Source organism: Echeneis naucrates, chromosome 7 (genome assembly GCF_900963305.1).
Source record: "Echeneis naucrates chromosome 7, fEcheNa1.1, whole genome shotgun sequence".
Lineage (NCBI taxonomy): Eukaryota > Metazoa > Chordata > Actinopteri > Carangiformes > Echeneidae > Echeneis > Echeneis naucrates.
In genome coordinates this window covers 11,136,787-11,265,943 of record NC_042517.1, presented here as the reverse complement: position 1 = coordinate 11,265,943, position 129,157 = coordinate 11,136,787, and the positions used below count along the sequence as shown (strand labels likewise).

The 129,157-nt window shown below is 39.9% G+C and overlaps 5 protein-coding genes across 13 annotated transcripts; 4 read left to right on the top strand and 1 right to left on the bottom strand.

Annotated features, from left to right (window-relative positions):
* Nucleotides 1-12,004: 12,004 nt before the first annotated feature.
* clstn1 (calsyntenin 1) lies at nucleotides 12,005-45,211 on the top strand. Of its 4 annotated transcripts, XM_029506992.1 has the most exons (19): nucleotides 12,005-12,284; nucleotides 24,569-24,691; nucleotides 27,013-27,042; nucleotides 28,651-28,846; nucleotides 30,153-30,361; nucleotides 31,137-31,286; nucleotides 31,543-31,728; nucleotides 31,849-32,097; nucleotides 33,900-34,021; nucleotides 34,149-34,311; nucleotides 34,720-34,770; nucleotides 35,758-35,915; nucleotides 36,168-36,316; nucleotides 37,066-37,310; nucleotides 38,060-38,230; nucleotides 38,518-38,663; nucleotides 38,833-38,968; nucleotides 40,322-40,506; nucleotides 41,750-45,211. In XM_029506992.1, the coding sequence occupies exons 1-19, from the start codon at nucleotides 12,185-12,187 to the stop codon at nucleotides 41,942-41,944; spliced, it is 2,964 nt and encodes a 987-aa protein (XP_029362852.1). In that variant the 5' UTR covers nucleotides 12,005-12,184; the 3' UTR covers nucleotides 41,945-45,211. The 4 variants fall into 4 exon arrangements, with proteins under 4 accessions (XP_029362852.1, XP_029362854.1, XP_029362855.1 ...); XM_029506994.1 differs by lacking the exon at nucleotides 27,013-27,042; XM_029506995.1 differs by lacking the exon at nucleotides 34,720-34,770.
* Nucleotides 45,212-46,305: 1,094 nt separating this feature from the next.
* lzic (leucine zipper and CTNNBIP1 domain containing) lies at nucleotides 46,306-49,120 on the bottom strand. The gene is made up of 7 exons (XM_029506492.1): nucleotides 48,946-49,120; nucleotides 48,558-48,685; nucleotides 48,294-48,429; nucleotides 48,110-48,208; nucleotides 47,269-47,364; nucleotides 46,928-47,009; nucleotides 46,306-46,838 (listed from the first exon to the last, which is right to left on the bottom strand). The coding sequence occupies exons 2-7, from the start codon at nucleotides 48,656-48,658 to the stop codon at nucleotides 46,783-46,785; spliced, it is 570 nt and encodes a 189-aa protein (XP_029362352.1). The 5' UTR covers nucleotides 48,659-48,685; nucleotides 48,946-49,120; the 3' UTR covers nucleotides 46,306-46,782.
* Nucleotides 49,085-56,499, top strand: nmnat1 (nicotinamide nucleotide adenylyltransferase 1). Its single transcript, XM_029505419.1, has 8 exons — nucleotides 49,085-49,674; nucleotides 50,602-50,785; nucleotides 51,630-51,754; nucleotides 52,676-53,071; nucleotides 54,917-55,075; nucleotides 55,372-55,550; nucleotides 55,664-55,765; nucleotides 55,876-56,499. Exons 1-8 carry the CDS (start codon nucleotides 49,560-49,562, stop codon nucleotides 55,933-55,935), a joined length of 1,320 nt encoding a protein of 439 aa, XP_029361279.1. The 5' UTR covers nucleotides 49,085-49,559; the 3' UTR covers nucleotides 55,936-56,499.
* A 391-nt stretch (nucleotides 56,500-56,890) lies between these two features.
* Nucleotides 56,891-73,769, top strand: ube4b (ubiquitination factor E4B, UFD2 homolog (S. cerevisiae)). Of its 4 annotated transcripts, XM_029506740.1 has the most exons (30): nucleotides 56,891-57,186; nucleotides 58,279-58,498; nucleotides 59,814-59,949; nucleotides 60,085-60,172; nucleotides 60,439-60,583; nucleotides 60,731-60,956; nucleotides 61,177-61,555; nucleotides 61,622-61,653; nucleotides 62,363-62,464; nucleotides 63,639-63,780; nucleotides 63,999-64,099; nucleotides 64,281-64,395; nucleotides 64,754-64,837; nucleotides 64,930-64,986; nucleotides 65,312-65,428; nucleotides 65,596-65,694; nucleotides 65,784-65,897; nucleotides 66,217-66,415; nucleotides 67,293-67,431; nucleotides 67,514-67,613; nucleotides 67,840-67,967; nucleotides 68,151-68,249; nucleotides 68,425-68,660; nucleotides 68,776-68,902; nucleotides 69,008-69,152; nucleotides 69,780-69,914; nucleotides 70,085-70,276; nucleotides 70,833-71,007; nucleotides 72,316-72,462; nucleotides 72,623-73,769. In XM_029506740.1, the coding sequence occupies exons 1-30, from the start codon at nucleotides 57,163-57,165 to the stop codon at nucleotides 72,685-72,687; spliced, it is 4,068 nt and encodes a 1,355-aa protein (XP_029362600.1). In that variant the 5' UTR covers nucleotides 56,891-57,162; the 3' UTR covers nucleotides 72,688-73,769. The 4 variants fall into 4 exon arrangements, with proteins under 4 accessions (XP_029362600.1, XP_029362599.1, XP_029362601.1 ...); XM_029506739.1 differs by having other exon boundaries at nucleotides 61,177-61,653; XM_029506741.1 differs by lacking the exons at nucleotides 61,622-61,653; nucleotides 62,363-62,464 and having other exon boundaries at nucleotides 61,177-61,569; nucleotides 63,636-63,780.
* An 825-nt stretch (nucleotides 73,770-74,594) lies between these two features.
* kif1b (kinesin family member 1B) lies at nucleotides 74,595-127,595 on the top strand. 3 transcript variants are annotated; one of them, XM_029506911.1, is made up of 49 exons: nucleotides 74,595-74,853; nucleotides 76,033-76,186; nucleotides 89,918-89,994; nucleotides 90,108-90,287; nucleotides 91,351-91,419; nucleotides 91,723-91,901; nucleotides 92,588-92,699; nucleotides 93,129-93,206; nucleotides 93,312-93,377; nucleotides 93,565-93,582; nucleotides 93,870-93,945; nucleotides 94,467-94,545; nucleotides 94,664-94,806; nucleotides 95,487-95,528; nucleotides 97,407-97,618; nucleotides 98,872-98,951; nucleotides 99,524-99,599; nucleotides 100,803-100,882; nucleotides 101,295-101,401; nucleotides 101,700-101,783; nucleotides 101,972-102,152; nucleotides 102,268-102,340; nucleotides 109,758-109,863; nucleotides 110,982-111,130; nucleotides 111,870-112,048; nucleotides 112,299-112,436; nucleotides 113,324-113,575; nucleotides 115,212-115,330; nucleotides 115,859-115,944; nucleotides 116,245-116,374; nucleotides 116,720-116,873; nucleotides 117,137-117,227; nucleotides 117,328-117,446; nucleotides 117,540-117,595; nucleotides 118,850-118,958; nucleotides 119,443-119,509; nucleotides 119,744-119,828; nucleotides 120,654-120,759; nucleotides 122,094-122,208; nucleotides 122,296-122,429; nucleotides 122,538-122,599; nucleotides 122,691-122,836; nucleotides 123,023-123,283; nucleotides 123,382-123,453; nucleotides 123,688-123,809; nucleotides 123,971-124,123; nucleotides 124,232-124,424; nucleotides 124,526-124,644; nucleotides 124,748-127,595. In XM_029506911.1, exons 2-49 carry the CDS (start codon nucleotides 76,081-76,083, stop codon nucleotides 124,788-124,790), a joined length of 5,484 nt encoding a protein of 1,827 aa, XP_029362771.1. In that variant the 5' UTR covers nucleotides 74,595-74,853; nucleotides 76,033-76,080; the 3' UTR covers nucleotides 124,791-127,595. The 3 variants fall into 3 exon arrangements, with proteins under 3 accessions (XP_029362771.1, XP_029362773.1, XP_029362772.1); XM_029506912.1 differs by lacking the exons at nucleotides 74,595-74,853; nucleotides 93,565-93,582; nucleotides 95,487-95,528; nucleotides 113,324-113,575 and having other exon boundaries at nucleotides 76,081-76,186; nucleotides 97,485-97,618; XM_029506913.1 differs by lacking the exons at nucleotides 93,565-93,582; nucleotides 95,487-95,528; nucleotides 109,758-109,863; ... (24 more) ...; nucleotides 124,526-124,644; nucleotides 124,748-127,595 and adding an exon at nucleotides 104,531-108,444 and having other exon boundaries at nucleotides 97,485-97,618.
* Nucleotides 127,596-129,157: the final 1,562 nt, after the last annotated feature.

Below are 129,157 nucleotides of genomic sequence, written 5' to 3'. Positions count from 1 at the left end.
CCAAACTTCCTCTTTTTAATTCACCAAATGCTGGAGGACATCAAAAAAGCTGAACCTGTAAGTGATCAAAAATTCCCTGAGGAGGTTGGGGAGGGAAACGACAGATGCAGAAGCCAGCAGCAGCTCTGGCAGTGACTAATGAAATTCCTATTAGTCTGTAAACCAAAAACATAACACAACTGGTTGTTAAAAGGATCGATGGTTGCTTTGCGTGCTTCACCAAACCAGGCCATTTAAAGGGAGGATAACACAAAATGTCACCAGCTGAGAGGTTGAGCTATTTGCGGTCTTTGACCTCAGATGAATAATTGGAGAAGTGAAGCTTATGCAGCATCCTGCTGAATGCAGGGAATGCGTAGAATGACTCAGCGTTCTCAGAGACATCCATCTCACCACTACAACAGTCTGCCGGAAGCCTACAAGAGCATGATCCCCGCTTTCACATTGTGAACTGTTGGCTGGCCGTGCAGTCAAAGCAGGCACCTTTTTCTCTCCAAGGGTTCAAACTATCTGAGGTCTCGTAACAAGAAGAATAATCACCTGCAGCCAGGAGCAGAAATCAGGTGCAGAGTATTTTAAACAATATCTGAACGGGAAACACTGAAATGACTGCTATTGTATGATACAGCTAACCAGCTAAGTTTCAGCATTAAATAATGGCCAAACATCATGATGTGAAGTAGACCATTTGGATATTAAATTTAATCATTTCTTCTGAATAGGAATTCGAGTTCAATTATGACATGATTAGCATATGGATTCATAAGTAATGAACAAAACCTTGTCGGATCATTGTGACCAAGACATTTGACCTCTGACCACCAAAATCTAATCAGTTCATCCTTCAGTCCGAATGAGTGTTACAGATGAATCTCCCCAAAGACTGAAACATGTTGACGAGAATGCGATGGACTCTGCTGAGTCCAGGTTGGCTGTGTAAACTGTTTTTGCTTCTCTTTCGACAAAGATATATTGGGAATATAAGATAGAAAAATAATGCTAAATTAGATAATGCAGACATTAAAGGATGGGTTCATTTGTGTCTTATATGTGTTTGCATACACACGGAAAAGGTGACTGGTCTCAGCATCTGTTCTTCCAATCGGGTCCGGCTGCAAAGAGATGCCTTTTTAAATTAGTTTTTAGCTTTTTTCGGACCTTGAATTGTGTAAAAGTTAATATTCAGTTCCGGTCTTTATCGCCGAATATGTTTTTCATATTGCTATCCCTCTGCTGTGGCTTACGAAGAAACACTGACTGAGGAAAGACTGAATTCCCCCCGAAACTCACATTTGATCATGGCTAAAAGTGCTGAAAGCCTGAAAAAAGCATAAGACCAGCAGATAAGGTTCCACTCACTTACACTGACGTGACTTTAGGATGCAACTTTCATTAAAGTGACTGATAATATTTTATACATACAGCATGGTAAAAAAAAGTATACACACTGTATATGACACTTCCCTTTAAGACTCCCTTCACTTTTGCTGTAGTGATTATTATCAAATACACAAATAATGAATTTTTACAAACTAAAACACACAAAAAACCCCAAACAAAACAGAAGAAACCCACCGAAACAACAAACAGAGAACATATTCTATTAAGATGTTTGTTTTGCAGCAGATATTAATGGTTTTTCTTTGTCGCCATCATAAAAGCATTATGTATTTGCCATAACCATCATTACTGCTGACTGTTTTGACATTACGTGGACACTTAACTGTCTCTCACGCATGTTGTATCAACGTTGTATCAACTTCCAGTTACTGTGCGACTTGCAGCTTTCCTCCCCTCTCCACAGATACGCATCCTTTATTTTTGAGCCCTGGTCAATATTATGTTTGTTTTTGTCTTCCTCTACCAGCTCTCCACAATTTGGAGGTTTGGAGTTCCTGAAGCAAGTCTGATCTTTGCAAACACACAAGCCTGCTCAGGAGCCTGCTGCTTAAAAACAGCCTCTCCAACAGCCCGTAATGACGCCCTGTATGACCTCCATGTGAGTATTTGCAAATGCATATGTCAATAGTAATTCCCACCAGCTCTGATGATGGAAGGTAACCGACCCAGCAAAGCATTTGATTGCATCACTGGGCTGATGCTTTTTCACAATAATAATAGCGTTAATGAGGATTGACACAGCAGCAGCGCCGGTTGTCTTATTACTGACTGATGAAAATCTTACCCCCCCCCCCACACACACACACACACACACACAAACACACACAAACACACACAGACACACATAAAATGACATTTCCTTATTGACCTATTATATTGACTGCCTGTTTGCACATGCGATCATACACACATTCCTCAATCAGGACGCGGAGGAGGTGGGCCTGAGGTGTCATTGCGTTCGCTTTCATCTGTCTGCCGTGCCGTTGTTGCCATGGAAACAAGAGATGACGTTGCGACTGAAATCAGTGAATCATGAGTTGACTGTCGTTTCACTTGCTGCCACGAGATCAGGTCCTGACCTCCTGAGAATAATGTGTCGGGGAGGCCAGTGAAATGAGATTCTGCCCTGCAAATGCACCGTGAAGCTTTTTTACATCCACAGACTCTCAGTTCTCTCCATGATAACCATATCCTCCGGCCCTCCATTTAAAATTAGAGAGCAGCTGTCCCTGGATTATCTTATCCTGTGATGGATTCCTAGAATACCCAGGACAGAATTATCGTGAGGGTGATACAGGCAGGAGGAATGGAGCTGGGAGCCATTTTTGGGGGTGGGTGTTTGTAAATGCCTATTTTGAACCGTTCTAGTATCCTGGCAGTGGACCGGCAGGCGTGAGCACTTGTTAGTTTGTGCGTTTGAATCTGTCACAGTGAGCTGTTGAAGTTGGGGTTACATTTAGGTAAAAAGGTGAAGGGTTAGGGAATGGGTGTTGTCAGTGAAGGTATGACTGGTTGGCGTTTTTGGAACCCAGATATAGTTTTGGAGTTTATGTCACCATTTTTCAAAAGCCATGAATCTTCTTCCCTTAAGAGACTTTTTGAGCATGGTATGCACCGGACGTTTAGGTCTTCGTGTACATCACTGGGAGTGGAGCACTATTATTCTGCGTGTGTGTCTCCTAGGTTTCTCAACAAAGCCCCACTGAGAGCTGTGACGGGGAACTTGCAGGAGCATCCCACAGGGCTGGGCTGCCACCTCATGGAAAATATACCCAAACTTGTCGTGGGTGAAAACATTCAAAGGGCTTCCCACAAACTGACATCCCCACGCAATAATTTCATCTCATCGAGAGGGCTGTTGTGCTGCTGTCACAGTGAAGTATCATTCATTCACACTCATAGCTGCAGACGTGCGCTCTTAAGTGGAAGAGAGATATCTCATCCATCTCAATCTGAGCTCGAACTGTGCAAATACAGCAGCAGCAGGACCATACAGTGTTTAATGTGACTGCGTGAGGTTGTTGTTAGTGCAGGGAGGGGTGCTGGATTATTGATGCCTCCAAGTCCCTCTACTGGACTTATTTCAGGCTGTCTCCTTGGGGAAGAGGTGCGCTCACTCACCTCCAGTCGGGGTGACAGCAGGGTATGAATTACCTTCCCCATTCCCCCCTGCTGACAATGCAGCCAGCGGCCAGCAGCCGTGCATTTTAATGTGGAAACAAGTCTGGGAGAAGCAAATGAGAGAGAAAAGATGAGCGCTGTGTGTGTGTGTGGGTGTGTGCAGGTCATAAATGTTTCTGTGCGTGCACGTGGCTATTGCGGAGGATTTTGTGTTGGAGGAAAAAGTGTGATAAAGGGGAAGGAGGGAGATAAGCAGGGGTGAGGCCAAGCAGATTCAGAAAATCAATAATTAAAAGATCGTGGAGAGAGGGAGAAAGAAAGAGAGGAGAGAGGAAGAAAAAGAGAGAGTGAGGGGAAAGGTTCGGCTAAGTAATACCTTAATCCTCCATTATCATGCAGCAGCCAAAATCTCCTGCTTCCTCATCACATGAAGTCACAGTAGATGGCGGCACTAATGCACCATGGGATTTATTCATGCAAGACTTCCCTCCTGCTCTTTCAACATACCTTTATATACGTGCTGAATTAGTTCTGGGCGGATACGTGTCAATAATACAGAGTGTGTGTGCCTCCGCTAACACACACTGTCAGTGGCTGCACACCAACGGACACAGACTTTATTTATAGGTATCTGTTGGCAGGTTTGTTTTAGTCAGCATGTTTGCATCGAACTTGGTCACGTCTTCCCGTGTATCTATGGGTCTGTTTCCTGATGAGAGGATATGCAGGGTGGGAATACCACGAAAACAGTGAAAGAAGCAGTGAGTTTGACCTCAGTACAGTACATTCAACGTGTCGTATTCACAGTCAAGAATATGTCGGGAAATTGTGTACTCATGCGGGAGTCAATTCTGTTTGCTGTGCTTAAAAAATGAAGGTGCAAAAAAAAAAAAAAAAAAAAAGAAATGTCTGTGTTTGTCATTCGGGATCAAATGCTGTTTGCTTCAGTCTTTAAAGGGGATTTGATGCCACAAAAAGAAATATAAAACATTATTAAACGTATTCTTTAAGACCGCTCACAACTGACCAAAAAGAATATGAGAAGAGATTTTGAATGGGGAAGTTTTCCTGACTGTGAAAATAGCAGTTTGGCTCAGTCTTGTTCAGAGATATTGATGCTTGCTTTGATGTAACCCAGATCATAATGGGTTGGAGTAGTCTTTGTCATATTTTAACTTAAACATTTTTTTATTCAGCTGCAGCCAAATGCAACAATTCGCCTTCTGATCACGTTACGGCTCAAAAATGACTGTGAAAGGTGGTTCACCCAGTCAGTCAGATATGCCATGAGACTACGAATCTCCCGGGGAAATCAGTAAGAGCATCACCATCTGTCTCACTTGGGCATGAGTCAGACTTTTGTAAGGAAAACACAGCTCAACACAATCTGCAGTGATTTAATACAATTACTCAAATGGGCGCATTAGGAGCTGCTTTCCACCTTCCTGAGCGCCGCACGGCTGAACTGATGGGTTGATTCTGATAAGATGTGCGAGAGACCTTTTCTATAAAGGGCCTAAAGCACATCTAAAAATAATCCCATATGACAAGCCAGAAGATCATGTGTCATGTTTTATCAAAGATCTTTTTCTTTTTGCTGTTTTAATCTTTCGATGGGCGAAGGAGATCGTAAAGAGAGACACGGAGCGTGATAATGTGTATTTTCAATTGTTCCCCTGTCTGCAGCACCATCCTGGCCTGACAATAATCACTGATCTTGGTTAGGGGCAAGCTAACAACGTAATTATGAGCTGCTAGGGGACATGATACAAATGCTATAATGGGACCTGAGCCACAATAAGCAATGCAGAGACCCTCATTGGTCAGTGTGATTTACTCCTTTAATGTCTCAACACCAGATTCAAATGTGTTTATGAGCCTGAACTTTCCAGCAGGTCAGAGATCAGTTTGCAACCTCCAGCTTAATATCACAGGAGGGGATCAGCCGCTGTGCCAAGGAGGAAAACAATTAATCCACAATCCACCATAAGACCCCTCTCCTAACTCTGATGAAAACATATGATAGACAAGGAGAGGAGCTTGTTGAACTGGCCTGAATTGTCCTAGATGGCGTTCAGAAAGGATTTCTTGTCATATGCTTAACCAGATTTCTGCCGTCAGGCCAGTTCAGCATCTGTGTCATTATGCTCCCAGATGCATCTCACACACATGGCCGGAGACGCCAGAGCTACACACACTGGCTCCAAGCCATTTTTAGCCTCCTCCACTTTAATATCATCCACTTGCCATATGAGCCTCCTTCAAGGGTAATGAGGGAGCAGACTGCTCACTTCCGCTGTCTGGACAGCAGCTTTTCTCCTACACACACAACTTTAATCACAGACATCAACTTGGGGGTTGTTACAATGGGTGGGCAATGTGTCTCAGATCTGCGTCTGTGTTATTAACTTTATCCCGTGTGTGGGTGTTCTCAATTTGTGTGTTGGTATGTGTGTTGTGTGTGTGTGTGTGTGTGTGTGTGTGTGTGATGTATGGTCAGAGAGAGTTCAGCCGGGGCTCCCTCCTAACAGCTCTGCATGAAGTGAAGTCAATGCCACGCCATTTTATTTATCTGCTCACTTGAATTTCTTTTAAACCGGATTGTAATGAATTAAGCAAAAGGTGATGATGATACTTTTGAGCTGTCAGTGTCCGATCGGTCCATGATTTCTCTGAAGCAAAACCTGACCTGAGGAATCTAAACACTCACACTGGGTCACCATGGATCAGTCAGCCAGTCCATCACAGGGCCAACACACAGAGACACACAGAGACCAACAAACACTCACACTCACAGTTTGGAGTCAGCAGTTAACCCAAACATGTTTGTGTTTGGATGGTGGGAGGAAACCCACGTAGGCACGGGGAGAACATACAAACTCAGCACACAGCGCTAACCACTGTGCCCCCATACTGACCAACATAATTTCAATCATTCATTTGGACCACATACATTACTAACTAGCACCGCTTACTTTTTGCCAGCTAATATTTTTTCGAACTTTTTCCCAACTCAACTGTCCATCATTTTTCCAACGGTTTATCCGCTGCTTTTACTTGACTTTAGCAATTTATGTCAATGATGCATACTTCCATAAAACTGCATTGTCCTTGATATTTGATGAATTAATCTGAGCTACTCTTTACATTTTTACAAACTCTACCTGTAACTAAGAATCACTGATCTACAGCACCTGTAGGAGTAATTGTCTTGTTGCTTCTTCGTTTAGATTTGAACACAACAACCTTACAAAGTTTAAAGTTTGTATTTGCCTCAGCTACCATCCCAGGGGACTTCATTTTTGTTCAAATTGGGAGTGTCCCAGAGGCCAGGAGACCCTGCCTATCACGTATGACTGATTGGACTTGTTGTGACAGCCATGCCTATGTCCCCTCCCTAAACTCTGAGAGGCAATAAAGCTGAGGAGATGACAGTTTGACACCAGCTTGACCCACAGTATCAACCCTTCACAGCATGTCAAAGGTGACCCTCTGTGGAGGTCAGGGGTCAATGTCTTAAAACTAGAACATCAAAATCATAGCACCCACGCTCCTCTGAGTAACCTGATGTCCATCTAGAGGAATCTAGATTTCTGACTTTACATTTTGTTTTGGACGCTCTGAATGAAATGATATCAAATGTGTGTGACAGTCGATAGCAGGGATAAGACTAAATATGACTGTCATTGATATGGATTTGGATGAAGGTGTTGTCTGAAAGCTAAATGTTAGCGCTATGGAGAAGACTAAAGGATTCTTGGAGGTTATCTGTGTCCGTCTGTTATATTCGCACTCTTGCCCTGTTTTTAGTGTCTCGGCTTTACATCAGTAACGATGGGGCTTGACTGACAGTTGAAATTGGTGGCTTGCTGGCGATTGACGACCAAAAGAGCCACAGAATATCCCGAGGCCACCTCACAAGCTGTGGAGTGGAGAACACAGCAGTAACGCTATAGGTTAACATGTATATTTCTGTTTTTAGAAGGGGTTTGATGAGGGGTTTAGGATTTAAAGAAGATGTGACACATGGATCACAGTCGTCTGCATCAGAAAACATTTGTTCTCCCTTTTCTTTCTTCATAATCCAAAATAGAAAAGTAAGATTCTGCGTAGGATCAATATGGAAATGAAACAGAGAGGAAAAATAAATACATTTCTTCTCTCTTGAGATGAGCTTCAAAAATGTGCCTTACACTGACAGGAATGACAATATGAGCATTGGTTTAAGAAAACACAAGTGCCTTTGTGTTCATAACAACAGTGTGTGGAACTGGAAGATGAGGCTGCAGATAAATAAATAATAATAATAAATAATAAATAATAAATAGAAGACCATGGGAAAGTAAGGACATATGATAAAGGAGAGCAACCAAGACTCCATCAGCAGGACAAGTTTAAACACTCCCTGTGGAAAATGTATGAATTAGGCAGTTATGTGTGTGATTTGCCGGTCCATGCTGCTGACCCCTGCTTCACACACGGACCCACAGGCTTTAACATTTCCTTTGAAAGAACTTGATAACATTGAAAACTTTGAATGTGAGATTTTATGTCCCCCAGCCACGGCTTCAAAAAAATGAATTCATGAGTAAAGTCGAGGAGACATCTGTGAGCTGAAGCAGAAAAAAAGATTGAGGTCTAACCATATATAAAATTAATCTTTCAACAAAAAATGTTCCGCGAACATTGAGGCTTATAAATTCATGCAGCGACACACATATTCAGGTTCCATAGGATATATTTTTGATGATTAGATAAAGAAGGTAAGTGAGTGAAAAAAAAAACAAGGCAAATTGGTATGCAGAGCTATAATCCTCTGAAATAAGTTTTCTGAGCGCTTCCCTTGGGCTAATTGAATACTGGGACACTTTTTCCAAAGTCTGTAGCTCATTTGTGAAAAACACACTGATAAACAAATAATCTGCTCTGTACACATCATTAATGTAAAATGACATGTAAGAAAGTCAGCCAGCTTCGGGGTCTCCAAATAATCACTTCCTGCTCAATTATTTCCATTAAAATCTGTGCTTATCACTGAAAGAGAGAAAGAATAGATAATGGACTTCCTACTTTTCTCTCTTTTGGAAAAGGAAAACAAAACAGCTCACTAGTTAATAACCACAAGCTGCAGTCTAGACACAAGACAGGAAAAGCTGTGGCGTTTAATGGTCATGACCATTTTGATTCCCCATGAGAGCAGAGTCCTTTTCTTGCTCCGTCCACTGCCTACCACCCACCATCACTGCAGCCTGTAGTAATGTCTCCAACAACAGGACTGAATATGATTAAGCCCCAGGGTATCCGCCCCTCTTGTAACTGAGGCAGAAGCATGGAAACTGACGTGGAAGGATTTTGAATTATGTGAGAAGCCATGAGGCATTCGTGACCTTGGACCACCGTAATGATGTGGTGTATCTAATCCCCAAATCCATGTCTGGGGGCTGGAGCTAACTCTCCGAGGCAGGTGGCAGGTTCTTTTTAATACTGAGCAGCCATGAAAAAATGGGACAATAGCGCTCTTATTGCAGCTAATTCATAACCTGTTAACCTGGCTATCTGGCTATCTGGATATCTTCCATGAGTCAGGCACATGCATAACAAATTCATCCAGTGGTTAGTTTCTCAGTTAGTCATATCAGAAAGCTGAAAATTGAGTCTTTTAGGTGTTCGTAAAATCTATATCGTACACTACTGAGCTGAGTATAATTTCCTGTTTGTGATACTTTTTTATTTTATCTTAAAGTGAATGGATTTAGTTTTAGTACTGCTTCGGTTTTACTATGCAGGCTTTCGTTCACACTATTTGGTCTGACTGGGTTATTTGTTTTACATAAAACAAATCTGTGTTGTTGTTTCTTAAATGATGGCGTAATCTTCAAATCTGACCTATTGTGTAGAGGTGAAGGCAAAAATCTTAGAGACAGATCATTTAGAAAGTGTGACGCAGATATGTAGTTATTCCTTTGACAAATAAGGGGAGAAGAAGAACAGTATTTGTTATTTAATTTTAGGAATTAGAGTGACACAATATTATTGTTGAGGACAAATTCAAAGAATTGTGAAAAAGGTCTCATCATTGCAGTTTGTAAACTCTGCTTCCACGCCAGACAACAAATCACAAAAATCCACGAAGAGCAGAGTCCCTCAGAACAATGGGTGAGGCGGTTTGGAGGAAGTAACACCTTTCTGTTCATTCACTAAAGTTCACACCTATACACTGAGCCCGCCTATCGCCTGCCATTGTCCCCTGAGGAATGATAATGGTCAATCTGTCTCTTCCCCACAGAGCTGGACATCCTCGAGGGAGGGAGGGGGAGCGTCCACTTTCTCTCGGGCCACTTCATGTGTTGCCAAAGGGGAAACAATCAGGCACTGTGTTTCAGATCTGCTGCCGCCCTGATGCCCATAGACTGTCCCTGTTTATAGACCCATTGCTTAATTGTGGCCTCACACAGCTAAGCCCTTTCTCTGCTCTTCCTTTGGGATAATTGCAGCTATTGAGACAACAATAGTTGAATAGTTGGCTTTTGTTCTTGTAGCATTTATAAACTTTCTTTTTTTGAAAGTGTTTTTTTTTTTCCTTCTATTCACACTTTTTATAAATTAACTAATTTTCATTTTGGGAAATATGCAACACTACTGTTCTACTACACAAAATAAAACCTGCATAAGGTCAGTTTCTATCAACAGACTCACAACTAGATTTCCCATTATGGACATTTGACCTTTTTACAGAAGCTGCTGTGATTTGTAAGAAAACAGATTAACGTCACGTCTGAAGTAACGCTCTCTGATTGCATCCTCCTCCCCTCAGGGGTGCTATCTATATCTGAGGGTGTTGATTAGGTAGCAACCCCCACCCTCATCTGCAATTCAAGACTTTGGTATTGTCACATTGCCATGCACTTGTTGTTGGGTTGTTCTGCAAGGTGAGGGAGCAGAGAAGTCCTCTGTGATCAATATATTGTTCATTTTTATTTAGTGTTTGACAAGTCTGGGAGAGTGGAGATGGTTCTGAAAACAGCTCTGTGGAATAAAGTCAGAGCAAAATTAAAGGATGGATGTACTTCATTTTTATAATTCCCACATTGTGTGTCTGGTCTAAAGGATTAAATTGGTTTTAGCCTCAGAGACAAGTAGAAGTTTCACACATTTTAGTTTGTCACATTCTGGTGGAGTCATGTTTATAAAATATCCACATCGACCATGTTGGATTGTGTGCTCGGGGCCTCTGGGCAGCATGTTGGGCCCCTAACAGCCACTAATCCGTCCACAGTGAGCACCTGTACAGCCCTTTGATACCTGAAGGGACTGACATCTTAAACATCTCACTGACAGTGAAATCAGGAGTAACACACATTAACATTAACTTTCAGGCAGGCACACATCTTGAAGTTGACTTCTGAACTTCAGTGTTGTGTTAAAATGCACTCAACATGATGGTGCTCAGCATCCACCTTGTAGGACCAGAGGCTTTTGTCCCCTGCCCTGAGTCTTAGTTTTTGCCCTCCGTAGAATAACTCCCACAGTAAAAGCACTGACGTCACTGACCATTATTGGACACACGGTGCCTTCAGGTTTTCCTCCTAAAATCAGATTTATGAAAACTTTACATCATAAAGTTGACTTAAACTGCACAGAACTGGAGAGCGCAGTGACCGCAGAGGGGAAAAAAATACCATGATTAAATTTTATCCCCAGGTATCACAAAGAATATGCTCTTGTAAACATAAAACTAACCCTGGACAGGTCAGCAGTCCATCACAGGGCCAACACACAGAGACAGACAGAGACCAACAACCACTCCCACTCACACTCAGACCCACGGACAATTTAGAGTCACCAATCAACCTAAACACGATGACGGTGGGAGGAGGCCGGAGTACACCAATGCAAACTTTACACAGAAAGGGCCCAGGCCCGGGAACCAAACCCGCGACCTTCTTGTTGTGGGTCAACAGTGCTAACAGCTGCCGAGTACATTTAAAATTGTACCAAGCAATAGATTCATGTATAAGAGGCCCACCCAGATGCAAATGGACTTCTGAGAGATATTTAACCAACCATTTCTCTTCATCTTGGTGGAATAAGTAGCCAGATTGTGTGTGTGAATTAGACCAAACACATGGAATAGGACATTTTCAAACTGGACTTCCTCACCAGGCGACACAGAGACTTTTGCTGTATTAGCTGATACTCTGTTGTGTGAATAAAATTACACATCAGAACTGCACTAAAAACCTTTTAGGTCATCCTCGGGAATTCTTTTCCAGTTTTGCACCCACCGAAGAATTTTCCAGCATCTACTACATCCTCAATATCGGTCACTTCAGTTATTTGATTTTTGTGGTTAGACATTACACAAACACCGAGCATATGGGACACGAGACCGCAGGGCACGAGCGAGCCTGCGCTTCAGTGCGTTGGGAGCGTGTCTGAACATTTTCCCACAGTGCCTGAACGCAGCAAGCTGCAAAACTGCGAGAGCAGCGGAGGTTGAAGGAGAGCAGAGCGGCGGCGGCGACGGCCATTTTAGAGCTACCGTGGAAACCGATCCTCATCTGCTGGATTTAATTTTCCTGCTCACAGAAACACCCCGCCCGGCTGACCGGGGAGGAAGACGGTCGTGTTTCACTTCGCCGCGGTTGAGCTCGAAGTCGGGATGCGGTTCCGAGGGAATAAACCTTTTGCATCCGCTGTCGGACCGGTCCCGGTCCTGGTCCTGGTCCTCGGACTATTATGTGCGGTGGAGGCGGCTAAAGGTAACTAAACTGGGATTTACGCTCCGTTGTGTTGCTGTCTGCCTGTGTGTGGGTCGGGCCGCTGTGTGTGTGGCTCTGCGGGGCCGTTTTCTTTGCGGTGAAGGGTGAGACAGATGAAAAACGGGGAGAGATGCGTTCAGTAACCTGCTCCGGGAAGGTCCGCAGCGGAGGGATGTCGTCAAGTATCCCGCCGGCAGCAAGTGCATCCTCCCATTAGCGTGTCCAGTGTAACCTCACACAACCCAGACACACAATTTATGATGAACACAACGGTGCCTGTGTGAGTGTGAGAGGCGTTATCTCATACCTGATGTGGCGTCGGATACTTTAGAAATAATATCAAGGCCACAAAACGACCCCATCTGAATTCAGGCTATTTTCGTGTCTCATTACCTTCCTATCAGACTACACACACACACACACACACACACGTATAAATATATATATTTATATTTTACTTTTTTTTTTTTTTTTTTACATGTTTATTTTTTCCTTGCTCGGACTCAGATGATGTAATAAACGTGGTCCCACATTAGCAGGCCTAATGCTGTGGACGGAGCTGCTTGGCTGGCTACGCATTGCAGATCCTCTTCTTCACACGCTCTTGTTTTGTCGGTGGATTTAAAAATTCATGTGCTGTGATCGCAGTAAAAGAAAGCCTCTCAGTAGCTCTGCAGGGATCTACTCAAGACCAGAAACTACAATATAAAAACATAATATCTCTCACTCTCTCGATCTATCTACATATATATCTATAGATCTATAGATATATAGAGCTATATCTATAGATATACATACATAGCCTGCACCTTCAATTTGTGTCAATTTGTGTCCACCTCTCTCCTTGCAGCATGAACTCCTCATTTACAGACTGCGTTTTAATGTTTGACTCAGTCCGCACTGGGCTTCCTGTTTCAGGGTGTGTAAGGGCAGGTGCCCATTAGTCAGGAGCCATATCAGTATGCCTGGGCAGTTAGAGAGAGAGAGAGTGTGTGTGTGTGTGTGTGTGTGTGTTTGTGTGTGTATAGGGTTTTCTTTTGATGTTACACCCATTTTATGAACAAAACACTGAAAATAACATGGGTGCTATTTTTAAAGAGAGGCTTCTCATTCAGCCATATTTTTCCCTGTTGCCATGTCAGAGAGCCAAGAATGCACAGCGCCAGAGAAATTTCATTTCTTTTTCTTTCTTTTTTTTTTTTTCATCAATTAAAAGGAAACGGCCTGTAGCAGATAGTCCTGGGTAACGTGAATGTTTTCATGCTGTAGCCTCGTGTTTGTTGGAAGTGTGCACCTGCTGACTTTCCTGCTCTTATCAGCAAAGAAAAGCTGTGAAATCACCATGGGGGCTTATCGTTTATTGACCAAAGGTCATTGGCTTGTTTCATGAGCCATCTCTTGTCACTTAAAATTCGGCTTTCCTGTTGATAGTTGGTCAGTAAGAGCCACTGTGACATGCAAAGTTCTCCTGAGGTTTTTCCTCTAAGTAGTTCTTGTTCCTGAATCACCTGGTTTAGATGTCTGCAAGTGAAAAAATATTATTCCAAAAAGAGAACAGGTGATTACATGGGAACAGTGATCCAGAAACCAGCTGTGGAAGAAATATAAGTTTGATGTGTATCAAACATACCTACACTACCTGATTCAGCACAGTGTCAGCAATGAAATGCCAGTGTGTGTGAAACTAGGGCAGATTGTCTGCAGCAGGGCTGTTGAAGATCCAACACATTTTAGGCTTTTAACTCTTAGGTGTTGCTGTCCCACTGGTGAAAATATGTTTTAAATAGACACTTCTGGAGTTTCACATTGTAATATTTTGATTGGATCCTTTTTCTGTTACCACAAGCAGCTGCTGTGGGTCTCCATGTTCTAGGCTCAGATCTCAGGTCTGCTGAGATGCATGAGCCTCTTCTGTGCAAACACAGCCACACAAAGGAGAAGCTGGCTCATGAGAAGTTTCTTGGCTCATTCATCATTGAATTAACTAATTCTAGTTGAACAAATTGGATGCCCTGTTGTGTTTGTTGCTGAGTTAACACATGCCTGCACCTCGTATGGCTGGGAAAAAGTACATATTACAGGCTAGAAGAAAGTGCCTATCATCCTGCTTTCAGTAGAAATCCCTGCTGTTGATTATTGGAAATCGCAGCCCTGTTAATGTATCAGGTGGAAAAAAAGAGAGAAGGTTGACTGGCCTATCATGTATTGTACCCCTGAGGTGCCTCCCCGGTCCAAACAACATTAAAACAAATGAATAATCCTTATTTTATTCCTCTATAGTGTAACGATGTAACACCTGGCAAAATATCTTACCCCTTTCATACAAATATTTCATAAAATTTTTTATGCTCACAGTTTGTATTTTCTGTTGACGTAAGCCCTCTGACTTGTAACAATCTGTGTGACATATGTCATCCTGCTATGTCATAACAAACAGAAACTATGTGGATGCACACAATGAGCACATTGTTCGACTCACCCTTGCAGCTCTAGTAACACTGTTGTGTTATCATTCAGCTTCAGTTTACAGACTAATATTTCTCTGAAATTACACCATTATCTACCAATGAGATGTGGCAACAAACGGATTATGTCTTTAGATTTTGAAGGAATGATCAGGCTTTCAAGTTGTGGCAGTCAGTGTGAACTGAGCAATGCCAGTGATATTGGCAGCGAATCATATGAAAAACTGGATAGAGATAACAAAATACTAACAAATGACTCTATCGGGCTCTGAAAAAAGGTCTAAATTATTTAGATGACTAGATGAATGATTGAAAAACCTGTTCTTTGGGTCAAGGCCTACATTATGGCCAAATCCAACTGAAAACTGTAAAAATGATCACTGCTTCTGTGGAGGAGTGAAACATTTAACAATGTAACTCCCTCAACAGTTTACTTTCCACTGACAGACACACTGTTCCTCCAAGTTAACTCTTGTATTTTCTTTGGCGTTTATTCAGAGATTCTGCAGAGGAACAAAGGGTTTTTAGACCCAGACCTCAAAGTCGGGATCTTGACTTAGAACATCACAATGCGGTCTCTGTTGAAGGATCGCGTCTCAGACCCTCAAGAATGTGTATATGAGATAATCCTCTGAAAGTGCAAAGTTGTTGAAGTATTTCAAGTTGGTCATTTGCCACTTAGTGCTGCAAAGACAACCCACAAGAACTCTGCACTAATTTGGGTTTGGTGGTGGCTTCCCTCTCATTGGTGACTTCACAGACTGAATGGAGTCAGTGAACTGTCAAGAATGGGTCATTCAGTTGTGAATATTAAATTGTGCCAGAGGACTGAAAAGTTGTGTTGGTTCCAGAGAAGGCGTTTACATTCACACAAGCCTCTGGTCTTGAGGTTTTACATCAGAACTGCAAGTGGTAGAAGAAATATTCAGACATGAAAACACCAATGTGAGAAAGGGAATGTCCATGCTTGTAATGGATTAATCCTAACTAGTAGAATGATATGATTTAGACAAAAATAGTTTTTAAAATGTTTTGTCAATTACATAGCTTCACAAAGTATTCAAGATTATATTGTAATAAAGCAAAGTATATAGTGAAAAATCTAATTTTCCTCATTATAATGTCAGTAACTCAATATTAGTAACCCATTGCGCAGTGACACGGTGTGTTATTTTTATTGGGGGATAAGGTAATAACAACCACAGCACACAGGTTTTAATTCAGCTCATATCTGAAACTTTTCTGGCCATGTTAATGCCTCCCTTGAGTCCCATTGCCTTCAGGAAAAAAAGAACTGGCACTGCGGAGCTGTTTGTATTTGGGTGTGTTCACATTAAGATTCAGACTCCCTGGGAAACAGGTAACCAGAGAACACATTACCTGCTATACACACACACACACACACACGGGCGCCTTCGAAGCTCCAGCTGTTTTCACTCACCTCTTCACTCTCACTGGCTCTTTTGTGTTGTTCACACAGAGAGGTGACTGAGTTGCATTCATGTCTCTGTGACTCCAGCACCTTGGTCATTCAGTGTTATGCTGCTCTGTCGGGCCACTGCTATCGCAGAGAAGACAAACATGTTGTTGCCTGGCAGAGAAACTGAGAGGCTCTCCTGTGTGACTGGGGTATTTCGGGAGCGAGGGGGCCCTTGAGGTATGGGCTTCCTTTTAGTCTCCTCAAGGCCTCCAAGAACAGTCCCCAGTCTGTGATGGAGGTGGCTTGTGTCAACAAGTCCAGGCTCTTGTAAGGCAAAACAAACAGAGAAGTGTGCCCACTGTTGCACATTGATGGAATAACGACTCACCACCTTGACTCTAGTCTGCAGTCATTAAATACCCTCACCTATTTGGCTGCACTTTCTGTTTGTGTTTGCTGAAAATTTCTGTCTACCCCTCTCAAATCCCCGAAAAACAAACAGCCATGACTTTGCTTTGCAGTTTTTGTTGAAAATACACCACTGTTTGTGTCTGGTAGAGGCTTATTGAATGTCAAAAAACAGTTCAGTGCTGCATTTGGCACTACTTGCATACTTGAACAACATATATTTATGTAATATTCTGTATTTTTATTTAATTATTCGTTTATGGGTTTTTGTTTTATTGCGTTTACACTGTTCACATCTTCCAAACCTGTTATTTATTTATTTTTGTTGTCTCCTTGGAAACACATAAGTCTGACTATTGCCTCAACACACTCACTTCTTTCTGTTTTCTTCAGTGAGCTGCTGCAGCCAATAGGATAAATATGAAAAACAACCACGCAACAGAGGTTTTATGTTGAACAAAAAAAAGACAGCCACTGCATGCTGCTTGCAGACAATGCTGACACTTGTGAGGCCTAAGATTGGTAGATTTGGCTGGTAAATTATTGTCTAGAATTTTTGTGTAAGCAAACATTTTCAGCACAGTGAAGCCAAGTTATTTTGTAGTTTCAGTCAAAATTAAGTGACTAGTTGCTTGATAGATCTTTTTTAAAATGTATAATTATGTTTGCGTCTTATATCTTACTCTGGTTGTGATCACCATCTTAATTTAATAGTTTCAGGACTTTATTCTTTTTGCTAGGTACCATAGTAAAATTGTAAAGTAGATAAGCGTAAGAGTCATGTGTAAAATAAATAAATAAATAAATAAATAAATAAAGGACACATAAATGTTTGTATGTAAGTGTTGAACCTGCTTTATTATGGAGAGTAGTGGAACCTCAGATTTGCATATAACCAAAGAGGATAAAAGCTTGCAGGTCATCAAATATAAAATATGAGCTAAATCGATGGAGTAGAACTTCATAACGCATTACAAGCTTGACATTGGCTGCAACACCATCATTACACAAGGAGTCCTCAGATGGTCCCAGGCATTATCAGGCTTCATTCAATAATTAAAGACCGATCCTCTTCTGCAGTCAAACTGCCACAATCTGGACTGTGGTGAGCAGTGCATTTGGGTATCATCACGTTGGATTTTGCATGTAGCAGTCACATGGGTGAGCTGGACATGTTGAGGGACTTAAGTGTCGACGACGCAGAGCAAATTTAGTCTTCCTCCAAAAAGATCTCAGCATTTGGACAGACAGAGAGTGTGTGTACAGGTGCCCTTTTCAGTCTCTGATCACACCGGCCTTTTTGTAGTCCTGACGTTCTTGTAGGAAGTATTTCATCACAGTTAATAGGTCAAACTGTTTGAGTTAGGCCATGTTAAATGAGCCAGGCAACCACAAAGGGACTTTGCCTTTGTGTACATGTGAATGGTCAATGTGTGGCCCTCCTCACTGGAAGCTGTGAAAGAATTTGGTGGTTTGATAAGTGTCTCCACAGAAAAATACAGATTGCCTGTAAGTTTTCTGTTGTTGATTGTTGATTTTGTTGACGGATCGAGTTGAAGCCTACTGAGTCATTCCTTGTCAACAATATTTACTGCCTGCAGGTTAATCATTTGCAAAGGAAGTGCAGGCGTTGTCACAACAACAAACAACAAATGGCTGTAGGAATCCTGTCACTAACATGACGCAAATTGTCTAATAAATTGAAATGGGAATTACCATTGTTATCTTCTCTTACTCGTAACATTACAATGTTGTTAATGCAATTATAACCTTGGTTGTTGCATTGAACACTGATTTTTTTTTTTTTGTGATTATTAATTTTGAGTCAAAGAGGTCATGCAACCAACCAAAGGTTTCATTATCAGAGGACATTATGTGATGATTCGTTTGGTTTGTAAAATGGTTATGAAATCCAGTGGTCAATAATATTTAGTTTACTTTCATGTCTGAAAAAGAAAATCTGCACATTGTCATATTTTGAAGATTACACCGCAAAATATTGGGCACAGCATCATGTTAAATGACAACTATTTAGTTGCATATTGCTACAAATTGAAATCAATTTCAGCAAAAATGAAATATAACATAGTAACCTTGATGAAGGACATGTTTCTATGAAGGTGTTAAACTACATTAGTTGTTGGTTCAGATCCTGGAGAGGAAACATTTCCTCTACCTGTTTCTATCCATGACAAATGGATACAATTTAATTTCTATTTTTAGGAAACGGTTTTCTTCTCTTGAAACAACTACACTACTTCAAAGACTGGTCAATGTGGGCAGCAGAGACACAGCTGTGCCTCTCCCCAAAATGATCTTGTCTCCACATAGCATCATTTGGAAATCTTTAAAATCAAATATTTGAACACGACTTTTCATGCCAATATGCTGTCTAGCTCACTGTCTGATGTACAGTATAACTTGTCTAGATTGCTTCGTCTGTCTTGCTCATCACTTGACCTTGTCAGTGAATTAAATAGACGCATCCCATAATAGGATTAAATGTCATTGCCTTTAATTGCTACATAACACAATTCACTAAGAGGCACCACGTTGCCTGGTCCTAAATGTGTCCAATACCCTTCCATCTGTGCATATATCATAACAGCTTTATTTGCATGTCTGTCGTCAGCTTCTGAGACATCATTCATTTGTCAAAAGCCTTTATTTGCCAGGTTTGGCCTTGGTTTGTTTGGACAGTTGAGATCATTTGCTGTTGTAATTTTAAAAAGGCAGATACAGGGTAATAGCTTTTATTTAGCAAGAGGTCAATATGTCAGTCTATTTACATCCTAACTGGCCATCTGATACGGAGGCCATTGGTTTCTGTAGCCAGAAAAGTAATCGGTGGGTGACCACAGTCTGACTTTTCTCAGCTTTGTTTTTCTTTCTTTTTTGAATCTTTCTGTTGACCTCTCTCCAATCTGTCTGCACAAAAACTTCAAAGTCTCACTTGTTTCCTTTCTTCTCCCCAGCATATAGGGGCTGTAATTTACACACATTGTTTTGATCCCAGTATCTAGACTAGCTGGATTCAGGACTTTGATTTTTGAGGTCCAGGGGGGACCAACAACATATTGTATGTATATGCATCAGACCTATTGTTTTATACCACAATATTATTACTTCATTTATTCTGCACTCTACACCTAAAGCAATCTCAAAGTGCTGCAGTGTAACAAAAAAGGCAATAAGGACAACCAATAAGAAAAATAGTCACGTGAAAATTGCTGTTCACATATTAGAAGGTTACATTGAATTGATAATTAATGCTAGACACAAACAAAGCCTCTTCTGTTGTATATGAGAGGCTTGAATGAAATTTCAGTTTTGAAGTGAGGGATTGAGACTGCAGGTTATATTTGAGCCAGTATTGAGTATGAATTGCATGAGGTGAATGGGTTTTGTCATTTAGTTCAACAAAGAAAATGATGCCAAACATCCTCAGTGCTGCATCCTGGCAAAGCCCCCTTCTAATCCTATTCCCTCCTAAATCCTGCAGTTGCCCCCCATGAAAGACACACGGACTCTCTTGTCTTTTGTCGGAGTCTTTTGTTTTCTAAGTGTACAAGTCATTTTATGAGTGGTGCATAAGGTTTGTAATAAATCATCCATTTTCCCAGAATAATGTTGCCCGCTCTGTGTCAAATGTTCTTTGCCAAACAAGTCACAGCACAACAAATGTTCCTCCCATTCACTGCAGACTTGCAGGGGGATGATGAAGCTATCTTGCCAACAGGGCCTTGTTGGCGATTTCACACAATGTATGTGAGAACTTCACGCTTTAAATAAAATCGTGCTTTGGTTCTGTTTTCACGCGATGTGTGTGTGTGTGTGTGTGTGTGTGTGTGTGTGTGTGTGTGTGTGTGTGTGTGTGTGTGTGTGTGTGTGTGTGTGTATGTGTATGTGTATGTGTATGTGTATGTGTGTATGTGTGTATGTGTATGTGTATGTGTATGTGTATGTGTATGTGTATGTGTATGTGTATGTATGTGTGTGTGTGTGTGTGTGTGTGTGTGCCCACTAGTGGTGCGTTTGCCTTTGAATTTGTCAAAGGCCTCCCACATCTGCATCTTATGTCCTCACACATAAACTTAAAGTGTTCTGCAGATGCATCTTATGTCCTCACACATAAACTTAAAGTGTTAAATTTTTCTGCCTGAATCTGCCACCTGTGAGCACATCTGTGTCGCCTCTTGTTTCAGGTAATTTGTGCTGTCAATCTCTCTCAATCTCTTGGCAGGTTTTTTTTTTTTTTTTTTAATAAAGTGCATGAAATGTACTTGCTAAAGTGAAACTGTTCCCAGGGTAGGTAGATTACGGGAAACATCATTAAATTAGATGAGCCAGAAACGGCACAAGTAGACACTTCTTTGTTAATTGAGCCATTTTTATTGCTAAGAATCAGGCCTGGATGTTTTCTGCAGTAACCTCCAGCGGATTTAGACACTCTGCTAGATGCTGTATCATTCAGGGTTGGCCCTGGTCCAGTGCACCTCAGTCCTTTAGGCTTTTAACAACTCATGGACGAATGTGAAGCCCACATGTGACCTAGCTAACAATAACCACGACTCTGTGGAAGCCAAAGCAGATTATTGTAGTAGTCTGGTTTGGCAATCTGTCTAAAGACAACCAGTTCTCTTCAGGGCATGAGATGCTCAGCAAAGGCGATTCATTAGGCTTGATCAATTCCGAGATACTGGCAATTACCTTAAACTAAGCACTGCATGTGCTTTATGTAGTTTTGTTTTACATGTAATAAATAAGATGTAAATTTAAGATATTAGATTTGCACATACTGTACTCTATGACAGGATATCAATGTTTGATAATCTGTTATAATAAAAATTTTTTTGTGATATAAGGGCCTGTGAACAATGATGTCCCCAGTTTGTGTGGCTGGGAATATTTGCTGCATGTTTTTGGGTTTGGTTTTTTTTTTGCCTTTCTTTTACCTCATCACCTCTCAGCTCTCTTTCAAATCTATCAAAAAACCATGTAAATGCTCTAAAATTAGAACTAAAAGAGAACTCAGTCAAACATTGACCAAACTTAAAAGAAAATAATCTACTTCATAATAAACTTAAACTTCTCCCAAAACTTAACTGGTTCTGTACTGGCCCAAACCCCATCACTCCACCAAGTACAGTGCAAATTAGTTCAATACTTTTTGTGTGATTCTGCTGACAAATAAGACATGATTTTATTTTTTTATTTTTTAATCACTACAAGTTGATATATTTCTGCCATGCTGTTTTTTCAGTCATTTAGCAATAATTAATAATCAATGAATAAAACCTTCTCACAGAAAAAATAAGTTTAAAATTATAATTATATATGTAATTCCCATTCATTGTGATGCCCCACATCAAATCAATCCTGTGCAAAGTAGCTTGTAATTAATTGTCATTTATTATATAATGACTGAGAATTACACTAAATTACATAATGACACACAACGCAGCTCATTTTCTTTGCTGAAATTGGATTTAGCAGATTGATGTTTAATGCCATTTGATGTATGCTTTTATAGGTTTTCTTTACATCTGGTTGCTATTTTAAGCTCATGACATAACTGTAGAACAGGCTGGATTAGTGAATATCAGCAATCTGGCAATTAGTTGATAAATATATTTTGACGTCTATTACTGCATAAAATAATTGTGAATTTAATTTCACAATGTAATTCTTATTTAACTTTTTTTTGGTAAACTGATAAGAAATGACTGATATGTTTTTGCATTAATAACACATTAATTTCCAGACACTAAAATACAGAAAATTGCAAATCACATTTGCTCCAGCAATATTTATATTTAGCACCTTCAACACATACTTGAATTACATCAGTATTTTGCAACAGAGACACAATAATCACAGATCACACATATTGAAATATTGTTGGCTGTAGGGATGGATGTGTTCACAGAATATGTCAACATGCAGCGTTTACTGGATAAACATGAGATGAAGGATGTGCTCCACAGTTAAATCAGATAAGAAATGAAATATATTTGGGGGGAAACAAGTTTCCTTTGATTTTGTCACACAACTAAATGCGTTTGCCACATTTAATAATTATTACACAATGCTACTCATGATAAATGACGGTCAAGTGCATTTCATTAACTATCTGACTGCAAATACTGTTTATACTGTTTAACTCAGGGACCTGTGTGGCAAAACCAAATTTAAACAGTAAATTCTTATGAACCATGTCAGTGTCTTTGTATAGATTGATACAACTGCCTGTCTTTAAGTACTGTAAACACTTTAAGTGTCTAAATACAAGGAACTACTCGCTAATACCTTTATAGTCCACTTTGTTGTCATTTCATGTGTGTTTAGATACTTCTATGCAGCTATTGTATTAAATAATATTGCACAAAAAAAACAAACAGATAACCACTGGCAAATTATGATGCCTAGCCTTATTTTTTAACCCAGATGGATTATTGTATAACCAAAACAATTTTTTACGTTACATTTAGGCCATATGCTTATTGTGCTGTGGTGGATGATGGCCCACTTAGTCCAGGGGAATTAAAAAATTCTAATTGGTCTAGTTACTAAAATTTTTTCCCAGCAAAGATCCAAACCTTCATATATTGTCCAAATTGCATCTAAAATGAAAAATGCCTCTGAAGAAAATTGTAAACTGAGATTTGAGCACTGCCTTTTCATCACATTTTTCCTACCTCCTTCCCAGTGAACGCAAAAATTCCCACATTCCCATATTTCTCTCCCTGTAAACAAGCGATTTGGTTGTCTTATTTGAGTGATGCCATATTGCTGTATTAGCTGGATTATGCTGCAGTCTGTGCAGTCTGTCGCAACCATGAGAAGAACAAAAAACAACAACAATGCTCTTTAAAGATTTTTACATTTTCTCTGCCATTTATCAGACAGGAGCCACAGGTCTGGATCGAACCGCCACTCAGTCTGTGGCCAGACTGTGGGCCACCATTTTCTGATGCCTGATTCAGCATAATGCAGCTGCATGAATTTACATTTAACATCGAGTATCGTAATCAATCTGATTAAACTGTAAAAAAATATAGTGCTGTTTGTTAATAAGGCTTTAAAAATGAAAATGTTTCCAGCCTTAATTAACTTAATGTAATATTGTGTCTAAACTAAAACTAACACTCCAATATACAGACTAAGGTTTTGGTTGTTTTGGGTTTTTCTGTCACTCTGTCGTCCCAAAGAAATGTGGCCGGGCTGGCTACCACTCCAAGAGTATCTGCCTCACACTGTGCTGTCAGCCAGAGTTAGCATCACCTTTGCAGAGCAGTAGCACAGGAGTGCCATCCTCTCGTCTCACTGTAGAGCGAGCACATATTGGCTGTAAGAGAGCTGCATCTGCCCTGCGTCAGTGCTGTTTTCTAAGCCAGCGCAAATGTGTCCTCACTGCAACTCGTTCTGCAGCCACCAGCTACAACCGAATGCTGCCAACAGCTGGGCGATTTGGGCTAAAAAAATTGTAACGAGCTCAACTACTGCACCAAGAACCATCCTGAAAGACTTTTATAATCTTCAGAACATGGCTGTGAAAACTAAACTGATATGGACTGTGATTCTAGTTCGTCTAGTTGATAGCAGCACTATCAAATATTATATTGAGAGAATCCGTTTAGATTTAGATCAACCAAAGAATACAGCAACAGAAGATTGTAAATTTAAGATGGAAAATAATTTATAATACAGGCTGTTAATCCCAGTAAATCAAATGATTTAACTCATTCAAATCCTTCACAGTCTTGGTTATCCATGATTCATGGATGCCACTGATACTTTTACGGCATTTTGAGTTTAAATCTGATTATAAAAGTGTAGGGATGGAAAAAAAAATATTTAAAACAAATGTCTTGGGACAACATTTTTAATGTTGATTATGTTGATCTATACATATTAAATTTATAAAGGAATTAATATCTGGTTTTTGCTTTATTATACAGACTCATATTTTCTCTCTCTGTTTGTCACAGTCAATAAGCACAAGCCATGGATTGAGACAACATACCACGGGATTGTAACGGAAAACGATGACAAAGTACTTCTGGACCCCCCTCTAATTGCACTGGACAAGGATGCTCCTCTACGCTATGCAGGTAAGAGAGGAGGTTTAATGCCGCTGCTGCTCCTTTTAGTACATCAGCTTCACTTGACTTGGAATTGCTCTCCTGCTCACACTAAATAAAAAAGAAACCCCCTAATCCCCCTCTGTAAGCTTTGTGATCATGAAATGTGATGGATGGAGAAAATCTGCTCATGGATGAATAATGTGAGTTTGTGGACAATTCAGGGTTGTCGATGTGTAGTTTTAAAACATGCAAGCTGTTTTCCTAATTCATTATTTTAAAATGTTTTATTCTTGACAGTGAAACCGAAATCTTAACTTAAAATGGAAGCACAAATCTGGTTTCATGTCATGGTTATTATATATTTTTATATTGTGATTTCTGTGACGTGATACTTTTGATGCATTTAAATGATCACTGACTCAGTAATGCAGAAAAAAACTGTTTAACTCAATATTGCATAAATACTTTATGCACACTTGATAGCAGACTTACTGACATCCTGCACATAGACTGTCACACTGACATACAGCTGGCCTCGATATCCACCAGACTGGCCCTTTTGATATTTAGATCAAAATAGGGCTACTCTTTCATGTTTTTTGTTTCCCCCTCCTCTCAGTGGAGAGGCACAATTAGTGTGCTTATGTACCAAGGCAGTATTAGCTCTTGGGCTTTCTAATCGCATCAGGAGTGAATTTGGCTAGGATTCAAAGCACCACAGAATTGGAAATGATTTCCCACCATTGCGCATCATATGAGTAGTGTGATCATTTGTCTGCTGCTCTCATTGCACTCACTCTTGCGCTCTCACTCCACTTCATAAGACAATTTTTTTTTATCTCGGATTACTTCTCATAATGTAGCAATGAGCATGTAACATCCACGTGCCTGACAGAGGATGCCAATTGTAATAGTACATAAAGTTGTGTAAAATGTCTTTAAAGGGTCTTTAAAGGTGGACGACCTCAACAAGAGGCCCATCATTTGTTAAGGGCAGGGACTTTAATAATATAATAATATTTAATAATAATCCCATTCTGTACACAATGCTTGTCTCCATTCACACTAATTTAGCGTTGTATACTGAGCCTCCTCTATCAGAGGAGGGGGTCCCCGTTTTGATGAGCAGGACTTTTGTAGATGGGCTGTGTCTCAGCAGACAGAGCCAACTATCTGGCCTCACGTGGCAGCAGGGGTGGCCAGCTCTGCCGTGCCAGCAAGCACGAGTTCACTGTAAAGCTGACCTGCAGGCCATCCAGAAACCCAATCACAAGCTCTAAAGTCAGATCAGCGTTAATAGGTGAATCCTGAGCAGGAAGCGGGAGCCCCTTAATTTTCTTTTTTGTGTGCGTGCGCGCAACAGTGTTATACCAAAGGGCTCCCCTGAAGCGTGTCTTTCTGTGCTTTGTACGTGTTTGCGTGGTCAGGGTAATTGGAGCTGAAATACTTTAAACTGAAAACCCTAGTAAACTTGAAAATGAGCTCAATGTTCATGGATGACTGTGCCTTAAATCCAGAGAGGGGGCACAAAGTAGAAGGATTACCACACCAGGTCAGGCTTATTTAATTCATGGAGGAATAAAAGATGTGAGAGGAAGACATGGGATAAATATGATGCCACTTAATATTCATCAGAAGGTGTAAATATTCTCAGATTATAAATCTTGAATGACCACTGCATGCTAAAACTGTAAAAGCAATGGCTGAGCTCAGGGGCTAGTGTGTCCACTGAAAAGCAGAGGAATTTCAAAAGCTGGTCATTACACTGATGGTGAACCTAGAGGCCCACAACTCCCAAAGCGTGACTGGCTCTGGACAGCAGCCCCCAATGTGAAACCATTCCTAATTGTTTAGTAAGTGAAAACAAAATGAGCGGGTCCATCTCACTGGAGCCCCTGACAGGGCTTTAACACAAACAGCCAGTCATTCATCAGTCCATTCATGTGTGCTAAGATTTACCTCTCTCATGTCCATGCATGCATTTTGTATTTTTATTATCAACCATGAAAATTAACCAACATATTAAGTAGTTTAAAAGGTGATATTTCAGAGAACAAAGATTCCTCTTAATCTCATATATTGTCAATAAAAACAGAAATTTGCTTGTTGAAATTGAATGTTCTGTGACTTTTTCACTAGGGTTTTATGGAGGTTAAGCGTATGATTAATGAAAATTAAGATATTTTCATACATGTTTAATCCTTCCTTTCTTTCAACTGGCAGAAGGTGAAAGGTTCTGTAAACATAGAGCAAGAGTATGTTTCTATCTGTCTTCCCTGTGTTTTCTCTTTTGCTTTCTAACACTTCCTTAAACTGATCTGGATTTATCTTCTCTCCCTTCCTTGTAGAGAGTTTTGAGGTGACCCTCACTGAAGAAGGTGATCTTGGGCTCTTTCTTCTGCCTTGTGCTTAGTTGTTACTATTAACCCACTAACGCAAAAACAGCATCCACACGTTTACACAGAAACTTCCGCCATGCTCTGTAATCTCCCCATTTGGTTTTCTCGACTTTATGTTTTTCTCACCCTGAATATTTTGGACTTTCAACAGCTGGATGAAAAGTGTGATTTGGGGCTGACTGTACTTAGAAATATCTGTGCATGAGACATCCATTGCAGTTTGCAGACCCTAACAGTTTTTCAGCTGTCACCAAGAAACAGAAAGCTGCTCAAGACAGGAGTTCTCAGTCACTTAGGTGCAATTTTGTCCAATATAATCCTTTCAGTTAAAGACTATGGAAGGAGAAAACCAAATTGAAGCTAATTTAATGAGGTGTAAAAGACACATCAGATGTTTTCATAACTTCTTAATTGGAAGTTGGAGAGAAAATGAACAATAATTGGAATTGGTTTTTAAAGAAGATGAAAACTAAACATCTCAAAGGAACCAGCCACCTTCGTGGGGCCTCATCAGATTTTTGAAAATAGCGACTCCTGTAAATCTTTTATTTATTTTTTATTACTCTTCAAATGAAAGCTGCTGAGATTGTTAACTAATGCAAACTCTCTCTGCTGCAAAGTTTCTGTTGTTGCATCTTTGCCTCAGTGGATCTCTTGAGTTAATTCTCCACCACTAATTTCCACCATTAGCATGGCTGCAGTTGTGATTTGATGTGGATGTCGAGCAAGTTGATATTTCTAACCCCAGTTCTCATCCAGTGTTTTTTGTTTCAGTACTTTTATTGTTCCAGTTTAGTTTTTCTATGATTTTATTATTTTATTTGGATTCATTTTGCTGTAGCTTTTGGTGAGAGGCAAAATTACACAGGAAGACTTCAATTATGGAAAAAATACTATATTTATATAATATGTATGTATGTATATACATACATATTATATCATAGGTGCTGTCTGAGATTCTTTTTCTTTCACAGACTTTTTGGGGTTTTGATGGCTGAATATGTGTTGGATCCAGACATGACAATGCTCTATTGCAAGAAGTAAAATTTTTTGCTTTCATTTCTTTTATTTATATTACTTTTTTCTCTTATAAGATAAGTGGTAATTTTTGTTTGTTACAGAGATAAATGATCTTCACTTCAAAGACTGTGCTCTATGTATCTACATTTTGATCTTTGTTTCTTGACTATGATTTACAATTTCTTAAGTACTCCTGTGAAATGCCTGTCCACATCTTTTCAGTTTCTGCCTGCATGACTGGATGCAATGTTTTCAAGTGGCTTGGAAAAGACACTCGTCTACTGATATTAAATGTCCCACACCCTCTCCCCCAACTCCCTGCTCCCTCTCCCTCGCCCCAAACTACTCACCCATATGACAGTGCTTTTGGGCTTCCTCCACAGACACCACCCACCCCAATCTACAACTCCCTGGCTCCCAAAAACTGTGGCTGATCTTTTTTGTTTTTCTTTCTTTTTTTGCGTGAATTTATAGTTTCTTTGCTTGTTCATTATTGTTCCTTTGAAGATGTCACATCTGTCCTCAGTTATTCTGAGCAACATCTCTATTGACTCTTGACCTGTTCAGGTGAGATTTGCGGCTTCAGGATCCATGGGCAGAATGTACCCTTCGAGGCAGTGGTCCTGGACAAGTCCACTGGCGAGGGGGTCATCCGCGCTAAGGACAAACTAGACTGTGAGCTGCAGAAAGAGCACACGTTCACCATCCAAGCTTATGACTGTGGGGAGGGTCCTGATGGCGCCAACATGAAGAAATCCCACAAGTGAGTCAACTTTTCATACAGCACATTCAGAAGATCCCTTTATTTTTTTTTCCATGGCCATAATGCTAGAAAAAAAGCAAAATTATTAGTTTATCACAAATTTATATATATGTGTGTATATATATATATATATATATATATATATCCCACAATAACAAAGTAAAAACTGAATTTTACAAGTGTTTTCTCACATTGACCTTGAAATGTTCAGACACTTGGCTTGACTGACTTGGCTTGGTTTGCAGGAATCCATCTACGGTAAATTAAGCAGATAGAAAATGGTTTGAAAGGGCACGTATCTTTCTGTACAAAGTCTAAGAGTTGACATTGCATATCGGAGCAGAAACCAAGTCATGAAGTGGAAGGAACTGCTTGCAGAGCTCAGAGACAGGGTTGTTGTGAAGCACTGGTCTCCAAAAGGCTGCAAAAATTGACTGTAGCACTGATGGTTCCCAAGAGCAAAGTGAATGCCGTAAATCTTAAATGAAAGAGGCTTGGAACAACCAGTCCTCTTTCGAGAAATGAGAGAAAGTTTAAGGACAGCCAATTTTAATTTCTTGGTTTACCTCACTTGAATTTTCATTTAATCTTTTTACAAAAGGATGTCCAAAAAGAGAACCACAAATGACAATTGAATAAATATTGATTGTTAACATAAATTTCTGTCCACAGCACTGAATTCAAGAGCTTACTATTAAATTTAATTGGCTGATTGTGGGAACTGTTGAGGGAATGATGTCTAGAGCGAGCCATGTAATTGTCCAAAGTCAGATGGTAATTATGGTAACAAGAATAAAAAAAACCCAGTTTTATATGTTATCTTTTACAGAATCTCTTTTGTGCCTTTTGCAATACAACATAAAAAAAACATTACAATTTAAGACATCAAACACTATTAATGCTTTATATGCAGTTCATATCTCATAGCTTTCACATAGTAACTATGTCCCATCTTTATTATTGGTCTATAATGATTTATGGCTTAAGGTCCAGAATTGGATTTTTCCATGAGTCACCAAAACTGCCCAATGCATAAGTTTCCTGTCAGTCTAAATGATTTAACTCTTCTTTTGTAATGAGTCAGTGTGTACATGAAATGGAATAATTTAACCAAACTCAAGGTATGAAAGCTACTGTACCCATTCCACAGCAATCAGGCTTATATTTTTCAACTCATTTCTTTCAACAAATCATCTTGGAGGGTGATAATAGAACATTTTGCATCATCATAAAAATTGTAAGTATGTGTAAGCGTCTTTTAAAATCCTCAGCCAGCAGTAACCTAACTTGAATTCGTTCTTATCAGGGCCACTGTTCACATCCAAGTGAACGACATCAACGAGTATTCGCCAGTGTTCAAGGAGAAATCCTACAAAGCCACCGTCATTGAGGGGAAGAAATATGACAGCATCCTGAAGGTGGAGGCGGTGGATGCAGACTGCTCCTTCCAGTTTAGCCAAATCTGCAACTACGAGATTGTTACCCCTGATGTGCCCTTCACCATCGACAAAGATGGTAAGCACTGCCACGTAGCCCTGTTGGAAAAAGCTGAACCACACGCCTAAGAGCCATGCTGCTTTTATTGACACACATCAGATTGTCTATTGATCTGTGTAAACAATGATGCCATGATTGCTATTTAAAATTGCCTCAAGCTTGTAGGCTTTGTGAGATGGAGACAGTCTCTTTTAAATATCACTTAGCTTGGATGGTTTCTTTGTGTGTGGTACAACAAAAGTAAAGATTCTGTGAAAAGACACCATAAACCCAACCTGAGCTGGTGAGATACAAGCTCTGTCAAAGACGACACTGAAACAGGTGATGATGTGAGAAAACCACTCAGTGTGAAGAAACTTAATGTTGGTTACAATTATCATTTGTGAAAGACAATTAGTCCTTGAGGTAGAAGGGGAAAAAAAATCTGATCTTAGTGAAGCAAATTCAAATTGTTCTCCAAATAACTTGAATATTAATCAGATTCTTGAAACACTTTAGCTTGGTAATGACATCAGTATAGTCACTGAAAAGAACAGAAGTCAAAATATTGTCAAAAGGCTCTAAAAATGTCAATCAGTATATTATGCTTATATTATAGCTTGACTGTAAATATCTCCATTTGGCTGTTTCGTGTAAATTGTAGTTTTTTGTTTTTTTGTTTTTTTTTTCAAAAAAGCATTTGTTTCCTGTGTTAGTTTTTTTTTTTTGTTTGCCATTGAAATTTCTTGCACAGATGAAGCTCTGAAATTAAACAAAGAATGAACGAACTGCTTTTTCTTCCTACTGTGCTTAGGCTTCATCAAGAACACAGAGAAACTGAGCTACGGCAAAGAGCGCATGTATAAGTTGACTGTGACTGCCTACGACTGTGGAAAGAACCGTGCCTCTGAGGACGTGCTGGTCAAGATCAGTGTCAAACCCACCTGCAAACCCAGCTGGCAAGGTATCAAACCTCACTTCTATGTGCCGTTGTTCCTCAGACAACACTCGCCATTTGTGTTTTTGTGTTGAACAAAAGAAATCCATTGATGCAGACTTCACTGTCCAAAAGGTTATTTAACTGCTTTAATCCTTTTCCTGCGTTTGAAAGAGCTGAAGTACTTCTGACTATGTAATTACAATCGACAGGCTGTGTATTGACTCTTCCTCTGCTGTCTGAATGACATCTTTTCATTCTCTCCCCTCTCTTCCTCTTTCAGGTTTCAACAAGAGGATTGAATATGAACCGGGCACGGGTAGCCTGGCCCTTTTCCCCAGCATGCATTTGGAGACCTGTGATGAGCCAATCACCTCCATCAGAGCCAGTATTGAACTGGAGACCAACCACATTGGCAAAGGGTGTGACCGTGACACTTATTCTGAGAAGTCGCTCCATAAGCTGTGCGGTAGGTATCTGTTCCAGTGGAAATAGATATATCAGCATCAACAAAAACATCATCAGAACTTTTTTGATTAATTCAAATGCCCAGTACAATTCTTAATATTTGTTTGTATTTCTGTTTTAGGAGCCAGGTCCGGCACTGTGGAGCTCCTTCCTGCACCCAGCAGCTCAGCCAACTGGACAGTCGGACTGCCCACTGATAATGGACATGACAGTGACCAGGTGTTTGAGTTTAATGGTACCCAGGCCATCAAGGTCCCTGATGGCATGGTGAGCACCAGCCTGAAGGAGCCTTTCACCATCTCTGTCTGGATGAGACATGGCCCTGGGGCCCATGAGAAGGAAACCATCCTCTGCAACTCTGACAAGACAGGTAAAGTTTGTTGAGTTGAATTTAGTTTAGAAGAAGTCAGCTGGAAAAATTTGCAAAAACTCAATGACTGAAAGTCTTGTAATACAAAAACTATTGCTATCTGAGATGTACTTACACATTAAACATTAAAAAATGGTTTTTACTTCAGTAAAAATTGTAAAAAGAGCTAAATAACACAAACAGTTGAGGGAAATGGTTTTATTTCAAATGTTATTATAAAACCTTTTTCTTAAACAGCAGAATTTTTCAGAAAAACTTGCCAAATTTGTCCCAGATCTCCAATCATTTATTTGAAATTTCAGGAAATGGTATTTGATGGATAGAATGGTATTATTAAAACATGTTTGAGTCTTTCTGGCATCCAGCTTGCTCAGTAGTCATTTCTCTACACACATGGTGCCAGAAAATACACCAGTGTATAAGAAAAACATTATAACCTCAGGCTATAATTACTCCTTACCCTCATCTGGCAGGCAACACATTTTAAACACACTTTTTTCAATCACCTCTGCTTGTTGAGCTTTCCAATTTCATCTCTCATTGACAATTTGTTCTGGTCACAATTTCGTTGGTCTTATTGACTGTAAAATTGCTGCCATGACCGGGGGGTGGGGGGCACAGATCATCAGCTACTGTCCGACTGCTTATATAAGAAGGATTACATCAGAATGGCTGTGTCCAGGACAGGAAGCTCCCATACCCATGATCTCAGCACCGCTCAGTACCTCTGTTCAACACAACATATGCTTCACAGAACCACAAGGTTGTCACTTCATTCATTTCTTCTACAATTTGGTCTTAATTCTTCATAATAAAAGTACATTTCATACACTAAAAATAAAGTATGGATAGTACCTGTGGAGCAACCATGAAAAATCCTATTCACTCTTAATCTTCTTGTTCATTATTCACTGAAATGCACATTATAACTCACCGGTAAATTTTTTTTAATTAGTCTGACCTGCCACTTAGATATCACATTTGAGAACAAATTTTTATATTTGTGAAGCATCAACATTTTTTTTATATATATATTTTTATATATATCTATATACATATATAAATAATTTTTCTAAATGAAAACCCTGTTTGTTAAATGAAATTAAATGAAAAAGAAAAAAGCTTTTGTACAGCCTTTCAAGTCTTATAAGGAATGAATTTCACAGTCTATTTTGATTACCTTGGCTGATGACATGATGTTCTAAGAACAGAGTATAATATCACATGACATTTTCTGTTGAAAATGTTTTTTATAGACTCGGCCAATTAAGTTGTCACACTTTGAGAAAAGCACAACTATTCCAATCTCTTCAAGAATTTCAGCAATTTCTATCTCAAAGATCGAATTTGCAGATAAATACTTCCCTTTTGAATGCTGGTTGCAATAAAGGAATTGGTTGTGAAACTGGTTTCAGTAGCATTTTTACTAAGAACAAGAAATGGCATAATTATCATAAACAGATGATAAATCCCAGCAGTGAAATAGTTCAGATGGATTATTTTTTTAAGCATTAAGAACATTGTTATGAGCTTTAGCTTAACTTACATTCAGTTTACTGACTTTTTCTCTGATCACTAGCAATTAGTAAAATGTAATACCATAAGACAGATTTAAGTATTTCCTTTCTGTCATTTTATTGTGAAGTAGTTGCATTTTTTGCCTATAATGACCTCAAACAATTCAGTGATGATGAGTGTTGTGTTTTCACTTCTGTTTTGGGGCACTTGATTATAAAATGTCCTCACGTATCCTGCAAACATGCTTGAAGTCCTGATTTCCTTTCTCATTTGCTCCCCTGCAGAGATGAACAGACACCATTATTCGCTCTACATCCACAACTGCAGGCTGATCCTTCTCCTCCGTCAGGATCCGTCAGAGGCCAAAAACTATAAACCCGCTGAGTTTCATTGGAAGCTGGACCAGGTCAGCAGCTTTTTCTGCCAATTACTGTGAAAGTTAACGCAATGATGGTCTCTGAAAACAAGATATTTGAGAATAGATCCAGTTACCACTTTCACACTTTTAATTCCCTCTGGGGTGTTTTCCTCAGGTGTGTGACAAAGAATGGCATCACTATGTGCTGAATGTAGAGTTCCCCACTGTGTCCCTGTTTGTGGATGGGACAACCTTTGAGCCCTTCCTGGTTACAGAGGATTACCCACTGCATCCCTCCAAGATTGAAACTCAGCTTACTATTGGTGCCTGCTGGCAAGGTACACACTTTTTTTGACAATCTAATTAAAATAAATGAGTGGCAATTCTTGTTTGACAGAAAATATTTATCTCTGTTTAAGTAAGAAGTGCAAATACATTTTGGGGAAAAAATAAAGAGATGAATTTGTTATACATACAAATGCTTTAACTACTGATATGCATCTGTATCATTTTAGTGTTTTGTAGTATTTTTAAGGATAAAAGATGCTGCATGATGATCTATTACACCTTTTGATTAGAGCTTTTTGTAAACTATAGTGTGCATGTTTGTTAATTATCCAACAGTTTTAACTCTCTTAAATTCTCACGCAATGCACCATGACCGTGTATGTAGCGCCTGAATCTCTCCTGCAGCTCCTCAATCTTCCTTCCTGTCTCTCCTGCTCTCTTGTTTCTGTCCTTTACAGACAACTCAGGACATGACAATGACAATGAGACAGTCTCTGAGTCCACCTCAGGTTGCTCAAGTCTTTCCCTTACTCAGATATGTCCATGTGTCCACAGTGTCCCACCATGCTAACTGCATCCTCATACCATTTTGGCTAGAATGAGTTGTGTACATTCTACATGCAGAAAGATTTTTTTTAATAGCATGAAACAGAATCAATGTAACGTGATGTTTATACCGCCTGATTATTTATTCATTTATGGAATTTTATTCATCCTCCATCTATTTAATCTTTCTTACTACAGCAGCCAGGCTGTTTTTCACCTCAGCTGGATACATAAGCAAAACAGAAACAGATGCATAATGAGCTCAAAGCTCTAACCTGGCTACAGCATTTTAGATGCACAAGCTCTTCTTTCAGATCACGACCTTCGGGTCAGAAGCAGTAGCTTCTTCATATCAGATAACACAGCTACAGCACCACACACAGTATGTGACCTTGATGTGAGATTGTTTCCGACGCTGCAGTGCTAGAGATTTATGCTCATTATGGTTTAGCTGGGAGTCATGAAGGGATTGTTTTCCCTCTGATTTGCTAGGGTTGATGCATTTTACAATACTGAAACAGTAATGAAATTGCAAGGTTCCAAATTTCAGATAATTGTTTGTTCCATTATAACCTGAGGTGACTAAAGGGGATTAATTTCATCAACATCTGAGATATCTCCTTTGAGTTTTCTTTTTTTCTGTTGATGCCGTTTTTTCCACAGTAAGGCAGTACCTTTACCCGCTAAAGCAGACCTTGCATGTGCCCATGGCTTGTATAAGTTAATTCATGATTCCTCTGTCCGGCTCTTGGGGCCTCAGGCCTTGTAAGGCCATACATACTAACTTGCATGACCTCCATTCACACCAGTTTTACACATTGAGAGGGCATGCTTCAACCACCACCCCAGAAAAGGTGAATTCTGTGAAATATATTGTTGAGTAACTTTTTTGACTCTTTTTTGACTCTGTTACTTCTTTCTTTTCTGCACCGCTATCCTGATATATCCAGGCGGAAATGCTCGAATGGCTCAGTTTTTCCGGGGTAACCTGGCAGGGCTGATGATTCGCTCTGGCAAACTGGAGAACAAGAAGGTGATCGACTGTTTGTACACCTGCAAAGAGGGTCTGGATGTGCAGCTTCCTGAGGAGGTAGCTTCAGCTGTCAAGGTAAAGAGGGAAAGGAACTGACTGTCAGCCTGACGGTTCAATTAAAAAATAATACATTATTTTCTCTTATTAGTCTTTTAGAGTGTCTTGAACCCAAACTTATTATCCACACTGGCCTGTGAGAAATAACATTGTGTCATTTCAGAATAATAATGACAACAGATGCTAATGTGTTTTTGAGCCTTGATAAATGACGGTTTTAAGCAATGTTGCCTCAAATGACAGCGCCATCATCCCATATTCTTCTCTCAGGTGGACTTCAACCCCAACCAGTCCTCTCTGACCGTGGAGGGTGACGACATTGATGCCTTTGATAAAGTCATGCAGCACATCTCATACTTGAACTCCCGCCAGTTTCCAACTCCTGGCATCAGGCACCTTCGCATCTCCACCACTGTCAAGTAAGTCTAAGAAACTGAAACTACTTCACTGTCTGTTATTATTTTCTCTGGTCGGGCTATGTTATGTCACCTCACCTGTCAGTCTAGTGGTAGGAGCGCCCATGAGACAGCTTCTTTTTGCATCATAAATATTCAGAGAGGGTCTGTCTTTTCCCTTCAAATCTGAGAATGTTTTTTTGGAGTAAAATAGAGGTGAAAGAGTTCGATCTGATCTCCATATCAAAGAGAGTAAACCTGAGACGGTCTCGAGGAATGCAGAGAGGGGAAAAATATTATTCTCTTTTTTTATTTTCTTAATGTCTCTGATGTATTCAACATGAATGTGAGTAGAAAAACATGAATACATGTACAGATGATATGTGAAAAGAATGTATTGTAAGAACCTCCTATTTTTACAGAGCTTGATCCAGTAAGTTCAGTTCCAGTTAGTGTTGTGTTTTAATATTTACAGTTGTTTGCATGTGTTCAAATTACTGCATGTTAATCAAACCGCACAATTGCATGAATGTAAAAAAAAAAACATGCTTAGAAATTCTACATGAGGGCAACTTTCCAGAAGATGGTGCTAGTAATAAAGTCTTATGTTTATTATCTCAGTCTCAGTTTTCTTTCCCCATCAGCCTCCCAAAACAGGACATTTTAATTTTTTATTTTACAGAAGCAGGGAATGTTCAAAATACCACTCTCATTAGCAAAAGGAAAAACAGTGTTTTCATAAAAAAAAAAAAAAATCTAAATCTTCCCCCCAGATGCTTCAATGAGGAGTCCTGTGTAACAGTCCCAGATGCTGAGGGTTATGTGATGGTGCTGCAGCCTGAAGAGCCCAAGATCAGCCTGAGCGGTATTGACCACTTCGCCCGCAGTGCTGCTGAATTTGAGAGCCAGGAGGGTGTGACGCTCTTCCCAGAGCTCCGAATTGTGAGCACTATCACCCGTGAAGTGGAGGCAGACGCTGAGTCTGAAGCTGCAGAGGGAGCTGATGATGACCCCACAGGTGAGAGAAATTCACACAGCTCTTGGTAATGTTAAAATACATTTTTTCCGATCGCTAACCCAGTGGCTTGTGTTTGACTTAATAACCTACCCATTCCCAGAGTTCCAGTCACTGGCTTTCCACTTTAGCATACTCACATTTGTAACCTTACTTTTGAGCCCAGTGAACATACAGTTGAGAGCTGTGTAGACAGAGAGTAGCTGCAGAGGATTAGATTATGTCTGGAGGAAGAAGGGATTGGCCAGACAGAGCAAGAGGGAGGAAGCTAGAAAAGAGATAAAGTGTTTACTACTTTATGGGGTGGGGTGGGGGTGTCAGTTGTCCAGCTGTGCCATCTGTTACCCTGTATGAGCTAAGAGGCGAGGAGACAATAAATGTGCACTCAGGTTGACACAGATACTGGGGGGGTACAATGTCCTGTGGTGAGCAGCAGGACATATGGGATGAAAGGGCTTACAGAGATCTGTTGCTATTACCTGCATTATCCTGACCCACATTACACAACCAGCAAACAAGAAATGTCACAGATGATTAGGATTTTGGATATTGAAAGTCAAAAGATGCAAGCTGAATGAAACCAACTGGTGATTTCGCAAGGAGACTATTTGAACCATGTCATCGCTTGCAAGTTTCCAGTGTCTGTTTATAAACACTAACAGCAAACTGGCACAATAACAGTGGACAATCAAAAATTTGTGTTGTGCCCAAAAACTCATCACTGTGAACATTTTTCTCCATTGTTTATTCAGTCCAAGAGACTGTGGTTTCAGAGGAGATCATGCACAATCTGGACACGTGCGAAGTGACTGTTGTGGGAGATGAGCTGGACGGGGAGCATGAGAGCCTGGAGGTGGACTTGCCCCAGCTGCAGCAGCGTGGCCTGGAGATGAGTTCCTCTAACCTGGGGCTTGTCATCAATGGTATAGAGCACAGGGCAGCTTTACATACATATAAGGGAAACGCTTTGTAAACTGTGTAAGGCTAAGACTACCAAAAAAAAAAAAAAGAATGAAATTGTTTATACAGTGGTTTAGGCATTTACATGGTCAAAAATAACATTTTGATCTCCGCTAATCTTTTAGTTGAATCAAAGTTTTTGTCTGTTATTGTAGAAGTCATTTTCTAAATTCTCTAAAAAGCCTACATTTGTATTGCACATTACTGTGCATGGAGACATTTTGCTGACACAAGCTCTTCTTTGTTCCAGGTGTGAACACTATGGCCAACTATGAGCAGGTCCTGCACCTCATCCGTTACAAGAACTGGCACACAGAAGCTCTGTTTGACAGAAAATTCAAGTTGGTCTGCTCTGAGCTTAACGGCCGCTACATCAGCAATGACTTCAAGGTTGAGGTATGACCAACTTTGTTATTTTCTTCACATTCAAGTGATTTCGAGTCATGCCATCGCATTCCTTAAGAATTAGTAGCATATCATTCCCTCACAGGACCCAGGCTCATCCCAAATAAAGGTCTGCTGACAAGAGACAGTTTACATGTGTTTCTGTTCTTATCCTGTATAGGTGAATGTAATCCACACGGCCAATCCTGTTGAGCATGCTAATAATGCCATGGTGCAGCCCAATTTCATCAACCCTGTCCATCATGCATCTGTGGATCTGTCTGGTCACAACCTGGTCAATGCTCACCAGGCCTCAGGTACTGCAGAATACTATCTTCCAATTCAATTCAGAGTCTCTGTATTTGTATTACTGTATTTTGCGGACCATAAGGCATAATATCAATGAACGGGTCTATTTTCATACATAAGGTGCACTAGGTAAAAAGGCACATGATCAAACATATATAAAGCGAAACAAAACAGTCAGGGAAGTCGAACTTTATTCAATTCATTCACAATAACTCAGAATATTGTTCAGTTGTGACAAATACAGAAAAATACAATCACATTTTAAATAATTTGTCTTCCACAAATCTATCAAATTCTTGATGTGGATTTTAAAATTGGATTTATGTTAAAAATATCACATTGGCTTGAAATCTAATTATAGCAAGGTAACACTGACTAAATGTTGGATGGTGGTTGATTGTCAGCACTACATAATTAGTTATCTAACGTTCGTCTGACGTTGCAGCCCATATCCAACCAAGGACCGACATTAACACAACGTCCCTGTGTCAGCTGGGAATGCTCCCACAATCCATCTAGAGGAGCGGCTTTGTTTCTTAACAAATTCGCACTAACACATTTTGACAGATTTTTGAGCGCAGTGTACCACGTAAAATTGGTTTGAGGCCAGTAAGCACAACAAGAATTCACACATAAGGCTCACTACTGTTTTTTGAGAACATTTAAGGATTTTAATTGCGCCTCATAGTGCAAAAAATACGGTATGTAAAACCAAGACTGTGAAATGTTGACAGTTGGTAATGCCCCACCAAACAAATGCTCATTTGATCCTATTTAAACTGACAGCATTGTACTTAAACTTCCCTCAACTGCACAATTTTATGGATCCTGCACTCATGTCTTGAAAAAAAAATTTCAAAGCTCCATTAACTTTTCAAAGGGTATTTTTTAGACAAGATTATATATACATCAAAAAAATAACCTGCAATATGCTCTTTAATTGTTAAAAATATTTGTCCTCTGATATAGCTGCATTACTGCAGAAGGATCACACTTTAATTAAAAGTAGGGCACATATTAAACACTGACTGTTTCACACAAGTTAAGGGACCACACTAGTGCTTCATGTGACAGCGGAAGGCTGGAATAAGAAAGGCCCTTCGCTGTGAAGTGGGGCAGAGTGGAGCAGGCTGGTAAGAAAAAAGCAGAGCTATTTCAAAGAAGACATACACCTAGAGTTGCTGATTTGGTTCCAGTTTACTGAGAAAGGAGGGGCACCATAAACTGAAACCACAGAAATACTTTCAGACAGTTGGGGAAGCCGGATCTCCCCACATAAAAGGTCGAACAGCGTTTTGTAAATGTGAATGAGCCACTGTTTGTAGCCTCTCATTTTATGTTGTGCGTTTGCTTCCTTGCAGTGGTTCCCAGTGCTGCCACCATTGTTATTGTGGTGTGTGTTAGCTTCCTGGTGTTCATGATCATCCTCGGTGTGTTCCGCATCCGAGCGGCACACCAGCGCACCATGAGAGACCAGGAAAACGGCAAGGAGAATGAAATGGACTGGGACGACTCGGCTCTCACCATCACCGTCAACCCTATGGAGGTAAAAACACACCCCCATTTCTTTGCAAGAAGGCAAAATGTGTGTCTTTTTGTGCGGCGAATCAGCAGCATAAAGATGACATTTTACTAATAGAATTTCACTGTATCCAATTGTGGGTGTTTTGCAGCAGCTTTTCACCTGCTAATGCTCTCTGGGTGATGTTGTGACTGTGCCCTAGTTTTATCTAAGCTCCTGTGATTGACGGTCCTGCGGGAATGTCCTGGCCTTAGAGAGACTTTGTTGTGGATATTTTTGGTGTTACACAGTGGAGTAAATTTAAATTAAAGAATTATATTTGGATTATAGTGTGCGATAAGTTACCCTCATGATGATCTTGAACAAAGATTTTGCAACCCAGCAAAGAAAATGGCATCAATTTTGTCTAAAAGTCCTAAGACTTGTGACCAGGATATAAACCTTTGCACAGTGGATTTATACCTGTTTTAAAATATTGTGTGCACTTAGTTAATTTCATTTTGAGCCACAGTGACCCAACACCCCCCCCCCGCCCCTTTTTTTTTTTTTTTTAATTAAAAAAACTGCTGAGTCACGCTATTGCAGGATTTATAAATCTGAATTTCTGGCATAGCAAAGATCACCACATTGTGCTGCGTACGTGTTTCATGTTTAAGAATGGCATAATACAAGATGCTTTATTAAAATGCAGTCCAACATTGAGCAAACAGTAAAGCTGTAATCGCAGTAGAGCTTTCCTCTGTGTAGTCTCATTATACCAAAACCAGTTTGGTGAGCGTGCTCTGTTCACTTCACTGACATGTTGTTACAAGATGTCCTATTACCCTGTGCCCAATCACCAGGGGGCAGCCATATACTTACACTCCCTGCTCTAAAAAGTATACTGTACATATTAACAGACACCACGCATCATTAATGTAAAACAAAACATTATATTTGGGATGGCAATGATGGAAGGTCTTTGTGTGTCTGGCTTTAATCTGTTCTTATTGTGAGCAGTTACTATCGAAACAGGACAACATGTCAGGCTGAAAGAATATCTGAAATTCAGGGGGCTTTCTGGACCTGTTTTGCAGGTCTATAACAGTTCTTAAACATTAAATGTTGATTTTCTTTTCATACAGTGTGAAAATGTGACACACATAAAAAGCATAAAAGGCCGTGGAAGGCATTCAGAGAATAACTGAAAAACTGAGATTATAAGATCAATGCATAGAGAAAAAGTGAGGACGCTGAAACCCCTCTGCACCCCCCGTATCTAACACAGACGTACGAGGACCAGCACAGCAGTGAGGAAGAGGAGGAGGAGGAGGAGGAAAGTGAGGACGGAGAGGAGGAAGATGATATCACGAGTGCTGAGTCAGAGAGCAGCGAAGATGAGGAGGGCGTGGAGCCGGAGGACCAGCAGGGGGCGAGCAGACAGCAGCAGCTGGAATGGGATGACTCCACCCTCACCTACTGAAACAACTACACAAACACACCAGAGTCCCACATTGCACCCAACACAACCTCTCTCTCTCACACACAGACACACACATCATCAACTCACTCAGATCCTCATAGTCACTGCTTCAACACCCCCCCCCCACAGCTTCATGTCAAAGGAACCATGATCTAAAAACACACAAGTACAAAAAAAAAAGGAAAAACAACAATTCCCTTCAGCATATATATGGTCAAGATTTTCCTGTTTTTACCTTAGTGGTGGTACTCAGTGTAGTTTAGTTATCACCGGATTGCTGATTTTTACTGTTCATTTTTTTATTTATTATATTTCAATTCCCAGGAAAACTTGGCCTGCATTTGTTTTGAACTGTGTAAGGAAGCCAACCTGCACTTTTTGTTTTCTCCCAGACGTAACGCACTCAAACGGAGAATCTTTTTTTTTCCCCTGATGTATATTCTCGCTTAATGTTTTTAGATTTTTTTGCCGCTAAGCTCACATATAGCTTTGACTTGATTTCTCTTGACTTGTAGTCCACAGTGAAACAAAATGATGCTTTTAACAAGTAGACTGCATTTCTTTTTTCTTTTAGTGCATGAGGGTATTTAACAAGTCCTATGTGTAGAGAAATAAATTGCTTTTTAAAGATTTTGTAAATATAAAGAAATCATGTAATTAGTCTATGTGTTAGTGAAGGCCTATTCAATCTAAAACGACACAGTAAGTAATGTAGAATATTTGTGTCAGAGGCTGTAGCATGTTGCAAAATTTCCGCAAAAGCTGTTCCATCATGCTTGTACAAAAATGTCTGCTTCGCAATGAGAAACCCAGGACTGTTCAGCAGAGGTTTCCATGACAAAGTGGTGTCTATTTTGTCTTTTTTTTTTTTTCTCTTCCTTTCTTTTACTTTCTCGTAGGCAGGACAGGTTGACGGTTTCAGCTTCATACATGCTTTGCTTTGCTTGCACAGGTGGCAATGCTCTACTCCAAGCCTCACATATATTTCATTCCCAGTAGATCTCACTGTTGTACAGATGGGATTTCCTTTTTGTTCAGAGTAATCATACTCTGAGAAATGCTAATGTACAAATCGACATTTCATTTTGTGTGGAGTGGTACAAACACCAGACCAGCAGGTTCTGTATTGCTGTTTATCTTGAATAATAGGTACTAACATTTCTGCCAGTGTATTTGGACAAGTAGAGATTTCCTCAGCAGCTTTTAAGAACAAAAAAAAAAAAAAAACATCAACAACAACAAAACAAACAAAACAAAAAAAAAAACAAAAAAAAACACAAAAAAAGAAAGTCTTTTGCCCAAATCCCAGTCCTGCTGTACTGACAGAAGTGGGGAGGAAAAAACCTTCAGACTACTGAAGGAGCAGTTTTATGAGGCAGCAGAAGTGCAGTCTGGTTGATAAGTGAGGTTGCTGGAACTGTTGTAGGGGAGAAAAATTAAAGTACTCTTCAGGATAATTCTGTTGGAAATGTGTGTATTAACCTGAAATAATGACAATAATAGTAATGCATATGTAAGATACGTTTTTAAAAGTGTTTCTTATTGCAAAATAAGCAGTCTTCATTGTAGTTTATGGAAGTACAGCTGAGGACATGACGGCATCTTTTACAATAGGAAAATTCTTTAAAAATGAATCGTCTTCTTGTTTCAATCTTTACTTTTTTATTTTTTCTTAGACCACTAGATTTGATTGTACATTGAACTGTACTGTAGATTTGTTTTAAAGCTATTTGTTTACATTTGGTAAACTTATTTTCCTTTGGTATTGGTATAACTGATTGGGAAAATGCGTCCAGCCTCGATCTCCCCTCAGATGTAGAAGTACCTATTAAGTGTTTGTCTCATGTCTCGGATACCAAAACAATGGGTCAGATGTCACAATTTCCCAAACCTGCATTAATGAAATCTGATCAGATTGGGGGCATTGCAGTGAGCAGAATGTGGCATTATCGAATCTAGAAATGTTGGCATAGCAACTCTCAAATTTTGCATGCAAATCCATTTTCAGAGGCCAAAAATCAGTTCAGAAATGCATAATAGGTTCACCTAGGAGGCTGTTTCCAGGCTACTTATGGGGATTTGTGTCGCACAGTTGCTTCACTTTTAAGTTTAATTAATTTATAATTTTTTTAGAGGTCTGTGGTGGAAAGGTAGTGAACAGTCTCCCCTCTATAATGACTCCGAAATGTGAAAAAGGGGCCAGGTCTGAGCTGACTGAGATGGGAGTGCCTTTTGCCTTTTTCGATCATAGTGAAATTAGCAGGTCTAACAAAAATCCATGCTCTTTTGTTTGTGGTTGTTTTTTTTTTTTTGGTTTTGGTTTTTTGTATTTGTTTAATGCTAGATTTTTACAGAGTTGAGGACTACACTTTTTCGTTCAGTTTGTCGTAATTATAGTCCACCATTAGATTTATTAAAAGTGACAAACATTTCACATAGATGTCATGTGTCCATGTTGATGTGTAGAAGAAGTAGATCCATATTGTATCTTCTATGGATATTGTTAAATCATATTGTACTAAGTCATACTGACAGACTCCACCTTTAAAAAGATGCACAGTACATAATGAAATAGCTTTTTGCCGGCATACATAGGCATACTGTTAACTGACCTATTTGTGTATAGTGGAGGGTAATTTTGAACAGTGTCCTATCGCCTGAATTGTCGAGAAAGGATTTTGAGGGCAGCATGAAATTCACAAGAGTTTAAGCCTGTTGACTCCAAAATTCTGTGTTTCATTATGTCAATCACTAAATGTCCACAGATCTACAGTTTAAAATACAATACCATGGGTCACTGATAATGTGTACACTGACTCCATCGTCTCTAGTTTTCTGGTTTCTCTGCTTTCTGGTCAGCCCCTGAGCTAAGTGTCAGTTGGTTGAATTGAATGTCACTGCCGAACAAACCGAAATGCAGCCATACTGTAGTAACACTAAGATGTCAGGGGAATTTACTTTGCATGAACCACAAGTTTGTGTACGTTCCATTTGGGGTTGTGAGACTGGAGTGACATAGGCGTGACGTGATACACTACTGATTCTCATAACTGTCTGTTTCACACGTCCACAACACTCCAGATATATATTTTTTTGTTTCTTTTCTTTTAAAAATTTGCTCAGAATGAAAGGTGGCGGTGTTTTTTGAACATTTGGAAGCTTCCTTTGTGCTTGTTGGAGCTGCTCTCACTTTTCTACCAATTGAAAGGCAAATTGTAGTGAAGTTGATGCTTGCTCGCAAACAAAATAAAGGATGATGAGATGGGGTATAACTTTGGTCTGTTCCTATTTTCCCTGATTCATTGCGCATACAGTACAAGAACCACTCCAGTGAAGGGGGTGTGAGTGGTACACACCCATGTAGTCCTGAAGTCTGGAGCATTACTGTCCTCTGGTGGCGAAAATAAAATAATCTGACGCCGAACACGAAGTGTTCAGAATTTCACAAATTTTACTCACATTCAAAGTAACATGGCTTCAAAGCAGAATATCAGTAGAGACTGATGCTGTAAACATTGCCATGTTGTGTTCTACATAAATTCAGCCAGCCAAACTTGATGAAATAGAATGCAACACAAGATGATCACTATTTTAAAACCAGTTGTCAAATGGAGCAGTGGTTCGAGATTCTTGATCACTCAAACACACAAAGGGTGGACAAAATAACAGATACCTGACAAACTACATAAAAAAACACCTAGAGGGAAGCGTAGTGCTCAAGAGTATATTCTGAATGTCTGTTTATTTCCCATTTCTGAATGGTTCTGACAATATTTTAGAGATGAAGGTGAAAAATCTATTTAACCTCCAGACAGTTCCTTGCTTTTCTTTTTTCACAGCTCAATCATGTTTAACTGGCGCTGTAGTTATCGTGCAGTGGGAGGACAATGTGAACACACTCAGTGATCTTGTTTCATTAAGTGTCCACAAGCTTCATACATCCAACTGAATGACTGATGAGATGGATGCTGAAACCATCACAATGTTCAACAGATGGCAACAGATCCATCAAGTGGATTTCATGTCACATTTCAGCCAGGCGGGCTAAAACTCCACTAATCATATTTTTATGCATCTTCATACCAAAAAAAAAAAAAACATGTTTACAAAATGCAATCTAATTTTGAAGGCTTACAAAGTCAATATTACAACGGATTGATGAAAAAATCTGGTCTATAGTTGTGTTAAATAATTACTTTGTTGTGTTCCCATCTATTCCTGTCACTTACCATTATTGTGCCACTTTGTTCATATCATCTTTGCATGCATGAAATGCCAACTATTTGGTTGCGTTTATTACAAAATTGTAAGATGTAGTGAAGAGAATATTTAAGTTTACAAACTGAATCCTGTCAATTCTGTAAATTCAGACAGAATTTAATATCTTACTTCAAACGTCTGTTGTTTTGTCCAAGCCTTGTACACACCATAGTTATGTTAAAACAACATTACATCTTGAATATTTTGCAGCATCCGGATGAAATATTGAATTTCGGAGTTTTGGAGTTTAAAGACAGAGACAACAAACCAAAACAAAAACAAAAACACAGGTCACAGAAACAAAATAGTTCTCATGAACAGCTTGAACTATCTTTTACATTCATGTACATTTCTTTTTAAAAGAAATCATTTACTCGTACCTATAATACAATTATACACTACCTAGACAAATAAAAGGAATTTACAAAACTTTAGGGGATATAAAATAATACTATTAAAAACTATTAGCATCCATAGCGACACGTTGAAGTGCACTGGTTATTTAAACAATGATCAATTGGCACATTATGTTTCTTGGTTATTGTAAGACGCAGAGTTAAAATTAACATTTTGTAAAATTATGCTTTGGTTTTCACACCAGAGCTAGCTAAAGCCATAATTTTGTCTTCAGACCCTGAAAAAGAAAGCAGAACAACATAAACATGAATACTCTTCAAATAATTTCTGCAGTTAAGACATTTGTGTCATTGTGATCATTGTTACCTAGGTTTGCGGTCACTTTTTCAAACTGGCTCAGGGTAGCTGTAGTATTTTCAGTGAGAAACGTCTCATCCTCTGCAGTAAGCTGCCAGACCAGACAGAAACAAAAATCATGTGCTGTTGCTCTGAGCCTCAATCAGGTAATAACATGTTTCAAATGTTACGGCTTCTTGAAGGGAGATTTGGACCTGCTGTGGCAGCTGGTGCGTCAGCTTTGTGTCTTCTAAATGACTAAAATAAGTGAGTACAGCTTTAAGAGTTTACACGGACTCAGCAGCACAAGCCGGTGAATCATCCGTCAGCCCACAGAAAAACTTCACATCTGTGCTGTAAGCGTTCCTCACCTTCTCTCCCAGTTTTCTCAAGGCTGTGAGGATTTCCACCTTCTGCTGCGTGTACACATCCCTCGACAGTTTCCCCACCATTACATCACGGTCCATCTGGACAGTATGTCAGAAAGCAGTTGATTAGATTATATTAGATTAGATTAGACTTTATTGTCCATCAGGGGAAATTTGTTATGGACTCAAAAGTGCCAGTGGCTGCTTCACAAAAATAATTGAAAATAGAAACAATCTACTAGCAACTGGGGTAAACAGGACTGGTGGGCTGACAGAGCATGAGGTGCGCCTGTGCTGATTTAGATTGTGCACATTGAGTGTTAACAAGAAGACATCTCTTCCTGTTAAAAAGGAATAAAACCACATAAAAGTGTTGACAATCATCAGTCATTTTTTGTTAAAGCAGATGAGGCTGCAATGAGTTAAAGCAGAAATAAAATCAATAAAAAAAAGGTGCATGGGTCTAAGGATCTTCCAGATGCTTAAGAGAAAGGTGCATCATCACCACTAACCTGCCTGTAAGCTAACTGGAGTGGATCCAGTTCAAAAATGTACCTCAGGTGCCTCAGTAAAGTATTTTTCAAAGCATTACAAGACTATAGAAGTTCAAGCCACTGGTCTATCATCATTGTTATCTGTAGGATGGGAACATTGGTGGATTTTTTTCCAAAGTGTGACTTCACAGGTTCCTACAAACCAAAGCACCAAGCTGGAGTTCCAGTTGGTTCCAGTTGGACATTTTTCAGACCAAGCAATCCACAAAAAACACTGAGGAACAACTCAGTTTTTGACTTTGTGTATACTGTAGTTTTGGATGAAGCAGAAGCAAAAGAAACATGCAAACCTCGGCTAGTCTGGTTCTCAGCTGTCCCGGCTGCTTCTTTGCAAAAAGTCGAATAACCTCTGGAGTTTTAAATGCCTGACTGATGGCAGCTTGGATTGCCTGTTGAAGACAACGAAATCTGAGAAATACTATTTCCATCAAATTACTGGAAGTTATCTCTTAAAGACAAGAAGCTCGTCCCCACCAACTGCATCCCACTGAGTTCATCCACAAGTGTCATGTCTCCTGTCATGATCTTCTTCAGGGAGTCATTGAATTCACTCAGCTGTTCCAAGGTTTCCTTCTTTGTCTCCTCGTACTCTTCCTCATCCAACTCTTCTCTGGAATAATTAAAGAAAGGGTGAGAAATGTAGAGATATGATAAATTAATAAGAGCCCTGTATGTGTAGGTGCATCGTTCAGAGCGGTGTCTGCCAGCAGGGAAACACCAAATCAGTCTCCACTCCACCTGCATTCCTCCAGATCCTGAAGCTGCTGCATCAGTCTGTCCAGCTGCTCCTCCATATTCTGCCTCAGTTTTCCTGTTTCTGATTTCCCACGAGAAGCCATCGTCTTTGGTTAAATGGAGTTTCCAACCTGTGGAGATCGCAAACAGAGACGGAAAAACAAATGTCATGGGACTTCGGTGAGCTAGCATGCTATCTGTTGGCTGTATTCATGAGCGACGACTGACATGACAACATAAGTCTTCACCATCTGGCCAGACACTAACTACAGACACACTGACAACCCGAGAGTGAAGCCCTTTGCCCAAAGTTCAGCCCCTGCTGTCTAAAGAAGGTGAGCTGTTTCGTTAGCTGTGTAGCTAGCTAGCATGCTAAAAGAAAACACCTCACCGGACGCTTTTTGTCAACAGCTGTGGACTAGCCTTATGAAAATGTAGACGTTAGCATCAGCTTGGTGATTGCACAATAAAGGAAACTGGAGCCCGGATCGCCGCAGACAACTTCTTAAGAGGTGCCTCGTACTGGATTGTTTGGAGGCGTTTGTGATCGTGAACGCAGCTCGGCAATGTGGGTGCGGCCGTCGGCTTCCTGCCGCTCTCCAGCCAATCAGGGACGACGGAGGTCCTCTCCGTCCGTGATACAGGAAGCAGGCGACACATCACACAGCAGCTGAGCCGCCAGTCTCACGGTAGTTCCCAAAGTTTCTCTGTCGTTTAAAAGTCCTCTCTTTGCTGTTTCCCCCGCTTGTCCGTAGCCCGTCGTCCAGGCGGTGACCGTGAAGGCCGCGTTGCCTCGTGACGGACGGAAATGACGATGGATGCGGTTTAGCTGGGACACAGATCATTCAGTTTATCATGTCTGTTTAATTCACCGACACAGCGTCACCTCTGACCCCCCCAAAGCCGGGGAAACGTCCCACGTGACCTCTCGATGACGGTGAAGTCACCACGTCTATTTTTTGTCTTTACTGTTGTTGTTGTGTGTCCACAGCTCCACTATGAGACATGGATCCCCTCGGTGTCACCCCGGTGGTCCTGCTGGCCTGCGGATCGTTCAACCCCATCACCAACATGCACCTCAGGATGTTTGAACTGGCCAGGGATCATCTGGAGGACTCAGGTCTGCTGGGATGAAGTTGACAGTTGTTCACAGCAATACGCTGTGTAACACGTTACACAAAAACACACTCTCCCAATCACCTCTCATTGTACTTAGCCATACAGATAGCCTGTATATTATTTGGATGGGTTTGAAAACATTTTAATGAAGTAGATTTTTTTTTATCTCAGCTGCTCATATCAATGCTGTAAGCATCTTGAAAGAAATCCAGTTCACCTCCATTGTGTTGGACAGGGAAGAGAGAAACACATGTATTTCCAAATCAACCAAAAATGATCAACCTGGATAGACGACACACGTGTGAGACATTTTTAGTAGTAGTAATGGTTAAAACAGTCCTAAAGGCAGCAGCTTTGGAACAAGATGATATCTTGGATGAGGGGAAACGTCTATAAGCATCTATAGCTAAGTCCAGTTGACAGATTCAGCTTTCTCTGAGAACTACAGAGACTTTGGAACAAGAGGCAGTGCAGGTCACTGGTTGTTAGGTCCCTGGATCAAATTGCTCACGTAGACAAGCCTTGCTCTTTGCAGCTTTGTAGCCTGCTGCCTTCAGTGTGTGATGTCAGGATGTTATGAGCTGTTAAACCATAATCTTACTTTAGCAAAAGCACAGACTGGCCCCTGTCACAGTGATACATTATATGCACAGAGTGTACAGAGCACTTAAAGTTGTTAGGTAGTTTAAATGGTACAGATGGATCAGATTTTACTAACCTAAATCTGCAGGTTCTGCTAGATTTGTGGAAAATCAGTTAAATTGTACATCTGAGTGAGCCAACTCATTACGATAATTCCCCTGAAATTGTTAAATGTGTTTAGTCATGCGTATACTGTGTGTTAAAATTTGCCATGAAATGTTTAACTGCATCTATTGTTATTGCTTATAATCACCTGTTAAATCACACGCCTTCCCTCGTGTCTAAGGTCGGTACAGGGTGGTGAAAGGCATCATCTCTCCAGTGGGGGATGGCTATAAGAAGAAAGGTTTGATTGAGGCCTGTCACCGCCTGCAGATGGCCAGATTGGCCACAGAGAACTCAGATTGGATCACAGTAGATTCCTGGGAGAGCCTGCAGTCTGAGTGGGTCGAGACAGCTAAAGTTATTCGGTAAGTGGCTTATTCTTATGTCTTATTTGTGGTTTTGACTGAGTTGGCTGCAGACTTTGCCTTTTTCCCCCGCTTTTTTTTTTTTTTTTTTTTTTTTTTTGCCTTGAATTGTTATTTATCCATACCTGCTAATGAATCTGAGGCTCTTTCTCTCAAACCCAGTTGAAACCTGTTTCCTTTTTCACAGAAAACACCTTCACCGTTCTTTTCAAGCCGGCCTACCATATAAAGCCAGAAAAAATCAATCAATGATTTACAAGGAAACCTTCAAGCTGTATAACATTTCACGGGATTTTTAAGTTTAAGTGACTAATAATGCAAGGGGAACACCCTGACAGGTCACCTGTTGATCACAGTATGGACATATGGAGAAAACTCTTATTTCACACTAATGCAGGCAACCCTGCAGACAATTTGTGGTTACATATTAACCTAAGACACACATCTTTGTATTGTGTGAGGATGCTTAAGGGGCCTGGAGGAAACCCATGTTGACTCAGGGAGAACATGTAAATGGCAGACGCAGATCCCACCTGCCTAGATTTCAAGCCAGCACCTTCTTCCTGTGAGGAAGATGTCCTTATTACCGGGCCAACCTAGTTTGCATGAATACAGAAAACTGCACCTTTCTACTTTCTGCTGTTAGTGGAGTTTGATGTCACAGGTTCTGACCTCCTGCCATATCTAAACGTATCATAAAGATGACTGAAGTTCTAAATTCACCTTAAGTGAAACAAGTTGGAAGTTGTAAACAAAGGCGATCTTAAGACAACATTGGCCTTTTGTTTTTTGATGGGGTGCATCGTTTGATGTTAACATATTATTGTCTGTTGTTTTCACATAGGCATCACTATGAGGAATTGCTGGCAGCACAGGCAGACAGCAATGACGTCGACACAGTTAAGCACACAAAAAAGAGACGCATGGATGAGAATTATTTTGAAAGTTCATCTCATCAGAAAAGGAGAGGTAGGCAATGTGCAGTGGTGCGTAACTTACATATTGTTCTTCCTGATTGCTTTTGTGCTTGTCAGTTTCTCATCCTGGTTCCACTGTATTCAGGGTAACTTGAGACATTGATTGAAAGGTGTGGCTACTCAGGGTGTGTTACTACTACTCAGATGTCAGTGTCGGACTCCAGAGGCAACGTGATGAAACACAACATGCATCTCTGACACCAGCAGGACCAGATGTCCCAGTTTACTTCTTTGTTGCACATTCATCACTGTTTACAGCATTTAGCTGCATTTACAGGAATTGTGCATACAGGAATTTACACATTCACACAGGGCACCTGTGTGAATGTGGAAAGGAAAGGGAAAAAAGCAAATATAGGGCCCTATGAAATCTGCAAATACGGCATCACAGACGGTTCCCGGAAAATTAAAAAGTTGACAGTGGATTTGATATTTCCTCCAAAGTTGTGGAACATATGTTTTAATTAATTCAAACTGATTTTATCCGTCTCTAGAAATGACGTTTAATAACTTGCAGACAAGGCACACTATGAAAACTTAATAGGGTTTTAGAGTCTGCATAGCACTGACCGGTTGTTAATGTGTAAACAAACTGATCCCACTGAAGCACAGTCTGCTGACTGACGACACTGATTTTTATTATATGTAATGTCTTTTTCTTTTTGAAAGCAATATTTAATGAAACAGTTGTTTTTACTTAGTGTTAATAAGTATACATTTTTTTACCCTTTCGTTTTTGAAATGTTATATTCTCTTCTCCTAATTTACATTTTTTTTAATCTTTATATGCTTGATGATCCTGCTGTTTGTTTTTATTGTTATCTACTCTCCCTTCTTGCTTTTCCCTTTACTAAAGAAGATACTAAAGATACATGAGTAAGTTGTGATGATAAGCTGTTTTCTGCACACTCAGATGGCCCACAGCTGATGTTGCTGTGCGGGGCTGATGTCTTGGAGTCCTTTGGGGTCCCCAATCTGTGGAGACAAGAGGATATCACAGAGATAGTGGGCCGCTATGGTTTGGCTTGCATCACCCGCAGTGGCTGTGACCCCCACAAGTTCATCCACCAATCAGATGTGCTGTGGAGGCATCGCAAAAACATCCACATCATCCATGAGTGGGTGGCCAATGAAATCTCAGCCACTCACGTGCGCCGGGCACTTCGCCGAGGTCGGAGCGTCAGATATCTGCTGCCAGACGCCGTGCTTCAGTACATTCAAGAGTGTGACCTCTACAGTGATGTAAGCGAGCAGAAGAATGCAGATGTGGTCCTAGCACCTCTTCAGAGATACACAGGTGGCTCCTCAAGCTGAAGGACTCTGCACCTGCAACACCAACAGGAGTTGTTTAAACTACAACTGCTGTCTGTTTACTGTGAATTTTAAACACCAGACAAGTTTATTCATGTTTCCACTAGTGCCTACTCTACACTATTTTCTCTTTTAATGTGTGTGTTTGTGTTTACGAGTTGCGCTGTTAGTGATTTTCCTGAATTAGGTGACTTAGTTCCAGTTGCTGTTATCAAGTAGCCTGTGTGTAACAAAAGTCATGAACAACAGAATTTAGCAGCAGAGTAAGCAGATTGGAGTACACCTTTAATGTCAGATTATTTTGGAGTGGTTAATTGACTATGGATGCACTATTTTGCAGTCTACATTTAATATGTTGTTAATATAAGAAATACCAGCAGCAACAAATACCTTTTTTTTCTCATTTTACTTGCTGTGCCACAGTTTTACTCTCTCACATGCTTCATTATTCTCTTTTAAACTCATCACATGTTTTGCCAGGGGAGGACATTTCAACACAATAACTCAGGCAGAAGTTTAAAACAGATATACCCTGTACACTCTTTCTTTAGTGCTGCAGATTTGAATATATAGATGCAGTTTTGTTTACTGGAAATGGAATAAACATCCTCATTGTTTTCCTCCTTACAAGCTTTTCATTCCTGTCACAACACTATTTGCACACAGAGAAGAAATGACTAACATACTGAATTAAGGAAGTGCCAAACTGATACCATCACTATTTGATTAAAATGTTGCTTGTTGGTGCATTAACATAGCTTTCAGGTAATCATCACAGACAGAAGATAACAGCCAAAGTTATAAATTGTAAACAATTTAAGGCCCCTTATCACAGCAGTGTTTTGAAAGCATATCTGATTACATCACATTAGTGCCACAGTTGGTACCAAATTACTTTATTTGTATTGATGACAGTAATGGTACTAGATTACATCAAATATCTGTATATATTATTCAGATTTTAAAAAGTCCAGTCCAAATACAAAGGTTAATGTTGTGGCTGATTCTCTGAATCACAGAAGTCATGTTTATTCCTTTCAACAGTCATTTAATGTCTGTGTCAGGTGCTCATGACAGGATTTATGCACTTGTACATTCTTGGCTGCAAAACAATCAGACCTTGACTGTCTTTCTGGATTAGAGGAAGTCACATGGAGGAAAAACTAGAGTCATGTACAAGCTCTGTGTTTTCATTTGTTTGAAACATGACTTGCATCAAACCCTTCCACAATACATGCCAAAAATTATTAATGTCAATATTATTTTTACATTGTAGGCAAAGTTATGCCACCAAGTTGACCCTTTTTTGCTTGGGAGCTAGAGGATAATTTCACTGTTTCACTGTTATATAAAATATGAACAATGATGAGCCCCTGCATAAAATATATTTGGGAAATAATTTCATTTTAAATGTAGTAGACTTTATATGATTCTGTCTGTTTCTGTCTGTTGTATGTGTAATTTTGCTTTCTTTAAGTGTAATGCAGACAGCCCTTGAGTTATTTATTTAGACTGTTGGTAAATTTATTACATTTATTGTAATGTGATGGGACAACAGAAGGGAATGCTCAACAGGAAAGAATCACCAACTTAAACAAAAAATTCTTTCCTCCAAAGACTAATGGCAACATATTTATCCTCACTCTTGTGGGTGTGTGCAATCGTTCTATAACATGTGCATGTTTGAGATTTTTGTACAGTATATGGTGAGGCCAGTCCAACATGTCTGACTTCTATGCCCTGGAATTTATGCAAGCCCCACCTTCATTGGTTCTCCTCAGGAGCAGCAGCAAATGAGATTAAGAGCACACCTACTTTTATACCACCTTGTTTCAATACTCAGTGAATAGTCATGAATGTAGCAATTTAAGCACCGAATATAATTCACACACACACTTCTCAGAAGAAGGGAGAAAAGACATCATCAAAATGCCTGCAGGCATCTGTGGAACATGGGACATCATCAGTAATGTCAACTTTGAGGGCTACATGATTGCACTGGGTAAGTGTGCGAAAAGCACATTATGATTGCTGAGGTTTCACTGGTGGAAGACTTGAGATGTTTGCATTTATATGTCTCTCAATCTAATTGAACTATACAATGCATACAAATGTAACATAGTTCAGCATTAAACAGCAGCAGTGAAATGCATTGCAGCTGCAGGGAAAACCCGCTTTCCCCCTTTGCTTTCATATCATTGCTTTGGGACCAAGTGAGAGAGGGAATGTGTTTGGCACCTGTGGGTGAATCTGTCTGTACCCAGTGCATTCAGGTAAAACATTTCTCTGCTATTCCAGGTATCAGCCCTTACTTGCGAAAAATTGCTCTGAAGCTGAAACTGAAGAAGGTGATTGAGCAGCACGGTGACTTGTACGTTGTAAAAACAGTCAGCGCCTTCAGAAACTACACCATCTCCTTCAGAGTGGGCCAGGAGTTCGAGGAGTTTACCCAGGGACTGGACAACAGACATGTCAAGGTAGGATGAGTGCTTTTCAAGTGATGCCAAATATAACAACAGCAAGCGTTTTGTGGCCCATTTACCTTTTTTTGGGCCTGCTAAAACTCTTTGTCCCTCTGGCCTTTGCACAGTCCCTGGTAACATGGGAAGGGAATAAACTGATATGTGAACAGATTGGAGAGAAGAGGAACCGAGGTTGGGCTCACTGGGTTGAAGACGACAAGCTGCATCTGGTAAGAATATAAACTGGCAATTTAATCATATTTGTTCAACATTTATAATTATTTATTTCAGTATACGTTATTTTTCTCATATATATATTTCTGTGACCCTTTACCCTCAGGAGTTGTACTGCGAAGGAGAAATCTGCAAGCAGGTCTTTAAGAAGAATGTGGCCGAGTGAAGGAAAATGAAAGTTGTACTTCAGGAGAAATTACTTTGCGATAAACAGCATTGTGTGTTGGCTCCATAATTTTAAACCCTGAACAACAAAACCACAAGTGTGCAGCTTGTGGTATTTTCCCTTTTATGGGACTTATGTGCTGTGTTCAGGAGAAAATATCTGTCCTTTTAGGGTATGGATTTACACCAGTAGATGGCAACACTGCATTACTTTTGCAAGATAGTGACCAACACTGATCTGTCTGCTGGACTCAGTATCAAGGATGCTTATGCCTACTATGAACTGGCTGAAAAAGCTTATGCTTTTTTTTTTTTTTTTTCATGTTTGTAAAGTCTGTTTTAGTTTGATAGCACAAACTTGAGCAACTCTTTCTTTTCACTGGCTTGTGCTATCCACTTGAGGTTTGGTAGAGCTTTATACATAGAACTTAAGCCTGTCATTTGTGTAGATTCATCTGCATCCAATGTAAAACCAACAGTGGGCTACACTAGCTATTGTTTCCTGATTGTCTTCTATTGGTTTGTATCATTCTAAGATTTGGCCTGCGATCATTCTGTGGGTGAAAATCAGGCCAGGAATGTAACAGATTTCTTCTTAAATAAAATCATATAATGTCCGGAACAGTAATCTTCCGTGTATTGAGATTTATACCTTATTTATCAGAAACCTCCCAGAAGCATTCAGTCCAACATAGCTTCTTCTTCTGACCTTGTACCCATCTGACTGTTGATCCACAGTGAGTTTAATAAATAACTACAGCTCATGTTATTCTCGAAAAGCAGAAAAGCTGTTGAACTCATAGCAGTTGGCTGGTTGGCAAACCATTAGACCAACACATGAAAAGTGTGCATATAAAAACAAGTGACATGTTACATCTATGTGCAACAACAGAGACTTACACCTCCTCTGGTGGGCTTATAAGTCACGTGACGTTGTATAGAACCAAAATGGCCGCTGTTGTATTTTGACGTATAATAGCCAGCTACTTTTCTTTTTGTTTCATTCTTGGTAGAAAACCAGCAAACGAGAGACTTTTCGGGGGAACTATATCTTGTCACCCTCCACATCCCGGTGTCCTGCTTTTTATCCCGAAGACAATCAACACTGACATATATCTTTCAACGAGTTAGACTATGCATATTTAGTTCTGATAGAGGCTAGCTAGCTGGCTCTGGCTGGCGCACAGTAAAGCATCTGAAAGTGAAATAGCTGGCTAACTTAGCTGCGATGGAGGAATTGAGTGCAGATGAGGTAAGGAGACAATGAAAATGTGGAAACGGTAGCTTTGTTTAATTCTCGGAAAGATGCACCGTCAGGTTTACCTCGTACTTAAAGTCAAACGGAGTTGCTACTCTCCTAGTTGCCTTTAGAGCTAGCTCGAAGGCTAGCACAGTCTAAATTAAAGACATTCATCCGCGACTGAAGCACGACATTTTTCTCGGCATCGACAATGTCGAGTCAGCCAGAATAACCCACAGGGTTTGTTTTTCGAGGCGATGCAGGACAGTGACTGAGCTTGAGGCTGAATATGGATGTGTGTGTCACCGTTACTAGCACGCTAATGTAGTTTAGCCGGGGAGATCAAGGCTAACAAGCTAACGAGATACTAGACGCTCAATTCAAGCTTGACCCTCTCGAATAACATCGTTTTCATTTAAAACAATGTAGTTACTACAACTATATAGAGTTGTTTTCCAGTCTGTAATATTTAGACAGAATATGTTACATTTCGCTTTTGGGGTTTATTTGGGGTTTATTTTCTTGCGGTCAGCTAGCTGGACGTTGCTACCGTTGTTTTGCTAACAGTAAAAAATTAGCCTGTGAGACGACTCAGCATAAAAAAACACACCGGTCCACCATTGTGCAATGATCTGTGGACCGACTATGCGGTCACTGAGCTGGTCCCCTTAAACCACACACAGACTGTTTTCTGGGATTTACTCAGTTTACAACCTTGTGCGCTCATTTAGCTCCTTGATCAACTCGCATTTGATTTGCAGTAGTTGTTGGGCTCGTCAGCTGAGTAGTGACGATCAGTGCCCACATCTGATTTTTCTCTTTTTGTATGTTGTCTTGTATTTGGCCAACAGCTCATGTAAATTTAAGATCATGCTACCCCATAAGCAAGAAATAATTGGAATGAGATTAATGATCGAATAATGACCTTGCATTTCTTATTTCTGAGCCCAACTTTGCCAACTATTGGGCCTCGACCTAAAAAAAAAAAAGAACAACCAAGCATTAAATTATCAACATGTAAAGTTTTGATATAACATAAGCACATAATATCTTAGTCTGTGCTTCGTGAGTATGAGTGAGCATGTTTTGCTACCTACACACAAGATTCGCAGAAGGCGGTTGGCTCGACTGGCAGGGGGACAGACGTCACAGCCCAGCACCCCTCTCAGCACACCCCTGACATCCCCCCAGAGGGAGACTCCACCAGGACCCCTCCATGGACCCTCAGGCGCCCCACCCCAGCCCCTGCCACCAGCTGCCTCCCAATCATTGGGGCTCAATGTCCATAGTGGTACCCCAGCCACATCCCCTATGGGCACCTCTGGTAAGAAGTGAATAAGGTCTGCAGACATATGGAAGTATCAGTCCAGTTTCTTAAAATGATTGTCATTAGGCTTTTTAACACCACTTCATACCCATCCCACTAGCTGTGTGCAGTAATTATGATGCTTCTAGTTTTATGTCCTGGTCTCTTTCCTTTTTTTTAATACATATCCATTTTTTGTGTCTGTTGTGTGAATATGTGTGAGCTGCTGGATACCTCAATTTGATACATGGGGAAAATGAAGTATCAGCTATTTTAGAGGAGAAAATGCTTAATTTAGGTTTGATGTTCATGGAAGATCAATACCTAGTTTTTGATGTTAACCTCTTGTGACATCTGTGGTCTCCCATAGACTAACCCTCTCATCCTTCTGAAATTATTTTATAATAATTGTTTGCCATGCTTGAAAGATATACAAAAATCCTCAGTCTAAGCACAACACTGATGGAGACCTTTATATTTGATGTTTGAACAGAAAGAACTGGTTGTACATCCTGGATAACATCAATAAAGACAGGCGCAGGTTGTTGTAAATAGATTGTGCAAATGTAGGCTCTGCTGTTGTAGATAGTGAGAATTGATGTTTTCTCCTGTGCATTGTTCTAGAAAATGCACTGGCCATGTTTGGATGCAGTGACATTCTCCTGGCATTGTTTGTTTTGTGTAGATGTGCTGTTAAAAGAACAGTTTTAGTGCTGCTGCAAAGTCTTCATAAAATGTGTGATTTTAATTCATTCTGATTACATAAACCTCTGTATCAATGTGTTTTTAATCAACAGAATAGGCGTGCACAGTGTTTAATTGACTGAAGAGTTGTTAATAACACGATTGTTGTGCATCCAGGAGAGAGTTGCTAATTCCAGCTCATCATCCATGGGACAATCCTGGGTGTTAATCAGCTTTGTCTTCAAGTGTTTTCAGTAATCGGTGCTTGTAATGGTATGGCACACCATGTTGGTCTTAAAAACACCAATCTGAACCTTAAGTGATCTAGTGTGACTTAGCAATGGCCTCATACATAAAAATAAACAAATTTCAATACAGAGGCATCACTGTATGAAGAATGCAAAATAGGAACCAGGAAAAGTATAGCAGTCTAAAATACACAGTATAACCAAAAACACAAACAAATACACAAACATATGAGCCTTATTGATTTTGAGAGAACTAAAATAGGACCCTCTTTATCAACCTTTTTGTGTTTTTGTGTCACCTTGACTTAAAAAAAAAAAACAGAAAGCAAAGAAGCTACATAGAAGCTTAGAAATCAAATACAGTTTGAATCAAACTCACATGCTGTACTTTGCTTTTCCAGGGGTGGCATATGGTAGTCAGAGCAGTGAGGGCGTCAGCTCTCTGTCTAGCTCTCCCTCCAACAGCCTTGAGACTCAGTCCCAGAGTTTGTCCCGATCACAGAGCATGGACATTGACACTGCCTCCTGTGAAAAGAGGTAATAAGTTTCCCAATGGCACGTTTTAGGACCAAATTGCAAGTCTTTGAGGCTAATGAAATAAAATTTGAAAACAATGCTGTAGAAAAATATGTATATTCTGTCATAAAGAACGGTGCTCCTGTTTAATTCCAGCATGTCCCAGGTGGATGTGGACTCAGGGATAGAGAACATGGAGGTGGAGGACAGTGATCGCAGGGAGAAGAGGAACTTGACCGAAAAGGTAATCCAAATGCTCCAACATTATTCGTGGACTCTTATCTTTAATCAAGTGACCCTCTTTATGGGACTTTTTAGGCAAGTAAATATAGAAAGTGTTTGTGTTTTTAGAGAAATGTAATTGGGGGATTTCCATAAATGCTTTTTGTATCACTGTAGATCATGATTATCATGAATGTAATGCAAAGCCTTCTGTCATTTACACTCTGAATGGCTCTGCACTGTGATCACATCTTAAGTGCTCTCTCTTTTTTTTTTTCGGCATTTTAGGAAACCTCTGCAAACTCAGATGTCTCTGAAGAACAGGCTTTGCAGCTTATCTGTAAGATCCTTCGCGTATCGTGGAAGGAGCAGGACAGAGATGTCATCTTTCTCCCTTCACTGGCTGCAGAGTTTCACCAGAACCCTAAAGATGGTATGTGACAGAATAACCATAAAGGAATGACTGTGCCCACTGTAGGGAAACAACTACATATATTGCTGCATTTACTAACTTGACTGTCTGTTTGTTTGTTTGTTTTTTTGTTTTGTTTTGTTTTTTTCCCCCCTCCCTCCCCTGAAGCATACTCTGACTTCAAAGACCTGATTGGCCAGATCCTGATGGAAGTTTTAATGATGTCCACCCAGTCACGTGTCCACAACCCTTTTGCTAGCTTGACCGCAACCTCTCAGCCAATTGCAGCAGCCAAATCTCCTGACCACCGTTTAACACTGGTGCAGCCCTCCAGTCTAGGTGGCAGTCCCATGGGCCCCAGTGCAGGGTCCTTTGGAGCCAGCTCTCTGTCCAGGCAAGTACACTGACACAATATGATGAGCTTTGAACACTCCCAGAGACATGTAAGGGCTCATGAGTGGTTGTCAACTCTACCCATCCTCAAAAGTTTGTTAAAGTTGGAAACTGCCATTTTTTTTCCCCTAGTCTTTCTAATTTAGCCTTGATTTCCCTTTTTTAAGACATTGATGCCTGTTTTTTCTCGCCAGTGATTGTCTTATCAATGTTGTCCACAGTCTGTATGGATGTGGTAGTCCTCATTCAGTGGCTTTGGATACAGCCAAGAGGATTTCTCCATCTCTCCCAGCAACTACTACATCCTCAGTACCTTCTACACCCTCTACCCCACATTTTGTTGTTCCTTCCAGCCCACCTGTTACTACAACTCCTAGACAGTCACTCAACTCTCCATCTTCCCCCATGCCCATCTCCCAACGTTATCGGCCTTACTCTGTCACCTCTCCCTGGAGTGTTCCTACCCCAACTAGCTCTGGTCAGAGAGGATTTAGTTTCCCTGGACCCTCTCCTAACCCTACAGGGCCCTCTGTTCCTCCCAACACTCCAGTTCCTATGCCACCACCCAGCCCCCAGTCCCTCTTCTTGAGCTCATCTAGGGCTCGCAGCCTACCCTTCTCCACATCCCCTCTCATGGTACCCCCTTCTCCCAGATCAAACACCCAGACTGCCTTTGGCTCCAGGATCCCACCATCTAGGTATCTTATCTGCCATTTGCAGTGTGTGGTGAGCATGGAAGTAAACATACTAAAACCTTAACTTTTTGTGAACCAGCAGAGATTGTCTCCACTAAATCCTCGCACAGATCTGTTTTGATTGTATTTTAGCTTGTATTAAGCTTCATGTAGTTCTTTTCTGGTCATGTAAAATTATTTATCTCTGAAAACTGAGAAATTATTAGTTTAAATAATGTTTTATACACCTTGAAATTTAACAAATTTGTGGAGTGTTTGGTTATTTGACAAACATTCTTGTTTCTGTGTTTTGTAGTATATAGACTGCCTGTTGCTAACATCTAACCCATTTGCAATTAATTCATCTGAGATATATAGTTTGGAAAACTTTAAGTCACCTGCACTACTATAAAATTGTCGAGCAAATAATACAGGCTTACTCAAGACAAGGTGTATGAGAGGTAGTGACACATAAAGTTAAGATGGTTTATTAAAGCTGCAAATAAAATGGTATTCATGAATATTTAAAAACAGCACATGAAGTAGTTTTCATGCATGCGACTCCCCCACCATCCTGTCCGTGCTCCCTTCCTTCTCTTTTCCTGTCTCATGTTACAGTTACATATTTGTCTTCATGTTTTTTCACTTACCTTCTGTCTTTTTATGCTTGCACAACATGTGCTTTCCTTCCATCCTTTCCCTCTCTCCCTTTGCCTTTTCCTCATCATGTTAGCCCCTTCTCCTTCCTCTTCTTTGGCCTATCTGACATGTCACAGGACAGCAGTGATGAAGATTCTGAGGAGGAGGATTTTGCACGGGTTCAGTTTGGGTCCAGGTACACCGCTGCACAGCGTGTGTTTAATGTGTGTACGCTTGCTCAATGACTGACCCACTGCATGTTCCAGTGGGCCTAAGAGGCTTTTGACTAACAAAGCATTAAACACACCAGGGATGAGCAGAGAAGGATAAACTGATGGAGGTCTAGACTTGACTTGTTTTGGTCATCAAAATCTTAGAAAGAAGAGCCAGAAACTGTAACTTTTGGTGTATCGTGATGGTAAGTAATAAATATGTTCTCAGTCAGTAAATGGTTACTAAAGTCATAAATGTGCTGTACAACTGTAGGCTAGAAAAATTATATGAGAAGTCTATTCCTATCCTTGTCTGCCTATTAATTTTATATTTTAGGAAAAGTTGATGGAATTTCATTGGAATGAAAATCATAAAGATCTTCAACCTTGAAAGAGCATGGAAATATTCTTATTTAGAGCAGTACAAGACTTATTGATGGGGCTTGTAGAGCATAATTATGTTAATAAATTGTACACATGGGCTATGATTAACAGAACAGATTGCTCTGCTCTGGTTGTTTCTCCTGCTGCTTTGTAAAGTGTTAAGATGAATTGTCTTCATAACAGAAAGGACAAAAAAAATGCTTCTCAGGCCAAATGAGTTTTAGTTTAACTTGTATCTCATCTTTCTTCAGGAAACACTGGCATGAATAAAGCTACGTTATTATTTGTCAGTAAAACCTGTTGTGATTAAATTTTTAGTTTAAGGGGCACTTGAAACCCCGGGCAACGTGACATGCCTGCGTTTTCTGTTTCTAATGGACAAATAACAAGGTTCGTTTTATTACCTCCTAAGGTTTATTGTGCTTTGAAACAGCACACAGGTTTTGTGGTTATAGCTGATGACTAACAGCTACTTCAACTGATGCCACTACATAAATTGAATCATAACATCGGCTTCAAAGACTTCATTTGATATTATATAAACTCCTTTTTTCCCTTTCTCAAGAACCCAGTGCTGAGATTCTGAACCACTGCCACTAACGCTTTACAGTTTGTTTCTTTCAGGATCCTTGAGAATGGGTTTGTGCTTGTTAACCATACAGACATGAAAGTTTAACACCAATGGTGCATCTCTCTGTGCGCTCTGTCTTATATTTGCTTTTAATCTAACAGCAACCTTCTTTTTTTTTTCCCTCTTTACCCTGTTGTTTATAGTCTTGGTGCATGTGGAGGTGGGATGTCCTGCGATTCAGCCAGCGACCGCTTCACCATTGAAGCATGCAAAGAGACAGAGATGCTGAACTACCTCATTGAGCGTTTTGACAGTGTTGGCATGGAGGAGAGGAAAGCTCCCAAGGTAGCATGCTTTTTGAAGATGAAGAAATGTCTCAACCAATCTGTAATCTTGTGATTATGATAACTTAATTTCATGTTTATATACATTGAGTGAAGGTTTTATATGTCCAAGAACAATGATTCAACAGAGAAGGTTTACGTAGAATTGTCAGCATTTATTCATAAATTTTTTTTTTAACACCTCACTTTTTTTCTTTGCTTTTTCTGTTTCTCCATCAGATGTGCAGCCAATCCAATATCAGCCAGCTTCTCAGCAACATTCGCTCTCAGTGTATCTCTCACGTAGCCCTGGTCCTCCAAGGCACCTTGACACAGCCTCGGTGAGCAAGCCTACTGCACACTGTGACAATCTCTGGGATATTTTTTTGACTGTCGTTATATTTTTGTACTTTCTGTTCCTTTCCTTTCTGAGTCTCCATAGCAACTGTTCTTTCACCTTGCTTTCAAACACATTTATATATTTATTTTGACTGTGGTGCCTTTTCTGTTTTCTGTATGTAGAAGCCCTCTGCAGCAGTCGCTGCTGGTACCATATATGTTGTGCCGGAACCTTCCATACGGCTTTATTCAGGAGCTGGCACGCATTACCCACCAGGAGGAAGAAGTGTTCAGACAGGTGGGATGCACAGCCATATATTTTTGATGTTACTGATTCAGAGGTGATTTAGTGAGCTAAAACCTATTGTGGCATCAATGGGTCCTAAGGATACTCAAAAGTACTCTGTACCAAGGGAGTCACACATTTATATATTTGTTACTATTAAAAAGCACAACCTTTCTCCAGCACCAGCAGATCAGTGTGGCTATTTTAATTAATGCAAGCAATATAGCATGATACCAGGTGTTCGTTGGTCACTCCAAAGCACTATTAGTCAATTGTGTAGTTAATGGAATCGTTTGCAGGAAATTAATTTCTAAAAGATGATTTAGCACTCAACATGTTTACGAACTGCTCTTATACCTTTATTTTTCAGATCTTCATTCCAATCCTCCATGGTCTGGCTCTCGCAGTTAAAGAATGTTCTTTTGACAGTGACAACTTTAAATTCCCCCTCATGGTAAAGAGATAGTGTGATGTATATTGTGGTGTCAGGCAGGAGATGAGACTGTATTCACAAATAATTGCATTATTTGTGTTTTGTTTTTACAGGCAGTAGCGGAACTTTGTGAAATCAAATTTGGAAAGACTCACCCGGTGTGCAATTTGGTGAGCATTCACTTGATGGCGAAATCTAAATTGAAGTGGTTCAGTGTACATCATTATGTCCTCAACATTCAAATGAATGAGGAAGTTTACCTGCGGGTTTATCTGTGTGTTTTCTGATTGTCTTTGTCATTTAGTGTTTTTTCTTCCCTTGTTCAAGCATTTCACTTTGTCACTTCTGTAAATTGAGTCTGACATCTTTCTGCTCCTGCACCAATAACAAAGTTACAGCATATTTACATTAAGCACAACTAACTTCACTAAGTAAGTTAAACTAAATGAGCAGGAAGGGATAAATTGTTCAGGTCATCATGACTCCTCTGTGCAGGTAACATCGTTGCCTCTATGGTGTCCCAAACCGCTGAGCCCTGGTTGTGGCAGAGAAATCCAGAGACTCTCCTATATGGGAGCCTTCTTCAGCCTATCTGTGTTTGCTGAGGATGATGTAAGTTGTCTGTCCTATTAAACAAGGAACTACTAATTGACTACAATCTGGAGATATCAAATGTTTAATTATTTTAATTGCCTGCCAAGTGCTCAGAAATGGAGAGCAACTTGCGGTAAACATAGAACAAAAACAAAATTTGTTTGTGTCATCACATTCTCCTTCAGACCAAAGTGGGAGACAAATATTTCTCAGGCCCAGCCATCACCATGGAGAACACACGGGTTGTCAGCCAGTCATTGCAGCACTACCTGGAATCAGCAAGGGTAAGTCTCGGCTGTTTTTATTTGATAACTACTGTGTTCTTTCTACTAGTGTAGAATAATCTTTTCAATCTGTGGGTCAAATTTTTCAGGGTGACCTTTTCAAAGTTCTGCACAACATTCTACTAAATGGAGAGACACGCGAGTTAGCTCTTAATTACATGGCAGCTTTAGTCAACTACAATGTGAAGAAAGCCCAGATGCAGGTGAGTTCTACAGTTCTTTAGTTCTATCAAATTTGCACCCTTGCACGGATTAATTTTTATACATTATATTCCCATAATTTATAATCTACAATGATGAAATGTGAGGGCTACGAGAATAAAGACATTTACGTAGTTCTTGATGCACCAAAGAATTGCAAGATTTTAGTTCATTTTCAATGAGTTGGAAATTACTATTTGAAATGTGACTACACAGAAAATAAGCAAAATTATCTGTCAGTCATCTTTTCGTTGACATGTTCTCATTCAGGTTGATTTATATTCAGCTTTTAAACATTAATTTCTCTGCTCCCCTTCTCAGACTGATGACAAACTGGTGTCTACTGACGGCTTCATGCTCAACTTTTTATGGGTGCTGCAGCAGCTGAGCATGAAGATCAAGCTGGAGACAGTGGACCCTTATTACATTTTCCATCCACGCTGTCGTCTTGTCGTCAGCCTAGAGGAAACGCGTCTAAAGGCCACAATGGAGGAGCTGAAATGCTGGCTGACTGAACTGCGTAAGATGGCATAATTGTAACGCATGTATCTTACTGTTTTGTTCTTGAAGTTTGGAGTGAATATTTGGTAATAATGCATTGGCATTGTATGTTTATCTTTTCTCAGTGGCTCATCAACACACTTGATTTCATTCATTTCATTCGCCTTTATTTAAATCTCGAGGAATCATTGAGGGCAAGCCCTCATTGACAATGATGTCAAGAGCACAAACAAACAACAATTTAATAATCACAAAGAATGAGCAAATAGCAGGATGAATACCTTTCAAAACAATTCCATTCAAATGTATAGTAGTTGGTAATCATAGTTTTAAACTGGCCACTGGTAACCATTGTGTTGAGTTTGAGTGTACATTGTAAGATACTGCAGAAAAACTAAAAGCACTTTCACCAAATTCAGCATTAGTCCGGGGACCATCGGTAATGTAGTAATTGGTTGAACGTGTAGAATAATTACTATGTGACCAGTTCAATAAAGTGCTAAGGTATGGTGGCATGTTGCCTTTCAAAACTTTATAAATGAACAGTAGCCAGTGTATATCTCTTCTCGCAGATAAAAGTGCCCATCCCACCTTTTCATAAAAGACACAATGATGGGTGGAGTAACTGGTGATGAACTGAGTCCAATGACATGAGAATGGAGGCAGAAGCATGTCTATAGAAAACATCACCATAATCCAGAACTGATAAAAAATACAGCCTCAATGATCTGTTTCTTACAAAGCAATTTCAGATTAATCTTTCTTGCATTCATTTTTCTATATTCATTTTGCCTCTCTAGTATTTGGAGCAGCCACACAAGCTGTCATTCATTCTGCTGGAAATAATGTATATTTTAATGTGATTCTATACATTTTCCATTTGTTCCTGCAAACAGATGAAGACCCCACCAAGTTCTCAGAACCCAAGTTTCCCACCGAGTGTTTCTTCTTGACACTGCACACCCACCACTTGTCAATCCTGCCTGGCTGTAGGCGCTACATTCGCAGATTGCGAGCCATCCGTGAACTGAACAGGTACACGTGCGCAAACACATACACAGGTCTTCAGGGCATGTTTAGTTCTTTTGGGTTAATATTGCTGTTTTCACTGTGTTAGGACTGTAGAGGAGCTGAAGAACAGTGAAAGTCAATGGAAAGATTCTCCCCTGGCGAGTCGACACAGAGAGATGCTCAAGCGATGCAAAACCCAGCTCAAGGTTAGTTAAACATCCCTGTAGGTTAACCTGCTGTCTACCATTCATTTGATGACCAAACCTTGTAAACCTATTGAAGGGTAGAGAGGAGCAAATAGTCTTCTCTCAGTTTACTGTATATGAACATGCAGAAGAGTTGTATCCAGAGTAAATGCTGGAGCTTGCAGAATTCTATAGCCGAGCATATTTAGAGATTTGATACTTATCATGTGTGACTTTGTCCTGTCAGAAACTGGTGCGAGCCAAAGCTTGTGCTGACGTGGGCCTTCTGGATGAGAACCTGCTCCGCCGATGTCTGCAGTTCTACAGCACAGTCATTCAGCTCATCCTCCGCATAGTGGACCCAGCCTACCCCAAGTAAGTTTCTCTGCCACTGACAGACCACATTTGTCATTGTTGTGTAAGAGGAACAGATATGACAACACCCAAAATCAGCTTTCTTTTTTCCAGACTTTGCTGACTGGCATTCTGTCTTTAAATTTAGAGTTAACTTTAAGTCACTTTGTAACTATCATGTTGATTTCATCATCCTCATTGCAGCATTACCCTGCCATTGAATCCTGAAATTCCCAAAAGCTTTGCTGCTCTTCCGGAGTTCTACATTGAAGATGTGGCTGAGTTTCTGCTTTTTGTTGTGCAGTAAGTTTATAGTTTAGTCTTGCATGCTTCTTACCGTTGTTAACTTGTTCCAACAATGAGTTAGAACAAAATATATGAAATGAGTACAACAGCTTGCAGTAATTGTTAGCTGGTTTTTCTACTTTTACTACCTGTTTAATCCTTTCCTCCTCATCATCTTCCTCCGTTCCTTCAGGTATTCTCCCCAGGTTTTATATGAGCCATGTGTCCAGGACATTGTCACCTTCTTGGTGGTGTTCATTTGCAGCCAGAACTACATCAGGAACCCTTACCTTATTGCCAAGTTGGTGGAAGTGCTGTTTGTCACAAACCCTGCTGTACAACCTCGTACTCAGCGATTTTCTGAAATGATGGAGAACCATCCATTGTCTGTTAAACAGCTGGTCCCTGCGCTCATGAAGTTCTATACTGGTGAGTGTACACTGTTGTGATTGTAGTTTAGATCTAATCTACAAGAAAGCCCTAATGTAACTGACCCTTTTTCTTTCTTTTCCTTTTTTCCCCATTTACTGTCCCATCTGCTCAGATGTTGAGCATACCGGCGCCACCAGCGAGTTCTATGATAAGTTCACTATACGGTACCATATCAGCACTATCTTCAAGAGTCTCTGGCAAAATATTGCCCACCATGGCACCTTCATGGAAGAGTTTAAGTGAGTATCCTTTTGATGAAGCAAAAATGGCACAGTTTAGTTTTGATGTGTTACTCAGGCCTGAATGTTTCTTTTATGTTCCTTTTTGTTCTTACTTCTTTCTAGCTCTGGCAAGCAATTTGTGCGCTACATCAACATGCTGATTAACGACACCACCTTCTTGTTAGACGAGAGCCTTGAGTCGCTGAAGCGTATCCACGAAGTTCAAGAAGAGATGAAAAATAAAGAACAGTGGGAGCAGCTCCCCAGGGTTAGTGTTCAGCCTTTAAAGGTCTTATATTTATTTAACAGGTATTTCTTTTCTTTTTTTTTCTTTTTTTTTTTTTTTTCAGACCAAATTGTTATGATTTTTTTTTGTTTTGCAACAAAAGAAGCAAAAGCAATTTAAATCAGAATGCTAATGTTACACTATGTATAAAAAAATAAAAAATCACAATTATTTTGGCAGATTTTGCAACAACAGTCACAATTTATACATAAAAAAATTGTGTGCAGTTTTTCTTGAAGTGTTTACCAAAAAAGCTTGTCCTCTTACATATGGAGTGTATAGTATATAGACTGGAGCTACGGCTTAAGTAGAGTATGCACTGGGGCAAAGCTACCTCATTTGTGTAATGGAAACAATGAGTTGTCTGGAAATCAGGATAGAGAACAGAGCGTGTTAGATCCACCCCTCACTCCTCAACTCCACTGTCTCATCCAAATATGGTTTCTTCTTTCCAAAAACAAAGAGCGCAAAAGCCATATTACACACTCAAAGCATCAAAACTGCAGTTCATAAACCAATGGGTGAGGTCAGTGGCGTGCCACTTGGATGTAAATCTGGTGGATGTTTAAAGAAGTGGTATTGTCAAAGTGTTTTCCTGCCAAATTTCAGGAGCAGCAGCAGAGCCGCCAGTCCCAGCTGACTCAGGATGAGCGGGTGTCCCGCTCCTATCTGGCCCTGGCCACAGAGACGGTTGAAATGTTCCACATCCTCACCAAGCAGGTCCAGAAGCCTTTCCTCCGGCCTGTGAGTGTTATTGCCTCCGCTAGACATTTTGCAAAATGGCACAGTTGCACTATATGATTTCTAGCCTCTATCATGAGAAATCTGTCGTCAACAGTTGCTGTATATATTATACTGTCTGGAATGGACATTTTGACACACACAAGCGAAACAAACACTATTTGTTCACACAGGAGCTGGGGCCTCGTTTAGCTGCCATGTTGAACTTTAACCTCCAGCAGCTCTGTGGGCCTAAGTGTAGGGACCTGAAGGTGGAGAACCCTGAGAAGTACGGATTTGAGCCAAAGAAGCTCTTGGACCAGCTGACCGATATCTACCTGCAACTAGACTGTGCCCGCTTTGCTAAAGCAATTGCTGACGACCAGGTTAGTTCTAGTGAAGATATGATGTACACTTACAATACACTCCAGCATTTTGAGTACTTGAGATTGTTATGATGAAAACTGGTCATGAGATAATGCTGCAGGCAATCAGGGTCTCCACAGTTACAGATGTATTGCCTTTTAAGATGTCAGTATGAAAGCACTATTGTACTCTGTAAAGTATTTTGGTGTGTTTTACTTTTTCCTATAAATAATAGTAGCTGGAGGTTCTGAGGCACCAAACACTGTTGACTGGTTTGTTTAAATGTGTTACTTGAACAGTTTGATATTTTCACATGATGTGTTTATATGGTACTATTTCTATTTGTAGGTGCAAAAGTTTTTCAGTCTTCTGAGGGGAAATGAGCTTCAATTATCTGTGTTAATATTCCAGCGCTTAAGTAACACTCTAGCCATAACTCATAAATAAGTGAGCTGAACTTTTTTTTTTATCTTAAAGGTGACAGCAAAACTACTGAATTATCACATAATCTTAAAAATGTATTGTTTTTTGTGACTCCTTAATGGTTTTATTTCCCTGTTTTTTGTTTCTATACAGCGGTCGTACAGTCGCGAGCTCTTTGAAGAAGTTATCTCAAAGATGAGGAAGGCTGGAATTAAGTCCTCCATTGCTATTGAGAAATTCAAGCTGCTGTCGGAGAAGGTGGAAGAAATAGTCGCTAAGAACTCCCAGTCTGAAATGGATTATAGTGATGCACCTGATGAGTTCAAAGGTGTGCATGTTGCATGTTTTGTCTGCCATGTTGATTTTTCTTATTTTTTTTTTTTGATAATTCAATTCTGTTGTGATTATTATTGGAAGATCCAAAAGGCTGACTAGTGTATACATTTCCATCTCTTTTACTGAACTGTCCCCAATACTACAGACTTCCAAACCTGTTTATAACCTGTTGAAAAATTCCTTTTGGTCGTCTGAATTGTGGAGAGATGTGTAAAGATTGTCCTATTGACGGTCACTTTTAGTTTTCATGAGTTGATTTAAAGAACAGAAAGTCCTTGTCTGCCATATTGCTCTGCTTCCAGCTCTTTCCAGCCTTTTCCTTCCTCATCTACCAAGTCGATTAATTATTTTTTTTATTTTAGATGCAATCACTTGCCTAGAAATCTCATGTGAACTCAGGTCAGTCAGTGCAGATGGACGTGATCTTTAAGAGTCCCTGTTAAATTACAGACATTTGCAGGGGATTTTGTGGCTCATAAGGGTCATATAGACAGCTTAGAGAGCGGCTATCATATAACGACAGACTTAATATAATCTAGTAAGAGAACGTGGCCCACATACCTCCTTTGATTTCCACAAGTGCCAGCCAACCCACCACAGTTGACTAAAGTGTGCCATACAAGATGCTTAGGTATCAACTTTCCATGTGGTTAAACTCTCCCATACCAGGTTTTATTTTTGTAACCTACAAGTCCCACAATAACAAGCTGGTGACATTTCAATACGGGGCACACTTTATACATATGAAGTAATTATAGGATATTTTCTTAACTGCCGTTTTAATAGGTGCAGTAACATCACTGCACTGTCAGATGAACCATAATTTCCTCAGTAGTTTGGGTTATACATGTCAGAGATATGTATAAACCCAACAAGTGTGTGTTAGATGAAGAAATGCCTTGATTTCACTTGTGGAAATTATATTTTTAATTTAGCCTGTTATACTCATGGTTTTTTATGTTGTATTTATGAACTCTTATTTCGGAAACAATAGCATCAGTGCATAGATTTATCCAAGAATACTTCTCTTCAGATCCATGCATAACATTTGAATACTAACTTTTCCCCAAACACAAGGAAGAGCCAGGGGAGCAGGGTATAAGAAGGAAGGAACTGATGAGGAAAAGTGGATCCGATGATGATGATGATGATGATGATAATGATAATAATAATAATAATAATAATAATAATAATAATAATAGCATCACCTGTGAATAAAGATGGCTGTTCTGGATAGTTTGTTAAAGGGGTTTGATTCCTGTTTGATGTGCTTGTATCTTAATGTGCTGTATTATAACAGACCCTCTGATGGACACACTCATGACTGACCCTGTGATGCTGCCTTCGGGGAAGATCATGGACCGATCGATCATCCTACGCCACCTGCTCAACTCCCCCACCGATCCCTTCAACCGGCAGCCACTCACAGAGAGCATGCTGGAGTCAGGTAATTACACAGTACTCCTTCCCCCAATAATTACATGTAATACAATTCTGCTCATTGTAGGCAGAAGCAAGTGCCAAATAATTGTTGTTTTTTAACAACCAACAAAAATATTGTGAATGTCATTGTCTCAGCTGGTCATCACACTTTGTTATTTGTACAGTCCCTGAGCTGAAGGAGAGGATCCATGCCTGGATGAGAGAGAAGCAGGGTGGACGGCCCATGTAAGGACCACATGTCACCAACATGTGGTCCACTAACCATCATTAAGGGATTTGTTCAAGTCGCCTGATTTCAGTGTGACTTCTACCAATTACAACAAAAAAAAAAAAACATTTTAAGTGGGGGGGGGAAAAGGAGAACTGATTTGATTTGGGTTTTTTTGTTTTGTTTTGTTTTGTTTTTTTATTCACATTTACCCCTTTTTGTCTCAAACCATTATCATGGTTCTAAAAAGAAAACATAATAAAGTCAAGACTTTTAAGTTTTTTCTCATGAGTTTGTGTATATATATACAAAATATATACATATATTTAACAAGAGTTGATGCATTATAATGCTGCAAGAATAAGTTATCAACAGGTTTACCAGCAAGATGCAAACACTCACTTCTCTGATCATCTTCCTTTATTGTTCTCATTTTGTTTTGTAATACTGTGTACGTTGGCTTCATTGAGGACATATCTTTATTTCAGATAGGTGGGAGGGCAATACTTTTTGAAAGGTCTGGGTAGGTTTTGTTAAAATTTCAGGCCCTCATTACAAAGACTGTGACAATGATGAACTTGAGTCCACATAATATAATACATGCACTATTTGTGCTTGTAGACAAAGCTCGGAAACTGGGAATAACCAATAAGGATGTAGCTTAATGTAAATTAATCCAGAAGTTAGCTTCCTTTCGAGTACAGTAGGAAGGTAAGCAGTGGTTTACCAAAATACATAATGTTCAGTTGTTCCTTTTAGTCACATTCTCCCTGCTCACTTTGAAAAACTGAATCTTCTTTTTCTGTGTGCATGGCCTCAAAGTCCAGAGCCTTCGAAATGCCTCATGGAAAAATAACCCTCTTTTAGACGAAGTGAAAGGACCATGAGAGAATGTAGCATGACCACCAGAAACACCATCGTAGGAGCACACCATTAAAAGTTTGTTCGTCAGAGCCACTTACACCTCAAGGTGGTTTCTTTCAAATGGCACTGTACCTAACTTGACCTTGCTGACCTTAACTGTACAGGAAATTATTTCCTTTAACCACATACCTGTTTTGGAAGCTAGGATTTTGAACTGAAATAAATGATGATGCACATTATTTCACAACTCGTCGCTGTTCTTTCCTCAGATTTATACCTCAGTGGTTTTCTTTGGCCCTTTAAGTTCACTTGTTGCACAAATCTAAATGTGCAGTTCTACAAAATTTAAAACTTAAATCACATAGATTTGATGTTCGGAATGTATAAATGATGCAGCTTTTTTTTTGTTGTTGAAGAGAATTTAATCCAATTCCTGACAATGTTTTTCAGACTGTTTTCCCAAACGCATAACGCTTAGTCATCCTTCGACTGTAACTCTTAGAAACTAATGGAATTGACTTTGGCAGCCGTCCCAGTTTTACTGGCAAGATTTAAATAGTTGTTCGGTTTCATTTGAGCAGGTAATTTTGAAAAACCCAAATTGAGCTCTTGGTCACTCTTTTCCGCACCATGACAAGCCAAAGTGCAGGAACTATACAACATTAGCCAAATAAAATTTGCGTCAAACACAAATAATTGAGCAGAAAATGAAGATTCTTCGTGCGGTGTCAGAATAAATAAGATAATCTTGTATTAGCGCCTCAGTGGGGAAATGTACGATATCTTCGGATAAAATGCCACTCGCGCGGTCTTTCTCGCTAGACGGCGCTGCGTGCGTTGACCCTGCGCGTCGCGAGGACAGCGGTCCGGGAGCGGTGGGTAGAAATCCTGCAGTGTGGCGTCACGAGCGTAAAGGCAGGCGGAGGGCCCGCCCACTCCGACTCTTCTGGGTCGCCATTGGCCGGGCCACGCATTAGTCACCGAGACCTCTCCGCTCATTGGTCAGCGGCACTGCCACTCAGCGCGGCCGCGAAGGTGTTGACGTAATCTCTCCGGTAAATCAAGGCTATCTATCAATCCTCCGCCTCACTTTCGTGCAGATAGACGTCCGCTTTTTATCTCAACGGGAGAATAAACTCGCCGCTTACAATCACAGCTCCTTCCGGTGGAGGACACCGCGATAATGGCTGTTTTTCACCAAAGTGGACTTTGTTACAATTTTCGTGCTCGCAGATTCTGATGAAAACATATTTACGCCCGTTAGCTAGCGTTAGTAATCGCCACTGTCCTGTGGTGTCGGTGTCCCGGTGAGAGGCTTCAAACGTGAGTAAAAAAATGTTGAATTATTGTCTTTATTTTTATTTGTTTTATTTCTTCCTCAGTGCACAGGGGCGTTTGTACAGGTTGATTTCAGGCAGCTGTTTGTGATAAACTATGAGCTAACCTTTTAGTTATTCAGACCGCTACACGGTCCTGCTTTGGTTTCTTATCATTTTAGTCATTTAAAAGTAATTTGCAAACTAATATCAATAATATCAACCGTTCACGGGCACAGTATTTGTTTGGTCGGATGGTCACATCCGTCAGACACCGAGGTTTGGTCAGGTCCGTCTGCTAAATATTAACACTGGAGTCACAGCCTTTCGCACCTTAATGCTGGCTTACAGTGGAAAATATAACAGGAAATAATGGACCCGTTGTCATTTAATGTTTCATGTCTAACCTGTGCAGGTTAGACCAGGAACAATGTGTCGAGTCTGTGCTGCTAAAATAAGCATGCAACTCCTCCCTGCACTGCTCCACAGCACACAGCAGCCGAGGATTAGCCTACTTCCTAACATCGGCCAAATAGATTTCTAAAAACGAAGATTTAAGCTCTGTGTGTGTGCACAATAAATACTGCTGGATGTAGCAGACGGGCCCGGCTCTCTGTCCCACTGCAGCCCGCACCAAATAGGGCAGATTGAATTTCATGGGCGTATGCTTTAGCAAGTATGGCTGACTGCAAGGACATGGAAAAACAGAGATATTTCTCCTCTGTAGTCACGGGGCGGTGGAGGTATAGCGTCAATTCATTGTAAACATATTGCCAAGTTGTGTCATAAAACATTAAATTCCTCTCTGTATGCAGCTTCGTTGTTATATGCGATACAAGCATTTGTATTAGTGGTCATTTCCCACCTACTGTGGATTCATAAATTGAACGCATCAGCCTGCAGCCTTTACTGAATGTTAAATGTTTGATCTGCTGCTGTTTACAAAACATTAAAGCACATTAGTGCCTTTGGTCGGCCATATTTGTTTTAGGCTGGTATTACTGCAAACATCGTTGTGTTTCATTTGTATTGTGCCAGAACTCTACTATAGCAATTTCTATACTTTAAATGAGGAAACGTGCATTAATACCTCAGATAGATATTATTATAATTTTATTATTTATGTATTCATTTTAATTTTTTCACAATGCAGATCCAAATGTTCCTTTCTCTGTATTTCTCTTAGGAGGTGTTTACAAGAAATCTTACTAGGAGACAATCCTAAACCACAAAAATGTCTGGGGCGTCTGTAAAAGTCGCCGTCCGAGTTCGGCCCTTCAACTCCAGGGAGATGAGCAAGGAGTCAAAATGTATAATTCAGATGCAAGGCAACACTACAAGTAAGTACACTGCTGGCGAGTACACAACACACTTTAGAGAGATGCAAGTGTACTGGTATGCACCCAAATTTATACAAGCCTTTCTCAAAAAGGAAGTTCAGTATACTGCACATGTGCCCGCATGGTCTTCCTTTGGGGGTCTTAATGGAGAACAGCAGAATGAGCAAACTGAATAGTGAACAGTCGGGGACAAACAGCTCAAAAGAGAATAAAAGGCTTACAGACTGAAATTCCTCCTCCTCTGAAGGGGCCTGCATGCCTGAAGAGTCTCTGTGTGAGAAACGCTGAGTTGGTTCATACTGGGAGACCCAGAGGTCGCTCCAAAGCCTGACCTGCAAACACCCCCATCCCCTGATTCATCCAGGCTTTATCGCACAGTTAGTGCTTTGGTTGGCTACGCATGTTGCTCCGTAGTTTACGAGTATGTTATCTCTTAGCATACACAAACAGTTTGTGAAGAGCAAGCAGCAGCACTTGAAATGTATGGCCAGAAGTTAATCATTGACAAAATGCACTGCTTTTTTATTTTGCAGCAGTTTCCCCAAAACACTGAAGTGATTGGGTTAAATTTACACTTGATCTCCTAAATCTGTGATGATACCCTGCTAATCTATGAAAGGATGGACAACAGCAAAGAGAGAGGCGAAAACTCAAATGTGGTCTTAGTCTTGTGATTCAACCTGCCTCCTTATGACTGTGAGTCAGCAGGTACTGTGTTTGGCTAGCTGCTTCCTTACTCATTCCTGTGTCGTATGTCGTGTTTTAGCTGGCATATGAACATTCTCCATGATATTAACATGGAAACATTCAATGGCCCAGTAACATAATATGTATATGACAACAGAAGCCTGTTCTGCCAACATGCTTGCTTCTGTGCCTCAAACTCTGTCAGTCTGTCAGTTTTATTGGGTTCATTAGACTAAGTCTCTATGAGTCTTCCATAAGATCAAGTGTCCCTTCAGTCATGGCTCACTTGCCTTTTATCTGTCATACTCTCACAAAGAGAAGCTTTGTGACAAATCCTCTGTAAATTTACTCTATTTCTCCAGGTTTACATTATGCCAATGTCAGTCGGAGGTGCTGGAGGGTGACTTGTGGTTTGTGAAAGAACTGCAGTGGAATATGCAGTGTTTTGGGAGGTTAGGGAGTCTGTGAATGAGGCAGAGGAGGTGGCTGCAGTACTGCCTACCCTACCTCCTATCACATGGGCAGATTGCAGAGCAGAAAGGGAGGCTGGCAGTCAGCCATACTCTCTCCCTTCATCAGGACTTCATTGCAGATGGTATGCTGAGAATGCTATCTTATTATGATGCCGAGAGGTTGAATGTGAAGTAATAGCTCAAACGTGTGCAGGTTCATACAGGACATACAGTTGAGGTTATGCTACATTCAGTGTGAAAATGTGTGCAATTGTTTTCACTCTGCCTAGCATTGTTTAGCAAAGTCATACAGAACTTATAATTTAGGCATATAATGGCTATGCCAAGTAATGACGATCTTGGTGAGCAATGATCATCAGCAGTTGGTGATGCCTTTGACGGTGTTGATGTCTTGACATGCATATGCTGTTAAATAGTTAAAGCAGCTGGTGTTGTTACCTTTGGATGTGTTGATCATGATGCATCCACCACTGTCATAGTCGTGACCAATAACTATAGCACAACCTTGACGCTTTCAGACTAAAATGACTCTGCCAGCATTTCTAATAGTCTCTCTCTAAGGGGCTGAAGTAGTTTGGACGCCAGTTGGACATCTTGAAAAGTGATGTATTTTAAAACTAAAATGTATAAGTCTGGCACTGTTTTTTTTTCTTCAGTTGAACAGGACAGATGCATGTGACTGAACACCAGGTTTTTTGACCATGCATATATGGATGCATTTGTGAACAAATTAACCAACAAGATCCTCCTCAAGCAAATTTATAATTTTAACAATGATTTCCTATTGTTACAGAGCCACCAAAATCCATTTTGTCTGTCTACCTGCATAAGTATGTTAGATTAGGAGTTCTGTAGTGGAGGCTAACCTTTGAAAGCTGCCTCGCAGAAATCGGCTGTGTTGTGGAATGACTAAGTCAGCTTGTAGATGTTTTGCAGACGTGAAGAAGAAGCCATGACGCTCCCCTTATTGTTGTAATTCACTCAAGGACGTTTGTGTTTGTCTGTGTACATGTGCCACCAACATGGTGCAAGTGCAAACTTGGGGGCAAGAGCAGGATATGCAGTCTCTCTTTCTCTCCCTCTCCTTTTCACCATGCATGGAGGGTTGTCAAGGATAGGTCGCAGGCAGAGAGGCAGCAAAATTGATTATCCAGCATGCAGGAAATGTGTCCAAGGATTCTGCTGGTAGCTGGAAACAAGTAAAGACCTCTTACAGCGTAAGCTTTTAAGAAAACCGGAGTTGATGTAATTATAAAGGGGTATGCAATGGACTGTTGCATTAGTTAGTGTTGGTGCTCCCAATGCTGAATAACTTCAGAACACCCAAAGCCTGCCTTCATTAGAGCCACAATGTGATCTCCACATCAGTCTCTAGTTATGTAATGCATGTGTTATGTCCCCCACTCAGCCAGTGAGCAGCCACACATGAGTGTATGGCCAAAGATGGTTGATAGATCTGGCACTGTGCACAAAGATAAGCATATCCTCTGTTTTGCTACAGCATTATGCTGAGTAAACCGGAACAAACCTGCCTGCAGCTTGACACATGATCAGATACATTTTCTTTTTTTACATGAATGTTTCATCAAAAACTATCCACAATTTGCAGTGTTAGCTATTATGCTATTGCAACCCCCAATGTTGGAAGTAAACTATCTAACAATGGTTCAAGCACACAGAAGGTCACCATAGCAATCAAACCTTTAACTTTCAGATATGATTCTGCTGAGCCTCCTCTCATTGCAGGCTAAGTGAATGGTGACCTTAAAAAAAACATACAGGGTGGAATTAGCTAAACTTCAGTGTCAGTTACAGATAAGAGGGGGAGGCAAGTGGTGAGGTAGCATTGGGACTGTGGGTTTGGATGAGAGATGGGCATCCTATGGCTGAACCCCTTGCAGACAGGGCCAATTTGACCTGATTAAGACTAGTAATCCACTGACTTGTCTCAGGTCGCCGCGTCCTGCTGCTTTAAGCCCTGCGGTCCTGGTAGGTGTATGTATAGTCTCATCCACCTGCTGAGGGTATGACATTCCTCATCGTCTCATGCTTGTTTTTAAGTGACACACATTTGCCACGTGTGCTACTTCCAGAGCAGACTCGCACATTCCAGGCTGACCTCTTAATAAAGAGGAAGGGTGGACTGATGTCTGTCTGTGATCAGGTCAGGCTGTGTCATGGAGCTAAGGGATGAGGCAAAAATACAGTGTAGTGCTGGAGATTTTCAATGCTGTTCTCTGATGGTAATCAAAGCAACATTGGATGCTGCTACAAAACATTTTCGATGAATTAAGGAAATTTATTCACATTTACCGTATGTTTCATTTTCATATCATTTGCTCTGCCTTGCATTTCTGCCCTCAGATCAGTTTTTTGTGATGGCTACATCCTTGGTTATTGAAATCTTCTCTTAAGGAGACGGGTAATAAATCTGCATTAAGATATATTGTTCAAATGAGATTTTGTGAATGCATTCAGTGTTAAAAACAAATGGCATTATTATAGCTTACATTCCTGGTGGTGTCAGCATAAAAATACTTTAATTAATACACGTTTTGAAATGAATAAGAAAGCACAACATGGAATTGCACATCAGCAAAGGTGTGCAAGTCGGAACGCACTAGAAGTAGCAGACTTCAGAAGAGGAAAGTAGTAAATGCTTTCTCTAACAAAATTGAGGTTTCAGCTTTGTAAAAAACAAGTGACTCCTAGTCTTCACTTCGCAACTTATGTTGACCCCTCAGGCAAAGGCAAAATTGTAACAGTGTATGCCCACATTTAAACGGGAGACTCAGTGCCTCTTTGGCTCAGTGCAGTGTAAGTTTTCTGAGGAAATTACTTGATTAACTGCAAACACTTCTAGGTTTCAATGCTGCTTGACAAGTCTACAGAAAATCTATCTCTGAAGTTATCAAATATTAAATATATAATAGAAGTTGACACAGTGATGATGTAACCACCAAATAACACTTGAATTTATTTATCTCTGTCAACATCAGGGCCTAAGATTCACTTCTTTTCTATTTTTTATCTCTGATTAAAACCAGTAATCTCAGTCTGATGTTCAAATATTTCATTTGTCAAAGTATGTATTTATGTACGATAAAGTGGCCTTATGGCAGATCCGTGGCTGAAATGGTTTCTTTGCAAAGAATCTTACAGAGCATACTAGCTACAGGGATGAGTGCTTTGTAGTCTCTCAGTGCTCACCCTTGTTGTTGAAATTTTTTCCTTACATCCACTTTGCTCACCTCATTCTTTTTGGATTATTGTTTGTTCCAGTCTGAGATTGGGCTGAGCAGAAACTGTTTGAGCCTTGTGCAGGAAATATGAGTTATTAGAAGAGAGGATGGGATCTGAGCGGACTCGAGTGGGGGAGGGGGCATGTAAACGCAACCACAGCAGCAGATATGGTGAAAGTCGTGCATAAGCATGATTCACGTGTAGGACAGCGTGAGGTGGCATCACATTCACTTGCCCGGCTAGGCATGATGGGATTTCAGTCATAATGTTGCAGGCGGATAAATGCAGTATATTTTTACGGTTACGGAAAGGCAAGCTGTAACATAAGTGTCCATTAAGCTGTTGGTGCTTCCAACGCAAGAAATGCATGTACTTTTCTTCTCATTTAAAACAATATAAAGACATAAAAACACCCTCCACCCAGTCCAAATGTCTTGAGGTGGTGATTTTAAAATGTATTTATTTATTTTTCTTTGTGGCATGGATCCTTTCAGTAAAACAAGATATTGATAGTCTCATAGAGCTGCAACTAAAGGACTCTGCTTCGATCGTCTGCAGACCAAACAAATCCATTAATGTCTGTAATATAACCAGAGATAAAAGGCCAAGCCCTGCCCTCCTTTGCACAGCAAGGTGGGACAACACAATTTTAGATTGGTCTGGTGAAATGTTTGAGTTCAACTTGCCAACTGAGGTCTTCTGCATTTGGGCCAGTGTTGCTGAATATAGGATTGTATACTAATAAATTATCAGTAGAGCCTAATGGAACCAGTTTTTGTGCTGACAGTTGCCCACATCCATCAGTGTTCACCTCTGACTTAACTATGAAAGGAGGGACCAACAAGCTGATAATGTGTGTTTTGTTTTCAAGTCATGGAATTGGCTTGCTCCTCTTACCAGCTCTCTGGTTCAGTGCCTGAGTTGGGTGAAATGGCTGGACTTTCCCACAATCAGTTGAGGGCATTTTCTTTTTTAGTTTTTGTGCCCTCGCCGACACAGCTCTCTTTCCAGACTGTATTGTTTGGTTTCTTCTCCCGGTCTGAGGGATGAATTCAGAGGCAAACTAGACAGCTTTGCAGTCCAAGCACGGGCAGCTTGGTGGTAGGCTTGATGCTCACTTTGTATTATTCATGAGTAAGAAGTGAAGGAGTTCGATGTTATATTATTTTTGAAATCTCAATTAACAAGATGGTCAAGCAGACTCTATCTGGTTGGTGACTGTAGTCTTCTGCCTCTCCAAAATGTGGTTGTGTCATGCAAGAGTTTTGAATAATGTGTAACAAATTGAGATTAGTAGTACACATGCACACACAGATGGATGAAGATTCACACATCATATCTGTCCTCCACACAGAAAACGTTGAAAAGTATTAGTCATCTAACATTAGCTTGAGGCTTTTTTTTAACTTGCGATCTTATTGTTTTCTGTTGATGTCAAACTAATAATACCTACTTGTTTATCTTTTTTTGCATTGTTTTTAGATAGGGAACAAGAAAATGCGATTTTATTTATTTTCTGATCTGTGTGGCATAGTTGAGTTCATGATGTCACACTGCTTACATAAACCAGAAAAGCATTTAAAACGAGACTTCAGTCTCTGAGCAGAGGCTAGTTGAGGAAATCCAGGTCACTGCTTTGTAAAATGGGTGCCTTTTGTGAGTAATGAATGTAAGGGCCTCTGTATTTCGCTTGTCTGTACGGCTTGGTCTACACTGTGGTCAACACTGAAACATTCTGCCTGGATCATATGACAATCTGTATGCTGTTTTGAAAAAATCTTGGGACTGTGGGTTATTATAATTCCACGTTTAAAACCCAAACAGTTTTGAAAGTTTTGAAAGATAATGTAATTCAGTGGTTATTTTCGAGAATGCCTTCAACTTCTCAATAAATTTAACTAAAACCAGCAAAGCCAGTATTTGGGAAGTTTTCTTCCTGTTTGGATGAGCTTTTCTTGTCCAACTTGTCAAAGATTGTTGGAGTTGAAAGAACTTTATTATTTAGTATTATGATATTGCTAAATGACATCTTATTCATGTGAATATTATTAATGTATTTATTCTGAAGCAATTGATTCTAACATTGTTATTTGAAATGTTTAGAGATCTCCAAGATATTAAACTATGGACAACATCTCCTCTTTAATCCCTTTCAGTTTTGTTATCAATCGCATGCAGACCTTCTTTCCCAAAGTTCATTGTGTAAAGGTCAACTTATGCATGTTTGAATTGTTCATACATGCTATATTTAACAGGAAAACACCGGACTCAACTAACAGTGGAGGTATTACTATACCTTTCCATGACTCAGGATGTGTTGGGACAGATCTCTTTGAGGCAGCACCTGTGAAGAGAATATCCTCTTTGGACTTGCTCCAAGAGAAGCAAAAAACAATAAAACTCTTGAAGATAATTCTTTTGCGTTAATGTTGAGGAGTAAACTAAATATATATTCACTCTGAACGAGTTGACGGGTTCAGAATTTTGTGATTTACTGCATTCCACATGCGTGCTATCAGCATGCAATTTGGATGTTTATTCTCATTTTACCTCAGATTTCACGCCAGATCTATGTGCCTTGTGCATTTAACTCCCTACTGTCATCACCTGAGACTGCGTGATATCCCTCTCTCTTTGTTGTAGTTCTGTGTTTGTTTAGTTTCTGAATGGAGTCCTGCTGGCTTAGCGTGTTTTCTCTGTCTGGTGGCTTCTAGAAACCTCCCTTTAGTCTCTGTTATAATGGGCTCACTCAGTCTGTGTTAACAGCTAAGATCAAAAGGCACTTGCAGGCCAAGCTAGCTATCACTGTCTGTGGGCTGGGAGCAATGTATGGTTTGGCTAAGGGTTTGGCAGAAAGGATGGGCAGCAGAAATCTGTCCATTCCTTCCTGTCACTGACAGTCTGTCGGCATGTAAAGCACTAGCCACCATCTGCTGCTGTATAAATAGACAGTAGTCAGAGCTGGAACAGCTGGCACACAGGCCAGGGCTGTGCCCTTTCCCCCTGCTCTCTAGCTAGACAGGCAATGAAACACATAGCCATTTTAATGTATGACTTTTATTTTTTTGATATGGAGTTTGTAGAAAGTAAGCAGCATTTTCTGACGAAATTAGGGTCAAACCTCTAATTTTCTGATAGTAGGATAAAGGTGTAGCAGTTGCTTTGTTTAGATGCACTATTTCATTTCTGCTCCTAAATGGTTTTTAATTTGTCTAATGTTACATTAATATAAGCCCAGTTTCTTTAACTGCCAAAATAAGAGAATGCAAAATTTCAATACAAAATGTTTGTCTATCATAAGAAAAAACTGCATCTGTTTTATCCCTGCAGTTAATCCCAATGTGTCCCATTTTTATGACAACAATGGTAAAGTAAAAAGTAATTGTTAAAAGTTTACAACATTTCAGTACAGTTTACTTTTAGCTGACTAAACTTCCTTTCTAACAAAAACATTTAAACCTTCTTTTTCGTAAAAGTGGTCACTTTTAAAAAAAAAAAACAAAACAGGTGGGGGGTGGGGTTAGGCAGAATGAAAAGGGTCATTGTGATAGAGGGGACTGGGCGCATATAGCCTTGTCATAACAAATTACCTAATGCATTTTGCAGGCTCTGTTGTCAACTGGAATACCCTGCATTCAGTGCATTGTTCTGGCTTCTTCCTGCTTTTTTTCCCCCCCTCTCCTCTTGCCCAGTAGGAAGAGAAAAATTACGTGATCAGCCTTCTGAGTAGAGACTGAGGATTCATCTGTACTAGCCAACCTCTCTTTAAGTTTCAGTAATAACTTTAAAAAGTTAAAATGTGTGCTAGAGACAGCAACCAAAAGTTTGTCAGAGTTAATGACTGTAATATGGATTCTGTATTACTCAAATACTGAATATTTTATTGCTGTGTGGATATTTTATTTATTTTTTTTTTATTAAAGGCTACAAGGAATCTCCCCGGCCACATGGGAAAGTGCACTGGGTCCTAACATGTAATCAAGATACCATATGTTGGTTTCTGTTTTGGATATGCTGTATGTCCTGTGTTGTGGTTGTGAGAAGCTCAGCTGTTTGTCAAATGTGCACAGCAGCGCTCAGACACTACTTTTAGCCTGCAGCTTTGCACTGCATCCAGTGACAAGTCACCTGTGCTGCAGCCTGGGCAACCAAGCCATCACAACTCTCTTCTGGATACCGACACCGGATACAACATGCAGAGCACTTCTGTGCCCACCTCAGCACCCATCCCATCCATACTTATATGCTCCCTATTGAGAGCAACCATATTGGCATTAATGCAGCAAGGTTGAAACCATCAGAAAATGTCAGCAGCAGCTTTGCTTCACTGCTCATGCACAAACTGTGACACAGGTGTCCAGTGGTAATGTCAAACAGTAGTACACAGCTTTAGAGCTGTAGCATCAGGTTCTCCTTTGACAAGATGACAGGACACAGTCGGCAGATGTGGAGATCCAGTATTAGCTTTTAATATATGTAATTATTTTGTAATAAGGTAAATTATACTCTTTGAAATTATTTACTATAAAGGTGGTTATAATTAATATCAGAATATGAAGAAGATTAATGTTCTGTGTTAAAATCTTTTCTGAAACTACCTGCCTGTTTCTGTCAAAAGCCTCTGGAGACGTACTTGTGTAATTATATTTTATTTCTTAATATCTTTTTTCAATATGTTGTGATTAATTTGCAATATAGTCCCATTATTCCGTATCTGGGCTGTTTAGTGCTGCTAACAAACATTTACAAACATTTAGTTGAAAATGGCAGTCCTGTGAGTCAGTTAATTGAAATAGTATTCTTCAAAAGTCAGCTGTTACATCACACTGGGGAAGCTATTAAAATTCTTCAGTCTTGCTGAAAGCAGCACACATGGTAATTACAATTCTGCACAGATATTATTTCTGTGAATGCCTTGCTTCCCTTAGCAGCTGATGCTCATGTTTTCCTTATTTATTTCACAGATGCACTGATTTAGTAACCTTATCCACTGCCTGTAATGCCTGACAGGCTTCAATCAGTTTAAATTAACAGCTAGCGGGTTCTTGGAGGGTGAGACTGCAAGAGAGATGCTCACATGTTCAGCCATTTTAGATTGTGCTTGCTTGTTGGTCCCAGGTGAACGGGGGCTTGCTTTTAGTTCCCATCTGGTGCTCAGAGACCTCCTAACAACCTAATTACCAAGGAGCATCCTTTCTTTCCTGTCCAGATTATATGCCCCATACTGAACGGTGGAGTATAAAATGTCTGCTGGTTACAACTAGCTAAGTCATGTGTTTTAGATAGAAGCATGTGGTTAGTTAACTGGTATTGGCTTGACATTAAGCGCTCCTGTGTAGTACCTGCATCCTATCAGTTCCTATATTCTGGAGAGCAGGAACTGAAAATGCAGAGCTGTTGCAATTTAGAAAAATAAAAATCTGATTTTCCTTCATTTGCCACTCAGTAGTTTGCATATTGTGTCTATCTAGAGAGATTTGTTTCTCCATTGAAGTCCCTCACATTGATTTGCCTGCTTTAAGTCCAGTATTTGATGTCCAAATGATAAAATTGACCTCTTGCCTGTCACGATTTTTGGATTGCCTTCCCAACCTTTGCCTTATTTAGACAGGTGCCTGTCCCTGTTTCCAAGATGGGGGAAACAAGGAGATCGAAAGGATATGATTTACAATAAAGTGTCACAACCTTCGTTCGCAAAATAATCTCATTAATGGTATTTTTTGTTAATTAAATTTGCATTTCAATACATTTAAAAGCTTTTTGTGCAGTAAAACTTTTATTCTGGCATTGCTTATGGAGTATGACATTATAAGTAGCTTAATGTCTTCGTTACAAATCCTGAAGCTTTTCACACATAGCCTTTTACTTCTGGATTTTTAAGGATTAAATTGCTGAAACCACTGTGGAATAAACAGTTCATATATCTATATGTATATAGTTTACAGAGCAGTAATAGAGGATGCTTGAAGCAAGAACAGAACGCAGTGTGCCGCATCCTCCCCTTCTGTGCCAAGTTGAGGTTGTTATGGCAACCAGAATCCGGTCCTGTACCTGTTGCCATGGTTGAGAAAGGCAGAGTGGTGACGTTGTTTATTAGACATCTGAATGCGTCTGCCATTTTAAGTTCAAGATACGACTCTTTTGGGAATATTTACTTTAAATGGAATTCCTCATTAACACAGGGCTTTGTGACTGTAAGAGTCTGGACAAATAGTGTTTCACAGACTCTGTTTGTACGTGTCATTCACAGCTGTAGAAAGGAAACACATTAGTGATATTCAACTGAGACAAAGTACACAAATCCTGGAATATATGGGGCAGTCCTGTCTGACTGATTTAATCTGAATAGCCAGGATAAAATTCACCTCATTCTGCCTCATACTCTGATGTAGAAGCAGCAAAAATTTGGCGTGTGTAGGGTGGGGGTGTTACAACTGAGGTTGGAAGTGTTTTGTTGTTGTTTCTTTTTCCTGGTGCTGTTGATTGCCTACACTGGTGTTCAGGTGTGTGTATGATCAGCTCCATCCAGGTTTGGCTCCTGTGTTGGGTGAAGGGAGCTATAAAGGGGGCCAAGATGGCAATTTACATGAGCGCTCCCTCCCTCCTTTTCTGCAACCAGCAGTCACTTGTGTGTAGATATTTAGTCTTGTTTTCTTTCTGCATTTTATTGTGATAGTAAGGAAGGACTGTCAGTTTTGTTTATTCTATTTTCTCCTGTGTTTGTGAATTAGGGAGGTAAGTTGCTGCCTTGAAGCTTTGTTTATTTGATATGTAAGCGCTACTCCCATGGTTAGGTTACTTTTTCTCTGCTATTTCAGTCTCGGCCTACCCTTCTGTTGTTCAGCTCATGCATTCCACAAGCAACAATAAATACCAATAATCCACATCAGAGTTCATTGTGTGTTTATTGCTACTTGGGTCATGGTGAAGATGGGTGCCTGCCATGCTGTGCCTCAGGTCCTCTTGGCTGGGCCTAATGGTGGTGACGTAATAGTTAAATGAATATTGAGAGGAGTAAATGTTGCCCCTTCTCTCTCTCATGGGAGGTAATGCAGTATTTTACTTTGCGTGGTAGTTTCAGCATCCTTGCTTCAATTTAATTTTAATGGACCCTTACGTTACACTCTTAGTATCTATTGAAATGATGGCATGAGTAAAGCGGCTATCTGATCTGAATGTTTGATGAGATGGTCATGCCATATTGGGAGCATGATTCACCTTGAACAGTTGAACAGTCTCCCACTGACTGTCACCATGTAGTTATGCTTAGCCTTGATACATTTTTACACCGTCTCTGACGAGAGCCCATGACCAAACAGGAAATGAACACACTCGCAAATTAGAAAGTTCAGATCATGTCTTGCTAGAACACAGCTGTGATTCCCAATAAGACCAGTTTGTCAGTCTGCTGGCCCGTCATGAGCATCCTGCTTTCCAAATGCCCACACGTGGCACTGTCTCATCATCTTTCTGTTTTTATTGCTCATGCTGCCCCTTCATTAATAGCCACAGTAGATTGTTCCAGGAAAGGGCAATAGGGGCACTGGTAACTTAAATCTTCCTTCGTTTCTAAATGCCCTGGCTCCAATTTCCCTTTGGAGGCAGGTCAAAGGTGAAAATGGGCTTTATTTAGCCATCGGTTTTGCTGTATCCTCTTCCAGTGCCCAGTATGGAAGCTACTGCGCCGCCTGGGCACCTTGACCCGTTTGAAGTTAGTAGGAGGTCTAGAAAATACATTGGTGTTACCTGTGCTAGGTTGTAGCTTCCTGGGTTTCAGCACAGCCACCATTGCTTTCATCATCACATATTTAGCATGAAGCAGTTCTGCTGTCTGAGGACACTCTGTGCTTTTCTGCCAGCTTGTGACCCATGGAGGGCGATATGCAATCCCTGTCTCTCCACATCTCCTGCATTATTGATAAGTGTATTAAAATCCTCTAAATGCAGAAGGCACTCTGCCTGGGACGTACTGATGCTTAAGCCTCTCAAGTACTCATGTCAAGGAGTCAGACCTGGCGTTAATTTGCCAATTTGCAAAATACAGAATTTTAACTGAAAAGGACTAATTGCAGCTTTGTAGCGCACACTGGAGATTTGCCTAGAGACAGTGACAATGTAAATACAGATTGTGTCGTTCTTATTAGATGTAGATCACACAGTTTTCTTTTCACTCTTGGTTTCTATTGTTGAGCTGTTTGGATTGTTGCTAGGCTCTTGAGATCGCCTGTTAATTTTAGTCCCTCAAACGTTATATTCTTTTCACAAGCCTTGCTCTCAGTTATTCCTCTCCACCTCCCCCCACAATTCCATTTGATCATGTAGCCGAGTGAACTACATCTGCTCTGACATAAGGCAGCTTTAGACAATAAAAGTTTGTTTAAGAGGGGAATATCAGTAACAATTCGGGCACTGATGCCTTCAAATATCTTGCAGTAGACTCTTGGTCTTAGTATGCACTGAACACCAGTCCCAAAGGCACTAGCATGATCGAGAGGGATGACATACCAGGCATGGCTGCACATTCTTGTTCATTAAGAAAGGCCTGTGTGGCCATAGAGAGGGACTGTGTAGTGTAGAAACATTGTGTTGCATTGTCCTCTGCAGAATAAGGGCAAGGTGGAGCAATAGGAGTAGCCACATGTGGTATTACTTAAATGCTATTGTTTGACATATTTCCATGTTATCAGTGCACAGTATGAATGAAAATACAGATTAAAGACAGTGGATTGGCAATGCTCGAGACTACAGCTGCAGTTGTCAGAAAAAGAAAACCAAGGGCTCAAGATCTACCCCTCATTCATGTGACTTTCTGTTCTAAATATATATCGTGATTGAGGAACTGATTAGAGAACAGGATCTTAAACCACTTGCCATTTGCCACTTGCCACCTTGGACTAATAAAGAATTATTACAGAATTATTAATTACAGTCTATTAAATTGTTGGATTTAGTCTCTCCATTTTGTGAAAATGTATGAATGGGAGTTGTTTGTTTCTTTCTGTTTGAAATGTCCAAGTTGTCTAAGTGCGATTTGAGCAATTGAGCAAAAAAGGGAAAAAAAGGAAAAAGTAGGCCACAAAGCCAAGACAGAAATGACTAGTGTGTTTAAGAGTCCCTGCCATAATCCATACTGACTGCACAGAAGCCACTTTTGGGTAGGACAGGCATACTTAAAATGTAATACTGGAATTCAATACATGACATAACAAATTAAATAATTTGATGAAACATTTAAAATCAAGATACAAGAATTTCTCCATGTTGTCTTGCATTCTTATTTGAACCAGATGTTATCAACCACATTACTAATTTTATTCCTCACCCACAGCTATTGTCAACCCCAAAGCCCCAAAGGAACCAGCAAAAACCTTCAGTTTTGATTACTCCTACTGGTCACACACTACGGTGAGTTTGAACACTCATTAGCTGTTATAAAAACTATCATTAATTCTCTTCTCAAATACCATAAACTTATTGCAATTCTGTATATTCCAAGTAATCTTCTGTCTTTCCTACAGCCAGAAGACCCCTGCTTTGCATCACAGAACCTTGTGTATAATGACATTGGCAAAGAAATGTTGCAGCATGCTTTTGAGGGCTACAACGTCTGCATCTTTGCCTATGGCCAGACAGGAGCTGGCAAATCCTACACCATGATGGGCAAGCAGGAGGAGGGGCAGGAGGGAATCATTCCTATGGTTGGTTTTACCACTTATTCTCAGTTTAGTGGTTCACATAAAAGAGATTGCCTTGTGGTCGGTATTGTTTACTAGTCCTGTTCAATTAGGTCATTCTTGTTGGTAATACAACCCTGTTTCGTAGTCTATAGGCGCTGTCGACAGTCCATGGATATTATCCCACTAGTCTATAAGTCAATCAGTTCTGTCACATTTCAAAGGGTTAGGGTTAAATCTACATCTAAAATGCTGAGACTGCATCGCCCCAGGAAAGATTATTTTCACCTAAAAGCAATGGGATTGCTTTTACTCTGGTGGGATAATATCCTTATCCTCATCTATTTCAAGTCAACTGCAGCATTGTTTGCTTACTGTCGTAGCCAATGCTTTATTCAGAAGTGGAATAGAAATGGGAATATGGGCCAGATTAAAGCCCAGGGTCCAGTATTAACCCTTTTACACAGAGCCTCTGGCAGCACATTTGCACAATGACACTTCAAATTACCATAAATTAGAAAATGTTTGCCCTGTCAGAGAAATTACAGTGGTTTCTGAAAGCTGGTTGTGTAAGTTGGTGAATCCGCTCCTTCGTTGTTAACCTTTTAATAAACATAGATATATCCTTTTAACATACTCTAAACTGCCGGATATTGAAGGTTCTGTGATCTGGAAAAATGGGCAAAAGCACTTACTCACAGGACACTTTCTGGCCTTTTTATGGTTCAAATAAGCAGAAAGTCCAGGTGGACAATAGGAATCTTCCATGTTAATATGGTATATGGCCCACCAGGGATCTGCAAGAAATATGAAACGTAAACCCTCTAAGGTCTATATTATTAAGGGATTATATAGGATTTGACTTTAAATTGGTTCTAAGTGCGTCATCACAAGATTGGGTAGTTGATTGTATTGTTTTCATCAAATGTAATACCCCTTTTTTCTAGAAAATAAAGGTTTGCAAAACATCCCCCACAGAATGAAACTGTTTTGGTCTAACATCCACAGATGTCACCTCTTTTCATCCTGCCGTTCTCTTTTGTCAATGCTGTAGAATTGCACTAAAATATCTTTTTCTGTCTCTCAGCTCTGTGAAGATCTATTTGAGAAAATCAATGATGACTGCAACAAAGAGGATCTCTCCTACTCAGTAGAGGTGAGTCTAAGACTGCGTCTGCATCTGGAATCTCCCAAGGTTAGCCCAGGCCTCTGTGTTTCAAATACCATCATGTGACCGACAATCTCATTGTGACAGCTTCACAGGTGTTAGATTTCATTAACATTTTATGTTTAACGGAGCACGTTTTCTGATGATACCACATAAAAGAAATCTAATTTTATATAATAATACATTTCCATCACTCAGATCTGCATTATATAAAGTTGCATTATTTGGCCATAAGTTACTGGTTTGCTTAGACACCTGAACAAATTGTGTTACTTTTGCAAATGTTTTCAGGTTAGTTACATGGAGATCTACTGTGAGCGGGTACGAGATTTACTCAATCCGAAGAACAAAGGCAACCTTCGAGTGCGAGAACACCCGCTACTGGGTCCCTACGTAGAGGACCTGTCCAAGCTAGCTGTCACCTCCTATACAGACATTGCTGACCTCATGGATGCAGGCAACAAGGCCAGGTGAGTCAAGCCCTTGGATTGTTCTGAGGTCATAGGAAAGATTGTAGTAGCTGTGATGAAATGATACCCCACATCCTCAGAAGAACTGGGACAAGGAAGCTTTTTATCATGCAGATGAATTAACCCGAATGGCTAAAACCACATAATCTTAGCTAAGTTGTCTTTTTTTTCTTTTTTCTTTTTTTTATGCAGTTGTTAAGCTTGACTTTAATGACTGTTTATCGCACGTAGTAAGAATCTCAATGAAATATCTTGGGTGAATGTCATGTATAAGTTTGTGTGTTTGACTGTGTGTTGTGTGCGTCTGTGTCATGGGAGCTCCTGTGGGAGGAGTGAACTCTGCCTTAATCTTCCTGTGTTGACTCAGAAGGCTTATTTCTAGAACATGGCGTGTAAAGCCTGTATCTCCCCTGTACTATACCCCTAAGTGTGCCTTGTGTATTCATGTTTGGTGTCCTTACAGTATTATCCACCTCCACCACAGAAAATAATCCCTTAGACTCAATTCACCCTAATAGGCATAAAGCCCAGTGATGATAACTCCAGTAATAGCCATGAGGATGAGTTTAGGATTAATAATACTGGATAATTAAAAAAAAAAAAGTGATTTAAGTGCTCAGAGAAATGCGTTACATCCACATGGTGTTTGCATTTCCCTAATGATGGTGACGTGTGCTAACCTGCAGAACTGTGGCTGCCACCAACATGAATGAGACCAGCAGCAGGTCCCATGCTGTTTTCACCATTGTCTTCACACAGAGGAAACATGACAGCGAGACAGACCTCTCCACCGAAAAGGTCAGACAACAAAAGAAAACAGGACACCTTCTGCTTCGTACATTAGACTCTCTCTAAACTATGTTTATACCTTAAAAAGCTTTGCATCTTAGATTTTTTCCCATGGCTGTCTAAGTTAGTGGCAAATGGAGAAAGAAAAGGAGCCATTTTAGATTTGACTTTTAGCAATACCCTGACGGCACAAAGACCACAGTGTTATTGTAAACACAATGCCTATTGTGTTCAGCACCTCTTATCAGTTTTTCTGCTTAGCTGCATTTCATTGAACAGCTAAGTCCAACTGTTTAGTATGGCTTTTGTGTCTTTCAAGATATTTTTGAGGTGAGGTTTGTGAACTATTGTTTTTTGAAAACATAATGAACTTTGTTTTTTTTCCTCTCTACATTACTAATGAATTTTATACAACTAAAATACATTTACTCCGTCCAGGTCAGTAAAATTAGTCTGGTGGACTTGGCAGGGAGTGAACGAGCAGATTCCACTGGAGCTAAAGGTACCAGATTAAAGGTAAGACCCCAACTATCTCTCTTATCACCACGCAGCTACTATAACAATCACTTGATAGGTATCACCTTGATTGATCTTGAATGACATTTTTCTTTGTGGTTCCAGGAAGGAGCAAACATTAACAAATCTCTCACCACGTTAGGAAAGGTTATCTCTGCCTTGGCTGAAGTGGTGAGTGTTTTAAGTTTGTTTCTATTTCTTTCAAACTTTCCTCTCCTCCTGTTCCTCCTGTTCAGCCTTTGTCTTACCTTCTATGACTTGAACCGATCTTCTCAAGGAATCCATGTCTGTAGCCTGGCATGCTGTAATGTCTGCCTCTGTTTCTCTCCTCTTGTCCTTGTAATGCTTGCTTACACAGGATAACTGTACCAGCAAGGTAAAAACTTTGACAGCTCAACCATTAACCTTTGATCCCCCACAAGGCAGATTTGACAAACTTTTGCTATGTGCTGAAGCTTAAAAACAATGTTTTGCCATTTAAATGATGCTTTTAGACACCATACCCAGTAAATCTGTGCATAGAAGCAGAAGTGAATCAAATCAGGCTTATGCTCATTTTACCACTTCTCCATTACATATGATGGATTTCTAACATTCATTTTTAAAATGGAAAGTTAGAATATTTCGCTTTTGTCAGCCAAATGAATATTTTGTTTACTGCAGAGCAAGAAGAAGAAGAAGACTGACTTCATCCCATACAGAGACTCTGTTCTGACATGGCTGTTGAGGGAGAACCTGGGTATGAATGTTAATATCAAATAAAATTCTTTCCTATTGTGACATTTATTTATTTATTCACATACATAAATGTCACAATAGGAATGTGTGAATTGTTAAATCCTTATTCCTGAATGGAAAAAAAGTTTGCACCCTAACCCTGAACCCTGAAGTGGGGGGGGCAGGACCTAGTGTACATTACTCTACCAATTTAAGAAGGACACTGTCAGCAAACTGTATATCAGCTAAACTAGACAAGTACAACCATCTCATTGGTTCAGACACGTAGAGTAGAAGTGTGTATCTATAATCTGAGCTGAATCCATATCAGGCTGAGGTCCAGTGGGAGACTTGTGGAATAAGGAATGAAGCACTGATTTTGCTGTATTGGTGATTTCTATGCCCAGTATTGTTACTTTACAGTGCATTTTAAATCCTTCGTATTTTCAATAAAGCTAATGCTAAACTACCTGATGCCTGCATACATTTGCAAAATTTTAATTTTATGGATATCTTCTTATATATATCGTCTTTTGTTCTCAGGTGGAAACTCCAGAACAGCCATGGTCGCTGCTCTTAGTCCTGCAGATATTAACTATGATGAAACTCTCAGTACACTCCGGTAAAGATCCTCTTCACTATATGGATGACAACAAAATAATCAATTAAAATAAATGTTTACATTCCAATTTAGTTCAATTTTCAAGCCCTTAACAAAAAAAGTTTATGCTGAATTTTAGCTATGCTGACCGGGCCAAGAACATCAAATGCAATGCTGTCATTAATGAAGATCCCAACAATAAGCTGGTGCGTGACCTGAAGGATGAAGTGGCTCGGCTCAAGGAGCTGCTCCGTGCCCAGGGCTTGGGAGACATCCTGGACAGTGAGTTTTATGCTATACCAGCTAGCCCTATTTGCAGTCATGCAGCAGCATCTACATTCTCTCTTAGTCTTACCACACGTTGGGAACGTTTCCTCCCTTCATCACTGTGTCATCGCTTTCTGACATTCAGCTTTGTTTCCATCGCAGTGCTTGTACCTTTTTCTAGTCCAAAACTAAAAACAGTTAAACAGCTTCAACTTATTCACCACCAGACTGGTTTATTATGCCTCCTTACAGAGTAAAATGTGTATTTTGCATCATGCAGCACAGAATAATTCTGATTTTTAATAATTAGAATATTTAAAGTTCTACATTGTATAAAAGCACTCCTAAGTCATTAAATGAAGATTTTAGACGAATTGTGACCGACAACACAAATGGTAGCTAAAAGCTACACGAATATACTTCATCTGCTGTGCAGGAGTAATGGCTCATAGCCCAGTAAATTAGAGACATAATATGCCAATTAATAACTTCTAATATAAGTGACTAATAATCTGCTTATAATAATCATTAGTTAATGATTGCTTAGTCTAACAACATGGCACTTAACAAGTCATTCAATGTCATTTCTCATCACCCTCATCATCCTCATCCAACTCTCTAAAACTGTAACTTTTTCCTCCCATTCTACTGGTGCTGACCTCTGACCCTTTTCATCTTTCCTGCTTCCCCCCCAGTTGATCCTATGGGGGATGATTGCCCAGGAGGTGGAATCAAATGTGTGTATATGTGCGGAAGTCATGTATTGTCTATCGCTATTTGCCTTATTAATTATGGCTAACATTGCTTATTTCCCACATTACATTTATATTAATCTGCTACCAGCTTTGCATGTAAATGCTTAAAAAGCAAATGCTTAATAGAAGGAACTTCAGAAATGCAAGTCTGCATAGGTGCGTTGATCTGGCGAGGGTTAGCATGCAACTAGGTTAGCATGCTTTGCGCTTGTGTTTCTGTTACTTCTCAGAATGATGTGGGTGAGGCCGCTGCAGGCTCAGATCCAACTATGATTCAATTAGATAGAACACACCATTTAGAAATACTACTCTTAGACTAGTCTGTCTTTCTCCTCCATCCCCAATACACCTGCATCATTTTCTCACCATGCTGGCCTTTGATTAATTTTCTTAAGCTTTTTCTCTTGCCAGTGGTCTTTCTGCTTTTTTATTTTGTTTTCTTTGACTAATCATTTGCTGCAGGTGACAGTGCTCAAAGCTTTAAAATGCCACTTCTCAGTTCCGAAACTGAGGCTCAGAGCTACAAACAGAAAGGTGCATGATCCTGAAATTCCAAGTAGCTACACTAGAGCTTTATGTATACAGGGTTGACTAACTTGATGTGTTGTTATAGTTTGTATTGAATAGTTAGTTTGCTAGTGAATCCTGTGCTTTATTCTCAGATATTCCTAACACATCTTCCTATTCCTCTTTTGTGCTAATACTTTTTGACAGTGCTCTTTACCAGTTTCTGACCAAAAGGCAATCTTAGCTCTACTAATTTGCAGACTAAAAGCACACATTTTTCTGCTGCTGTCGTCTTAAGGGCTAGTTAAGTATAAAAGCTCAGATCTTGGGTTTTGATTCATTCCTTGGGTTAAGTACTCCTGACGGTTACAGCTGTGACTAAGCATAATGGTATTACATTGCCAGTCTGTCCATCCGACTCGTTCTTGTGAACTTGATATTGCAATATGTTAGGGATAAAAAAAAAAAATCCCCTGATCAATAATGATAATAATAATAATAATAATAAGCTGATATTACCAATGTCAACTGTATTGACTTTAATTTTCAAAATGCCAGCACCTCCTAGATCAATTAAATCCTGCTTTATTGGCCTTATCTAAAAAAAAAACTGTTAAATAATAAAAGTGTTTAGTTTGTCTTGGCCAACTTAGAAGTGTGTGACCCCAGAGGTCTTTGAGCAGTCTGTATTGACATCGGGTGCCTGACCTCTAATAAGGCTGTGTGTGTGTGCGCAGTGACTCAGAATACTTGACTGCAGGCTGAATTTTGGCAGCATGTGTCAACAACCGTCATCTAGCCATCCTATGGATATTATAGCAGTCTCCAATTCCCCTCCATCCCGTATTTGTTACACTGATGGTAGTTTTCAATCCATGTGTTTTTATCCACGTTGGAGTTCAGAGGAAAAGCAAAAGTGACATGTTGTTATTCATTTGAATTGCCCACACTTCAAATGAATAAATTAAGTGCTGAAATTGGTACATGTACTGTGGTACATTGTAATGGATTAAAATTTGAGATCTAATGCTCTCCCTATGGAGAACAGTGGGGATAAACAAACTCTTGAAAACCACCTGGAGTGAAAACTGCTGCTGTCCTTAGCTGACCATTATGCTGGATGTTTGTCTTAACCCGTTGACGAACAACGTGTGTCTTACATTGGTCTTCCCTCCCCTTTGTCCTTTCTGTTTCCCCAACTTTCTCTTCCCTTTCTCTCTCCTCCTATTTGGTATTTGGTTCCTCCATTCTATGTGTTTTATTCCCTCTACCCTATCCTGTGCCTGCCCCATGTTTTCCTCTGTTGTTCCCCCCCTTTCTGTCTCTCTTTCTTCTCTCTTGCTGTTGGCTCAGACCTCAAAGACATTCAGAACAATAAGAATAGATACTTGGTAGCTTCAGAGAATCAACGACCTGGCCATTTTTCCACAGCCCCTATTGATTCCCTGACAGCCTCTCCATCCTCTGGCTCACTGTGCAGCCAGGGAGGGCTGCAGTCTGTCACCAGTATCCAGGAACGCATCATGTCCACCCCTGGAGGAGAGGAGGCCATTGAAAGACTTAAGGTAAACTTGTCATGTGCAACATGAAGAACTCCTCAAATCAGAAACATGTATGTGTCAATCCTAACAACAAGGAAAGTAACTTTTTAATTACGGGGGGGGGGGGGGTCAATTTTTCCATTATCCTCTTTATGATTAAATGATGCCCTTTATATGGCTGACGTTCTTGGTGCTTTGTAGGGTAACAGACTGGCTCACACTTGCCAAAATTAAAGTTTTCACCTCCAATCTTCAAAAACCATTTCTATACAAGAACATCTTTATGATTTAATACAAATTCTGCAAGATTTTCTCCTTTATCTGTTTGCATCATGCACCAGATTCATTTACAGACTACTACTGATACATTTTCTAGGGAAGGACCAAAACTGTAGCAGGTGGATCCTTCAAAATTGCTAGCTGGTTGCTGACTAATCAAGACATCATAAATAAAAATCAATCTTGCTAGTACATACAGTGTAGTAGTCAGTCCAGTCAATTGTAAGTTAACTTTATGTCAGGATGACTGCTGTTTAGCTGAAGCCCACACATGGTCCTCAAAGTACATTTTGGGAGTCAGTTGTTGTGTGGTCTCTCAGCTTCAAATCTCTGACTTGCCATAGCTCGCTCTCTCTACTCAGACGGGGGAACATAGGATTGTAACAACAAACCGTGACAAGCTGCAGTTTCCATGGCAACCATTGTGCCCAGTCTGTCCGTCATCCGGTGACGTCAAGCAGCAATGCAGATACGGGGGAAATTGGACCAAAATAGATCCAGTCTTATTGGATCTAATATGGAAGCACTTAATAGTCATGATCCAGAAGTATTGAAAATATTTTAGTATTTCATAAAAAAGATCAGATTGAAGGTTAACTTTTTAAGGCCATATCAAAACTAACTGCACTGTCGACAATTATTTGTAGTGTCAAGTCAAGAGATCCTGGCTTAACTTTTTCAAATGTACTGCAATATTAAACTTCGACAATGAAAAGTGTCTCAGAATATATCGTTATAACGGGGGAAGCATACAAAATAATTATATACTTCACTGTCTTTCAAAGAACAAGAACAGCTTCTTAATCAACATTATCTGTAATTCACAATCTTGTAATGTATAATTCCCATATTATATAACAATGTGTTCTGTGTGCGATTCAGACTGGATAGACCAATTGTGACGGAATTAAACATATTGCCTCCAGAACACAGATGGCATTCACCAATGATTACTTTACACTGTCTGTGTGTTCCCACACGTTGTTTCTTGTGTTCAGGAATCAGAAAAGATCATTGCAGAGCTCAATGAAACCTGGGAAGAGAAACTGCGAAAGACTGAAGCAATCCGCATGGAGAGGTCAGTATTAGGTGACAATATCTGATATCTGTTCTCTATCTCTCATGGGGGGGAGGGGGATGTGTGCCATATGTGTGCTTCCATCCCTTCCCTCAATATATTTTGGGAGTGTTAAACAACCCCCATAGCTCTGTCTCTGTCTTTTCACCCCTCAGTGCTGTCTCCTTTTTTTTTTTTTTTTTTTTTTTCTTCTCAACCTTTCCGTTTTGCTTCCCCTGCGCTCATTCTGTCCATTTCCTTCCTTTTTTCTTTTTTCACGCTCTGCTGCACAATCACCCTTCTCAGATCCTTTCTTCTCCTTTATCTACTCATCTGTAGCTGCAACCATCAACCAACTGGTGCCATTCTCTGCTTCTTGTCATACCACAAATCATTTTCTGTAATATTTCACAGCATCATTCTTACTTCTTTTCTCTTCACTGTGCAGTGGTCTGGAAATGAATGTAAAGAGTTGCAATACATAGTTCATTGCTGCAGCAAGAGAGTATATGCAACATGCAGCCTGAATAAGCTGTTTTCCACTGATGCAATTTTAACTGATATTCTTAAGTTGAAAAAATGTTTTTCTACAGGGAGGCCTTGCTTGCAGAGATGGGTGTGGCAATCCGTGAAGATGGAGGAACTTTGGGTGTATTCTCTCCTAAAAAGGTACAACAGACGTGAGACACAGACACTGATGTCAGGAATTGGGTCTGATTTCCTATGATATGCACACTCTTCCACCATAATTTCCTGACTTCTGTTTTCCATGCTCTGTTTTTCCATGAGAACCCTCCATGTGCAGTGGCTGGGTTTTCTCATGGTCACTTTATCACTGTCTCTGTCTTTCCACTCTTTGTCATATGCTTCCTTCACATACTCAGCTTAGCCATGAAAGGCAATTTGATGAGCAGTTTGATTGTTTTCCCGTCAAGAAGGTTTGTATAATTGAATCTGCAGAGAAAGCACCTCTCCTTCATTAGATCTAACCCTATAAATAACAGACTTAAGTTAAATCTTTAGTGGTTTAAAATCTATCCCTATTTCCCTCCATGTTTGATTTATATTCAAATTTTTTCAACCAGCTTTAACATGATGGGATTATATTCAGATTTGAAGAAGGATGTAGTATCAAATTAGTATCTTAATTTAAAACAATTAAATTTAAATAAACTAAGTTTTTCCCTGAATCTAGTACTTGGCTGAGTAGATTGATCACACTTCCTTTGATCGCTTCTTGCTATTATTGCTGTCCCAATGCTTACTAAATCACAGACAGTGGTATATCTCTCCTTAGCTCTCCATCATCTTTCAGTAGAAGCAGCAAAGTTGGGCAGCAACGTAAACATAGGTAGATAGACATAGGTAGTTTGTGGTTTTCAGCAAAGTCAGAATTGTGACAAAGAAGTGACTGTTCAGGTCCAGAGTCACTAGATCAGCTTTAGTTCCCTTTTTGAAATTAATCCTTCTTCATAGGTAAGCACATACTGCCTCAACTCCTAATTGTTGTGTGTCTTTTGTTTGTTTTTGTTTTGGTCACATCCATTTGCGATCCATTCATATTTTTCCCCCCCCTCTCTTTTCACTCATTGCCGCTGCATTGGTTAGCATTTCGTTGAGAAGCCTTGCGATCTCTATACAGACTTTAATGGGGTGTTTTCCCCTAAAAAGGTTGGTGGTCTGGTGGAGTAGTCTATTAGTTTTGCAATGTATTAGACTGTAAAACATGTCTGTACTACATTGATTTCATGTAGGTGACTGAACAAGCCTTCAGCAATGCTTAAATGCCCACTTGATTAGGATTTCTGATACTGTTACGATTTCTGCACTGCTAAATGTTGATGGGAATAAACAGTTTATTGTCATTTACAGACTCCACATTTGGTTAACCTAAATGAGGATCCTCTCATGTCAGAGTGTCTGCTCTACTACATCAAAGACGGAATTACAAGGTAACCACACTTTGAATGATGACACTTGAACGCTGTAGAGCAATGGAGAGATGTAGACAAGGTTGGAATTACTCTCAGGCAGTGTCTCTGGAAAACTACTCAGTCATTTTTCCTCTTTTAATGTCAAAAAAGAGGAACCTTTACAGTCAAAGAGAACTGGCTCAAAATATGCTGCTGATCTGTGGGTTTGTTTGTTGTTGTTTTTTTTTTTTTTCAGTCTCAAGTTATACAATTATAATAATAGATGGCTGAATCACAGATGAAATGCCTGTAGAGCTTCAGAAGGGCTGCCTTCTCATAAATAATGGTTTAAAGGTTCAATTTAAATTTGGGCTGACATTTTGCCAAAATGGCTGCCAATAGAATGAAAGTGCAGAGTTCATGCTCTCAAAATGGCCTCTGACTGTTTCAGGGTGGGCCAGGCTGACGCTGAAAGACGCCAGGATATTGTTCTAAGTGGTGCTCATATCAAGGAAGAACACTGCATCTTCCGCAGTGAGAGGAATGCCAATGGAGACGGTGAGGCTCTATAATATAAATTTGCTGGCCTTTTTTCCCCTTTGGCGCATGTCAGGCTTGACCACCTGAACTTGGGACTGTGTTGATAGCAAAAAAAAAAAACCAAACAGAATTTACCCTAATTTAATTTCACTTAATGACAGATCAACAAAATACAATACATACAAACACAAAAACAAACCTGGGCAATCACTACATAATGTATACTTCATATTTGACCTTTACCATATAAAATTGAACAATGCATGATTGATTCAGAATGACTCATTGTTGACTGGCTGTTGTGTTTTTGTTTAAGTTATTGTCATGCTGGTTCCATGTGAGGGATCAGAAACCTACGTCAATGGCAAACGCGTTGAAGATGCAATTCAGCTTCGTTCAGGTACATACCTCAATTTTGTAAACAATATGTTGTTAATATCTGGGGACTGGGATAAATAAATAAATAAGATCATTTATAGCACTGGGTTTCTTTGGAATTTACAAAAGCATTTTTATTTCATATTCATTCATTCAATTTTATGCTCGAGGCATTTTTTCCTGTCATATATGTGTTCGTTTTTCTTCAAGGTAACCGTATCATTATGGGAAAGAACCATGTGTTCCGGTTCAACCACCCAGAACAGGCCAGAGCTGAGAGGGAGAAGACGCCATCTGCCGAAACCCCAGTGGAGCCAGTTGATTGGACCTTTGCTCAGAGAGAGCTTCTAGAGAAGCAGGGCATCGACATGAAGCAAGAAATGGAGAAAAGGTATGAAACCTATTTGTTTCATATGGTGTCAGTAATCTGACTTGTGTTTCTAAAGCTGCTTGGTATATCATTAGTTATGTAATGGATTTGATTATACTTTTTACTCTGTATGTAGACTCACTGAAATGGAAATCTTGTACAAGAAAGAGAAAGAAGAAGCAGACCAACTTCTGGAGCAACAGCGACTGGTGAGTTCAAATAAGCTTGTATTTAACCAAACCCACTTGGCAAACCGAATGGATTTAGTCTGGTTCCTGTAGTCTTCATGCTAGAGATTGCAGACTACGCAGTGGGTTTAGCAGAAGTTAATCATAGCTGAGATGATGAATTTTGAAGGTTAGTTACATAACAAGCAGCTTTCCTGAAGGAGTCAACTAGTTTGTGGTGTTTTGTGTGTAATTGAGTGAAATGTACTCCAGGATATCTGTCATAGGTGGAATTCCAAGTTAAAGCATGGTTTGTTGTGGTCAATTGCAACTGGAAAGCTAGTTGTTGGATTTTATAAGACAGTCTCATTTGGTCCATTTAAATCTGACTACTAATTCTTACTCTGAACCCCGACACTTTTGAGGTGTATGATTGTTTGTGTGTGTGTGTTCAAATCACACTTCTACTCTTTGTGCATGTCTGTTCTTCTTGCATGGAAGTTTTCCTGGTTTGAGACCGATGAGCTTTTGCTCGCCTCCTTCTTGAGTTGAACTGATTTTTCTCAGCAATTTGATTGAGCAAGGATTAGTGTAAAGCTTTCCCCTTTCCAAATCCCTGTTTTCCCTTCTCCTGTATCTTCTATAGTGGATCTGAATCTTGCAAAACAGCACTTTACAGCTAAAGTTAATTTACTATTAACATCGAAATTCATGTAAACTAATTGAATATTGGACAGCATTGAATATACATACTATTGTTTTATTCAGTGACGCTGCTTTTGCATGGTTCATGTTAATAGCATGTTTTCTTAACTCACTCAGTACTGGTTCTGGAATAAGTTGCGGTGTTTGATGTTGAGCTGGTCAAATCTGAAATGGCTGTTGATTTGCTTAGATTAGATTTCTACTCTAGTTTTCCTGCTCTGTTTTGTCCTGAGTTTCATCTCTTCAATGCAGTTGCTGACATGTACAATGCATTGTGATAATAAAAATTATTGCTGTAGTTTTTGATGGATAGTGACAATGTGGTTTCTCATTGACTTCTTTGGCTACCTCTCTTTGCTAGCCTTAACTGGCATCTTGTAGCACACCGAAAGCACGGTTCAACAACAGAATTATCACTGCCCACAGTTGAATCAGTGAATCACAGACCTCTTCCATACTTTACTGGTGTTTTTTATGTGCAGAGCTGCAGGTGTAGGGTTCAGATTACCAGCATCATAACATTCAATGCAGGTCAAAAATACAGTATCATACACAAGAACTGAATTATCTGTACCTACTGGTTGTGATCTGTAATGTACTTTGTCTACAAAAAATGAGAAACTGCATTTTTTTCCCGAACTAACATTTTTCTTGTAGTGGATTAACAATTACCCTTCACTTCTGCCTCTTCTCTCTCTACTGGCTTTCTGAGAAACTGCAAGAACACTGTCTTCTAACACACCGCTAATACTAAAGCCACTTAAACCTTCTGGACTAAAGGGGAAAAGCTCCAAAATCCATCTACATGCATGCCACTGTAGCATGTTTGGGATCCAGCTTTCAAATCACAAAATTTTCTATTTAAGAAGAAGAGGAATATCATAAAGCAATACAGAAGTGCTCCAATCAGCAACTATCCTCTATTGATATTTCCTTTCTAATCATGATAGACATGCTTTACCTATACTTTTAATATCAATATGCAACATTGGGAACACAATTGTTAAACATGATCTCCATTTGGGAGATGTGGAAAGGCTTGGTGTTATTGAATCTTTCCATGAACATCTATTCATTTATATCCATATCACCATTTCACTAATACCAATATGAGAAAGGCAATTTTACAAGAAAGTCAATGGAAGCCACTGTTTGTGTGTATGTTTGTTTATTTTTTTAATCTTTATTTTAAACATAGCTCTGGAAATTACACTGCATGTTACCATACATCGTGTATAAAATGGATGTATGGGAAATATTTGGATAATTATTACCATGTAATAGTCGTCTGATTAAAAAAAATCGCCAAATTTTAAACATACGTCTAAGCTCAGTCATATTATTTAGCTTGGACTTGATTCATGGCTTGAGTTCCCACGTTGCATATTTATGCATTTTTAATCATTCTTTTTCAAAAAAAAAAAAAAGACATCCTTTCATCCTCTCTTTGATTTCCCATTGTAATTTCTCCTTCTTTTTTTTTTGTTTTTGGAACCATTTGGTTTTGTCCTGTGTTGTTTTCTCAAGGATGGAGACTCTGATAGTGGGGATGACTCAGATAAGAGGTCTTGTGAAGAGAGCTGGAGACTGATCACTTCCTTGAGGGAAAAGCTACCTCCCAGCAAGCTACAAACTATAGTGAAAAAGTGTGGATTACCCAGCAGCGGGAAGAGAAGAGAGCCGGTGAAAATGTACCAGATCCCTCAGCGGCGCCGTATTACCAAGGACTCCAAGTGGGTCACCATCTCAGACCTGAAGATCCAGGCTGTCAAAGAAATCTGTTATGAAGTGGCGCTCAATGATTTTCGCCACACACGTCAGGAAATTGAAGCGCTAGCTATCGTAAAAATGAAGGAGCTTTGTGCTAGCTACAGCAAGAAGGACCCCAACGAGCGGGACTCGTGGAGGGCAGTCGCCCGGGATGTTTGGGACACTGTAGGAGTTGGTGATGAGCGCATCGAGGACGTTATAACAAACGGTACTCGAGCAGGAGGGGCTGTTATGGATGAGCTTAAAGTGCATATTGATAAACTTGAAGACATCTTGCAGGAGGTGAAGAAACAGAATAACATGAAAGATGAGGAGATCCGTGCTCTCAGGAACAAGATGGTGAAAATGGAGAAGGTCCTTCCACTCATCACCCCAGAGGGCCAAGAAAAGCCACCCGGCATAGCCACTTCCACTTGTGCAACCAGAACTCCGAGCCCTCGAGATGGAAAACCACCTGTGCCAGAAAAACCTGATGCTGAAGAGGTAGATTCACAACTAGGCCAAAGCACAGGCGATGAGTCAACCCTAAAGCGAGGCCATGTGCGCTGGATGCGTCAAGAGCAGTTACGCCTCAAAAACCTCCAACAACAAGAGATCTCCAAGCAGCTCCGCCGGCAGACCGGGCCCCATCGCTTCATACCTCCAGAGGACCGCAAGCTACGATTCCCCTTCAAAAGTAACCCTAAGCACCGGAACTCATGGAGCCCCGGTACTCATATCATAATTACAGACGAGCAGGTCATCGAGCTAAAGGTGCCCAAGGAGGCTGTAGAAGAAGAAGAGGGAGAAAGCCCGGCTGTAGAAGGAGTACAGCCCAGAGAAAAGATGGCCGCTTCAGTTATCCAAGTAACTCCACCATTGCCAAGCCCATCAATCCAGCACAGAAGCAAAGATTTGGAGCAAGGTTTGAGCCAGGGTCACAGACATAACTATAGGAACAACCTACATCTGCAACCGCACGAACGAGTCCGTAGCAACTCTTTTAATCATCGCCAGCGGCCCTCTGGCTCCATGGAGTCACTGCAGCAGTCTGAAAGCAATAGGAGGCATAGTCAGGTTTTCCATCAGCCCCGCCACATTCAGAGCCAGCCGGCACATCTCCAGCCACACCAACAACAGCCATGCCACTATAATAGTATGATGTATAGAGATGGCAGCTGCAGTGGCTTCCAGCAGTATCATCACACTGACCATGCTAACCATCCAATCCACTTTCAGGCACCTCCGCGAATGCGCAGGCAATTGTCTGCTCCTAATCTAAAAGCCAGCAGAGAGACAACTGTCTGAGTGGGACTTGTGGACTAGTTTCAAATCCCAGTAGGCAAACACATTACAGATCACAACAGCCCAGAGTCATGTGAGTCAAACAGCTAAAGCTGACTGTGACCTTTGCACTTGATCAGCGCGTTATTGGTTGATCCAAAAGTATTGTATGTATTATAAAAGACATTTTATCTTGATCATCATTATAATATATGCTGTTTTATCAGTTTGCTGCATTGTGTGCGCTATCATCACTAGTATTAGGAGAGCTGTCATAAGGAACTGAAGCCAACAAATGATGAGGGGACTGTTTTTTACCATGCCATGCTTACTCTTCTCAGTTTTCAACACGTCTCAATCATGCCTTGGTTTGCCAAAATTATCTTCATGATTGAATTTTCCAGTTTACATATTTCCCATCTTGGCATCGATTTATTAAGAATGTTTTAGCCACTACAGTATGAACACAAATAAGTGCTCAATCTTCATAAAGGCTTGTCTTTTTTTGAAGCCCAAATTAGGAATCAAAATTACCCTATATTTATTTGTGTCTGTGTACTACGTAATGAATGTTAGGGTGGGCAAATTAGTTGGGTCTGCAGTTTTGTTTTGTACCTCAAATAACAGTTACTGTCATAAATCATCATTGGCCTTGATCTGGAATCAGAAGACCAGTATTTTGGACATTTTGATAAAGTGATTATTGAATAACTTGATGCTCTAAACAATAGTGTGACTGCCTTCTAAATAGACTGAAGTTGTGGTCAAAGAAATAAATTTTTTAAAAGTGCCTTTTTATGCGTTAACTATATTGATCCTGCTTTGCATTTACATTTGGTGTTTTCCTTTTTTAATTCAATGCTCATGCACAAGGCTTCAACTAAATTTGTGAAGGAACTTAACTAACCAAAACTAACTTTTTGTTATGACATGCTGGTTTATTAATATTCTTAGTAAGCGCCTTAATTGCTTGATTCCAAACTTATTCTCTTCCTGTGCTTTAGTTTAATTTTGAATATGTAACTACCACAAACTACAGTATTTTGCACTTCCTGAAGTCACAATTAAGCTGTATAATTAGTAAGTGAATACACAAATTTAGAATGTTAAGCGCTAAGTTACTGTATTATTTTGAATACAGTTGGTAAGTAAATTCACCCCCATTTTATATAACTCTATATTTCTCTTATTCTCTTTGAACTACTAAAGACCCTATGACATGTAAAAACCACTGCCTAAATGGAGCTAACTGTTTAATAACAGTTTATTTCAAACATGTAAAACTTCAAGGGACACACTATATATTCATAAAATTATCTGTGACAGTAATATTCAGAATAGTTTTAGTCTTTTTCCTTAAGTATAGACAAGAAACCGTGAACTCAGTGTTTTTGTTGTTGTTTTTTTCTTTGTTTAATTTCTTGTTGTGGCGGGGAGGGCTCTGTCTTTTTTCCTGTAGTCTAACAATTGCATCCTGAGTTCGTTGCTCGTTGAATAAGCACAGGGTGAACAGTTTTGAATGGATGTCCTCAGTGTTGTCATGGTTCCCAAAGACTTTGCTTAAAAATGTTGGCGGGTGGACAAAGACTGGAAGTGTTCACATAATAATATTAAGGACAAATCTGTATGTGAAATGATATTTTGAGGATTTTCTTATTTTAACTGCATCAAGTGCTTACATATTCGCAAGGCCTGGGTGGATCGATCATAATAACAATGTATGAAAGCAGTCTACCTGTCAGTTTTCCTAGTAGCAAATCTGCCTTTCAATCAGTAGCTTGAAAAGGACATTCATTATTATATCAAATGGCCTTTTGTCATTTTAGAGAAACAGTGATACTCGGCAGCATTGAAGAAACTTTTGGGGACTATCAAAATGTTAGACCTGGGTTCAGAGTAATGAAATTTTCTTCTATATTTTTGAAAGTATATATTCTGCCTTACTATGCTGTAACAAAAACCAAATGATATGACATATGCAAGTTTAGTCTATCCACCCTTTGCCTCATGTCTTTATGACTATCTTTGCATGCACTAGCTTACATTTCTCTAGCTCTAATAAATGCTCTATTAAAGAATGTTATTTAGCGTATGCACTGGTGCTGATGGTTACCAGTTAAGCTGGAAAGAATACAACATTAAATGGAAATTGTACCTTATACTGTTTGTTTGAAATACACATACATGTCTGCTTGGGGTCTCAGTTCAAAGAGTGTGAGTGACGTATGTCTCCTTTTTAAATCTGCAATATCAAGTGCCTCATATGGCTGTGTACCAAGTTGTGTTACTTCCTTAATCAAGCACTTCGTGCATTCATCGGAACTGTGTCGTTCACATGTTTCAAAAAGGATTTTCTGAATCCCTGTGTTTCTGGAGATTTATTTTCAAAGTATGAATAAAATGACATGCTCAAAGTGCATTTATTCATTTTATATTTTATATATAGGCGGTATTTGTTCTTCACTCTGAGTCAATAACTTTAGGAACAGAAACAGACCCATGAATGTGTCTACTTCACATCAAGTGGACATTTGAGACACCTCTGCTCAGGTTAAAGGTACTGTGAATATTTGAATGAATGCAGCTGACCGATTGTGACTAGAAGATATTTGAAAAAGGTAACTACATTTCTTGCACTAGCAGTTGCAAAAGCCTTTTTATTAGCCATTTATTATAACTGCAGTTGTTTAATATTATATCTATTATTTATAAGTTACACAAATGCAAATAACATGGATGGGCATGAAAGGCTGTTTTCTGTTTTCCTTTTTCCGTGATCGTGATTTCAGACATAAGAGAAGTAGTTCATTCCTTATAATACAACAGCAGCTTTAGTCACATTCATTCAGTGAAGCTCGCTTGGTAGTTTGTTTGAATCAAGAGATTTCAGCTTTTAGCCTGTCAGTAGGATTTCAGCAGAGAGGAGGTTGATGACAGAGGTCTGTGAAAAAGCTCCATTGTCTTCCCAGAAGACACAGAACAAACAGGATGAGGTCATCAGGACCACAGACTGTCCTGCTCTGATGGGTATGGCGCCCCTCATCGGATTACATCGACTCAGTTTTTAGCATCGCCACTCTACTTCAAGTCCTGCAATTTTTCCGGGAATATAAACATAAGTTAAAATTCTTTTACATTGTGTACTGTATAAAGAAAAAAAAGAAATGGAGCATAAGGTGAAAGTTGGACTCAAGGTGCCCTTTACTTTAAAATATATAGAAAAAAAGAAATGATAACCTCATGACAGTTTAACTAGACTAGTATTTTCGCTATTATAAAGAATACTATTATGAACAATAGGTTCATAAAGTACAATAATATAAACATATTTGGAAAACCAAAATAGTAATTGTTTTGTGATTTATTTGGAGTGGGCTGTATGGTGTTACATTTTGGATTCTACAAAGGCTAATAAAAATATATCTGATATGCAGGCCATACACAGAGGTTCTATATACGTTTGAATCCACTTTCATTTACCATTGCACATTTTAGTGTGTTAGTGTCCAGCAGTCATTTGGATCAGTAACCAAAGTCGCTGAAGAACTAAAGCACCAGAAATAAGACTGTTTCAAATGTTTTAAAATTTCAAAATGGAGAACAAGACACAATATGGATTTTGGCATGAAATATCGTTTTCATGGCCATACGAGCTCACCTATCGTTGCAGTTGGACAGTTGTCCATGTTCTCTTTCCTCTTCCCTGTGTGTTGGTATCCAGGTTTACGAGAGCAAATTGCAAGAACTTCAGAAACAGGTGGAGACTCGTTCATTGGTCGCAGAGACGCCTGATGAGGAAGATCTGGAGGAGGAGGAAGAAGAAGAAGGTGTGTACTGTGAATTTCAGGCCTGCAGATATGTATTATATATATATATATATATATATATATATATATATATATATATATATACTGTATGCAAACTAAAGGAAAAGTGTATATATAATACATACACGTATATCTATATAGATGGATATAAATGTAAATGCACTCTGTTTTCCTCCACATTTTCTGTCTAGAGCCTAAACTACTGGGATGTGCGTATAGTACTATCTTTTTCATAATCAAATGACAAAACGTAACAATAACCTTATTCACGTAAATTAAAATGTGCTAATCTTGTCATACTAGTCACCCATATAAGTTACTCAGTCAAACTAGTTCGTAAGTAATATCTGCTCTAATTCTTTTGAAAAAAATCCACACTACTAATGTGAACCATTCTCAGTGTGAAGCCTGAAGGACCGCACAGTTATGTTTTCACCTTTTAGCTCCACAATTAAATCCTTCACAGCAAGCAGTTTTTCCCAAATAAATGGTTTCTGCTGCTGGTTTCCATTATGTATATGATCCACCACACTGAACATTTTGTCAATTTGGGCAACTAATAGATGCAGAACATTGAGTATGACCTGATTCAAAGTATTATCTTAGTGCAGCCCGACTAATCCTGGTAGTACGATGTTCGGGTGAAATAAAATGATCCTCTGCAGGAGTAGTGGTATGTTCAATAGCTGTTGATGAAGTTTAGAGCCACAGCAGGATCTAACCTTATGTTTTAAACTTGTGTGACTGTGGCTGCAGCAGAAGGAAAGACATAATGTACACATTTTGCCACAGTAAAGCTTTTCTCAAACATCCTAATGTTTTAGGTCAATAAACACATCACAGATTTACATTTTTCATCTTAGACTGTGCATGCAAGAAATAAAAAGTAATCAATGGACTTAAAGTAAAGGTGATAAAATATTCTATGATGGATTACATGCAGGGTGACATGCACTTACATAATGTAAGTTGCTGTCGATTTGTGTTTAGACTAAAACAAGCGAAACAACTGGTGTGGTCCTTTTTGGTTTTGTATGGATTTACATTGTGGGTGCAAATATCTTTTTATGTGTACGCTCATCATGTTAATGTAAAAACTTTCTCCTATCTCCCTGCAGTGCCTTGGACTCAGCATGAGTTTGAGTTGGCACAGTGGGCCTTCAGGAAGTGGAGGTACCATCAGTTCACCTCCCTCCGTGATCAGCTGTGGGGAAATGCTGTCTATCTGAAGGAGGCCAATGCCATTAGTGTGGAGCTAAAGAAGAAAGTAAGTACAATGGCATGTTTTGCTGGTTTAGCATTTTTTCACATTGGAAATAAAAAAGGGTGTGTAATTATTATATATTATTAATATATTATATATATTATGAATTATTAGAAACACACAAGGTGACGTTATGAGATACCGCGGCTCAGGTCCACAGTTCTACACACACTATTCGGTCCCTTGTGATGAAAGGGATTTAGATCACTGAACTTAAAACATAGTATATGATGTTCACAAACAAACCAATCTATAATTTAATGAGAGTTGGGTGCTGACTTATTGTCACATAGAGAAATTGCTTTGGTTACAAATAATAGCCTCCACTGCTCTGGTCCATCTTCAGGAGACAAGTGTGATTTATGTACTTGTTTAATTCTTGGAGCTACATGATTAATGCCAGAGATTGATCATCTGTCAGAGGCATTTTCAGAAATATTTCTATATATCTTTGTGTTTCTTGTGTCTGTAATTGATGTTTGGTGGTGTCAAGTGATTTAGCATTTTGCCCTCGTGGATGCAGGGCAGGGAGAGGCCACAAAATGGAGGTTGAAATTGATTTGTTTGACCTTTCAACCTTGATCTATCTGCAGTAACATAGCACCATAGCAGACACCTTGATCACAGTCATGAGTAAAGCACTGAAGACCTGACTGTTAAGTATCCTTGCAGTCTTGTTTTTAAATCCGGAATGTTTTTCAAAATGTCCCTTTTCTCTTCCTTTCCCAACTTCATTCTTCAGGTCCAGTTCCAGTTTGTCTTGCTGACCGACACACTGTACTCTCCGCTGCCCCCTGAGCTCCTGCCCCCAGAGCCTGAGAAGGAGCGGGACTCCAGACCTTTCCCCCGCACTGTTGTTGCTGTAGAGGTTCAGGACCTAAAAAATGGAGCCACCCACTACTGGTCCCTTGATAAACTCAAGTAATCACCATTACTGACCATAAACCAGTCTCAAATTTAGCTAGATTTGTTTTGCATTATTATTTATATGTGCAACAGTTCATCTTTTATATTCACTATCAGTAGACATCAGCTCGATCTGCACGTCCAACCTTTTTTCATCTTGAAAAATATAACACCGTTAATCTAACAACGTCTCTTCCTTGCAAGATGAGCTGTATATTCTCCTTCTAGCTCTCATTAACACTGAGCACACTGACGTCATTTACAGGCAGAGGCTGGACCAGATGAGAGAGATGTATGACCGTGCTGGCGAAATGGCTTCCACTCATCAAGAAGACGGTGAGGGCGGTCTGACAGGAAGTGACCCCTTCTATGACCGTTTTCACTGGTTTAAACTGGTCGGGAGGTATGTAGTACTGTAAAAGAACGTACATACTTGTATACAAAGTACTGACTGCGCATTATATCCTGTTTGAATGCTGTGGTGTGTGAGTTAGAGTTTTGAATATGTCCATGTTTCCATATGGGTTTACTCGAGCAGCTTTTGAGATCCATTCATTTAAATGGATCTACACATTTCCATTTATTTCATTTTTCATTTTCTTGATCAAATTCTGTACCACGGATTCATTTTTTGTCATTTAGTTCATGTTTTATCATATTTTGCTATCACATTTAACATATGTCTGCTGTTGCTCATGTAAATGTTTTTTCATTTTTAAATTTTGATACATTGTGATTTTATTTTTGTGTGCTTTTGTTTTCTCATGTTTTCTTTTTATTTGTCATCACATTTCAAATTGTCTTTTTGTTGTGTGTGAATATCGCTCCTTTCAAAACAAAAGCTTGTACAGACTGTATTTTGTATGTGTGAATTTTGTGGTGTTTTGTTTTCCCCCTCTTTTTCCAGCCAGCATACATTAGAAGAATTATATTTTAATCCTTTCAAAATGGCACTTAATTTTGGTATCATCTATGAACTGCTGTTACATGTAGTAGCTTCTTCTAATACCTGCTCTTTGTTCAGTGAATCCTTCTGTTACTTTTTCAATAGTTCCAAAGTAGTATTTAAAAAAAAAAATAAAAAATTGTAAATGATTTGGTTTATTGAATGATGTGCTACGAGGCTATGAAGCAGAATGCCATTTGTGCCAACAGTGATTTTAAACAAATGGGGAATATCATCTCTAAGCTACACATTATAAGTTCCAATAGCCTGTTTAACTCTTCTTTTACTGCATTGTTACCTCTCCTTGGTTCTTGCCACTCCTTCCAAACTACCGAACATCTCAGCTCCCCCATTTTCCACGGTTGTGTTAATGAGCACCTGGCTGACCGCACACCCTCGCCTACCTTTTCCACCACTGATTCCGAGATCACTGAGCTGGCAGACGAACGCCAGAGCGAGATGTCAGACCTAATTGATGATGAGGCATTTGTGGACGACACAAGCTCGGATGCCGGCACCGAGGAGGGCTCAGACATCTTCAGCGATGGACAGGACCCCTTCTATGACCGCTCCCCCTGGTTCATCCTGGTGGGAAGGTTGGTGACTGGCAGTGGCATTCAAACATCCTCTACACACAATCTGGGACAGGAGTTTGGTTGGATGGTGGATTATTTTAGTTGAATTCATTTTAATACTCATCAGTGATGAGATGTTGAAGCATTATATTGGGATACAAGACACAATTATTTCAAAGTTTATTCAATACCCATCAAATCTGAATCCTAAAAACTCAGTGAAAATACTATACATGTTGTATTAAAAATTAATTAGAGCCCTGCCGGCTGAAAAAATAATTTCACCACCAGATCATTTACTCTTATGAGCTTTTCAGAGATACTCAACTTGAATATTGAATTTAATGGGATTAGTCATACGCCTGCCTTTTATGAGTTACTCTTCTTTTTGACTCAGTTTGGAAAAAAAAATGAAAAGAAGCCACCATCCATTTCTCCACCTCCTCCCAGTGTGATATCTCATCCCCCGCCACCACCAGAGCGCTGACTGTATTAACTCCCATCTGTGTGTGAAGTTACATGAATATGCTGTGTCTAAGCTGTCTGTCTTTTTATGTTGTTGTTTTTTTATCCTTTTGTTTAATTTATTACGTTGTAGTTAATTCATTGTTTTATAACCTTGTTTGAGTTAACATTGGGCTTGGGATATTTTGTCAGTATTAACTCATTATCTTCTTATCTTCTTTAGTTGTATTAGTTTTAAATCAGCAGACAATAATGCGCTGCAGCAGCATTTGAAATCACAGCACATTGTGTATCAAGGCTGGAGCCTCAGTGCTATAAAAAAAAAAAAAAAAAATCGTAGCTTAGTCATAAACACTGTGTACTACTCAAAATAAGCATAGAGATCAATACAGGCTTGGAGCCAGCCAGACTCTGCAACAGTTGTCGCTGAGAAACCTGCGTCATCATGACATCAGAGATTTTACTCCCCCGCCTTGGCCTTGAGTCTCCCAGTACAGGGAAAGAAGGAAGGATGGAGGGAGGGGTGGTAGAGACAGAGTAGGTCACCAGGGAGGCAGCAGGACAAATCAAGTCACACAAAACAGAATGCCAGCGAGTGAGAGACAAACAACATTTTCAAACGACACGGTAAAACACACTTTTAAAGAGTTAAACACTGCGTCTGAGGTGATCTGTCATCAACCTTGTCACACAATTGAAAAGAGGATAGTGTAAGCTGCTGCTGATTTCAGTGCCCTGAAGCATGCTATGATTTTATTTTAAATTTTCTTTGTTTAAATTTTTTATTTGTTTATTTAATTATTTTTATTTATTTTTATTTTTTTTTTTTGGCTTGGCCTTTAACGTAATTGTCACTAATATTTTACAGTTTGTTATTGTAGTCATTAATATATGTGGAAATATTTGTGCACATTATAATATCTGTATTGGAAAGGCATAGTTGTCAGTCTGTAGATATTGCAGAGCCAACTGAAAACATATTGCTTGCATATTGAAATATTGCTTCGGATGATTTTCGCTATTCCGAAATCTCTTTTTCCTTAAATGATTTAAAGGGAATAGATAACATGGAAGGAATAAAATAAAAATCAAATAGTCGTAAAGACAATGACAATGTTTCCTGAATGCATCAGTCATTCCACTTTGCACCAGAATCCGGTTTCACGTTTCTGCCCTCGCTTTTTCCTCTCAGAGCTTTTGTGTACCTGAGCAACCTGCTGTACCCTGTACCACTGGTTCACCGCGTTGCCATAGTAACAGAGAAGGGCGCGGTGCGTGGTTTCCTGCGTGTGGGGGTCCAGGCTATAGCTGGTGAGTAATTAATGAGATCCTCTAATGAGGGAGACTGTTGGAATATGTGGTTTTATCCTGCTCATCACTAATCTGTGTGTCATGATGCTTTGATGACATTTATGTGTTGCGTGGCATTAAGCTTTAAAAGGCAAGTTCTTGTGAAGGAGCCTGTTTATCTTAGTGATTTTTCAAACCCTCAATGTTTTGGAGCAGTTAAAAAGTGTAATAATTGCCACTTATTGTGTATCATTTCTATGTATTTGTACTAAATAATGTCGCTTTTGATTGCTATTAGTCTTTTTTTTAATTCTTATACTAAACAACTCCCTCCAAATAACGGGATAAATATGTGCTCCTGATTTTAATTTCATAGCAGTGTGAAAACATTCTGAAGGGCCCTTCAAGCAACCAATCTGGTGGCAAAGAGAAAGCTCCTGAGTGTAATCAAATTCAGATTCGCTTTGATGAGTTAAAGTCAGACGTGTCTGTGATAGACGATGATAAAAGAATTTTTTTTTTTTTTTTTTTTTCCCCCCCCGTTTGTAGCCGACGAAGAGGCTCCAGACTACGGGTCCGGAGTTAGACAGTCAGGAACTGCCAAGATTTCCTTTGATGACGAGTACTTCAAAAAGGTAAACCCTGAGTAAGATGACAGGACTGTGAAACTTAAGAAAATGCCTTTCCTTGGTGCATGTGTGTATAAATTTAAAGGAAAAGCAGAGAATGTTGTGTTTTCTACTGTTTGTTAATTTCTGATGTATATAAAAGCCAATTTAAGAAATATTTAATATAGTTTTTTTGCAGAGTATTGGCACAAATAATGCATAAATACACTCACACAGGTAGAACTCAATTTCTCTTTACCAGCTATATGCTGTCTTTTTTCCTGTCCTTCTGTCTTATCCACCATCTATTTCTTTTTGTCCAAACAGAATGACTTTCAGTCTACGGTTATGACACGCTCTGGCTTATCCCTGGAAGAGCTGCGCATTGTGGAGGGTCAGGGTCAGAGCTCAGAGGTCATCACACCCTCAGAGGAGCTCAACAGAATCAATGACATGGGTATGGCTGTGAGACTTTCACCTCACTACTCGTAAATTTCAACCTCTCGGGCCCATTGGGAAATGCACTTGGCAGATGGTCCTGATGAATGTTTAGTTATGGAAATGAGATGGATGCAGTTACTCTTGCTTTGTGAAGGAATGTGTACAAAGGCAGTCTGGGGAGTGCACAGCAGAATCTGCTTTACATATCACAAAGTTGATCATGTGTTGAGCGGTGTGATTGTGTTGCACAGAGCCTAAAAAAATAAACATGTGTAGCTTAAAGGCATAGTCTCCAGGTGCTGTCGCAGTCATTCTCAGTGAATCACCACACAATTCCTCCTTGCCCTTCCCCCTTTTTCAGACCTCCAGCTGGGTAACATTGCAGAGACCAAACTGGGTCAAGGTGACAATCTTGCCGGCCAGCTGGAGGTGGGCAGCATTTTTACCTTCCGGGTTACAGTGCTTCAGGCCAGCGGCATCCTGCCTGAATATGCTGACATCTTCTGCCAATTCAAGTGAGTTTAAAATACTTTATTGATGTGAATCTTAATATAAAATCTTTATATCGCTATGTGCTCCATGTGATATCCTATATCAAGAGTCTATAATAATAATCTAATTATATCATAAATGTATTAATGATTAATGATCAAATCAGATTCATATGAAATGCTGTGTATTGTAAATTAACTTCCAGACTTTTTGAGGGAAAACCACAATCAAGTTAACTGATAAATTTCCCGTTGGCACACATTTCTTTGTTTATGTGTCTGATCAGTTTCCTGCATCGTCACGATGAGGCGTTTTCCACTGAACCTCTGAAGAACACAGGCAAAGGAGCTCCTCTGGGCTTTTACCACGTCCAAAATGTGAGTGCACACATACACACATGCACACACAACAACTGAACCTTTACAACTTTATGTTAATTATTTTTGGCATTACTGTGTTTTTGCACCATTTGAGCAGATTTCAGTGGAGGTCACAGAGTCCTTTGTTGAGTACATCAAGACCAAGCCCATTGTGTTTGAAGTGTTTGGTCATTACCAACAACACCCGCTGCACCTTCATGGTCAGGACCTGATCAGGTAAAGACACTGCACTGCTGGTTCTTATGTAAATATTCTTTTGATTATAAGAGAGTTTCTGTGTTTTAAAAATATTTTGTTTTGTCTGCACAGTCCTCCAACACCTTCAAGGAAGTACTATCCTATTCCCATGCCTCTATCTAAACCAGGTGACACACTAAATTCACTCAATATGTCCAAACAGTAATGTCGTCTGCACTTAAACCATCTGTGTATTGCTTTTCCTGTTTGGTATGGATATATAAGCATGCTTCATATTTGCTTCCACTTTTCTTTCATGTCTTGCTTCCTTTGGATTTTTTGCTCCTAATTCATCATTCTCCCACCATCCACAATCCTCTTAACCAACTCCATCCTCGCTCTTCCACATTTTGACACCATCTTCCCATATTTTTTACCATTCGTACAATGTTGTACATTGCAAACCCAGACCATACCCGTAAGATAGAGTTGGTCCGTTACTTGATGAGCGGCTATGTGAATGGCAAGGTGCTGGACACGCTGTCCGAGCACGCCAACGCCTTAGCCTCCTCTGCTGTGGCCAGTCTGGATGAAGAGGCTGAACAGCTCTCTCACTTCCCCTTCCTCCCAGTACCCAGCGACACTGTGCTAATTGTGCCCAGGCACCATGGTTGGTACCGTGGACAGTGTAGTAGTTTACTGAGCAGGCATTAGATGCACTTGGGTTGTTGTGATTAGACTAGTTCTGTGCTGTGCTTTGCTCTTGTGCTGCTCTGTGCCTGCAGGCGGTAGCATGATAAAGCTCTGCAGTGATTATGTCGTGCTGCACCTTGCTGCTGGTCTATTTAGGTCCTGTCATTCATTCCAAGGCTCCCCTGTCACTTAGAAACTAGCAGGAGAGGACACCTGGAGGTAAATCAGCTGCATATGCTGACTCTTAAACCAAATAAAATGAGTACTTATCATAATTGTAGAAGATCACTGACACAGCCTTCACAGCATAAATCAGACTCCAGAGGCTTAAGCTTTTATAGGTTCAGTCAAATTACAGCAGTTTCATGTGGAATAATGCTCATTCCAGCCATATTGAACATACAGCAGTGCGCCTCAGAGATTAGTCTGAAACATGAATATAAGCCTCATGTGTTAGACAGCAGAGTGCTGTCAATGATAGCGTAATCTGTGATTTAGCTCAACTGTAGGTTTTTCAGTTTACTGTTTTCATTGTTCCCGAGTCTCTTCTTTCAGTGCATTTTAGAAGTAGCACCTTGTTAGATATTGGCATTGCATGTGTTTCTACCAAAGGCTCACTATCCTTCCTCCATTTTTCAATCCAATTTACTTTATCTATACATTTCAACTATATTATTTTTATTTCATCACTCTGAAATGCAGGTAATTTCCAGTTCATAATGTTGAGCCTATGTCTTTTTGTATTTCAGTTCCTGCCACCAAGTTAAACACCATCACCAAGTCCAACCTGGGTCAGTGTGTCAGCAAGTACGATCTGCTAGTCTGGTTTGAGATCAGCGAGCTTGAGCCCACTGGAGAGTGAGTGTTTTCACCTGCACGTTATGGTCACATCTAACAATTATTTACAATTTCATTCTGAATATATACATGATGCAAGACAATGTGAGGTCTCAGAGTCAACATCCCACAATTTAATCAAAGGAAACACGTATATAAGAAATAGCATGTAAGAAACACAAAGATGAAGATGGGTCTGTGTGTGCATTTAAACAGCAGATAATCCTCCTTTATTCAGTCACAGCTAGTAAAATAAAATCTCTGTAAAACTATTCCCAAGATGAAAGAGCCTTATAGTGCATAGCTGCTATAAACATGGACACAAACACAGTGAAAACCTAACAGCTTAATAAAGAAATACATTTGCTCAAGCTCAAGTAGAATATAAATCAGAGGTATTTTTAAGCTTTTTTTTAATATGATTTGTCAGAGTTGACGGTCATAAAATCCTCATAAAGAGTACATGAGATATGTTGGTTGAAGTTTGGCCTCACTTTATCCTCAGGTATATCCCAGCTGTGGTGGATCACAGTGGAGGACTGCCCTGCCATGGCACCTACCTACTACACCAGGTACAGGAGAGTACACTTTTACCACCAGACTTATTTACAGTAGTCAGCATTCCTCCAAAGCCAGTTTTGCATTATGCACACATTCTGATCTGATCTTTCTGCTTTCAAAATCATCATGCACCTTTCTTTTATACCAGTGAATGATGTTTCTTCTATGTGTGTCATCATTTAGCGGCTTAAATTTGTTCAACTCATGTCAACTCTAATCCCAAGCTCCTTTTATCTTTGCTGCAGGGAATTCAGCGGAGGATCACAGTGACTCTCATCCATGAGAAGGGAAGTGAACTCCACTGGAAGGACGTCCGCGAGCTGGTCGTGGGTGAGCAGTCTTCCCACAGGGATTACTCCTTCTACCTTTCACCAAAGGAACAAAAGAATGCCCTGCTGCATGTCATTCCTTTACTCGCTTTCATTACATTTCCTGCCTCTCTCCTGTAGCGCTATCAAATATTAGCAAAAGAACTATCATTACAATCATCCAGTGAGTTACAGGCAGTGAACAGCACGCTGGCCTCCCCTCATTCCTGCTCTCATACAGGCATTACAACATATCTCAGACACCTGTGGGGCATATATCATAACCTCCTTACAGGTTACCTTACATGGCTGACGGCAAGTTGAGAGTGGACAGAAACAAACACAGGGCAACTCCAGCATTGGTGGCTCAGACTCGAAACAGCTGGTGTATTTTTTTTTTTTTTTTTACATCTCTTTATTGTTTTTTCAAGAGAAAGGCAAATAAATTGACAAAGTGAGCAAGACATAAAGAGTAAAGGGAAACAGACACATAAACCAAAACAAAACAAAGACGCAGCCTCATTTTCTTCCAAGTAATTGTCATTCAACCAGAGAATGTCCACACATTGATTTATTCTTCAATGAGCAGGAAATAATTCAACTGATCCAAGACCTTCCCCTAAAAACAAATTATCTGAGATGGACCAAATAATATTTCACATTTTAAGCATGAAGCTGCTGACATTATTCAGAAAACATCATGAGGGAGCAGCCATCTGTTCGGAGTCTTCCTGCAGGACACGGAGACAATATGGCTGTTAATGGACAAACCATCTTTTAAAGGACTGAAGTCATTTGAGCCTGTGTGATGACAATTTGTCTCCTGTTCTGCTCTCTGTCTCACCAGGTCGTATCAGGAACAAAGCGGAAGTGGATGATAGTGCTGCTGATGCAGTCCTTTCGCTGAACATCATTTCTGCCAAGAACATAAAGTCATCCCACAATTCCAACAGGTACTGAGAAAATCTTACTATCTGACTTAATGAACAGCATTCATTCAAGTGGGAAGTCTGCGGACAATTATTCTCATCTCAGGCCTCCTGAAATGGGTGAGAATTAACTATTAACAAATCTACAACCGAGAAATTGGCTCATTCCTGTGAATGAATTATTTGGACATTCTGGAACTGACATTTTTTTTCAAAGCTGTTGCAGTGAAGAAACAGTATAATAATACTTTTAGACTTATATAAATTGACTTTTCTTAATATTTGCTGAAGGTGCGTTGGAATCATTGCATGACCGTTTCCATTTTCACTGCTGTTGATTTGCTCCATTGTCTGTTGCCTGACTGTTTGTGCTTCTCTCTTTCTTTCTTTTTTTCCTGTGCACTCTCTCTTTCCTCCTGCTGCGGCCGGACTCTTGATTGTGCTCAGGCTTTCTATTGATAAAGATATTGATAGGTACCAGGGAACATAGGGTTCTTTCTTAAAAAGAGCGTTATGCTTCTCTTTAGTCCCTTAGAGTCATAGAATTAATAGTTTGTGTTTTTTTTGTCAGCACCCTGCATTAGGTCTGCCTTTATTTCCATTGATTAACGACTTAATTAGTTTCTGATAAACCAAATCCCTTTTTAAAATTTTCTTGGACTAGTAAAGGCAATCCTGAATGCAGCTGCTACTTGTATTTTGTGATTTTGTGACTCTCACTCCAACACAAACCAAAGTGGTATGTTGATATTCTGTGATTCCAAATGAGTGTGTTCTCTCCGCTGTTATTCACTGCATGAGTCTTAACTTACTAACACCAACAAAGGCCAGTGAGGCACCAACAGGGTAGTTCTGGCTCTCAGTCTGTAGGTTAGAGTGCCTCCTGCTGCCTCAGACAGGAACAGTGTTACACCCTGAAACTGCAGCCACAGGCATCAGCGAACAAGGCAGACAGATGCAGATCATTTGAAAATGGGCCATTTGACACAAACTATTGTGTTTTGATCCATTTATATATTTGTAAATTACCCTGATAGCCCAGATGCTCTAAGGTTTATCACTTCAATCACAGCTTAAACAGTACGTGCCGGGCATACTGTTTAGATAATATTATGCATGCAGCCGTTCTGCCATGTGCTAGCAGACACAGCTCACTACAACCTTGGCACATTCCTCTCTACTAGAATCCTGGGAGTCCTGCTCATGGTCTGTCTGCTGTCAAGTTCCCACCTCACTGTAGCTCATTACTGCTGTTGCTGTATCCACAAAGATCCTACACTGAAACTGTGTATAACGTATAAAATGTTTTTATTCTGTTATTTTGTTGATAGCTATTTTATGTTGATTTTTCCCATCAGGACTTTTTACCGTTTCGAGGCGGTATGGGACAGCTCCCTGCACAATTCCCTTCTGCTGAACAGAGTTACTCCTTATGGAGAAAAGATTTACATGACCCTTTCTGCGTATCTGGAGGTCTGTCCCTGTTCTATATTCCTCTATATTCTATAGCTTTCTGAGTGTGCGTGTGATGTGTGCACTAACTGTGTCATTTCTTCATAGCTTGACCATTGCATCCAGCCTGCTATTATTACCAAAGACATCTGCATGGTCTTCTACTCCCGAGATGCAAAGATCTCCCCTCCGCGCTCCCTGAGGAACCTCTTTGGGAGTGGTTACTCTAAAACTCCTGACTGGTAAGTCTGCATGTGGCCATGTTGTGACCATTTCTATACAAAATAAACAGCTCTGGCATGCTTCATCCGAACGCACAGACAACTTGAATCTTCTCCTCTCCTACATAGCAACCGAGTCACCGGCATCTACGAGCTGAGCTTGTGCAAGATGTCTGACACTGGAAGTCCAGGTAAGCATGCTCAATAAAAGTTTCAAGACTCCCTCTGGAATATTCTCATGGCTGAGAACTTTGTCTTATTAAGGGCTTCTGTCTTGAGCAGGAATGCAGCGGAGGAGGAGGAAGGTTCTGGACACATCAGTGGCTTATGTGCGGGGTGAGGAAAACTTGGCCGGCTGGAGGCCCAGAGGAGACAGTCTGATCCTGGAGCATCAATGGGAGCTGGAGAAAATGGAGCAGCTGCATGAGGTGGGCTCCTACAAAATAAAATAATAATAATTTACCTTCGTGCTTGATTTGCTCTCACAGAGCCTTCTTCCCTTTATCTCCCCTTCCTGATCACCAGTGTCATATTCTGATGAAAAAAAATGTTCTTTTGAAAATCTTCTTATCATGGAAATTAAATTTTTACCTAAACCTCGGTCGTTTACTCAGGTGGAGAAGACCCGTCACCTCCTACTACTGAGGGAGAAGCTGGTAGAGGCACCACCTGTGGGAACAGCTCACACCAATAAATCCCTGAGTGAGTCGCTGTCTCCAAGCATGAGCTCTGGGACCCTGTCCACCTCCACCTCCATCTCCTCACAGATCTCCAGCACCACCTTTGAAAGCGCCATCACACCCAGCGAAAGCAGCGGCTACGACTCCACCGACATTGAGAGCCTGGTAGATCGTGAGAAGGAGCTGGCCACTAAGGTGACAGCACATTTTCTACCATAAGATCTGATTATTATTATTATTATTATTCACTGCCTAGCCATGAACTGTCCCGCCTCATCTTTGTCATGCTGCAGTGCCTGCGCCTCATGACACACACCTTCAACAGTGAATACAACCAGGTGGTCAACAGTATCAGTGACTGCAAGGTGAGAAATTACAGAAAGAAATTTGAAATACTAGACACTTACTAAAAACATACTTTTCCTTTTTATTTGGTTAGCTCAATCCAGTTACAGTAAGGACAAGTGACTACTTTACAATATCTCAATAGAAAGTGTCAGACTGTAGCTTTAAAAGTAGTTTTAAAGCCGTGTGGATCAGTTCTCATAATCCTTCAGTCTTTGCCTTGGAAACTTAATTTCTGACTAATTTTCCTCCAGCTGTCTGACATCTCACCCATTGGACGGGATCCATCGGTGACGAGCTTCAGCAGTGCCACCCTCACTCCCTCCTCCACCTGCCCTTCTCTATCAGAGTCCCGCTGTGGCTCCGTAGAGCAGAAGTAAAATTTAAATTTAATTCAGTTTCATGTTTTGTTTATTTTTTTGTTTGTTTTTTTTTTTCTTTCCCAGCATCAGTTTCTGTGAAAAATGTTTCAGTGGTTTTAAATTGAAGTGATCTGTTTGTCAGCGTGATGTTAACCCGATGTACTTTGTTCCTAAGGACTCCAGAGAACAGCTCCCGTGCCTCCAGTCCCTCCTGCTCAGATTATGAAAACTTCCCAATGGTTCCCACCGTGGAAACTTCTTACTTAGCAAGAGCTAGAAAGAATGAATTCCTGAACTTGGTGCCCGATATTGAAGAAATGAGGCCAGGGTGAATCAAATTAATTCTTCCTCACAATAACTACTAACATGTAAAAAAAAATAAAAAATCCAATTCTAACAATTTCAAACAAAACTCTGTTTTTATGCTCCTTCCCAGATCTGTTGTGTCAAAGAAGGGTTTCCTAAGCTTCATGGAACCTCGCTCCAACTCATGGGTGAAACACTTTGTGGTTGTGCGCCGACCCTACGTCTTCATCTACAACAGTGATAAGGACCCGGTGGAGCGGGGCGTGCTCAACCTTTCAACAGCACAGGTGGAATACAGCGAAGACCAGCAGGCCATGCTCAAGGTAGTTTAATCCAAATCAAATCAGGTTTATTCATGAAAAGCTTTTATTTTCCATTAGCAATCAAAGTCTTCTTAAAACAATCTTTATTTTTAATTTGTTAGACTCCCAATACATTTGCGGTATGTACGAAACATCGAGGAATCCTGCTGCAGGCGAACAACGAGAAAGACATGAACGATTGGCTGTACGCCTTTAATCCTCTGCTAGCAGGAACGATAAGGTAAACAGTCATTTCTCTTCGGCTCCCCTTCCTAAAAAGAAGCTCTGCAACATCCAGAAGATATGTTCTGATCTCAGCGTGACATCTCCTGTTGCTCCCACAGATCTAAGCTGGCGAGGAGGCGCAGCGGTGTAGTGAAGACCTGAGTGAGTGGAGCAGCACACAGGAAACCACAGCTTCCATTCTTCCTGCAAAGCCTTTGAACATACCAAGTGTTAACACTTATTAATCATTGTGATTCTTAACAGTTTTCTCTTGTAAGTAGACTTGTGGCTTAAGTCTCCTTTCATGCGACTAAAAGTTTCAGTTCCAGACAAATTTGCCTCCCCTCTCCCTCCCACAGCCCTCTGACCTTCTGCCAGCCCAGCTTTTGTCCTCTCTAGTTCTCGCCCCCACCTCCTCCTCAGCTTATTGTGTTTTTGTTTTTATGACAATGTTTGGGTCTGATTCTGTTCTGCTTTGTTGTCATTCCCTAACTCCCTAACTAGTAGCATGTTGTAATAGTCTACTTGTGTGTGCACGATTCTTCAGAAACTGTTCTTTCTGGCCACTAACTTTCAGTTTGCCAATCATCTGTAAAAATTGTCCTTATCAGTGTTACTTGTCTCCCAAGAAGAGTTTTAGTTCCTTAAAAATTTGTTATTATTATTATTTTATTTTATTTTTATTTTTAATATGCCCGCATGATAACTGCAGCAGTCCTCAGGAGAAGACCAGGTTTGCTTACTCAAAAAATAAAAAAAATAAAAAATAAAAAATCTATAAATAAATTTAAATCAAACAGCTTAAGTTTAAACCAATGTATGTCCAAATGACATACCAGTTTACGCTCTGCTCCAGAAAGCAGGGATACCACAAGAACTTTTGCTGCTAATGGATTAAGACATTTTCCTTCTCTTGAAGAGATCCACATCAGGCTTCTTCCTACAGTAGACTCTAGCTCCCCCGTGCTGCCTCTGAAACAGCCTTTAGAATCAAAATGTCAAAAAATCTGTTTAGTTCCCAACTCAGCGAGAAACCACAGGATTTCCACCGTCATCCATTTTAGATTTAGATCCCACTTCTCAGCCCGTGTACATACACCAACCCCCAACTCCCCTTAGTAGTGCCGTAAGTCAGTGAATGATTACTTACAATCATGCATTTGTGTCAACATCAAAAACACTCACTCCAAGAAGAACCATGCAAAAATATATGATCAGTCCAACTCTCAGTAGAGAAAACAGACACTGGATTGTTCAAGCAGGAGTCAATTTCTGTCTCTGTTCCTTTGCTCTTTCATCCCAATAAAAAAAAGCTAGTTTTAAGGAGATGAGGATTAAGAGAAGGAGGAGGGGAATATCATTTGTAAATACAGTTTGTTCTGGGATCAGTGTGGTATTTAACTCATTGATGACATTCCTCTGAGCTCCTCGAACGCTTAGCTGTTTTTCTTACACTTGAGACTCAGAGAGACTCAACATTTGCTAATAATTTATTTAAGCATCACAAACATGCAATACTGAAGACACAACATGGTAAAACAGAGACTGAAGGTACAGAGTTAGCCGCTGAAGCTGCGAGCTCAGACGAGGACACGGTTGATCCCATGACTCCCCTCAAAGTCACAACAGTGTTGGGTGAGACTTCTCTAAAGGGAAGGGCTCAGTGGTCAGAAGCACCGCAGCCGTAAATTATATCATTACCACATGTTACCATTTTCTACGTGGGCTATTGAATTTAATCCTTTTAACTCATCCAACCTTCACTGGTTTGACATTGTGTGTTTTTTCTTTATGTAACAATTAGAATTGTTGATTTTTATTTTTATTTATTTTGTTTTATTTTTTATTTTTTGCTTTGAATCATTCCACAGTGGCATTTTTTATGAAATCTAACTGAGGGCATTCGTTTCTTGATTTATAATCAGCTGTATTGGTGTTATACCTAATTTTGCACGTTAACACGTATCTATAGCAAGACAAGGGGCAGATCACACATGTTGAGTCCAGGTTTATTTCTGAGTGTCAGGAATGCTAAGAAGAGCACATATCAAGGTTACACTGGATAGCTGTTTTCCAAAGGGTTTATTTAGTAGACTGAGAGAAAGGGAAGTGGTGTTAAAGGGAAGACATATACTCAAATTTTATATTTCTGATATTATTTCTGAAAATATTTGCTCTACACATCAGAAAGTTTGCAGTACATGACATTTAAAATTTTTGGTGCCTCTGTTTCTATAAATAGTGGAACGGTGGTAGATACAGAAGGGCCCGAACAAACTCTGGCCAGCCAACCAGCAGTGTGCCCTCTGTGTCGTTTGGAAGGAAGAGTAAGGGAGGATGTGTTGGAGCAGAGGCACCAACTGCCTGTAGAATTGGACTTATTGGCGACAAATCTTCATCACAGAAAACATTCAGAAGTCCAATTAAATATTCCGAACAAGACTGTCCTCAGGTCAGCCAGCCTGCTGGTCGGACAAAAAGGAAACTCAAAAACTAAATAGTTTGACAAAAAATTATTGCCTGTAAAGGACAAAACAGATGTGTGTGTGTGTGTGTGTATATATATATTGGATTCAAAAAGGCTCTAAGTGTTATGTACCCTACATGAACCTCAGCACATTCAGTATCTGTGGAAAACATACCGGCACAGATTATGAATGCATGTTGGAGCAAACATTTTCACTTCAGTGACTAATTTGCAGAGGTATATTATTTTGGGATGGTGTATTTATTGTTTGCAATGTATATATTAGTTTGCAGCTCTTTGCACATATTAATAAAAGGTTCAACTAACGGATTAAATAAAGTCTGAGCGGTTTAGTTGTTCTGCTCAGAATGAACCAAATGATGGTGTGGCAGCCTCTTTCAGTCTGATCTGGGAGAGAGTTGAATGTACTATGAGTGACAGTGAGAGGTGTGTGTTTTTCCATCATCCAAAAAAAAAAAAAAGCTCTAAAGTGTGACCCAGTGCACCTTTTCAGGGTAGGTGAGTTAAGTTAGTGCTTCCTCTTTATTAGGAAGCATTTTGAGTAAAAGTCTGCTTTTGATTTGAAGAATATTTCCTCACTACTCATGCTAGCCAGCCATCTGAATTCTAACAAAATAAAGGTGGTTTTTAACTCATTTTATTTTTTCTAATATCAGGGAATATAATACAAAGTAGCTAGTGAAATCTAAAATGACAGTATACTATTGTTTGTCCTGGTGTCTTTATTGACCTCACCTTTTTTTTTCCATTGATGCCTTTCAAACTTAACTAGCCATGATATTTTCCATCTTCCCCTGTGACAATTAATATCTGTTACTGCATTCCCTTTGGATTTGTTTGACACAAGGAAAAAAAATTAAAAACCATGACATTAATACTGTACATTATTTGTCAGCCTGGTTTCATTTTCATACTCATTTTGTAAATATCTGTGTTGTATGGAGCTTGAATTAAAATGTAAATATGTTTACTGTATTTGTAATAATTATAATCCATTCGCTGTATAGCATAGATGTGTCATGCAGATATCCTAATTCTGTGTATGGTAATCTTGCACCATTGAACTGTTTAGTGAATGAGGCAACAATAAAAGTGCAAATTGTGCATTAGCAGAACAAGTGTTGCCTGCTTGTTTACTCCTTGGCGCATTTTCACTCTCGCCCTCCTGAGTTAACACATTCTCTCCATCATGATGCTAAATTTGTTTGTCAGGAAAAATTAGGTAGATTCGTGGATTACTGTTTGTTTTCATTAGTAAATGATGTTTGTAGTGAAGTAGCTACATGAGGAATGAGGAAATAAAATACTATCAGTCAAAACTATGAGATATTAAATAATTTTCACTGGCTGGCTCATAGTTTTCACTTCAATTAGTCTAACTCTTATTATTGCTCAATTTGAGTAATTATTTCATAATTATGACCCATTATTTGGGGAGTTTACATTGTCCTCATTGGACATTTTGTACATTCTATGAATTGTATCCCTTAATGACTTAAAATTTGCATTCATGTTCAGAAATTGGCTTCCAATGTGAGACTGTGACTTCAGGCTATAGACATGCGTACTAAAAAATGTTGAGATGAACAGTTGGAAACTCTCATACATTATTCACCAACTTCCTGCCATGACAGGATCTGTTTTTCATGCGTGTGAAGACGCATTCACACTGAAAACTGGATTTGTCCTGAATATGATCTGCCAGAAATTTTCACTAATTACATGGTTAGACTTAACTATGAAATGTGACACTGTTTGGACTGATCTGCAGATTTCATCTCTGCTGATGAACAGATTCTTATATTCATGTATTTAGTAAATTAATGTACATTACAATGAAGATAAAGCTACAGAAAAGATGTTTTGTATTTATGATAGATATGGCTGGATTAAACTGCTAGAGGGGCGAAGTTAAGCTGTTGAGTTTAACCTGTTTGGTCCACTATTGCCCAACTTCTGCCTTGTGATAGCAGGAAGAAACACAGATCGATGGAGGACACCAGATGCCACTGCAGCCCTGAAACAGTCAGTCTTAAAAGGA

Coding starts and splice junctions, on each gene's coding strand:
- nmnat1 (XM_029505419.1), top strand. CDS start 49,560: ATGGATCCCCTCGGTGTCACCCCGGTGGTCCTGCTGGCCTGCGGATCG. Junction 50,786..51,629: donor GAGACAGCTAAAGTTATTCG/GTAAGTGGCTTA, acceptor GTTTTCACATAG/GCATCACTATGAGGAATTGC. Junction 55,076..55,371: donor GGGCTACATGATTGCACTGG/GTAAGTGTGCGA, acceptor CTGCTATTCCAG/GTATCAGCCCTTACTTGCGA.
- kif1b (XM_029506911.1), top strand. CDS start 76,081: ATGTCTGGGGCGTCTGTAAAAGTCGCCGTCCGAGTTCGGCCCTTCAAC. Junction 92,700..93,128: donor CAGACCTCTCCACCGAAAAG/GTCAGACAACAA, acceptor TACTCCGTCCAG/GTCAGTAAAATTAGTCTGGT. Junction 100,883..101,294: donor ATCAAAGACGGAATTACAAG/GTAACCACACTT, acceptor TGACTGTTTCAG/GGTGGGCCAGGCTGACGCTG.
- lzic (XM_029506492.1), bottom strand. CDS start 48,658: ATGGCTTCTCGTGGGAAATCAGAAACAGGAAAACTGAGGCAGAATATG. Junction 47,365..48,109: donor TGAGAACCAGACTAGCCGAG/GTTTGCATGTTT, acceptor CATACTGTCCAG/ATGGACCGTGATGTAATGGT. Junction 47,010..47,268: donor TGAGAAAACTGGGAGAGAAG/GTGAGGAACGCT, acceptor CTGGTCTGGCAG/CTTACTGCAGAGGATGAGAC.
- ube4b (XM_029506739.1), top strand. CDS start 57,163: ATGGAGGAATTGAGTGCAGATGAG. Junction 62,465..63,638: donor CGGGTTCAGTTTGGGTCCAG/GTACACCGCTGC, acceptor TGTTGTTTATAG/TCTTGGTGCATGTGGAGGTG. Junction 64,987..65,311: donor CTCACCCGGTGTGCAATTTG/GTGAGCATTCAC, acceptor TCCTCTGTGCAG/GTAACATCGTTGCCTCTATG.
- clstn1 (XM_029506992.1), top strand. CDS start 12,185: ATGCGGTTCCGAGGGAATAAACCTTTTGCATCCGCTGTCGGACCGGTC. Junction 28,847..30,152: donor AACATGAAGAAATCCCACAA/GTGAGTCAACTT, acceptor CGTTCTTATCAG/GGCCACTGTTCACATCCAAG. Junction 31,287..31,542: donor CTGCAAACCCAGCTGGCAAG/GTATCAAACCTC, acceptor TTCCTCTTTCAG/GTTTCAACAAGAGGATTGAA.